Source organism: Phyllobates terribilis, unplaced genomic scaffold (genome assembly GCF_046119375.1).
Source record: "Phyllobates terribilis strain yellow unplaced genomic scaffold, ASM4611937v1 Scaffold_51__1_contigs__length_9155689, whole genome shotgun sequence".
Classification (NCBI taxonomy): Eukaryota; Metazoa; Chordata; class Amphibia; order Anura; family Dendrobatidae; genus Phyllobates; species Phyllobates terribilis.
Window position 1 is genome coordinate 5,842,628 of NW_027362811.1, and position 116,123 is coordinate 5,958,750.

General features: G+C 47.2%; 3 protein-coding genes across 3 annotated transcripts; all 3 read right to left on the bottom strand.

Moving 5' to 3' along the window:
* Window positions 1-25,193: 25,193 nt before the first annotated feature.
* Window positions 25,194-55,665, bottom strand: LOC141191700 (uncharacterized). The gene is made up of 7 exons (XM_073661641.1): window positions 55,607-55,665; window positions 34,953-35,102; window positions 34,647-34,826; window positions 34,440-34,563; window positions 34,263-34,360; window positions 33,974-34,064; window positions 25,194-31,543 (listed from the first exon to the last, which is right to left on the bottom strand). The coding sequence occupies exons 2-7, from the start codon at window positions 35,028-35,030 to the stop codon at window positions 29,448-29,450; spliced, it is 2,667 nt and encodes an 888-aa protein (XP_073517742.1). The 5' UTR covers window positions 35,031-35,102; window positions 55,607-55,665; the 3' UTR covers window positions 25,194-29,447.
* Window positions 55,666-67,598: 11,933 nt separating this feature from the next.
* On the bottom strand, window positions 67,599-70,687 carry LOC141191706 (uncharacterized). The gene has a single exon (XM_073661648.1). The coding sequence runs from the start codon at window positions 70,537-70,539 to the stop codon at window positions 69,520-69,522; it is 1,020 nt and encodes a 339-aa protein (XP_073517749.1). The 5' UTR covers window positions 70,540-70,687; the 3' UTR covers window positions 67,599-69,519.
* Window positions 70,688-91,019: 20,332 nt separating this feature from the next.
* Window positions 91,020-103,634, bottom strand: LOC141191718 (gastrula zinc finger protein XlCGF66.1-like). The gene is made up of 7 exons (XM_073661655.1): window positions 103,510-103,634; window positions 92,438-92,574; window positions 92,129-92,308; window positions 91,922-92,045; window positions 91,741-91,838; window positions 91,455-91,545; window positions 91,020-91,027 (listed from the first exon to the last, which is right to left on the bottom strand). Exons 2-7 carry the CDS (start codon window positions 92,513-92,515, stop codon window positions 91,020-91,022), a joined length of 579 nt encoding a protein of 192 aa, XP_073517756.1. The 5' UTR covers window positions 92,516-92,574; window positions 103,510-103,634.
* Between the last annotated feature and the right edge of the window lie 12,489 nt (window positions 103,635-116,123).

The following is a 116,123-nucleotide window of genomic DNA, read 5'->3' on the forward strand; positions in this document are numbered from 1 at the left end:
AAAGATGTCCGAGTGCATGCAGAGAAGCTAATTAACCAAATCTGCTAATCTGGTTGATTAAACTTCACTCAGAGACTGAACCATGCAAATGGCATACTTTATTACGTAGACATGGGGTTAAATAGCATTCTCCTTCTAGGTGAGATTAGTAAAATTTATTGCTCTTTTCTGATAACTCGGCATGCTGTAATTTGTTCATCTATGTATCTCTTGCACTCAGTAATGCCTTAGGTATTCCGATGGGAGGGGTGAGTTCGTCTCTCAGCGCCATCTTTGCCAACTCGACATGAATCTCTCTGTTATCAGCCGTGCACATGCATACGTCATTCGCAGGAAATAATTTAGTTATTTGTGTCTACAAATTAGAACAGAAGCTGTTAGTTATATATTCATTAACTATTAACAATTCCATGTGAAGATACGCATTTGCATACATACATACACATAGATTATTCCATCATCTCTATATTGATTCACACTGATTAGGTAATCTATTAAAAGAAACGAATTGATTTTCTATAATATATATATTTTACCTTGACACCAGGAGAATTGGAGCGGGCCGTAGGAGGGCAACAACCCAGCAGCAGGACCGCTACCTCCGCCTTTGTGCAAGGAGGAACAGGAGGAGCACTGCCAGAGCCCTGCAAAATTACCTCCAGCATGCCACAAATGTGCATGTGTCTGCACAAACGGTTAGAAACCGACTCAATGAGGGTGGTATGAGGGCCCGATGTCCACAGATGGGAGTTGTGCTCACAGCCCAACACCACGCAGGACGCTTGGCATTTGCCACAGAACAACAGGATTGGCAAAGTCGCCACTGGCGCCCTGTGCTTTTCACAGATGAAAGCAGGTTCACACTGAGCTCATGTGACAGACGTGACAGAGTCTGGAGACGCAGTGGAGAGCGATCTGCTGGCTGCACCATCCTTCAGCATGACCGGTTTGGCAGTGGGTCAGTAATGGTGTGGGGTGGCATTTCTTTGGAGGGCCGCACAGCCCTCCATGTGCTCGCCAGAGGTAGCCTGACTGCCATTAGATACCGAGATGAGATCCTCAGACCCCTTGTGAGACCATATGCTGGTGCGGTTGGCCCTGGGTTCCTCCTAATGCAGGACAATGCCAGACCTCATGCAGCTGGAGTGTGTCAGCAGTTCCTGCAAGATGAAGGCATTGAAGCTATGGACTGGTCCGCCCGTTCCCCTGACCTGAATCCCATTGAGCACATCTGGGACATCATGTCTCGCTCCATCCACCAATGTCACGTTGCACCACAAACTGTCCAGGAGTTGACGAATGCTTTACTCCAGGTCTGGGAGGATGTCGCACATGAGACCATCCACAACCTCATCAGGAGCATGCCCAGGCGTAGTAGGGAGGTCATACAGGCACGTGGAGGCCACACACAATACTGAGCCTCATTTTGACTTGTTTTAAGGACATTACATCAAAGTTGGATCATCCTGTTGTGTGGTTTTCCACTTTAATTTTAGGGGTGACACCAAATCCAGGCCTCCATTGGTTAATAAATGTGATTTCCATTGATGATTTTTTTGTGATTTTGTTGTCGGTGTTAGAACTCTCCTGTTAGTTTTTTTTTTTTGTTTGCTGGTCACATGACCATTTTTGCCTATTTAATCCGGCTCCGCCCTCCTGGCCTTGCTGGGCTTCATTGTATTTACTACTCTTGAGCTAGCTTGGTGCTCTGTTACCGTTCTCTGTTAGTTTTGCTAGGTCTTCTGACCTCTATGCTTTTTGTTGTGTGTTTGTCTTTGACTGCTACTATTTCTGCTAGGAGGTGTCCAACTTATCCCAGTCCCTAGTTCTTGTAGGGATCCCTCCCTCACATCTATAGGTCTTCGTACAGACTAGCCGAGGACTTTAGCTGGTCTGATCGCAGGATCAGGTTCCCCGTTACATCGAAGGGATCTAGTTTAGTTATATTGTAGGGACAGATCTCCTGTCTTTCCTTACTCCCTGTAGCAGATCATAACAGTCGGCACATTCAACTTTGTACAGAACAAAGTTTTCAATGAGAATATTTCATTCATTCAGATCTAGGATGTGTTATTTCAGTGTTCCCTTTGTTTTTCTGAGCAGTGTGTGTGTATATATCTATATACCGTGAAAGAAATAAGTATTTGATCCCTTGCTGTTTTTGTAAGTTTGCCCACTGACAAAGACATGAACAGTCTATAATTTTAAGGGTAGATTAATTTTAACATTGAGAGAGAGAATATCCCCCAAAAAATCAAGAAAATCACAGTGCCCCTGACTAAGCATCAACAAAACGGCGTTGGGGTGGTGTGTGACGGGGCCGGGGTATCTTCTGAATAAGTTTTCTATTTTGATCCCTCTGGCTGTAGCCATTATGGGAAGGTGTCACAGCTTAATTGAGTATTATATTTTTATATATGAAATGAATATTTGTTATCAATTTAACACATGTATATTTAAATAAATTATTTCCAAATCAGACAATGTGATTTTCAGGATTTGTTTTCTCATTTTGTCTCTCATAGTCGAGGTCGACCTATGATGTCAATTACAGGTCTCTCCCTGTAAAGGGGAGAACTTGCACAATTGATGGCTGACAATACTTTCTTTCCCCACTGTATACATATAATATATATATATATATACATATATTATCCCACATGAATATTGCTCCACTCATGTAATTCCTCACGTATGTGTGTATATGTGTGTGTATATATATGTATATATATATATATATATATATATATATATATATAATGTGTGCATATAAGACCGTGTGCTTTGCTGGAGGGGGAAGGACTTTTCTCTGAACAGAAGCTCAGTCTGGGCAAATCAGAAGCAGATTTACAATAGTTGTGTAAAGGTGGTGTATACAACTCGTAACACCATTTCCCTTCTGTCCTATCAGCAGAGGTCACCAGGGTTCATCATAGCTCTTAGTCAGTGATGGGGATGAACTTTAGTCAGTAATGGGGGAAAATAGGGGAATGCAATAGACTGGTGATATCAGTCCCCCACATCGGGGGCTGGAGATGCCCCTCTTGGACTGGATGTAAAATCACAAGACACATGTGACGTCTCTCTCTTACTCCATGGACACAATGACGACCATATCTGATCCTCTGTGACCCCTTGCTTACTAGGCCCTGCTTACCCAGTGCTCCTGCATTAACCCCCTCTATTTATATATATATACAGTACAAACCAAAAGTTTGGACACACCTCATTTAAAGATTTTTCTGTATTTTCATGACTATGAAAATTGTACATTCACACTGAAGGCATCAAAACTATGAATTAACACGTGGAATTATATACTTAACAAAAAAGAGTGAAAGAACTGAAAATATGTCTTATATTCTAGGTTCTTCAAAGTAGCCACCTTTTGCTTTGATGACTGCTTTGCACACTCTTGACATTCTCTTGATGAGCTTAAAGAGGTAGTCACCAGAAATGGTTTTCCAACAATCTTGAAGGCGTTCCCAGAGATGCTTAGCACTTGTTGGCCCTTTTGCCTTTACTCTGCGGTCCAGCTCACCCCAAACCATTTCGATTGTGTTCAGGTCTGGTGACTGTGGAGGCCAGGTCATCTGGCGTAGCAGACCCACTTCCTAATAATGGGAACATTTTTTCATGAGGCCCTCTACGTCTCTTCCAAGAGGCATTGGAGTTCCTCCAAATTTTTGGCACTTCACTGTATAGGCAAACAGTATGGGAGACCCTCTTTTTTGTAATGGGAATTTGTCGTTACTGTGGCCCTCCTCTACGTGTCTTTAAATTGTTAGTGGGGTTTTTCCTAAATTTTGTCAGCCGCTGGACTCGCTGCATACCCTATAACTGTATAGCAGACCCTCTCCTTTCTAATGGGAACATGTCGTACTCGTTACTGTGGCCCTGCTCTATGTGTCTTTAAATTGTTATTTGGGTTTTTCCTAAATTTTGTCAGCCGTTGGACTCACTGCATACCCTATAACTGTATAGCAGACCCTCTCCTTTCTAATGGGAACATGTCGTACTCGTTACTGTGGCCCTGCTCTATGTTGTTAAATTGTTAGTGGGGTTTTTCCCAAATTTTGGCAGCCCTTTCAGTCACAGCATGAGTATTACCACTATAGGAGACCCACTCCTTTATAATGAGAACATTTTTTTTACTGAGACCCTCCTCTGTGTCTCTTCAAAGGGGTATTGGGTTTTGTCCAAATTTTTGGCAGCCCTTGCAGTCACTGCATACGCAATAACAATATAGGAGACTCACTCTTTAGTAATGGGAACAACAAAGCATAGCCGGCTGATGGCTCTCTAACAATAGCAAGGGCCGACTGCTGGCCTTTTAAGAACAGTAAGGGCCTCCTGATGGCCCTATAAAAATAGGCTTTGTGACTTTCAAAGTCCCCCCTTCATAAATGAAACAGGATGTGTCTGATGATATGTCACACACCACATTGCCAGATAAGGTTGTAAAATGTTAAAATGACATTTCCCAGTGAATGCATTTGTCTTAAAAAATAACGTAAAAAAAAAAACCAAAACAGTAGGATCTTTCTTTAGTATAAAAAACAGAGTCGCCAATGTAACCTCAATGTAATCACATTGTTCAGCTCCTGCACCTCTTCTTCCATCTCTGAAATGACCACATCAGTCACAAGCTGAAAGCACTGCAGCACTGCCTTGGCCAAGCGGCAACAGGCTGTGCTGAAGATAACATGCTTAATGCTTAGGTGACAAACCGCCCAGCGCTGTAGAGTTGTTGAAAGCTGTATCACAGCAGCCTGATCTGTGCCTCTCACTGCTGAACATACAGCCAGGCATGGTGGTGTGTGACAATGGGCGGAACCTGGTGACGGAGAAATGACAGCCGGAGTAGATACGGTTTCCCACTATGCCAGTCCTTTCACCCGAGCTAAAGAATATGGCTGTGGGGAAATACAACTCCCACTGCGAAGCTGTTTCAGATTTAAAAACATTGGGCCCACCAGAGGATTTGATTCTGAGGGCTCACCTTTCTCCCCCGTTCAAGAGCCCCATAGCAGCTGCAAAGTTAGCGCTATCATGAACTCTCCTTATGTAGAAGCCAGGGGACACCAGAGGATTCTCCCTGCCGAGAAGTAGTCCTGGCTAAGAAAAGTGTGTGGGAAGGTTCCCAGACACTCTATGGCTGCTTTTTTACTGAGGTGGAAACCCATGCAAACACAGGGAAAACATACAAAATCCTTGCAGATGTTGTCCTTGATGGAATTTGAACCCAGGATCCCAGCGCGGCAACGCTTCAGTGTTAACCACTGATCCAATGTGCTGCCATTCACCCTCTGATATCTAACAGGCTGGAGAAACTTGCACCTACTGCTACTCTATCTTCAGCTCCTTTGTGAGAAACTAATGTATTTGGGCAGCCACTCAGTCTACCAAATAAAATTCCTGAGAAGGAAATTGGGGATGGCTTGGCTACTGGTACTGGTGACAGTGCTAATGTCAGGGTAAGAAAGAATATTTATTTTTCCACTTTTATACTTTTATACGCTTTGCTTATGTACTAACCACCATTTTGTGTCTTATAACAATAAGCTTTCCTTGCTACGTGTTACTTAGATCGAAACTTATGCTAAGATGGTGCCAGTATCAGCCAAGCACCTGTTTCAGAGAAATGAAACCGAAACATCAACTGATTGTTGTCTGCCCAGAGACTGAGTTAAGGAGACGTGGACCAATCAGGACTGGCTGGATACTAGACATTTATGGCTTACCCCGCCCCGAACAATCAATTTATGGCTTACCCCGCCCCGAACACTCCCTTTCCCCTCCCCATTACGTAGTGTATTTAAGTTTGTGCATGCGGAAATAAAGACAGAACATTGCTGAGATCGTGGCTTGCCAGTAGCCTTCTGAGCATGCTCTGAGTTTGAACCAGCTTGTTGTCTGACTCATTCTTTGAATGGTTGACCCATGCTCATAGCCTTAATTTGGAGTGACTGGAGGACGAGTGGAATGTCGCTACGACCCCGACACTAATACCATGGTGTCATATCATAGTTTACTGGAAATATTCCAGGCTAGTAGGAGGCAAGCAGATTCTCACAGAAAAGTACCAGCAGTAATGTTCAGGGACCTGCGCTTGTAGGAGGCGGAAACAATACCGGAAGAAATAGTGGCGGCTGGGGACTGAGTATGGACACCCGGCCGCCGCCATGAGGTTGTGGACATCTTACACCTCCACAAGCTTAAAAGGCCATATTTCAAGTGCAAGTAGCTGCCCAGAAATCTGGCAGTTTAGTTTTGCGGCCTGTGGGTGGGTGGCTGGCAGCATACTTGCGCTTGCATTCCAAGTAACAGAAAACTAAGCAGATGGTGGTCTCTATCATCATCATGGCCTCACCTCGGCACTATGAACTCTCCTAAAGGAGAAGCCAGGGCCCACCGGAGGAGTCTCCGGTTCTCTTGTGGGCCCGTCCAACCCTGCTGGGAAGCAGCCCTGGCTAAGAAAAGTGCGTGGGAAGGTTCCCGGACACTCTATGGCTACATTTTTAATGTGGACTGGCTACATTCACCTGTCCACGTGTTTGTGGTTAGGCGGTCCTTCCCAGTAAGTGCACTGGGGAGGGCACGGGTAATGTTGTGGGACCCGTGCTTGTGGAAGGCGGAGAAGATACCCGGAGAAATAGTGGTGGCTGGGGACCAAGTATGGACACCCAGATGCCGCCGGCATGAGGTTGTGAAAAGCTTCTGTCTCCACTAGTCTAAAAGGCCACATTTCAATTGAAAGCAGCTTTAGTGGACTTCCTGGGAGAAATGACAGCTGAAGTAGATATGGTTTACCAAGTCCTTTCACCAAGCTAAAGAATATGGCTGTGGTGAAATACTACTCTCAGCATAAAAAGCAGTGGACTGGCTCCATACTGTCCCTGGCCACATTCACTTGACGACGTGTTTCTGGTTAGGCGGTCCCTCCCAGTAAGTTCACTGGGGAGGGCACGGGTAATGTTGTAGGACCCGTGCTTCTGGAAGGTGGAGACGACACAGGGACAAATAGTGGCAGCTGGGGACCGTGTATGAATACCCGGTCGCCGCCACCATAAGATTGTGGACAGCTTCTGCCTCCACGAGTCTAAAAGGCCACATTTCAAGTGCACGCAGCACGCATGGGGTAGGGACAACTGAACGCTGCACTGGGACAAGGACGTGGCTGGTGATTGTTGAAAGTCTGCAGCGACAGGTGCGTGGCGGGAGGCATCTTCTCATGCGCCAAGGATCACTTATGATGGACACACTTTTAGGCAGTGACCTGGGAGTCAGAGCTGCTTCCAGAGGTCTTCCCCATGCTGTTCCCATGTCTTTTCAGCACTGTATGCATGTGTCTGATGATTTGTCACACACCACATGGCCAGATAAGGTTGTAAAATTTTAAAATGACATTTCCCGGTGAATGCATTTGTCTTGGTTGAAAGCAATGCAAAAGTGCAAAAACACATCAAAAACGCTACGTGTGAACGGAGCCCAAGGTGTGGAGGAGTCTTTTTGATTTTGGTTATTTATTTTGCCTTATATACAAGTCATTACCCTGGAAAGGATGTTCCCTAACATGTTGCCCAGGAAAATCCATTTTGGTTTCGTTTTTGTATGTTTTATTGTGAGTCCGTAAAAGTGGTGTAATACTCTGACAATGTTGCTGACAGCAGTGCCCTGGGGGTCAGAAATGCTTCCAGGGGTCTTCCCCATGCTGTTCTCATGTCATTTGAGCACTTTTCCCATTGATTTGGGTAATTTTTAGGCCCTCTGCAGACCGCCGGGGGGAGCCGCCTGAAAAATGCTTTAGTTTCCCGTAAACTTACATTGGGCTCGTTACTCGGACTGAGGACCCGATTATTCCAATGTGCTCGACCCGAGCATCGAGCACCCGAGCATTTTAGTGCTCACCTATCACTAGTGATGATCACTACTAAATAATCCAGAGACACATGCATTTCCCGTCTTGTCTCTATGTGTCTCCTAGTTGGGTTTTGGATGGTTTTTTATACTCATTCCTATTTTTAAATTACCTATTGTATATTTGTTTTTCACTTTTTGTATTTTTTATATTTGCACTTTTTGTCTATGTGCCACTGTATAATTGTGTTTGCGTTTTCTTCTGGCAGCGATGTCGGTTCATACTTTGATAATATGAACTAATTATGTCATCGGTCTGCAATTTCTGAGAGTATTCAGGATGCGCCGACACACCGTCACGAAATCCATGCTGATTATGGTCTGTGGACACGTGTGATTAAATCAGCACACCGGTCTGTAATTATCAATGGAATTTAAGATGCACTGACACACTGTTCCAGAAGCTGTGACAAAGGACGACAGATCATTCGAAACGCGTAGCACTGTCCACCTACCCCCCCACCCTTTCCTCATGGATGTCATTTTTAACATGGACTAATTAAACGCATGTTTTTACTTGGAGCTGGATTACACGATTTCTTTGGCCATTCCTCATGTTTTGCTCAGAACGTTTTCCCGTTCTCCATTCATGATCCACACAGCTGATCGGCTTTACTTTTTTCTTAATTGTACATGTACGTCAGCACTACGTAATGACTTAATATTTGTACGGCCACACGCGCACTTTTCTGGTGTATTTTGTACATTAAAGGTTGTATTTATATTTATGGAGGCTTCTTGTGTTCTCCTTATTGGAATGTCAAGATATTGGCTAATAATGGTAAAGGTATCATTTGTGTTCATTTCTGGCTCCTCTTATAACAGTGAATGATATCACCCGACGCTGGCACAGCTGTCAGGATACGTATACAAGGGAGCGTGCCAAAAATGGGTCTGCGGCGTCCAGAAAGCATCCCTATATTTATATGGACTAGCTCAATGTCCTGGCCCCCATTATAGACCTATGTCCATATGTTATGGCTTGTTTAATCATTGTTAATGATTAGAAACATATTAAGTTATCTAATTTTACCCAACATCACATCCTTTTTTGTCACTTGCAGAACTGAATCCAACTTACAGGACAGGGAGATGGCCTTGGAGTCAGATGACGCCGTGTTGGATCCAGTGGCCGATTCTGCCGAGGTGCAGGACCAGCAGCAGGGCAGTCATCGGATTCCGCAGCAACATCTGCATCAGCACCATCAACAGCACCAGCTCAAGCCTCGGAGGAAGTGGAAGGACGCCGGAGCAGCAGCCCAACCCCTCGACTTGACAACTCCCCTGTTGCTGCTCCCATCCCACGAAGAATTAGATGTAGGAGGGAGCTCCCCATTATCACCACTAGGCACGAGGTAGATAGTGGGGTATTAGATTATCTTGTCCGCACGGCGAATGATGATGGGGAGGAGGCGTTTACGTGGAGCCTAGGCATGGTATCTGAGTGATATCGACACGTCTGTGCAGCTGCCTGCCAGGAATTCCTTCCATATTATTTTGGATGCTTGCATGTGACCTAATAATCTTCATGAGGTGTTTGACTGTCTGCACTCGGCAGATGAGGACTATGTGGGTTCATCACAAAACCCATCATGCCTCAGCTCCCTACTTCCCAACCAACATCCCCTGTGGATCGACAACCACCCATTCAGTCAGAGCACATGAGTGGGCAAAGGAAAGAGGAGTGGGCTGGTCCAGGAGCTCCAATGGCTGGATCCTTTGTTAGTGATAGGCCACTACAATGGTCCAGGCATGGGCCTACTGGAGGAGAATATTATTATGCTCATGAAGGGCAATACCATCACCCCCAAGAGCCACACACACAGATGTGCTTTCCCTTCAGGGTCATATAGCCCTCAATTCATGGCCCAAATGATTTCCACAGCACCAGCATCTTTGTCTGGAAACGTTTCTGCCTCCCAACAGAAGGCCTTCACCTCCCAACCTATAATTTGTAATGTTAGGATTACGATGTTAAAATTCTGAATGTTTCATTTCTTTATGCCAGATTGTTTGGATTCTAAAAATAAAAAAGGTGTACATATGACAAAATATGTATGTACTTATTTGTATATATATATTTTATTAAAATTTTTGTTAACAAAAAAGCCATGTTTTTCATTTTTAGAAAATAAAAAATACATGTTGCTAGTAAAGGGAGCAAAAAAACACATATGTTGGATGTTTGACACATTATTGCACAAGGAAAGTAAAAAACAAAAAAACATAAACACATTATTAATTCAAGGAACAATAACGGGGGGATTCTGCCATGGCGTCTCATCCTATGGAGTTAAGAAACAGGAGGCAAAAAGATCCTGAACCTTAATGACAGAAGACTGTCGTCATGTAGTCGGCACAAATGGATAAAGGAAGGGATTGGGCACATCCTGGACATCTTCAGGACCTGGACCATAACGACACTCATGCCTGCAGGTAAAGTTGTGCAACAGCACACATGCCTTGATCCCGCCATTCACATTCTGTTCGCTAAGTTAGAGGACAGACTGGAGCACGCGCCATTCAGCGCACAGGATGACAGAAGCACACTCAACCATTCTGCGAGCACGAGACAGCAAATAATTGAAAAATTACCTCTGGTGATTGAGGCCTCGATGTGGGAACGACTGCATCACATCTCTTGTTAATTGGAAAGCCTCATCAGCAATGAAGACATATGGTGCTGCTTCAGACCTTGAACCAGGAAGAACACATGGAGGTGGGAGAGCAAGGTCATTATTTAGAAGGCATAGACCCATTACCGATGTTTTAAAGATGCGGGAATCACCTGTACTCCCATAGGCCCCAATATCTACAATTCTAAACATGTAATTACTGTCAACTACCGCCAATAGTACAACAGAAAAATACTGCTTAGAATTGAAATATTGGAACTGCTTATAATTGAGAGTTGGACGGCTTCTTGACCCTGATGTGTTTCCTATCCAAGGCCCGAGGTAGTTTGGAAATTGAGTTTTCAGCAAAAAGCCTCGTGATATCCGCTCCCAGGCAAGTTGTGCCGGCTCCGGCACCACCACAGAATGGAGTCTGTCCCATATCTGGGCACATATGTTCCAGACAATTCCTGAAATTGTTGACTTGCCCAGGAGGAATTCCAAATGAAGGGCCACAAATGATACACCAGTAGATAGAAACCTATTGGATAAATGTAACAATGCATAATGAGATGGTGGAGGAGGATATTTTAACTAATGCTTAACCCCTTAAGCCCCGCGGGTGGTTTGCACGTTAATGACCGGGCCAATTTTTACAATTCTGACCACTGTCACTTTATGAGGTAATTACTCTGGAACGCTTCAACGGATCCCCCTGATTCTGAGATTGTTTTTTCGTGACATATTGTACTTCATGATTGTGGAAAAATTTCTTCGATATCACTTGTGTTTATTTGTGAAAAAAACGGAAATTTGGCGAAAATTTTGAAAATTTTGCAATTTTCAAAATTTGAATTTTTAAGCCCTGAAATCAGAGCGATATGTCACACAAAAGAGTTAATAAATAACATTTCCCACATGTCTACTTTACATCAGCACAATTTTGGAACCAAAATTTTTTTTTGTTAGGGAGCTATAAGGGTTAAAAGTTGACCAGCGATTTCTCATTTTTCCAACAAAATTTACAAAAACATTTTTTTAGGGACCACATCACATTTGAAGTCACTTTGAGAGGTCTTTATGACAGAAAATACCCAAAAGTGACACCATTCTAAAAACTGCACCCCTCAAGGTGCTCAAAACCACATTCAAGAACTTTATTAACCCTTCAGGTGCTTCACAGGAATTTTTTGAATGTGGAAGAAAAAAATGAACATTTAACTTTTTTCACAAAAATGTTACTTTAGACCCAATTTTTTTTATTTTCACAGGGGTAACAAGAAAAAATGGACCCCAAAATTTGTTGTGCAATTTCCCCTGGGCACGCAGATACCCAATATTTGGGGAAAAAACACTGTTTGGGCGCACGGCAGGGCTCGGAAGGGAAGGAGCGCCATTTGACTTTTTGATTGTAAAATTTGCTTGAATAATTAGCGGACGCCATGTTGTGTTTGGAGAGCCCATGTGTGCCCAAACTTTGGAGCTCCCCCACAAGTGACCCCATTTTGGAAACTAGACCCCCCAAGGCACCTTTCTAGATGCATAGTGAGCACTTGGAACCCCCAGGTGCTTCACAAATTGATTCGTAACAATGAAAAAGTGAAAAAAAAAAACACTTTTTCATTTTTATGAATCAATTTGTGAAGCACCTGAGGGTTCCAAGTGCTCACAATGCATCTAGATAGGTGCCTTGGGGGGTCTAGTTTCCAAAATGGGGTCACTTGTGGGGGAGCTCCAATGTTTGGGCACACAGCGGCTCTCCAAACGCAACATGGTGTCGCTAACAATTTGAGCCGATTTTCCGTTAAATTTGTTAGAGGACACCATGTTGCATTTAGAGAGTCCCTGTGTGCCCAAACATCGGAGCTCCCCCACAAGTGACCCCATTTTGGAAACTAGACCCCCCAAGGCACCTATCTAGATGCATAGTGAGCACTTGGAACCCCCAGGTGCTTCACAAATTGATTTGTAACCATGAAAAAGTGAAAAAAAAAACACTTTTTCATTTTTATGAATCAATTTGTGAAGCACCTGAGGGTTCCAAGTGCTCACTATGCATCTAGATAGGTGCCTTGGGTGGTCTAGTTTCCAAAATGGGGTCACTTGTGGGGGAGCTCCAATATTTGGGCACACAGCGGCTCTCTAAATGCAACATGGTGTCCGCTAACAAATTTAACGCAAAATTGGCTCAAATTGTTAGCGACACCATGTTGCGTTTGGAGAGCCGCTGTGTGCCCAAACATTGGAGCTCCCCCACAAGTGACCCCATTTTGGAAACTAGACCCCCCAAGGCACCTATCTAGATGCATAGTGAGCACTTGGAACCCCCAGGTGCTTCACAAATTGATTCGTAACAATGAAAAAGTGAAAAAAAAAACACTTTTTCATTTTTAAATCAATTTGTGAAGCACCTGAGGGTTCCAAGTGCTCACAATGCATCTAGATAGGTGCCTTGGGGGGTCTAGTTTCCAAAATGGGGTCACTTGTGGGGGAGCTCCAATGTTTGGGCACACAGCGGCTCTCCAAACGCAACATGGTGTCGCTAACAATTTGAGCCAATTTTGCGTTAAATTTGTTAGCGGACACCATGTTGCATTTAGAGAGCCGCTGTGTGCCCAAATATTGGAGCTCCCCCACAAGTGACCCCATTTTGGAAACTAGACCACCCAAGGCACCTATCTAGATGCATAGTGAGCACTTGGAACCCTCAGGTGCTTCACAAATTGATTCATAAAAATGAAAAAGTGTTTTTTTTTTTCACTTTTTCATTGTTACGAATCAATTTGTGAAGCACCTGAGGGTTCCAAGTGCTCACTATGCATCTAGATAGGTGCCTTGGGGGGTCTAGTTTCCAAAATGGGGTCACTTGTGGGGGAGCTCCAATGTTTGGGCACACAGCGGCTCTCCAAACGCAACATGGTGTCGCTAACAATTTGAGCCGATTTTCCGTTAAATTTGTTAGAGGACACCATGTTGCATTTAGAGAGTCCCTGTGTGCCCAAACATCGGAGCTCCCCCACAAGTGACCCCATTTTGGAAACTAGACCCCCCAAGGCACCTATCTAGATGCATAGTGAGCACTTGGAACCCCCAGGTGCTTCACAAATTGATTCGTAACAATGAAAAAGTGAAAAAAAAAACACTTTTTCATTTTTATAAATCAATTTGTGAAGCACCTGAGGGTTCCAAGTGCTCACAATGCACCTAGATAGGTGCCTTGGGGGGTCTAGTTTCCAAAATGGGGTCACTTGTGGGGGAGCTCCAATGTTTGGGCACACAGCGGCTCTCCAAACGCAACATGGTGTCGCTAACAATTTGAGCCAATTTTGCGTTAAATTTGTTAGCGGACACCATGTTGCATTTAGAGAGCTGCTGTGTGCCCAAATATTGGAGCTCCCCCACAAGTGACCCCATTTTGGAAACTAGACCACCCAAGGCACCTATCTAGATGCATAGTGAGCACTTGGAACCCTCAGGTGCTTCACAAATTGATTCATAAAAATGAAAAAGTGTTTTTTTTTTCACTTTTTCATTGTTACGAATCAATTTGTGAAGCACCTGGGGGTTCCAAGTGCTCACTATGCATCTAGATAGGTGCCTTGGGGGGTCTAGTTTCCAAAATGGGGTCACTTGTGGGGGAGCTCCAATGTTTGGGCACACAGGGACTCTCTAAATGCAACATGGTGTCCTCTAACAAATTTAACGGAAAATCGGCTCAAATTGTTAGCGACACCATGTTGCGTTTGGAGAGCCGCTGTGTGCCCAAACATTGGAGCTCCCCCACAAGTGACCCCATTTTGGAAACTAGACCCCCCAAGGCACCTATCTAGATGCATTGTGAGCACTTGGAACCCTCAGGTGCTTCACAAATTGATTTATAACAATGAAAAAGTGTTTTTTTTTTCACTTTTTCATTGTTACGAATCAATTTGTGAAGCACCTGGGGGTTCCAAGTGCTCACTATGCATCTAGATAGGTGCCTTGGGGGGTCTAGTTTCCAAAATGGGGTCACTTGTGGGGGAGCTCCAATGTTTGGGCACACAGCGGCTCTCCAAACGCAACATGGTGTCGCTAACAATTTGAGCCAATTTTGCGTTAAATTTGTTAGCGGACACCATGTTGCATTTAGAGAGCCGCTGTGTGCCCAAATATTGGAGCTCCCCCACAAGTGACCCCATTTTGGAAACTAGACCCCCCAGGGAACTTATATAGATGTGTGGTGAGCCCATTGAACCCCCAGGTGCCTCTCAGAAAATCATAATGTTGACTTGTGAAAATAAAAAAAAAACATTTTTTCCACAAAAATGCAAAAAAAAATATTTTCACAAGGGTACTAGGAGAAATTGCACCCCATACGTTGTTGTGCAATTTCTCCTGAGTACTCATATACCCCATGTGTTGGAAAAAAACTACTGTTTGGGCGCATGTAAGGGCTCGGAAGGGAAGGAGTGACGCTTTTGAACGCAGACTTTGATGGAATGGTCTGCAGGCGTCATGTCATGTTCTCAGAGCCCTTGATGTGCCTAAACAGTGAAATGCCTAACAAGTGCCCCCTTTTTGGTAGTGTTAGTTGATTTTTGAATTTTGTAATGTAGTGTTATACATCAGTTGTGTAGGACAATCTGACGAACACTACACAACTGATGTATGATAACCTGACGAACACTACGTCAGCTGTGCAGTGTTCGTCAGGTTGTTATACTTCAGAAGTTAATTCAATAGTCCATCGAAGTATGGTACCTTTTGAAGCAGTCTTTCATACACAGGCCAGGTTTGTCAGGGCAGGTGTCACATTGATAAATGGTGTCCTTGCGTATTCCACTTTTATAACACACTCGGCACCTCTTTTGTGACTTTCCTTTTTTTCCGCTGTGAGGGATCTGCCCTGGGAAATGCTGGCCTGGTACAATTCTTGGTCCTTCAATTCCAGAAGTACTGGGGCCCTCTCTGTCACCGCTGCCAAATATCAGGGCCTTGATAACTGTTTCCTGAAACTGAAGGTACGACGCAGAAGTCTGGCCTGCACATTGTGACAGAAGGAAAGCATTGTGCATTGCCATCTGTACAATGTGCACGGCCAGCTTCTTGTACCACACTCTGGACTTTCTCAAAGCACTGTATGACTGGAGGACTTGATCAGAGAGATCAACTCCCCCCATGTACTTGTTGTACCCCACTACACAGTCTGGTTTGACGACCTGTGTAGTGGAACCTCGTACAGTGCTGAGTGTGCTGCCATCACCATGTATGGTGGTCAAGAAAAGGACATCCCTTTTGTCCTTGTACTTGACCATCAACAGGTGGTCGCTACATTGGGCTCTGCTCTCACCCCTCTTGAGCAGCTGCCCAATTAGCGTCTTTGGGAGGCCTTTCTGAATTTTGCGGACAGTACCGCAGGCTGCGGTACGTCGCGCAGAGAGGGACTGGAAGAGCGGGATACTTGTATAAAAGTTATCCACGTAGAGGTGATAACCTTTATCAAGCAGTGGGTGCACCAAGTCCCACACAATTTTCCCACTCACTCCCAGAACAGGGGGGCATTCAGGGGGTTCAATCCGGGAGTCCTTCCCTTCATAAACTCTAAACTTGTGAGTGTATCCTGAGGTACTCTCACAAAGTTTATACAGCTTGATCCCGTACCTTGCCCTCTTACTGGGCAGGTACTGCCGGAATCCAAGCCGCCCCTTAAAAGAAATTAAGGACTCATCCACACAAATGTCCCTTTGGGGCACGTACACTTCACCAAACTTGTTGTTGAAGTGTTCGATGACCGGCCGAACTTTGAAAAGACGATCAAAGTTCGGGTCATCGCGTGCAGGACACCTTGCATTATCTTGGTAATGCAAGAACTTGTAGATGGCCTGAAAACGTGTCCGGGGCATGACCATTCGGAACACTGGAGTGTTATACAAAACGTCAACACTCCAGTATTGCCGAAGCTCGGGCTTCTTCAAGATCCCCATAAGAAGGACCAGGCCCCAAAACTTCATCATTTCTACTGCGTCTACAGGAGACCAGTTAGAAAATGATGAAGAGGGGTTTTGTTCTAAAAATTGATGAGCATATAAATTAGTTTGGCCCACCATGAGGTTTATAAAATCCTCAGAGAAAAAACTTTGAAAAAGTCTATTTCTGTGAGGCCGGTGGTGTCAAACTTGATTCCTGATTCCGCTACGAAATCAGGAATCAGCGGCTCATAATTTTCGGGGGGCGAAGTCCATATAGGCTCAGTAGTGGGGGGCGCTGGAACATCTCTCCTGCGACGACGGCGGGGCGGGCCAGCAGAACCTGAGGAAGAGGAGGAAGAAGAGAAGGAGGAAGACGACGAGGAGTCGGAAAAACAAAGAAATGTGGGATCCTCACCCTCACTGTCAGTGTCGGAGGCAAGAATAGCGTATGCCTCCTCCGCTGAATAATGAGTTTGGGATGAGCTGGACATTGTTTGTTATGTATGTGCTGCGTGTGTGTCAATTCTTTGAGAGTGTGTGTGTGTCAGTACTTTATTTAGAGTGTGTGGAAAAAGGAAATACTGTATGTGGTGCAAACAGCGAGCACGAGTGTGGATTGGTGAACTATGCCACCGATCAATACTCGGCGGCTGCTGGATGTGCGCACAAATGTGTGGGGAGTGGGAAGAGGGGAATTGGGTTGGATGAGGGGAGATCAGATTACTTACCAAAGTCCTCTCTGTTCTTTCAGGACCGGGAGCCCGGCGCTGGTGACCAGGAGCCCGGCGCTGGTGACAGGGAGCCCGGAGCAGGAGACCGGGAGCCCGGAGCAGGAGACCGGGAGCCCGGAGCAGGAGACCGGCGCTGGTGACCGGGAGCCCGGAGCAGGAGACCGGGAGCCCGGAGCAGGAGACCGGGGGCCCGGAGCAGGAGACCGGGAGCCCGGAGCAGGAGACCGGGAGCCCGGAGCAGGAGACCGGCGCTGGTGACCGGGAGCCCGGAGCAGGAGACTGGGAGCCCGGAGCAGGAGACCGGGGGCCCGGAGCAGGAGACCGGGAGCCCGGAGCAGGAGACCGGGAGCCCGGAGCAGGAGACCGGGAGCCCGGAGCAGGAGACCGGCGCTGGTGACCGGGAGCCCGGAGCAGGAGACCGGGGGCCCGGAGCAGGAGACCGGGGGCCCGGAGCAGGAGACCGGGGGCCCGGAGCAGGAGACCAGCGCTGGTGACCGGGAGCCCGGAGCAGGAGACCGGGGGCCCGGAGCAGGAGACCGGGAGCCCGGAGCAGGAGACCGGCGCTGGTGACCGGGAGCCCGGAGCAGGAGACCGGGGGCCCGGAGCAGGAGACCGGGAGCCCGGAGCAGGAGACCGGGGGCCCGGAGCAGGAGACCGGGGTCCCGGAGCAGGAGACCGGGAGCCCGGAGCAGGAAGACGGGAGCCCGGAGCAGGAAGACGGGAGCCCGGAGCAGGAAGACGGGAGCTCGGAGCAGGAGACCAGGAGCACGGAGCAGGAGACTGGTACTGGAGCTGGAGATCAGAAGCAAAAGAATTAACAGGGACACTGGGGTGAGGCGGATTGGGATGGGAAGGGGGGTAAAAAGACAGGGGAGTGGGAAGAGGGGTAAAAAGACAGGAGAGTGGGAAGAGGGGGATTGGGGTGGATGAGGGGAGATCAGAGATGGACTTACCAAAGGGTCAGCAGGACTGGAACAGAAGACCCAGAGCAGGAGCCCGGGAGCCCGGAGCAGGAGACCAGGAACCCGGAGCAGGAGACCAGGAGCCCGGTGCAGGAGACCAGGAGCCCGGTGCAGGAGACCAGGAGCCCGGTGCAGGAGACCGGTACTGGAGCTGGAGATCATAAGCAAAAGAAATAACAGGGACACTGGGGTGGGAAGGGGGGTTAAAAGACAGGGGAGTGGGAAGAGGAGTAAAAAGACAGGGGAGTGGGAAAAGGGGGAAGAGGGGGATTGGGGTGGATGAGGGGAGATCAGAGATGGACTTACCAAAGGGTCAGCAGGACTGGAACAGAAGACCCAGAGCAGGAGACCAGGAACCTGGAGCAGGAGACCAGGAACCCGGAGCAGGAGCCCGGAGCAGGAGACCAGGAGCCCGGAGCAGGAGACCAGGAGCCCGGTGCAGGAGACCAGGAGCCCGGTGCAGGAGACCAGGGGCCCGGTGCAGGAGACCAGGAGCCCGGTGCAGGAGACCAGGAGCCCGGTGCAGGAGACCAGGAGCCCGGTGCAGGAGACCGGTACTGGAGCTGGAGAACAGAAGCAAAAGAATTAACAGGGACACTGGGGTGGGAAGAGGGGTAAAAAGACAGGGGAGTGGGAAGAGGGGGAAGAGGGGGATTGGGGTGGATGAGGGGAGATCAGAGATGGACTTACCAAAGGGTCAGCAGGACTGGAACAGAAGACCCAGAGCAGGAGACCAGGAACCCGGAGCAGGAGACCAGGAGCCCGGAGCAGGAGACCAGGAGCCCAGAGCAGGAGACCAGGAGCCCGGAGCAGGAGACCAGGAGCCCGGAGCAGGAGACCAGGAGCCCGGTGCAGGAGACCAGGAGCCCGGAGCAGGAGACCAGGAGCCCGGTGCAGGAGACCAGGAGCCCGGTGCAGGAGACCAGGAGCCCGGTGCAGGAGACCAGGAGCCCGGAGCAGGAGACCAGGAGCCCGGTGCAGGAGACCAGGAGCCCGGTGCAGGAGACCAGGAGCCCGGTGCAGGAGACCAGGAGCCTGGCGCTGGTGACCAGGAGCCTGGCGCTGGTGACCAGGAGCCCGGCGCTGGTGACCGGGAGTGGAGCTGGAGACTCGGACCAGAGCTGGAGACCGCTGCAGGACGCAGAAAAAAAAGGTAAGGGGGGGTAAAAAGAGGGGGGAGGGGGGATTGGGGTGGATGAGGGGAGAACAGACTTACCAAAGTCTTCTCTGCAGGATCAGCAGCAGGCTCTGGAGCAGGAACCACAGCAGGTCAGGAGCAGAAGATCCAGGAGCTGGAGCAGAAGATCCAGGACGCTGGAACAGAAGATCCAGGAGCAGCGGCAGCAGCAGCGACTGGAACAGTGAGAATATTCTGTGGCACTACAAGGCCCAGCACAGACACATCAGATGTGATCGCTCTGTAGAAATCCTCACCAAATGTGAGGGTCTGCAGGGCGGTCACAGGGTGATGATGGGGTGGTGACAGGTGGAGGTAATCTGATTGGAGCAATCATTGATGACATCGATCGCTCCAATCAGAGTACCTGAATACAGGTGACCAGGCGGTCACAGGGAGGTGTCACCCCTCTGTGACCCCCTGTGGTGCATGTTGTGCCCCAGCCATCTGATTGGTGACACTGATTGCACCAATCAGACATGGCTGGAGCAGAGCACGCACCACAGGGGGTCACAGAGGGGTGACACCTCCCTGTGACCGCCTGGTCACCTGTATTCAGGTACTCTGATTGGAGCGATCGATGTCATCATTGATCGCTCCAATCACAGCAGTCTGGGGGCTTGAGTCACATTACAGGGGGTCATGGGGCGGTGACAGGCAGGTCACAAGCCGGTCACCGCCCCATGACCGCCCTGTCACCGCGCGGTCGCGCTACAATTGGTGCGATCGATGTGATCGGCGATCGCACCGATCATAGCAGTCCGGGGCCAGGGCTGGGGTGTCCTAGCAACAGTCTAGGATCGGTGCTCATAGGAGCACCGATCCTAGGCTGCAGATCACTGTTTCCGGCAATCACATTGCCGGAAACAGTGAGAAATGCTGTGATTGGCTGTTCAGATTTGAACAGCCAATCACAGCGATCGCTGGTGCGGGGGGGCGGCGACAGCCCCCGGGATGATGACGCCATCTACCAGGAGGTAGGATGGCACCGTAACTTTAATGCTGTCACCGCGACTTAAGTCGCGGTGCCGCATTAAAGATATGACGTACTAATACGGGTCTGGCTCTTAAGTCCCAGGGCACAGACGCGTATTAGTACGTCAGATGTTATTAAGGGGTTAAAATATATCCAGAATTAATAAATAGATTAAAAAAAAACTCTTATTAATACTATATTAGACATTCTTAAACATTGACCATAGTAAGGCAAACATTATATTTTTACAAAATAACACAAGCATACAATTAAGCTATAGTCGCTACACTTGGTAACACACACACAGACTTTTCCATCCACTATTGAAAAGCAAGGCCACATAGTGTCATGGGTGTATCAGATGTGACAGACAGTCGTCCTGCAGGTGGTTGCAGGAGATCCCTTCGTTTAGCATTACAGACACCTTCTTAGCTGTTTCACTCTAGGACCCAGCGGCTACCTCCTTCCTTCTCATTGACAATCTGGTCTGGGTGTTTAAATAGTTTCACTTTCAGCAGGAAGTTGCCTGTGATATTCACATGACTCCCTGTGAATGCTTGGAGCTCTCAGACTGCTATCGTGTTCTGTGGTGCTAGGAGGACACTTGGAGTTATCTCTCTGAAGTTGACTAACGCTAAGCTACTTTCCCCCGTGTTTGTCTACCTTGTTGTCTTTAGTCTCTAGTGGGGATTGACTAGTGCTCACCTCCCCCCTTCCCTATACAGGGTCAAGAGCTAGGGAAATACAGGGTTTAGGTTCGCGTGCGGCAATTGGTGAAGAAGGAGGTCTCCACTCCCCCTTTCCCTAGTGTCAGGGCTCCCTTTCCCAATCCCTTCATGTTACACTACACTGTGTGCAGAATTATTAGGCAAATGTGTATTTTGATCACATGATACTTTTTATACATGTTGTCCTACTCCAAGCTGCATAGGCTTGAGAGCCAACTACCAATTAAGTAAATCTGGTGATGTGCATCTCTGTAATGAGGAGGGGTGTTGTTGACTAATGACATCAACACCCTATATAAGGTGTGCTTAACCTGTGGTCCATCATAAAATGTGAGATCTACAGGGAGGGAAAACAGTACACCTCTCGGAACAGTGTCTGGGAGGCTGTGGTGGCTGCTGCACGCAATGTTGATCGAAAACAGATCAAGCAACTGGCAGAATCTATGGATGGAGGCTGCTGAGTGTCATCATAAAGAAAGGTGGCTATATTCATCACTAATTTTTTTGGTTTTTGTTTTTGCATGTCAGAAATGTTTATTTCTAAATTTTGTGCACTGATATTGGTTTACCTGGTGAAAATAAACAAGTGAGATGGGATTATATTTGGTTTTTATTAAGTTGCCTAATAATTCTGCACAGTAATAGTTACCTGCACAAACAGATATCCTCCTAAGATAGCCAAATCTAAAAAAAAAAACACTCCAACTTCCAAAAATATTAAGCTCAGATATTTATAAGTCTTTTGGGTTGATTGAGAACATAGTTGTTGATCAATAATAAAAATAATCCTCTAAAATACAACTTGCCTAATAATTCTGCACACAGTGTAGTCTTTCCCACACCTTGGTTGACACATAGATATTCAGACCTGTAATAATGTTAATTAATAGTGAAACCAACAGACAAATTCGTTTTTAAACCTTAAAAAATTGGCAGTGAACATGTAATAGGCCTGGAGATCAAATTCTTATTTTAAAAAAATTACAGCAAAAATACCTTAGTGTCATAAGAATAAATACTTCACCGCATGGAGGTATTCTGGTATGATATTCCTGACCTCAACACCTCCAAAAGATGGTCGAATGTAGATACGCTCACTGGTACAGGAGGAGCGAGGACCCTGCCCGCGAGGGCTCACAGTCTACAAGGGATGGGTGAGGATACAGTAGGTGAGGGTAGAGGAGGTCATGCAGTAACGTGGTGGAGCGGTGGTTACTGCAGGTTGTAGGCTTGTCGGAAGAGGTAGGTCTTCAGGTTTCTTTTGAAGGCTTCCATGGTAGGCGAGAGTCTGATGTGTTGGGGTAGTGAGTTCCAGAGTAGGGGGGATGCACGGGAGAAATCTTGCATGCGATTGTGGGAAGAGGAGATAAGAGAGGAGTAGAGAAGGAGATCTTATGAGGATCGGAGGTTGCGTGCAGGTAAGTACCGGGAGACTAGGTCACAGATATATGGAGGAGACAGGTTGTGGATGGCTTTGTATGTCATGGTTAGGGTTTTGAACTGAAGTCTCTGGGCAATGGGGAGCCAGTGAAGGTATTGACAGAGGGGAGAGGCCGGGGAATAGCGGGGGGATGTTGTTGCCAAAAAATACTTCAAAACCAGGCTACAGCGGTATTATGGGGGAATTTCCCAACATGATATATGTGCTCACAGTGTGGGACATGGAAACGAGGCTTTTTATAGGGTTCTACACAAGGATTTCTTAGGCATCTTAGCGAAAATACATGATGAAAATTACAAGGCAGACGGATGCCATTCGCATCACATACGCTCATATGTGAAAAAGACGGCACAATCACACTACACTCTCAGAGCAACTGAAAGAAAAATAGTGTGACGCTCATCCGACTCTCCTGCATTAAAATAAGATGCGAGTGTGACTGCGGCCTAAGAAGGGTTATGATAGGAATCGTTGGAGTCAGAGTCCTGGAAAGTATTGTCAGAGGAATCAAATTCAGAGGAGCTGGAACATGGGATTTGGAGGCAGATTTGTGGTATGAATGGGGTATTAATATTGATTTGTTGGTGTGTACTGTTCCACTCCATCTACCCCATTCATACACCTGGTTAAGTGTATAGTCATTATTATCACGTTGGAATTTATTTTTCTTCATAGACATAATGCTGTCTTCCAATTTGGTGATCGTTTGTTGCGTTTTACTTATAAATGCTCCATGTTCTGTGTTAGATTTATATGGCTCCAATGTTAGTTTAATATCATTCATTTATGATTGAACAGCAATTCATTTTTGCTCCTCAATCTTAACAATAAGACACATGAGATTTAGAGAACATGTAGTAAGTAAATGGTTCCATTGCTCCACAAATTGCTGAGAATAAATGGTTGTCGGAAGTTTTTTGATCCGTAGTCCTCTAGGGACCATATCTTTATCAATATACTTCCGTAATGTTGTTTTGTCCCACCATGTTTTCATTTCATAACTCATGATTTTTTTAAGTTTCTTTAAGTTGTCAAACATGGAATTAGGAGTCTGATCCGATTGTCTGCCATTATCGGCCATAACCGCCACACCATCCGCCCTTATGAACTATGGCCTACACCATGGCTGTCTCCTCTCTAGTTTTCCCTATGACCTAAATAATCCTCCTATACTATAAGGCCCCAACACTGTCCGCCTTAATGAGCTATACCCACCACATTGTCTGCCATTATCAGCTATAACCGCTACACCATCCGCCCTTATCAACCATGGCCTATATCATGGCTGTCTCCTCTCTAGTTTTCCCTAACACTCTCTATATCTCCACACTGCCCCCCACCATGCTAACCTCTCTCCATATTGTGCCATTTTCACACTGCCCTCTCTCAATATCCATTCTGTGTCTCTTTTCACACTATGCCCTCATACTGCTCTCTCCAAACTGTATCCCACAGCGCAGGTATAATGTCCCCCACAGCTCCCAGTATAATGTCACCCACAGCTCCCAGTATAATGTCCCCCACAGCTCCCAGTATAATGTCCCCCACAGCTCCCAGTATAATGTCCCCCACAGTCCCTGATATAAAATGATGTCCTCTACAGCCAGCCATCCTTTATCATAGAGGAAAATGAAATCATTGGGTTTGAAACATAGAGCAACAGGTCATCTGAATATAGAGCTAGTTTATAGTGATGTGAGCCTATAGTAACTCCACTAATATCTGGATTTGTATGTAATGCTACCACTAAATGTTCCAATGCACTGTGTCGAATGCTTTTATGGCGTCAACAGAAACATGGCACATTGGGATCCCCTGGCTTTTTGCATGGGAAATTAACAATGTTTTATTTGTATTATCATGAGCTTCTCTAGCCTTAACGAAGCCAACCTGATCGTTGCTAACAATTGAGGGTAGATAGTGGGAGAGCCGTGTTGCAATTATTTTAGAGTATTTTTATGAGTACATTAATTAATGATATTGGATAAATATTAGGGCAGGTATTTGGTTCTCTTCCAGGTTTTGATAGAACCGTTATATCAGCCTCAAGTGATTGGGGGGCAAAGGGGTCTTCTGAGATATTATTGAACACTTTTGCTAAAAATGGTAATAACAGAGGTGCAGACATCTTATAATAAAATCTATTATTGAATCTATCTGGCCCAGGGCTCTTCCCAGTAGGGAATGATTTAATGGCCTCTCATATCTGTTGCTCAATGAAAGCTTTGTCTAGTACCTCCAGCTCGGGGGTCTGTAAGGAAAGTAGGGCAGTGTCCAGAATATATTTGTCAACTTTTGTTTCAAGACTATTAGGCGACACGTCGTGGTATTGTGCATAAATATTATATAGCGAGCTATAACAGCAATGAAATGCTTCCTCTATGTCAGTGGGGTTATGAATTTATAGCCGGGTGCCCCTTTTATTCTGGATACGTATATCCTTTGCATGTGTGGATGTAACCTCCTTGTCAATGAGCGGCCACATTTACCTGTGAATTCATACGAGTATCTTCACATGCAATCTTGGTATTTTATACACGTTTCATCTATTAATGACCTTCGCTCCTTTCTTTTTACAATCAGAACGTTTTTATTGAACAAAACAAAGAATTACCAACATTTTGTTTTTCTTATAGAAACATTGTGAGAAAAGCAATAAAAAGAAAGAAAAACCAGTAACAATACGACAACCGGTTTACAATGATACAAATCCCAATATCGCTCTATAGTACAAGGTTTTGGAATAGTAATTTTACATTTGTACATAAATGTCTGAAATATTCCTGACTGATTATTTTTTTCCCTATTGGGACAACAAAAGAAAAAGAATATATCTAAGAAGGGACAATTATATGGACTGAGACAATTATTATTCGCTGACACCTTGGGTATAAGGATATAAATTCCTGGTTTACTGTAAGGAAATGGACAAACGGTCCAGTATAGTATTTCTGAGGTTTTCTGAAGCCATACCGGGGGTAATTAACCATTGTTCCCATATGTGTATGGATTTCTTGACAGCGTTTCTTCATATATAAGCTTCCTTTCCAAGCATAGTGTCATTTATCCTGGATTTTAGTTCTGTTATCGTTGGGGGAGAATTGTCTATCCAATGTAGTGCCAACAACTATCTGGCTTGGAATAATATTCTGGAGCTAGCTATTGCCATATGGGAGTCTGGTCTACGTCCTCTCCCAGGAGTCTCAGGATACAGATTTTAGGTTGCAACTGAAGTTGTATCCCAAATACAGATAGTACAAGAGCGATCACCACATTACAGTAGTCGCCAATATTCCCACATCATATGTATCAGGTGGGCGTCATTTTGACCACATCTAGGGCATGTGTCATCAATCTGTATTAAAATTTTAAATAAAATACTTGGGGATCTATATACCCTATGAATGAGAAGAATTTGGGACAATCTTTGTGACTCTGACAATGAAAGATTCGGTGTCAAATCCAAGTTTCCTCAGATAAAGGACCCACATCCTCCCCCCATTTTGTCTTAATTATCAAAGAATATTTACCCAAATGTAGGGCAAGTAACTGCCTATAAATAGGGGATAGTAGACATTTTGTATCCACCGCTGTAGCAATGGTATCTATCGGGTGATGTCGATCAATCAGTATGGCGTTTATTCTAGTTGTGTGTTATATGCATGACGTATTTGCAGATACTGATAAAGCACCCTATGTGAAAGGCTAAAATCTGCCTTTATTTGTTCAAAGCTCTTGAATAATCCATTCCTTAAGAGTTGTGATACCAAACATATACCCCTATCCACCCACTCACTAACATTATTTAGTTTCTGTAGCTCTGATAAGTTATAGTTGTGCCATAATGGAGTATAGTTTGTGTACTTTTCAATCCCCAGAAAATTTTTACCCCTATCCCACACCTTATATATTAACTTTAGTTTAAGACATTTTAGGTCATTTTCTCCAGGAGGCCCCATATCTAGTACTGAGAATGGAAGCTTCCGCTTGGTTCCTCCCATAAGTAGGTGCCCTGAAATTCCACAATATTTGCGAGTAACCCATCCATGAAACTATCTTAGCTGCTTTCTAGCGTTAAGCAGGTCTGCGTATGTCTGGAGGGAAGCAGATCAGTTATGTTGTTTGTCAAGGAGATCAATCCGCTCAAGCAAAAGGGGGACTTTAGCTGCTTTCTCTTTTAAGCCTGGATCCATGTTTTATTAGTATCCCTCTGAGGATGCATTTGAGAGCTTCCCATTGAAATGGTAAGGCAGTTTCATCATGCTCATATTTGTGAAGGAGTCTATAGTCTCAAGAAGGTCTGAGACACAGAGTGAGTCTTTCAGCAGATTATCATTAAGTTCCCACAGTTGAAGCCTTGGTGGAGTCAGGTATAGTCAGATAACAATATACAGGAGCATGATCTGACCATATAGCAGTCCCTATCAGAGATGTAGGTTGCCATGTAAGCAAGTGATGGCAATTTAATGAAAAGTCTCTACGGCTATGGATATTGAGTATAGGAGAATAATACGTATAATCCTTTACATCTGGATGTAGTATCCTGCATACATCGACCAGTTGGTCACAAGTAGGGAGATATAAGTTTGCCAAAGTCAAAATGTTGGAATAGATGGAGATCTTAAACACATACACGCTCTCAGTGTCAGACAGTGTTTCTACCATAGTATGCGGCAGTGATCTGTGTCGGCCTATACTCCGCACCTTAGACTTCAAAACAGCATTTGTACTGTGAAGCCAAGATGAATAATATCTGTTAGTAATCTGAGGTACAGTATATGATCGCCTCTAAAGTGGGACTCCTGAAGAAGGAGAAAATGAACGTGTTGTTTATTCATATGATAAAACACTTGAGCTCCTTTCTCTCGAACATTAAGTCCTCTGACATTCAATGAAGGAGTTTTGAGTTGTGTCATATTATATGAAAAAAAGGAGGAGGGGAGAAAAGAAAGATTAAGAGCAAAGAGGAGGTATAGATGGTAGATAGTAATGTCTACCTCTCAGTGGCCAAGAGGTATAGATTATGAATATATCAAACACCAGGAAATTACGAAACAAACAGATCCCAATGCAAGTCCCTAACTGGGGGTTGTCTTTACAGGCGTAAGTCAAACCTTTAGTCCTAGGGTTCCTATTAGGGGGAACCATAGAATATATAGGGAGCAAAGTAATACGGCCTGATATTACAGTAATATAATGTGAACTCAAATTAAATGCCGTTCTAAGATATGAACTGAGACATTCTGTATAGTGGAAGAGTGGCACCTAAAACTCTATTTAGATATATCTTATTATATTCTGAAAGAAATAAGTACGCATCTGCAAACTGTCTCTCTCATCAGGGAAAAGAAGATTTATTTCAGGAGCTCATATGATTGTCAGGTTCCTTTCCCATCTGGGTGCATCACCATCAAATTCCTGATCCATTGAAACCCTTCTGTGAGGTGCTGAAACTCTGTGGCAATGGTGGAGAAGGTGGCCAGTCAGATATATGAATTCTGGGAATGTCCAGGACATCACAGAATGGTCTCATGTCGCTTTGATCTTTCAAAGTATACAATGTTCCATTTTTTTCAGACTTGCAGTTGGAAAGGGTACCACAGGAGTACATCAGACCATTTTCCTAGAGAGTATCAAGTAGTGGTTTCAATGCCCTTCTTTGAGCAAGTTGCCATTCAGGCTAGATCTGGGAGCAATTGTATGCGTTTTCCATTGAAATCACCAGGACCCATCTCCCTGCTTTCCTCACAACGGCCTCTTTTACACTGAAAATAATGTATGTGACCAATAATGTCCCTTGGACGCTCAGGATCTGGGCCATGATTGCCTAATGTGCGGTGCGCCCTGTCGATCTCCAGCTCCTTATCAATAGGGTCACCAAGGATATAATTGAACAGTGTCCACAGTGTTGGCATAATCGCTTGTGCATTGATGATTTCAGGATATTATTGTGATTTTCTTGGTCATCAATGATATTAAAGAGACTGTTTATTTGCTGGCTGTGAAGATCCAGTGTTTGTTTCTGAGCATTTTGATGGTCACAACTTGTACGACATCATCCTCTTATCTCTGTACCTTGTCAGTAAGCTGTGATAGGCTAGAAGTGAGGGGACGTATGTCAGTTTTGTACGTGGTCTTCAGCCTTTGTATATATTGCTCTATCTCTTGTTTAGTAGGGATAGACACAATATGAAATACAAATCAATTATGGCTTTCCCCATATTAAAATCCCTGTGGCTGGGGGAGTATATTTCACTGTGCAGCAAGCACTGCTCAGTATGTGGGCTTTGGTGAGAATACAGGGAGATTTGTGGAGATGTTTTCTTGTGAGGCCTACATTAAGAGAAAAGTTGATGCAGGACTTACAGGCTTGAGCTGTCTGGCATCATGAAGGTTAATTCTGATTATTTTTCCAAGCTGAGATGAGGCAGTAATGGCTCCGGAGCAGGATGATAAGACTTTCGATAAGAAACACTGCATACCAGACATGCTGACGGAGGTGGAGGACCTCAGATTAACCTCCGATCTCGTTTTTCTTTCCCATATCAGACGTCATGTTTAAGGCCGAAAATTGCTTATAATTCCCCCAGGAACACGGTCTGAAGAGAGTGCTCTCATTGCTATGTCCAGGCCATGTCTTTCCTGTTGATTTTCAATATGTCCGAAGGCGGCGTTGATTGGGAGCAGGATTGTGTGATGTAATAACCTTATGTGAGCCCCAGAAACGCGAGTTGTGACACCAATGGAACGGCGCCACAACGGGAGGTGCGTATGAGTGTTTTTATTTTAACAAGGCCAAACATGAGGAATGAGAAGGCGTTGTACCAATAGAAGTGGAAAACCCCTTTAAGAAGATACAATTTTTGGTTAGAATTGAAATAGACTTCTCCCCTGCGTGACTTCTCTGAAGTTTATTAAGAGTTGATTTCTGTGTAAAACATTTCCCACATTAAGAACATGAAAATGGCTTCTCGTCTGTGTGAGTACTTTGGTGACTAAGAAGTGAGGATTTCTTCACAAAACATTTTCCACATTCTGAACAGGAAAAAGGCTTCTCCCCTGTGTGGGTTCTCTGGTGTATAACAACATCTGATTTCTGATTAAAACATTTTCCACATTCTGAACAGGAAAAAGGCTTCTCCCCTGTGTGAGTTCTCTGGTGCTTAACCAGATTTGATTTCTGGTTAAAACATTTTCCACATTCTAAACAGGAAAAAGGCTTCTCCCCTGTGTGCGTTCTCTGGTGGCTATCAAGAATTGCTTTACGGTTAAAACATTTTCCACATTCTGAACAGGAAAAAGGTTTCTCCCCTGTGTGAGTTCTCTGGTGCTTAACCAAACCTGATTTCTGGTTAAAACATTTTCCACATTCTAAACAGGAAAATGGCTTCTCCCCTGTGTGCATTCTCTGGTGGCTATCAAGAATTGTTTTACGGTTAAAACATTTCCCACATTCTGAACAGGAAAAAGGCTTCTCCCCTGTGTGGGTTCTCTGGTGTATAACAACATCTGATTTCTGATTAAAACATTTTCCACATTCTGAACAGGAAAAAGGCTTCTCCCCTGTGTGAGTTCTCTGGTGCTTAACCAGATTTGATTTCTGGTTAAAACATTTTCCACATTCTAAACAGGAAAAAGGCTTCTCCCCTGTGTGCGTTCTCTGGTGGCTATCAAGAATTGCTTTACGGTTAAAACATTTTCCACATTCTGAACAGGAAAAAGGTTTCTCCCCTGTGTGAGTTCTCTGGTGCTTAACCAAACCTGATTTCTGGTTAAAACATTTTCCACATTCTAAACAGGAAAATGGCTTCTCCCCTGTGTGCATTCTCTGGTGGCTATCAAGAATTGCTTTACGGTTAAAACATTTCCCACATTCTGAACAGGAAAAAGGCTTCTCCCCTGTGTGAGTTCTTTGGTGATAGACCAAATCTAATTTCTGGTTAAAACATTTCCCACATTCTGAACAGGAAAAAGGCTTCTCCCCTGTGTGAGTTCTCTGGTGATTGACCAAATTTGATTTCTGGTTAAAACATTTCTCACATTCAAAACAGGAAAAAGGCTTCTCCCCTGTGTGGGTTCTCTGGTGGCTATCAAGAATTGCTTTACGGTTAAAACATTTCCCACATTCTGAACAGGAAAAAGGCTTTTCCCCTGTGTGAGTTCTCTGGTGCTTAAGCAAATCTGAGTTCTGGTTAAAACATTTCCCACATTCTGAACAGGAAAAAGGCCTCTCCCCTGTGTGAGTTCTCTGGTGATAGACCAAATCTAATTTCTGGTTAAAACATTTCCCACATTCTGAACAGGAAAAAGGCTTCTTCCCTGTGTGAGTTCTCTGGTGATTGACCAAATTTGATTTCTGGTTAAAACATTTCTCACATTCAAAACAGGAAAAAGGCTTCTCCCCTGTGTGAGTTCTCTGATGTCTGATAAAACTTGATTTCAATGTAAAACATTTTCCACATTCTGAACAAGAAAATGGCTTCTCTCCTGTGTGGGTTATCCGGTGGTTATCAAGATGCGCTTTCTGGTTAAAACATTTCCCACATTCTGAGCATGAAAAAGGCTTCTCCCCTGTGTGAGTTCTCTGATGTCTGATAAACCTTGATTTCTCTATAAAACATTTTCCACATTCTGAACAAGAAAATGGCTTCTTCTTTGTGTGACTTCTCTGGTGATTAACAAGATTTGATTTCTGATTAAAACATTTCCCACACTTGAAACAAAAAAATCTTTTCTCCGCTGTGTGAATGTTTTGATGCTTAAGAAAACTATTTCCACATTCTGAACGTGAAAATGGCTTCTTTTCATTAGGAGTAGTTTGTTTTTTAATGCTTATTTTGTGACTTTGATTTTCCTTAGTAGTCGGTAATGAATCAGAAGACAGGACCTGTTTCAAAGGATCAGGTGAAAGATCTTTCCTGTGAAGGGATGATGGTAGATCTGGAGTAATTGCATTCACTTCAATTGTATCCTCTGGGATCTCAAGATCATCTGATTTAAAAATTGAAGATGTCAGCTGTCCGTCTGATCTCCTGGTACAGTCATCTGCCAAAAATAAAACCAATTATTATTTTTGAATAAAATATCCTTGAATTATATATTTTTTAACATTTCTACTTAAACTGTAAAATAGCAACTCATGTAAAAAAAATATTGAATTATTCACCAAGACAATGACAGTTCACAGTGTAATAGAAAACCTCATAGGATGAACCAGTGGAGCGTGGTGTTCAACTATTTGTTCATTCAGTCTCTCAAATATGGAATAAAAAGCCAAACAATGTTATGTAGGCAAAAATAACACCAATAAAAACTTCTACTCATCTCACAAAAAACAAGTCCCCACTCAGGTCCATCATCTGTCAGTGGAAAAACAGAGATTTTCACATTATTAGTGGCTCAAAGGCTCTTGAAAAGCAACATGGCTTCCATAAACCAATCCAGCAATATCTGCTCTCCCACAGTCAGATCTCCCCCTCTCTTCTGAGCCTTGCAGTGCGCCCAAACCACATTTATCATCCATGTATTTGGCATTACTACAGTGAGAAGAACCCACTTAATTTACAGTGTGTGTCTCCTGGAGCACAATCTGGGCGCTATGTGTTGGGCAATAAAATGGCCTATTTGTACTGTGTGCTAATTTTCGGAAAGTGACTGTGGAGTCAAAGTAGTGACAACTTCTAAAGATTAATTCATTGAGGGTCATAATTTTCAAAATGGAGTCAATATATGAGAATTTCTACTGCTCTGATTTTCTGACATTTTGTATGGTGTGGTGTGTCCCATATCCCCTGGGATCTGCTCCGGCGACGTCTGCTTCTGTCACCAGGTGCTGTCCTATTTATTCTGCAGGCGGCGCTGGTGATTGAGAAGACGACGGGACCAAAAGTTCTGGGCGGCACAGGCTCTGTCCAGGCACTTAGATTAGTTTGCATGGAACCAGTAGTACCATCCAGTCTGGCGGTATGGGTGTGTGTGCTGTCCAGCTGAAGTAACCTGCTCCCTACTTCTGGCAATTGGAAAGCACCGCACCCTACTAAAGCTGGAAGCATATTGCCGGAAGCTGCCAGATCCAGCCTTGTTCTCCTCTGGTTCAGTCCTCTGTGATCAGCTCCCGGCTTGTGTATTTGTTTCCTGTTGTGACCCCGGCCCGTTTACTGACTATTTTTGCGTAGTCTGATTTTGTACTTTCTCTTCCCTCCTGGTTCTGGCTACCTGACTATTCTTCTTCCCATCTCACTCCACAGAACAGCAAGTAACACTATGGCCCAAGCCTAGGGGTCTCTGTGTAAGTCCAGATCCATAAGGAAGGATTAAAGGGTAATGGGCAAAACTGTGACTACAGATAATAACACCGATTGAAACGATCAAGCTGAACAGTCTTCTTCAGTAAAAAAAAACTTCAGTCTACAACTGTAACTACTAGGTAGTTAAAGACTCACATAGGTGAGGCAGGCCGATCCGACCCCAAATAAACTATCATACAGAATGAACATGTAAAAAAAATATAACAATAAAAATATGTGTTACATCCCCAACACAAATGTATGTATGAAGGGAGAAATCCAACACTAAACCGGAGTTGCACTCATTTATGGTGGACCATTGGAGGTATGATGAGTCCTGACCAGAAGAGTAGAGAAAGTATTAGTGCCCCCATTTCAGGAGAGATTGTGCAGGAATCTGAATTCCTTAGGATCAAAAAAATAATGGAATTCATGACGTGGAGTGAATCCATGAAACCAGGGCTCGAGCCATGCCACCACATCTCCTGGAGGCGTGAATAGATGTATATTACAGCCATCAGCCACGCACAGCTTAGAGAGATATCATGGCACAGGTGTAATGTTTTTTGCAATCCTGCTTGAAGTTAGTCAGTTTTAAAAGAAATTAAAAAGTCAGGATAAAGGGAAACTCTGTGGTTATTGTACAGAAATTCACACTTGGCCCTCACTGCACATTTAATATTGTTGATCATAAAAGTGTAGTTTGGCCAGAAAGACTGGACCTGGTCTTGTAGGGACCATATGAGCACATTCAGCGACACAGAAGGGAGAGAAGGTAGATTCATCCAATAAGATATCAGGGTCCTAGGAAGCCAATAGCATCATTAACCTCCGCTTTCTGTTAAAGGCCCATCAGAATGTTTTTCTTCAAGTGATTTTATAAGTTTTCAGCACATTCTACGTACGCTGTCATTTGGCTTTGTAGTTTACAGATCTGGGCAGGTAAGGGTCAGCGTCTACTAATCCCAGGGGGGTAGGTGGATCCTCCAGGTTGTAAGTTTTACAGAAAAGGGGTTTTCAATGCCCAAATTCATTTGAACAGTTTTGGGTGGAGAAGAATTTTGTGATCTAGAGGCAAAATGGTGATCACACGATTGTGATACGGCCGGACTACACCACCGATAAAGCAGCCACAGCCGGTGACTGAGAAGAATCTGTGACTTCTCTGCATTTAGTGGTCACTACTCACCTGGGTGGTCATATGTAGGAATCTCCTCTTTACACCGCTCATCACCCCTCACATATGTCTCTGTAGTATTAATATGGGTCAGATCTTCACCCTGAAACAAATATTGTAAAAGTCACAGACAGATGGAGAAGTCCCATCTATGATCAGCTCTAATCCTGCCATCTCCACCGTTCTCATTACACAAGTATAAAACATATAATACTGGTGGATAAAACAAGACTGAGCACAAGACCTTCACAGCCGTCTACACATCATAGGGGAGATCTCATGACACCTTCTCTCCATCTACCTGATGATCCTGAGGAACATTGGGATCTTCTTGTTTACAGTCCTGTGGAAGAAGAGGACGGGGACATCTCTCTGGTGATGTCCTCTTACTGGATAGATCTGGAGGAAACACATACAGGGTCTGAATTCATTCTTTACATACAGATAATTATAGGCCGGGTGTATTTAGTCCTATTACCTGGTGATGTGAGGTGCTGGGGAACCTCAAACATGATGCCCTTGTACAGATCTTTGTGTCCTTCTAAATACTCCCACTCCTCCATGGAGAAATAGACAGCGACATCCTGACACCTTATAGGAACCTGACACATACAATGATACCGTCATCCCCTCGATCCCTCCATAGCGTTACTGTATAATGTCCCAGCATTCCCAGCAGTGTCACCTCTCCAGTCAGCAGCTCAATCATCTTGTAGGCGAGTTCTAGGATCTTCTGGTCATTGATGTCTTCATGTATCAGGGGGTGAGGTGGAGGCCCCGTGATTGGGTTCAGGGGTCTTCCCCATCCCTCAGACACAGGGTCCTGACAGCGCTCACTAGAGGTCTTCTTCACTACTGTGTAATCCTGGTTATGGAGAGACACATTAATAAATCTCACTACAGACATTTCCAGAGTCCTCACCTCTCCAGTTCTGTCCATCTGTTATTCCCATAGATAATGATGTAATATGACGTCATCAGAATCTCTCACCTCTCCAGTAAGCCGGAAGAGGATCTCTAGGGTGAGGTGTAATATCCTCTCCACCATCTTGTCTCTGTCCATGTCCATCTTTTATGGATCAATAAGGAAAATTCTCTTATATAGAAGATCTTCACTGAGAGGATCTGATATTGTAGGGATCTGAATGAGAAGATGATGAGCAGATGTAGCATCATAAAAATCCTGTCTAATAATACAATTACTGGAGATAATAAGGGGAAACATATGAGGAGATTTATTATTTTACAGTGTTTAGTTTTCCTCTTTCTTCCTCGGAGTCGGCAGCGGAATACGTTTCTCATAGACTCATCTTCCATGACGCTAATTCTCGTCTCCTTTACCAACACTGGAATCGGCATTAGCAATACTGCAGGAGATATTCATTACACGTGACATGAGAAATAACTACCGCATTATCCGGAGTATAAGAAGACTGGGTGTATAAGGCGACCCCCAACTTTTCCAGTTAAAATATAGAGTTTGGGATATACTCGTTGTATAAGACTACCCCTCTTCCAACGCACATGCAATAAAAATTTAAAAAAAAATCAGATTTGATTTCAGTATGGTAATTTTAAAGTGATGAACCTTACCGGTGATTGGCTGGTTGTTGTATACAAAGCCTGCTTGGATTGGTCAGCTCTTCCTGCGAGCCCAGCTCTCCCAGTCTCCAAGACTATCAGAGCGGTAGCACATCCCTCTGGCCCGCCCTTGTATCCTATTACCGGTACCTCCTTCTCTGCCTCTCTGATCTCGCTCCTGAGGACTGCAGTGACGAGGTGAGGGGGCGCCTCACCGGGAAAGAGTAAGTGAAGCAAGCTGCAGGCGTCCGGGACGCCCGGGGTATGGAAAAAAGAGAAAGAGCGGTGCTGTGCCCAGAAAAACACGCCTCTTTCACAAGTCTGGCCCGCCCTTGTATTACCTCCTTTTCCGCCTCTCAGGAGGCAGAGAAGGAGGTACCTGTAATAGGATACAAGGGCAGGCCAGAGGGATGTGCTACTGCTCTGATAGTCTTGAAGACAGGGAAGGCTTATAAATTACCATAAATACCATATTTTTCGGACTATAAGACGCACCAGACCATAAGACGCACCTAGGTTTTAGAGTAGGAAAATAGAAAAAAAAATTTAAGCAAAAAATGTGTTCACGATGCACTTTTAAGGGGGAGGGGGTCTTCTGATGACACTGGTATAGGGGTAATGTCCCCCAATTCTGACAATATCCCCCATCCTGGTATATATGCCCCCCCCTTCCTTTTATACGTGGCCCCCATCCCCATCCTGGTATGCCTGGCATCCCTCCATCCTGGTATGCATGGCACCCCTCATCCCTATCCTGGTATGCATGGCACCCTTCATCCCTGTCCTGGTATGCATGGCACCCCTCATCCCTATACTGGTATGCATGGAACCCCTCCATCCTGGTATGCATGGCACCCCTCATCCCTATCCTGGTATGCATGGCACCCCTAATCCCTATCCTGGTATGAATGGCACAGCAATCCCCATCCTGGTATGCATGGCACCCCTCATCCCTGTCCTGGTATGCATGGCACCCCTCATCCCTGTCCTGGTATGCATGGCACCTCTCATCCCTGTCCTGGTATGCATGGCACACCTCATCCCTATCCTGGTATGCATGGCACCCCTCATCCTTATCCTGGTATGTATGGCCCCTCATCCTTATCCTGGTATGTATGGCACCCTCATCTTTTTCCTGTTATGTATGCCCCCCTCAGCCTTATCCTGGTATGTATGGCCCCCTCACCTTTATCCTGTTATGTACGCCCCCTCATCCTTATTTTGGTATGCATGGTCCCCCTAATCCCCATCATGCTTCACATAAAAAAATAAACACTCCTACTCACCTTTCTTCTGTCCTCCAGCGCTGCGTCCTATCTGCCCGCACTCATCTCGCCATGTGAGCCGCGCATGGCGTCACTACCATGCAAGGCTCACAAGGGGAGATCAGCTGCCGGAAGTCACTGCTCCTCACGCTGGGACTTCATGCTCCTTAATAGCTGGCACACAGCGTAGCAGCAGTGCGGCTCCTGCTGCCGGGCGATCGCGTGTGCCCGCTATTAAAGGGCATGAATATTCACCCCTCCCCACGCCCATGGAGAGAGGTTGAATATTTATGCCCTTAAACAGCGGGCACAGGTGATTCCGGCAGCAGCAGGAGCCGCGCTGCGGCTACACTGTGTGCCGCTATTAAGAAGCATGTATATTCAGTGCTCCTCATACCCCATGGGGGGGGTTTGGTCGACTATATAAAGTATTTGGGGGCCTCCCGACAGATGATGTCAGGGCAGAGAAGGATCTCTCATCCTGAAATTCAGAGGCTAATCCGTTTGTTCTTCCTGTAGATAATCGTCCGCTAGAGGAGTCTGGAGGCGACTCTCTCATACAGACCACAGGAAAGCTGGAATATTTGTGTGTATAGGGAGATGGAAGAGATAGCAGTCTGCCAAATGACTGTTCAGCCAACACTTATCTCATGTGTATCGAGCCGTTCGGATTACACTGACAGGCAAGGATAATACACCGCACTACAGCAGTACAGTGCATCACCTGAGCAATCAGAGGATTGTATGTTGTATGATCGTGACGTGCCCCCTGGGGCCGTGGGGTACACGGTAGCCGGGCCGGTTCTGTATTGGGGTAGTCACGGTGGCAGTGACCCAGTCCGTGGCCCAGGGCGGTCAAATAAAGAACAGTGAAAGTCAATTTGGGGAAATAAAGATTTGGGGATAATGTTCGTGACGCCACCCGTGGTATGTGGCTATATGGGGCCCTCGCTGTGGTGCAGATCCACTGGGGCTGTTGGTGACGCAGCAGAGATGGTTCGGCTCTCCACGGGTAGAGCTATGCCCCAGGGCAGTATATAGGACTTGATGAGGTAGATGTTGTCAGCAGGGACAGTGTAGTGCAGGGCAGGTGACGCAGCAATTAAGTCAAGGACACAGCAGGGTGCAGTCTTCAGGTTTTACTCACAGTTGTTAAGTTCTCCAGGTTACAGTTACCGGTTTGTAACCACCCACATCGTCCTGTGTCCTCCTGGGAAGTGATCCAGCCAACTCTCAGATATCTTAGGAGCACTTGAACGGGACCCTTTTCGGTGTACCTCTCCAGGCCGTCTCACTGCGCTGGCTCTCGCCCTCCTGCCCTGCGCCTCAGACACAGTGTCCCGAGCCAGTGGCCGTGGGCCTCGTCAGGCGACGTCTGGACTGTCCCCTTATCCTATATGGCCACCTTTTCAGCGATTATGTGTGGACTGTGGCTACGGCACCTAAGGATACCGCAACCTCCGGTTTGCTAGCTGAGCTTTAAAGTACTCCACTAGTCTGGGGCCAGTCCCCTCCTGCGGCCTTGATCCCTCGATGGTCAGCGTGAATTCGGGCGCACGGATGGCTTCCCGCACTCGCCGTGCCCCTAGGATCCCTTCTATTTCTGGAGTCTTTCCCACTGCTCCGGTCTTCTCCCCTCACTCTCCTACTGCTGGGCCCCTCTGACTGGGCCACACTCCTCACTATCCACTGAACTCCTGCTCCAAGCACTGGAGCCAGGAAAATGGACCCTTCTAGATGTTTCTACCCTTGCTTTTATACTCTTCCTGTCTGTGCTCCCCTGAACTGTTTCCTCCACCCAGCTCCTCCACTTAGTTCCACCCTCCTGAAAGGGACCAGGCCTGTGCTCTCTCTTAGGAGCAATCTTGCCCTTCCCTTATGAAGTGGTGTAGTGTTGGATGTGAGTGTGTGGGTCCCGGGTAGTGCTCCCTCCTTACCTGAGAGTGGGGTACCACACCTCTGGCTGAGATGCAGTACTTCTGTGGCAACTGGACCCGCAGGGGCGCCACAATCGCACTAATGAGAGCTGTCTAAAAAAATATTTAACATGAAAAAAAATCACAGTTTTAGCAACAAGAAATATCTGTCACTACAGGGAAACCAGACTCACTGCACAATGTTAGTTAAGTCACGTCCATAACAACTTTCTTATACTCTGTTATCCTATACACATTCTATACACAGTGACGTAGATAGAAATCACAGTGACGTAGCAATAGCTGAAATTGAGCCCCCCGAAGGGGAAAAAAAATATATATATATATATATATATATATATATATATATATATATATATATATATATATACAGTACAGACCAAAAGTTTGGACACACCTTCTCATTTAAGGATTTTTCTGTATTTTCATGACTATGAAAATTGTACATTCACACTGAAGGCATCAAAACTATGAATTAACACATGTGGAATTATATACTTTCCTTCACTGTTTATATATATATATATATATATATATATATATATATATACATATATATATATATATATATTTACTATATAATCGGCTGGCTTATCCCGTCTGTCTGTTGGTCCAGGAAATCCCGCGTTGCTGATTGGTCCGGCCGCGGCCGGTCGGGGTACTTCTTCTGCGAGCAGCCGGGAGATGACCGGCTAGCACCGGTCATCTCCCGGCTGCGTCGCCGCTGATCTCCCGAAGGTGGCCTGCGTGTTTCAAATGGCTGTATGTTTTGGGTCATTGTCTTGCTGGAAGACCCAACCACGATCCATTTTTAATGTCCTGGCGGAGGGAAGGAGGTTGTCACTCAGGATTTTACGGTACATTGCTCCATCCATTCTTCCATTGATGCGGTGAAGTAGTCCTGTGTCCTTAGCAGAGAAACATTCCAAAAACATAATGTTTCCACTTCCATGCTTGACAGTGGAGACGGTGTTCTTTGAGCCATTGGCAGCATTTCTCTTCCTCCAAACACGGCGAGTTGAGTTAATGCCAAAGAGCTCAATTTTTGTCTCATCTGACCACAGCACCTTCTCCCAATAACTCACAGAATCATCCAGGTGTTCATTGGCAAACTTCAGACGGGCCTGCACATGTGCCTTATTGAGCCCGGGGACTTTGCGGGCACTGCAGGATTTTAAACCTTTAAGGCGCAATGTGTTACCAATGGTTTTCTTGGTGACTGTGGTTTGAGATCATTAACAAGTTCCTCCGTGTAGTTTTAGGCTGATCTCTCACCTTCCTCATGATCAAGGATAACCCACAAGGTGAGATTTTAAATGGTGCCCCAGATTGATGTCAATTGACAGTCATTTTGTATTTCTTCCATTTTCTTACTATTGCACCAACAGTTGTCTCCTTTTCACCCAGCATCTTGCTTATGGTTTTGTAGCCCATTTCAGCTTTGTGCAGGTCTATGATCTTGTCCCTGAAATCCTTAGAAAGCTCTTTGGTCTTGCCCATGTTGTAGAGGTTAGAGTTTGACTGATTAATTGAGTCTGTGGAAAGGAGTCTTTTATACAGGTGACTATGTAAGACAGCCAGTGTCGGACTGGGGTGTCCGGGGCCCACAGGGGGAATTGATCCTCGGGGCCCACTCTACAGCTATATGCAAATACCTGTTAGCCGTTATCCCTGTTATAGAGGACTGTAAACAGCAGGCGGCTCCTGTATCTACTGTGCACCACTATAACTAGGATGTACAATTAAGGTAGTTTGTATTAAAGGGGTTGTTTGGTGAAAAGAAGATATTACCGATCCATGGGCTCCAAAGGATAAGTGATAACTTATTGATCGTTTGGGTCCGAACATTGGAAAACGCACCTATCGGAAGAATGGGGAACTTTTATCCCTGTCAGGACACTTATCCCCATTTTAAAATACAGCAGCAGGTGGGACGTCTGACTGCAGCCTCATTCATTCTCTTTGGGGCTTACAGAAAAAGACAAGAACAGCAAGTGAGGGAAAGAATGGATCAGTGGACAAGTCGCACATGAGCTCCAGTCTAAGGGGAATAAAAACTCCACATTCTACCAATTGGTGCAGGTCCCAGTATTCAGACCCCAACTAATCAATATTTTATCACTTATCCTGTAGAGAGGTGATTACTTGCTTTCCCCGGAGAACCCCTGTAAGTGCATCTTGTTCCAAATATTTAATCACTAATGGAAATAAATAATCTTCTAACTAATATCAGAAAGAACAATTGACTGCCATACCCAACAAAACCCACTATACCAACAGCAATAGTACCACATACAAGGGAGAAATACTGCCACACCATGACCAGACCACATATTACCACCACCATAGAGACCGAATAATACTACAGACAAGGGAGAAATACAGTGACACCCGTGACCAGACCACATATTACCACCACATAGTGACCGAATAATACTACATACAAGGGAGAAATACAGTGACACCCGTGACCAGACCACATATTACCACCACATAGTGACTGAATAATACCACATACAAGGGAGAAATACCACCACACCATGACCAGACCAGATATTAACAGCATATAGCATCCAAGTAATTCCCCATCATTGCTCTCCCCCCACCTCCTCCATCATTGCTCACTCCCATCTCCATCATTGCTCTCCCCCCACCTCCTTCATCATTGCTCTCTCCCACCTTCTCCATCATTTTCATATTGCCATCATCATTGCCATATATCCCCCCACCTCCTCGATCATTGCCACCCCCCCCCCACATCCTCCATCATTGCCATATCTTCCCCACCTCCTCCATCATCATTGCCATGTCATATCTCGTACAGTTATTACCAGTTTCACGCTAGCCCAATTATTATTATTCGCTGCCACCACCGACCAAATTTAAAATATAATACAGGCCTGGTCGGACGCCTGCATTCTGGTAGTGTATGGCTTCGAGAAAGGGAATGATTACAGAGCAAAAGAAACAGGACTATTAAATTTTATATTTAATCCAAAAGGGAGGCAGTGTTTAGGAAAAATGTACAAAGATTTTACACAAGGGGACAATACAATACATATGCAGTTACACAAAATAATAAGGATTAAAGAAGAAACTTACTATACGATCGCAGAGACAATTCAATATAGCTGGAGGGGAGAAACTCCAATTGAGTCTCCAGAGACCACACACGTTATTGCTGCAGTCCATTTTTCTCCCTGGAGGGGCTCACAGCTCCGGGAAAATAAGTATATTGTTCCTTGGCTTACCCTGTCACTAAAAGTATGGGCCCCATTATCATAGGACGTATGTAACTTTAGTTATTCCATCTTTTATTTTGGCTCCGAAAATCCTGCAGTTTGCAGCTGGGGAATTGTCTTAGTTAACGAGCTGCGTCCTCCTCAGCTAGATGTAAATTGTCGGAGGTCTGTGTCAGAGGAAAACACACTCGCATGCTAATTGGGGTTGTAGCACCTTTCTTTGTGCCAGCATCTGTCCAAGCCACTTCTGCTGTGGTGATAATTTGCATACAGACAGATAGTAGATCAGCTCTTCTCTCCTGACAAATAGTATAGGGGAGGGGGAGAAGAAGAGGGCTGGAGCCGGATTCTTCTTCGTAAAAAAGAAAGACGGTTCACTACGCCCCTGTATCGATTATAGAGGACTCAACCAGATTACTATCAAAAACAAATACCCCCTGCTGCTCATCTCTGAGCTGTTCGACCGCCTTAAAGGCGCGAAGATCTTCTCCAAGCTCAATCTTCGTGGGGCGTATAACTTGGTCCGGATCTGCCAAGGAGACGAGTGGAAGACGGCATTCAATACCCGGGACGGCCACTATGAATACCGTGTGATGCCCTTCGGTCTCTGTTATGCACCAGCCGTCTTCCAAGAATTTGTTAACGACATCTTCCGTGACCTCTTATATTCTTGCGTGGTGGTGTACCTGGACGACATCTTGGTCTTCTCTCCGGATCTTCCCACACACCGGAGGGACGTTCGTCAGGTCCTGCTTAGGCTCAGGCAGAATCACCTATAAGCAAAATTTGAGAAATGCCTCTTCGAGCAGACCTCTCTTCCGTTCCTGGGCTATATTATCTCTAAGACTGGTCTACGGATGGACCCCAAGAAGGTTTCTGCCGTCTTAAAGTGGCCCCGTCTGGAGGGGTTGAAGGCGATTCAGCGATTCCTGGGCTTCGCCAGCTATTACCGTCTCTTCATCCCACATTTCTCTTCCCGGACTGCTCCCATCTCTGCGCTCACCCGAAAGAGAGCAAATCCTAAGGAATGGCCGTCCGAAGCGGAGGAGGCCTTCCTCTCCTTAAAACAAGCCTTCTCTTCTGCCCCAGTGCTGCACCGTCCGGATAGCAACAAACAGTTCATTCTGGAGGTTGATGCTTCCTCTTCCGGAGGCGGAGCGGTGCTCACCCAGAAATCACCATCCGGGAGAATGGTAACCTGTGGCTTCTTCTCCAAGCTCTTCTCCTCGTCCGAGCGCAACTACTCCATAGGAGACCGAGAACTGCTGGCCATCAAATTGGCGCTGGAGGAGTGGCGTTACCTGCTTGAAGGGGCTCTGCACCCGGTGGTCATCTATACTGACTACAAAAATAGGGCATATCTACAGAATGCCCAAAGACTCAATCCGCATCAGGCCCGGTGGTCTTTGTTCTTCGCCCGCTTCAACTTTACCCTACATTACCGCCCAGCGGACAAGAACGTTAAAGCCGACGCCTTGTCCCGATCCTTCCTGTCTTCCGATCAAGAGGAGCCTATGCATATCATCGATCCTTCCAAAGTGATGAATGTGGCCCCCTTGGACCTGTCTCGTCTCCCACCCGGTAAGACGTTTGTAGCGGTTTCGGATCATAAGAAGGTTCTTCATTGGGGTCATTCATCTAAACTAGCCGGCCATGCTGGCCAGAAAAAGACTTTCCTGCTCATTACCCGGCATTACTGGTGGCCTACCCTGCGCAAGGATGTGGTAGACTTCGTCACGGCTTGTTCGTCCTGTGCCCGCAACAAGGTTCCCAGACATCTTCCAGCCGGCCGCCTCCTGCCTCTTCCCGTACCTGCTGCCCCATGGCAACACATTGCTATGGACTTTATTACTGATCTCCCTGTTTCTGCCGGTTGTACGGTCATTTGGGTGGTCACTGACCGCTTTTCTAAAATGGCCCACTTCATCCCTCTGCCTGGTCTCCCGTCTGCATTTGTGCTGGCTAAGGATTTCATCCATCACATCTTTCGTCTCCACGGCCTACCCTTCCACATTGTGTCTGATCGCGGGATCCAGTTCACTTCGCGTTTCTGGAGAGCTACGTGTAAACTGCTGGATGTCACCCTGGATTTCTCCTCTGCTTACCATCCGCAGTCCAATGGCCAAGTGGAAAGTATCAAACAGATCCTTACCAGCTTCCTCCGGCACTTCGTCAACGCTCACCATATCAATTGGGTGGAGCTCCTACTAAGGGCTGAGTTCTCCTATAACAACCATGAGAGTGAATCTTCTTCTAAGTCCCCGTTCTTTGTGGTCTACGGTCAACATCCCCGGATTCCGTTTCCCGTCTCTGCTTCAGTGGACAATCCTGCCGCGGAGTCTCTGGTCAGCGAATTTTCCACCATTTGGGAAGACACTAGGTCCGCACTTCTTCAATCCTCCGAGCGGATGAAGAAACATGCTGATAAGAGACGTCTGGATCCACCTCAGTTTCATCCGGGGGACAAGGTTTGGCTCTCCTCCAAACATGTTCACCTCAAAATACCCTCCTATAAGTTAGGTCCACGGTTCATCGGTCCATTCAAAGTCCTCAAGCAAATCAACCCAGTAGCCTACAAGTTAAAACTCCCGGCCACCTTACGGATTCCCAACTCCTTCCACGTATCTCTCCTCAAACCAGTTGTGCTTAATTCTTTTTCCGACAATCCAGGTACCTCCCCAGCTTCGGTCTCTGCTGAGGACGTCTATGAGGTAGAGAACATTCTGGCCACCAAGAGGGTAAGAGGAAAAACCTTTTTTTTCTGGTGGATTGGAAGGGGTTTGGCCCAGAAGAGAGAACTTGGGAACACAGGGAGAACATCCATGCCCCACTTCTTCTTAAAAAAATTCTTTCTGGCCTAAAAAAGAGGGGGCGTAAGGGGGGGGGTACTGTATTATCGGCATCTCTGCCCCCTGACAGGCAGAGACACCGTCCCTCTTACCGCTGCGCTCCCGGCTCGGTGTCTTCCGGCTCTCCTGCTGCTGCTGTCGGCGCACGCAGCTTCCCGGACACTGTGCTTAGGGCGCGCGCACCCTCCCTCTTAAAGGGGCCGCGCACGCTGTCCTAAGGAGTCCCCGGCCAGTGGCCGGAGGACCTCTCATATAAAAGGCACCTCCTCCAAAATGGAGGTGTCCGTGCAATGTTGTAGCTTTGTGTCCTAAACTCTGCTTCAGCCCTCAGGTCCCGCTGCTAGTCCAGTCCGCCAGCTTGTCTACAAGTCCAGTCCGCCAGCTTGACTACCAGTCCAGTCTGCCAGCCTGACAACCAGTCCTGTCCGCCAGCCTGACTACCAGTCTCCGCCTGCCAGCCTGACTACCAGTCTCCGCCTGCCAGCCTGACTACCAGTCTCCGCCTGCCAGCCTGACTACCAGTCTCCGCCTGCCAAGTGTACTCTCCAGCCCGACGGTCTGCCTACGATCCAAACCCGCCGGTCTGTCTATGGGCCTGGCTTGCCTGCCTACCCGGAGAATGTACCAGTTACCTGCCGTGCCTATCTGTCTGCCTACCTGGAGGCGCCTACCAGTCACCTGCCGTGCCTATCAGTCTGTCTACCTGGAGGCTCCTGTCAGTTACCTGCCTTGCCTACCCGGAGGCTCCTGCCAGTTACCCGTGGGAGTCACCTGCTCTCATTCAAGGACAGGCCCAGAGTAGCACCTGGTCCCTCTGCTCGGTCCTTCCCTGGTTCACGGAGTCGATTGAGCCGCCATGCGACCTTGGTCAGTCCAAGTTGATACCTAGTTACGCCCCTCTGGTCCCTCATTGCAACGCAGCACAGAGGTTCCACCACCTGGATCCGTAACAGCATAGCTACCACAGCATCTTGCAGAGGCATGCTATTTCATCCGGTTTGCGTTTAGTTGGACCATCATTTATTTTTCAACAGGACAATGACCCCGAACACACCTCCAGGCTGTGTAAGGGCTATTTGACCAAGAGGGAGAGTGATGGGGTGCTACGCCAGATGACCTGGCCTCCACAGTCACCAGACCTGAACCCAATCGAGATGGTTTGGGGTGAGCTGGACCGCAGTGAAGGCAAAAGGGCCAACAAATGCTAAGCATCTCTGGGAACTCCTTCAAGATTGTTAGAAGACCATTTCCGGTGACTACCTCTTGAAGCTCATCAAGAGAATGGCAAGAGTGTGCAAAGCAGTCATCAAAGCAAAAGGTGGCTACTTTGAAGAACCTAGAATATAAGACATATTTTCAGTTGTTTCACACTTTTTTGTTAAGTATATAATTCCACATGTGTTAATTCATAGTTTTGATGCCTTCAGTGTGAATGTACAATTTTCATAGTCATGAAAATACAGAAAAACTTTTAAATGAGGTGTGTCCAAACTTTTGGTCTGTACTGTATATTTATTATATACCGTATTTTTCGGACTATAAGACGCACTCACGCTCGGATGCTCACGCTCACGCTCTGATGCTCACGCTCGCGCTCGGACGCTCCCGCTCGGACGCTCACACACTCGCGCTCGGACGCTCACGCTCTGACGCTCACGCTCGGACGTTCACGCTCGGATGCTCACGCTCTGACGCTCACGCTCTGACGCTCACGCTCTGACGCTCGGAAGCTCACGCTCGGACGTTCACGCTCGGACACTCACGCTCACGCTCGGACGCTCACACACTCGCGCTCGGACGCTCACGCTCTGACGCTCACACGTTCACGCTCGGACGCTCACGCTCTGACGCTCACGCTCTGACGTTCACGCTCGGATGCTCACGCTCTGACGCTCACGCTCGGACGTTCACGCTCGGACGCTCATGCTCACGCTCTGACGCTCACGCTCGGACGCTCACGCTCTGATGCTCACGCTCGGACGCTCCCGCTCGGACGCTCACGCTTGGACGCTCACACTCTGACGCTCATGCTCAGGCTCTGACGCTCACACACTCGAGCTCGGACGCTCACGCTCTGACGTTCACGCTCGGATGCTCACACTCTGACGCTCACGCTTGGACGCTCACGCTCGGACGCTCACACTCGGACGCTCACACGTTCACGCTCTGACGCTCACGCTCTGACGCTTACGCTCGGACGCTCACGCTCTGACGCTCACGCTCGGACGTTCACGCTCGGATGCTCACGCTCTGACGCTCACGCTCTGACGCTCACGCTCTGACGCTCGGAAGCTCACGCTCGGACGTTCACGCTCGGACACTCACGCTCACGCTCGGACGCTCACACACTCGCGCTCGGACGCTCACGCTCTGACGCTCACACGTTCACGCTCGGACGCTCACGCTCTGACGCTCACGCTCTGACGTTCACGCTCGGATGCTCACGCTCTGACGCTCACGCTCGGACGTTCACGCTCGGACGCTCATGCTCACGCTCTGACGCTCACGCTCGGACGCTCACGCTCTGATGCTCACGCTCGGACGCTCCCGCTCGGACGCTCACGCTTGGACGCTCACACTCTGACGCTCATGCTCAGGCTCTGACGCTCACACACTCGAGCTCGGACGCTCACGCTCTGACGTTCACGCTCGGATGCTCACACTCTGACGCTCACGCTTGGACGCTCACGCTCGGACGCTCACACGTTCACGCTCTGACGCTCACGCTCTGACGCTTACGCTCGGACGTTCACGCTCGGACGCTCACGCTCTGACGCTCACCCTCGGACGCTCACCCTCGGATGCTCACCCTCGGACGCTCACCCTAACACGCTCACGCTCACACGCTCCTATGCTCACCCTCACACGCTCCCACGCTCACCCTCACACGCTCCCACGCTCACCCTCATACTCTCACCCTCACACGCTCAAAAGCTCCCATGCTCACCCGTTCACCCTGTGCTAGCCGGTCATCTCCCGGCTGCTCGCAGCAGAAGTTCCCCGACCAACGGCCTCGCTCCCCGGTCCTCCAAAATTCATAAGGGGCCCCGGGGGATACATTGGGGGGTTAATTTAAAGTAGTGCACAACCCATTTAAACACTGCTTCGCTGATTAGTCGCGCCCGGTCCGCCGCATACATATTCTAGAATACCCGATGCGTTAGAATCGGGCCACCATCTAGTCATCAATAAACACTAGTGACCCAGTGCCACAGGCAAGCCATCACACTGCCTCCGCCGTGTTTTACAGATGATGTGGTATGCTTTGGATCATGAGCTGTACCACGCCTTCGCCATACTTTTCTCTTTCCATCATTCTGGTAGAGGTTGATCTTGGTTTCATCTGTCCAAAGAATGTTCTTCCAGAACTGTGCTGGCTTTTTTAGATGTTTTTTAGCAAAGTCCAGTCTAGCCTTTTTATTATTGATGCTTATGAGTGGTTTGCACTGTGCAGTGAACCCTCTGTATTTACTTTCATGCAGTCTTCTCTTTATGGTAGATTTGGATATTGATACGCCTACCTCCTGGAGAGTGTTGTTCACTTGGTTGGCTGTTGTGAAGGGGTTTCTCTTCACCATGGAGATTATTCTGCGATCATCCACCACTGTTGTCTTCCGTGGGCGCCCAGGTCTTTTTGCATTGATGAGTTCACCAGTGCTTTCTTTCTTTCTCAGGATGTACCATACTGTAGATTTTGCCACTCCTAATATTGTAGCAATTTCTCGGATGGTTTTTTTCTGTTTTTGCAGCTTAAGGATGGCTTGTTTCACCTGCATGGAGAGCTCCTTTGACCGCATGTTTACTTCACAACAAAACCTTCCAAATGCAAGCACCACACCTCAAATCAACTCCAGGCCTTTTATCTGCTTAATTGAGAATGACATAACGAAGGGATAGCCCACACCTGTCCATGAAATAGCCTTGGAGTCAATTGTCCAATTACTTTTGGTCCCTTTAAAAACAGGATGTTAAGGAGCTGAAACTCCTAAACCCTTCATCCAATTTTAATGTGGATACCCTCAAATGAAAGCTGAAAGTCTGAACTTCAACTGCATCTGAATTGTTTTGTTGAAAATTCATTGTGGTAATGTCTAGAACCAAAATTAGAAAAATGTTGTCTCTGTCCAAATATATATGGACCTAACTGTACATTAGCTAGCAGGCACAACAATTTATGAATGCTTCTTCTGCATTATGCAGAGTCAAGAACTTTTCGGTTACATGTAGCAGTACATAACTTTTGTTACAAGCTAAAACAGTCCAGCAAACTACTATGGAAAGGCCCATCATCCCCTGTGGGGACCATATGGGTCAAGATGTGTCTCTACAGCTATTCAGAGCTACTCTCAGCTCCCAGTTGATGTGTGAGGACCTCACTGACTGAGGTGCATCGGTACGACTCCTCACTAGTGCTCTCAAAGTCCATTAGATGAGGGCCACACACTCCTTGCTGTGGCACTGCATCTTCACTTCTTCATAGGAGAACGTGTGTCCCCATTAGGCGACACTGTAGCTTTCTCTCTAGTATAGACAATTGTTTTCTTAAATCCTGTTTGTCTAAGATAAGGAATCCTTCCTTAAAGGGGTTGTCCACAACTTTTACATTGATGCCCTATAAAAAGGATAGGGCATCAATGTATGATCGGTTGGGGTCCTGCAAGCGGCACCTCCACCGATCAGCTGTTATCGGTGCCAGCAGCGGTGGTCGCCGGCTGGAATTCCTTACCTGCGGTACTTGGCCGTCAAGTTGTAGTGGCCGCCGCGGTGTACTACACATCCGCCTCCAATTCAATTGAATGGGAAGCGGGTGTCTAATACCCCGCGGAGGCCACTACAGATGGACGTCCAAGCACGGCAGAACGTATTATGACTCCTAATGACTCCCTCCTGGCACACTACACTATATCAATTCAAGTCTGCAACCATATATACCAAAGGTCTGTATTTCTGACTTACTTATCCCTATCTCACTCATCACTAGGAAATTGTTCTCCTATGCGCCCATGTAGCTCAGTATGAGGGCTCCCACACACCCACACTGTATGATGGCCCCCACAGCCCTTCACTTAATATGATGCCCCCACAATTCCTGACATTTAAAAAAAAAAACACAAACTACTCAACCAACTGTAGTAGGGAGCTTATAGTACTGAGGCTCCGTACTGCAGGTGTGATGTAGTGACGCCATTGTGCCTGCAGTGCATGGAGTCTCAGACTCACAGTCGAAGGCTGAATGGTGGATCGGGGAGCTTTCGACTCCCTGATTCACTATTCTATTCAATGCCATCGCCATCAATTCAAGGGCACCATAGCAGTCACGTGGGTTGCCACTATGGATGATTCGCCCCTGCCTATCCAACTATTGAGAGGTAAATATCTCATTGGTCCTGGGTTCATTAGAATCTGCCCCAAGAATGGGGCTAAGTGAGTATTTATTCATTAGCCGTGGGGTAGTCGGTAGGGAGGATGGTACCATATTGTGTGTGGGCAGTGGCCAATACTGTGGGAAACCCCCCCTAAAATAAAATCTTAAATCTTTATTAAATATATGCATTAAAAACTGGACTGACAATATATTATATAACTAGCAAAATTACAAGCTGAATGGTTTGTTGTGGATGTATATAAAGAGATGTAAACAATGATGCTGCTGAATAACTGATAGTCACTACCTTACCTTATCCCGCACCTAAACAAAGCGGATACTGCCTAGCCACGGAGGTTTACATCCTAAGGAACGACAATGGCGCCCCCGCTCCGCGGTGAGTGTCTCTCACAAGCCCTTGTTTGCTCTTATATATAGAAATATATATAAAAAAATACACTGATACATTAAATAGGAACAGATATGTATCAAGGTATAAAGGAAAGGGTATGGTACTCATATATGTATATACACACAGACACACACATACAGTAGGGAAAATATGTATTTGATACACTGCCGATTTTGAAAATTTTCCCACCTACAAAGAATGGTGAGGTCTGTAATTTTTATTGCATGTTCACTTCAACTGTGAGAGGCAGTATCTGGAAAAAAATCCAGACAATCACATTGTATGATTTGTACATAATTAATTTGCATTTTATTGCATGAAATAAGTATTTGATACAATAGAAAAACAGAACTTAATATTTGGTACAGAAAACTTTGTTTGCAATTACAGAGGTCAGACGTTTCCTGTAGTTCTTGACCAGGTTTGCACACACTGCAGCAGGGATTTTGGCCCCCTCCTCCATACAGATATTCTCCAGATCTTTCAGGTTTCGGGGCTGTCGCTGGGTAACATTGAGTTTCAGCTTCCTCCAAAGATTTTCTATTGGGTTCAGGTCCGGAGACTGTCTAGGTCACTCCAGGACCTTGAAATGCTTCTTACGGAGCCAGTCCTTAGTTACCCTGGCTGTGTGTTTAGGGTCATTGTCATGCTGGAAGACCCAACCATGACCAATCTTCAATATTCTTACTGAGGAAGCTCAAGACTGGGTTAATGACGGCAGTTACTTTATAGGAACCAATAAAACTAGGTCCCAGCTTCCAGGAAGAGACTTTCAACTTAATATTCCTGGTAGACAACCACACAAAGTCATTCACATTCAGGTTCGGACCTGGCAAGCGTTTTCTGTCAGCCATGAGTTTATACCGGTCTCCCATGATCTTTAAACTACTCAGCACCCCCCTGCCACACAAAGGAGAGCGACAAAGCAAAACGTTCCTCCTCAGGAACTCCCGAAGCTCCTCCCCCACTAAAGGTGCCAAACTGTGGATGGTAACCGTATGCACCATAGAACAGTGACCTGCCAGTGGATACTTGAAGATGATTATTAATTGCAAATTCTGCCAGCGGTAAGTAGGATGCCCAATCCTCCTGATTTTTGGAGACGAAACACCTGAGGTAGGTCTCCAAACTCTGATTGACGCGCTTGGTCTTAGGGTGGAAGGCAGAGGAAAAAAAGAGCTGCACCCCAAGTTGAGAACAGAATGCTTTCCAGAATTTGGAAACTGGGTCCCCCGATCTCATACCACATCGGAGGGAACCCAGTGAAGCTTCACAATCTCATTTATAAACACCCGACCAAGTGTCTTAGCATTTGGAAGTGCAGGTAATGCGACGAAGTGAACCATTTTACTAGACCTATTTACAACCACCAAGACCACTGTTTTACCTGCAGAAACCGGGAGGTCAGTAATAAAATCCATGGACAAGTGTGCCCATGGCCTACTAGGGATAGGTAGTGGAAGAAGTGTACCAGATTGCAAAACAAGAGGAGGGGGATATACATACCACAATTTTTCGGAAACCAATAGCTACAAATTCCCTTCTTCGGTGGGAGAACACCATCCTCCCCCCCTCTGACGAAGGGAATACCAAAATGCCAATACATCAGGCTGAGAAGGAATTGTTCGACTCATGGTGAATTTATACAGCAGGCTAAGGAAATGAGAGAGAGGTTTAAACGAAGGGGATACCCTGATTGGGTTTTGAGAAGGGCGTACCAGTTTGCTTTAAAACAAAATAGAGAAAATCTGCTCTCTCCAAGAACAAAAGACAATAATGAAAAAGGAAAAGAACTTATTAGGTTGATTGCGACATACGATAATGGTGCCCAACAAGCAAGGGTCATTATAGAAAAATATTGGGGAATTCTAGCCATGGACGAGGATTTGAAAAAAGTTGTTGGTACAAAACCACAAATCACGTTTCATAGAAACAAAACGATTGGAGACAGGGTTGTCAAAAGTCATTTTGTGCAATCTAAAAAGGACAAGTCTTGGTTATCAGGGAGACCGAATGGCTGCTACAAATGAAGCGGATGTGTGGCCTGTCCGAATGTTAAGACCACAAAAACCTTTATGAGTAACGTTACAGGACTGTCCTTTGATATTAGAAGTTTTATTAATTGCAGAACAAAATTTGTGATATATAAAGCAACATGTGTTTGCAAAAAGGAGTAAATAGGGAACACCATACGAGAAATGAGAAGAAGAATAGGAGAGCATCTAAGTGATATTGCAAACAATAATGACACGCCCATTGCTAAACATGTAAATTTAGTGCACGGGGGGTGATCCGAAAGTAATATCATTGACGGGAATTGGTTGCATGAAAATGAATAGTGGAAGGGGGGGGCATGGACAGAATCCTACAGCAAAAAGAAGCAAGATGGATTTTCCGGTTGAACACCATGACCCCTAAGTGGCTCAATGAGCAACTTGGCTATAGTTGTTTTATCTGAAAGGAGTATCTCCTGATCCCCACCTTACAAAATCCTCCCCCTCCCTTCCCCGTTTGATCATGCTTACGTGGTGCGTCCCATTACATGAGCCTGTCAAAATCAGATTTTTGAGCCTTTAAAATCTTGAGTGCCTTCAAAAGAAGGTGATCTTTATATCCTTAAGGATTATATACCCTTAGGAAGAAGGGAAATTTATGGATAGATATATAATATAGGACATTGTGGGCATCAGGTTGCTTAAAGAGTGCCTTCAGAATGAAATATGTATATTTAAATTATGTCCGCCTGATGAAGTTTGTATTTAAAGCTGCCAGCCTACCCCAAGTAGGAAGGAGCATCATGTGCGATTTGGATTGATGGTCACTATGGCAGTGGTAATCATTCAGAAATAATACGGTATATATGGGGACATGTGACCATATGTGGTCGGCCGTGTGACTGAGGCGTTTTGGGTGCCACGTGACCGGAAGCGTTGTGGAGTCCACAGCCACATGTTGTAATGGCGGGCCGGAGGGGTGAGAAGTACGGAAGGCCCGAGTCGCCAGTCATACGGGTGAGAACAACACGGTACACTCAGAGACGTGGGCTGCCACCACACTACAGCAGGATAGCCAAGAAAGAGTGAAATCAGCACGCTAGGCCTACAAACTCCCCCTGACCAGCGGGATTTCCCAGTTGCTCTCAGACTGACCAGGCCTCCATTGTTAACCTGTATTCCGGACGGGTCCCTTAATACCACCAACAGTAAAGACCCTGAATTGCATGACAGTCTCCGTGTGGTTACTGCTGCTCCTGCGCACCATCACCACCAACATCCCCATTTACTGCCCTGAGGCTATACTCTTCCCGTGGGGAGTTATACTACGCTCAACTGCACCCACAACACCAGCCTCAGCGGTCTGCCCTGCAGTGGCGGTTCACTCTGACCGCAATTCACGGGTGGCGTAGTCGGACATTCGGTATATAGACTGGCCATTTGGTTTGACCGCCCTGGGCACGGAACGGGTCGCCGCCACGGAGACTACAACGTCAGTAGCACTCTGCACGACTGTAATGAACACTCACTATTGTGAGCCTCATTGAATTTTTTTGTTTTACTCACTTTGACACTTTATTGGCACAGAGTCACCTTCTCTCTTTGCATTATTTGTGCCTTCCCCAAAATGCTAAACATACTCCCCAGATGAATTCTCCGTAAGGAGAAAGAAACGCGTCGGGAGGGTTTTTGTGGAATATGTTAGAAGGTACACTTGGGTACTGCCCGTGTCGGGGCGGGAGCTAAACCCAGGGTCATGACAGGGTAGCATCAGAAATTCCCGGATGGTGCCTAGATGCAAAATGGGTGAGAACCACACATTTTCTTTCTATATTGCACAATAGCACTTTAGATTATGATTAATGTTATTTAACAGTCAGGACTGGATATATTCATCCGGAGACCGTATCCTGTAAATATCTGTAATGAGTCTTTTTGTGTCCTTAGGTTAATAGGGGTTATGTTGATTCAGTAATGGATATATAGGATATAAAGTTTTATAAGTATAAGTGGAGGTTATGTTATAAGAGAATCCTCTCTGCTGTGAGTTGTCCTTTTGTTTAGGAATTGAAGGACAGGTCCTAATAAAATGTCCCTTTTTCCCAGAAAAAAATACGGCTTTTTTCTTGCGAATCTCCGGGAAAATGTATGATGTAAAGGCACCCCCTAACTGCATGGGTTCTGCTACCTCCCCCAGTACTGGTTCACCTCCAGACCGCTCCCCCGGCAGAGGTCTGTCACATCTGACACACCCGTGACACCATTCCAGCCTTGTGCAGGTTTACAATTTTGTCCCTGGTGTCCTTACACAGCTCTTTGGACTTGCCCATGGTGGAGAGGTTAGAATGTGATTGATTGAGTGTGTGGACAGGTGTCTTTTATACATCTAACAAGGTGCAATTAATACAGGTAATGAGTGCAGAGTAGGAGGCTTCATAAAGAAAGACTAACAGGACTGTGAGAGCCAGAATTCTCACGGGTTGGTCAGTGATCAAATACTTATTTCATTCAATAAAATGTCACTTAATTGACGCTGAGAAGGCGTCTGACCCAGTCAATTGGTCGTTCGTCTTCTCGCTGTTAAATAGGTTTGGGTTTGGGGGTCCTATTATTCACTCCATTAGAGCCCTTTATTCAAGACCCTCGGTGAAGGCGTCTGTTAATGGCACCATGTCTGATGAACAGCCTGTTTGTTAGGCAATCCCTGCATGTGTCACAGCAGCCCAACCGCCATGACACATGCAGCCGCGGCGGCACCAACATAGATGCCGAGCACCAGAGCGCGCTCACCGAAGGGTTAACAATCCACGCGCCCTCATCACTAATGAGAACAAGACGTCTCCTCCCTTCCTGTCTCCATAGTTGGGTCGTATGTATCTATTACAGGAAACAGAACAGAAACCTTATGATTCTTATAAAGGGGCAACACAAGACCCCCAGAGAGCCTCCGTGCTGAAGGGGTTAATGCCCCCTGCGCCCAGTAATGGGGTCTCCACATACCTCCACCTGCAGAGCCGCCACCACATATATGGCTGTTGTGTGCGCACAGGAGCTGTGATGAGGTCACAGGAGGGGAGGAGTCAGGGGTCACATGATCAGGGGCCTCAGTGGATGCAGGACTCTGCTGTGCTGGTTGTCATGGTGCTGGATGAGCTGAAGTTTATGTGTGGGGTCAGGAGGGGTTTACAGTGTGGATGTAGCAGAGCCGCGTGTGTACGAGGCGTACGGAGCAGAGCCGCGCGTGTACGGAGCGGAGCCGCGTGTGTACGAGGTGTTCGGAGCGGAGCCACTTGTGTATGAGGTGTACGGAGCGAAGCCGCGCGTGTACGAGGTGTACGGAGCAGAGCCGCGTGTGTACGAGGTGTACGGAGCGGAGCCACGCGTGTACGAGGTGTACGGAGCGGAGCCGCGCGTGTACGAGGTGTACGGAGCGGAGCCGCGCGTGTACGAGGTGTACGGAGCGGAGCCGCGCGTGTACAAGGTGTACGGAGCAGAGCCGCGCGTGTACGAGGCTTACGGAACGGAGCCGCGCGTGTACGAGGCGTACGGAGCGGAGCCGCGCGTGTACGAGGCGTACGGAGCGGAGCCGCGCGTGTACGAGGCGTACGGAGCGGAGCCGCGCGTGTACGAGGTGTACGGAGCGGAGCCGCGCGTGTACGAGGTGTACGGAGCGGAGCCGTGTGTACGAAGTGTACGGAGCGGAGCCGTGCGTGTACGAGGTGTACAGAGCGGAGTTGTGTGTTTACGAGGCGTACGGAGCGGAGCCGCGCGTGTACGAGGTGTACGGAGCAGAGCCGCGCGTGTACGAGGTGTACGGAGCAGAGCCGTGTGTACGAAGTGTACGGAGCGGAGCCGTGCGTGTACGAGGTGTACAGAGCGGAGTTGTGTGTTTACGAGGTGTGCGGAGCGGAGCCGTGCGTGTACGAGGTGTACGGAGCGGAGCCGTGTGTTCGAGGTGTACGGAGCGGAGCTGTGCGTGTACGAGGTGTATAGAGCGGAGTTGTGTGTTTACGAGGTGTACGGAGCGGAGCCGCGCGTGTACGAGGTGTACGGAGCGGAGCCGCGCGTGTACGAGGTGTACGGAGCAGAGCCGTGTGTACGAAGTGTACGGAGCGGAGCCGTGCGTGTACGAGGTGTACAGAGCGGAGTTGTGTGTTTACGAGGTGTGCGGAGCGGAGCCGTGCGTGTACGAGGTGTGCGGAGCGGAGCCGTGCGTGTACGAGGTGTACGGAGCGGAGCCGTGTGTACGAGGTGTACGGAGCGGAGCTGTGCGTGTACGAGGTGTATAGAGCGGAGTTGTGTGTTTACGAGGTGTACGGAGCAGAGCCGTGCGTGTACGAGGTGTACGGAGCGGAGCCGTGTGTACGAGGTGGCCATGGAGTGGAGTAAACGAATACAGTATAAAAGACCACATAACATGTTCCAGTAAAGCTGTAGTGTATAGCCTCAAATGTCCATGCAACAAGTTATACACAGGACAAACTATTCGCCAGATGAGCACGAGGATAGGCGAACATTTAAGGAATATTAAGAATAAATTTGATGGCCATCCGCTATATTGAAAAATATGGAGACTCCACCGAGAATATCCAAGTTATGGGTATTCAAGTGGTACAGAAATACTGGCGAAAGGGCGACTTCATTAAACAGATGTCCAGAGTAGAAAGCCACTTGATATTTACACTGGACAATGAGACCAAAGGGCCTCAATAGTGAAATCAAACTATTTGCCTGCAACTAAATCTAACAAGGAAAGGGGATTATCATGCGACTGATTGATACATAACATTTGTATCCAACTTACCAGCACGGATATAAAAAGTCCACAAACCCTGAAGGCCCATCCCTGACGAAGGAAACCACTAGATTTACGAAACGAGTAGAAACTGGTCCTCTGTGGCCTCCGTATGGATCCTAACCACGTGTCCACGTGTCTCGCAGGTTCTGAAGCGTCGAGCGCGCCAACCTCCAGAGGCGACCCTCCCACTTAGTCACCGGCCGGGATTAAGTGTATCCAGTGTGCCGCCCACCGTGCCTACTCCTAACCTCTGAAGAGATCCATCGCCCTCCACCTATCAGCGGTATAATAAAGGTCCTACCATCAAACTGTCCACCAATGCTGGCATCTACGGGACACAAGCACCCAGCTGCGCTGCCATCGCAGAACTCCTGGTCTTCACATACTTCCTCTTCTAGATGGTTCAACCACATTGGCAAGCCTTTTACTAGCTATCACATACAGTACAGACCAAAAGTTTGGACACACCTTCTCATTTAAAGATTTTTCTGTATTTTCATGACTATGAAAATTGTACATTCACACTGAAGGCATCAAAACTATGAATTAACACATGTGGAATTATATACTTAACAAAAAAGTGTGAAACAGCTGAAAATATGTCATATTCTAGGTTCTTCAAAGTAGCCACCTTCGGCTTTGATGACTGCTTTGCACACTCTTGGCATTCTCTTGATGAGCTTCAAGAGGTAGTCACCGGAATGATCTTCCAACAATCTTGAAGGAGTTCCCAGAGATGCTTAGCACTTGTTGGCCCTTTTGCCTTCACTCTGCGGTCCAGCTCACCCCAAACCATCTCGATTGGGTTCAGGTCTGGTGACTGTGGAGGCCCAGTCAACAACACCCATACTAATTCTCTACCTCATCTCTAATCTATCTTCTTTGGATTCCCCCACCGGAGCCTCCTGCCTACTTATACATTGTTGCAGACAAAGCCTCGCAGAAGTGAACAAGAAGCACCTACATGATCTCTTTATTTAACGGATTTTAATTCTCTACCTTCGTTTAAATAAACCATATATTTTTAATATCCACTTGGCATCTTAGTCCATTTTCTATTTTATCTTACTCCTGTACTCACTCGATCCAGCGCAGAGATATATATCTTCTACTTATAATTAATTACCCTTCCCAGCTTGTGGGAACATATTCCGCAGCACTTTACAATTTTAGGGCTAAGGGTATTATTCGGCCATCCACCTCCATCTACCTCTCCAGTCACAGTGGGGGGGGGGTTGTTAAAAAATATATATATATGAAGAGTTATGTCCGTACTTGGATTTTAGAGAGATTAATAAAATCACGGTTCACAATACCTGTCCTTTAACCTGAGATGTTTAAACAATTATCTGGAGATAAATGATTTTCCAAACTTGACTTGAAAGGGGCATATAACCTTATACACGTACGTCAGGGTGATGAAGGGAAGACAGCGTTCAATTCGCCTGAGGGTCATTTTGAAATTTTGATGATGCCATTTGGGTTAACCAATGCTCCAGCAGTCTTTAAAAAAATTTCATAAATTACATTTTTCAATCTGCTTTTTTTAGTAGAGGTAGACGCCTCTGCTTTTGGGATGAGAGCTGTTCTTTCATAGAAAAAAAAGTGGGTATCTACATCCTTGATGTAGAGTCTTTGAGGAATGGAGACATTGGTTGGAGGGGGCAAGATATAAGGTCCTTACCGATCATAAGAACCTGTTGTATATTGATGCTACTAAGTGCTTAAACACCAGATAGGCTTGGTGGACCCTGTATTTTTTGCCAGTTTGGTTTTGTCGCCGACGGAAGGGTTACCTATGAACAAACTTTAGGTATCGCTCTCTTTATGCGTACATTTTATTAATAAAGTACATGATTCCGTTTTAGCTGGACATGCGGGTTCGTTTGCCATTCGGAGATCTCCATCTAGGTCCTTTTGTTGGCAGAATGCTCTTAAGGATATTAAAGAGTATGTCTGTAAGGGCTCATACTCACTTGGGATAAAAATGGACGGGAGCAATCCGATAAAAAAATCGGATAGCACTCGTACCAATGTTAATCTATGAGGTACATCTCATATGCAATTTTTTTCTCAGCTAAAATAGGACTGAGAAAAAAAAACGGCAGCATGCTGCGATTTGCTGCGTATATCAGAAGAGACTCGCCAATGCAAGTCAATGGGTCCTAGAAAAAAAACGGACGGCATACCGACCATGCGAGTGCCATCCGATTTTCACGCACCCTTCTCTTTAAAAAAGCCGTTAATTCATCCGCCCCGTACAGTTGCAATACATCGATACCCGACAATTTAGAATAGAAAGAATACAACAACACACATAGAATAGATACACACATGGTCAAAATTGTTGGTACCCCTCGTTTAATGAAAGAAAAAACCACAATAGTCACAGAAATAACTTGAATCTGACAAAAGTAATAATAAATTAAAAATCTATGAAAATGAATAAATGAAAGTCAGACATTGCTTTTCTGCTTCAACAGAATTAAAAAAAAATAAACTCATGAAATCGGCCCGGACAGAAATGATGGTTCTCTTCTTAACTTAATATTGTGTTGAACCTTTTGAGGCAATCACTGCAATCAAACGATTGCTGTAACTGTCAATGAGACTTCTGCGCCTCTCGACAGTTATTTTGGCCCACTCCTCATGAGCAAACTGCTCCAGTTGTCTCATGTTTGAAGGTTGCCTTTTCCAGATGGCATGTTTCAGCTCTTTCCAAAGATGCTCAATAGGATTTAGGTCAGGGCTCATAGAAGCCACTTCAGAATAGTCCAATGTTTTCCTCTTAGCCATTCTTGGGTGTTTTTAGCTGTGTGTTTTGGGTCATTATCCTGTTGCAAGACCCATGACCTACGACTGAGACCAAGCTTTCTGACACTGGGCAGCACATTTCTCTCTAGAATCCCTTGATAGTCTTGAGATTTCATTGTACCCTGCACAGATTCAAGACACCCTGTGCCTGATGCAGCAAAGCAGCCCCAGAACATAACAGAGTCTCCTCCATGTTTCACAGTAGGGACAGTGTTTTTTTCTTGATATGCTTAATTTTTCCGTCTGTGAACATAGAGCTGATGTGCCTTGCCAAAATCTTCCATTTTTGACTCATCTGTTCATAGGACTTTCTCCCAGAAGCTTTATGGCTTGTCAACATGTAGTTTGGCAGATTCCAGTCTGGCTTTTTTTATGATTTTTTTTCAACAATGGTGTTCTCCTTGGTCGTCTCCCATGAAGTCCACTTTGAATCAAACAACGATGGATGGTTCGATCTGACATTGATGTTCCTTGAGCTTGAAGCTCACCTTTAATTTCTTTAAAAGTTTTCCTGGGCTCTTTTGTTACCATTTGTATTATCCGTCTCTTTGATTTGTCATCAATTTTCCTCCTGCGGCCACGTCCAGGGAGGTTGGCTACTGTCCCATGGATCTTAAATTTCTGAATAATATGTGCAACTGTAGTCACAGGAACATCAAACAGCTTGGAGATGGTCTTATAACCTTTACCTTTAACATGCTTGTCTATAATTTTCTTTCTTATCTCCTGAGACAACTCTTTCCTTTGCTTCCTCTGGCCCATGTTGAGTGTGGTACACACCATGTCACCAAACAGCACAGTGAGTATCTGTAGCCCTATATACAGGCCCACTGACTGATTACAAGATTGTAGACACCTGTAATGCTAATTAGTGGACACAACGTGATTTAACATGTCCCTTTTGTCACATTATTTTCAGGGGCACCATCATTTCTGTCCAGGCCGATTTCATGAGTTTATTTTTCTTTTAAATTCTGTGGAAGCTGAAAAGCAATGTCTGATTTTCATTTGTTAATTTTCATAGATTTTTAATTTATTATTACTTTTGTCAGATTCAAGTTATTTCTGTGACCATTGTGGGTTTTTCTTTCATTAAACGAGGGGTACCAACAATTTTGACCACGTGTGTAGATAGAAAAATGTCAGTCACATACATAAGTAGTACAGTGACCCTGCTGGTTACTGTACTTGTCATTTGTTAAAATAATTTATAAAAAAAAAAATTGGCGTGGGGTTCCCCGTAATTTTATACTTTAGCAGAAGTTAAGCAGACAGCTGGGGCAGATGTTTGAAGCTTGGGAAGGGTGTAATATCCACGGAGCTTCCCAGGCTACTAATATCAGCCCCCAGCTGAATACTTTGCCTTTACTGGCTATTAAAATGGGGGACCCCTATTTTAACAGCTAGCAAAGACTATGCAGACAGCTGGGGACTGATATTAATACCCTAGGAAGGGGCCATGAATATTGGCCCCCTCCGAGCCTAGAAACAGGAGCCCTCAGCTGCCCCAGAAATGGCACATCCATAGAATGCGCCAAATCTGGCACTTAGCCTCGATCTACCCACTGCTCTTTAGCGGTGACAGTGGGGTTATACGGTTGGGGTTGATGTCAGCTAATGATGCCACCTGGCATAAAGCCCAGGTTAGTAATGGAGAGGCGTCTATAAGACACCCCCATTACTAACCCCACAGTGATAATGATATGTGAAAAAAAGACAACCACACCATGAAGAAAATAATTTATTTGAAATAAAGACAGACTCCTTTAATAATCTAAATTAAACTCTACTTACCATCACGCCCATTCCACCTGAAGCCAATGTCAGACTCTGTCACATGTGCTCAGTGTGAACCAGCTTTCATCTGTGAAGAGCGCAGGGCACCAGTGGCGACTTTGTCAATCCTGGTGTTCTGTGGCAAATGCCAAGTGTCCTGCACGGTGTTGGGCTGTGAGCACAACCCCCATCTGTGGACGTCGGGCCCTCATATCACCCTCATGGAGTGAGTCGCTTTCTAACCGTTTGTGCAGACACATGCACAATTGTGGCCTGCTGGAGGTCACTTGGCAGGGCTCTGGCAGTGCTCCTCCTGTTCCTCCTTGCACAAAGGCGGAGGTAGCGGTCCTGCTGCTGGGTTGTTGCCCTCCTACGGCCCCCTCCACGTCTCCTGGTGTACTGGCCTGTCTCTTGGTAGAGCGTCAAGCCTCTGGACACTACGCTGACAAGACATAGCAAACCTTCTTGCCACAGCTCGCATTGATGTGCCATCCTGGATGAGCTGCACTGCCTGAGCAACTTCTGTGGGTTGTAGAGTCCGTCTCATGCTACCATGAGTGTGAAAGCACAACCAACATTCAAAAGTGCCTAAAACATCAGCCAGAAAGCATTGGTACTGAGATGTGGTCTGTGGTCCCCACCTGCAGAACCACTCCTTTATTGAGGGTGTCTTGATGATTGCCAATAATTTCCATCTATTGTCTATTCCATTTGCACAACAGCATGTGAAATTGATTGTCAATCAGTGTTGCTTCCTAAGTGGACAGTGTGATTTCACAGAAGTTTGATTTACTTGGAGTTATATTCTGCTGTTTCAGTGTTCCCTTTATTTTTTGAGCAGTGTGTATATATACAGTACAGACCAAAAGTTTGGACACACCTCATTTAACGATTTTTCTGTATTTTCATGACTATGAAAATTGTACATTCACACTGAAGGCATCAAAACTATGAATTAACACATGTGGAATTATATACTTAACAAAAATGTGTGAAACAACTGAAAATATGTCTTATATTCTAGGTTCTTCAAAGTAGCCACCTTTTGCTTTGATGACTGGTTTGCACACTCTTGGCATTCTCTTGATGAGATGAGATTTTTTGTTGTTCTCATTCATATTATATATATTCATATATACACACACACACATTATATATATATATATATACACACATATATACACACATTATATATATATATATATATATATATTCTCTCCACTCATGGTTATTGGTTGGGTGAAGCCATTTGTTGTCAAACTACTGTGTTTTCTCTTTTTAAATCATAATGACAACCAAAAACATCCGAATGACCCTGATCAAAGGTTCACATGCCCCAGTTCTTAACACTGTGTATTGCCCCCTATAACATCAATGACAACTTGAAGTCATTTGCGTGAGATAGATATATAAAAATATCTATCTAGATATATCGAGAAAATCGCATAGCAATTGCATGACAAGAATACGGAACATTTTATTTCTAACATATGGGTATAAGCCCTAAATGCAAAGTCTTTGCCAGGGCAAAAAGCCTTTCTTCAAACTCAGCGGGTTATCTCTTTCGTAACGATGTTGTTGCAGCCCTTGACCCACTTATCCATAGACTTTGCCACAGATTTCCTTAACTCTGGTGGTAACACTGTCGTGGTGGTGGACCGTTTTAGCAAAATGGTTCTTTTGGTGCCACTTCAAAAGTTGCCAACTGCTAGCAGCTTAGCAAATTTGTTCATTTCTCATATCGTTAAAGTTCATTGTGTTCCCAAAAACATAATTTCTGGTTGAGGGGGTTCAATTTCTGGCTAGTTTGTGGTATAGATTTTGCTCCAGATTGGGTATCAAGCTGTCTTTTCTCACAGGTTATCATCCTGAGACTGATAGTCAAACTGAAAGGATGAAACAGGAAATAGAGCAGTATTATGGATTGTCTCCTCTAAACAGAAAGACTGGGTGGAGTTTCCGTGCCTTATCAAGTTTCCTTTAAATAACCGATCCTCTAAGGCTACCGGGACCTTGCCTTTTTTTTTTTTTATTAACTGTGGTAGTTTTCATCCAGTGTTTGGGAATTTTTCAGGATGATAGTCTTACATGCCAGAGGAGGAGATTTTGCCCCCAATTAATTAAGGTCTGGTGGGAGGTCAAAAGGGATCTTTTGGTATTTAGTGACCGGGAAAAAAGAGGTGCTAACCGCAGCTGTAGGAAGGCTCCTATCTTTAAGGTGGGGAATTTTATGTGGTTGTCCTCAAAAAATCTGCACTTAAAAGGTCTACAAAGTTTGCACCTAAATATGAAGGTCCTAATAAAATTATTATTTTAAATCATGGGACAGTTAACTTGCAACTTCCTATTGCCTGGAAAATCAATAATTCTTTCCATTCTTCTCTTTTAAAAAAAATTTGAGGGGACACCTGGTCCATAGTTAAGGTGGATTTGAAAGGGTATCAGGAGTCTGGGGTAGAGGGAGTTCTTGGTTCCAGGTGGGTCAGGCGCCGTCTCCAATATCTCGTTAAGTTTAAACATTATTGTCCTTAAGATAACTCCAAAGTTAATTTGGCGGATATTCATGCGATCAAATAGACAGATTATTGGGTGGGGCTGGGGAAAACAGCGGTCATGGTACACATTGCTACCAATAACAAAGTTAGAGGGAGGTGAAAGGTCTTTAAAAGTAATTACAGGGAATTAGGAGAGAAGCTGAAGTACTGGACCTCCAAGGTGGTGCTTTCAGAAATACTGCCGATTCCACTAGCATCACTAGAAAGTCAGCAGGAGCTTAAGGAGATAAATATGTTTCAGGAAGAAAGGGTCTGGGTTCATGGAGAACTGGGCCGACTTCTCTGTCAGCTACAGGCTCTACAATAGGGACAGGCTGCACCTCAATGGGGAGGGTGCAGCTTTGATGAGGGAGTGAGGGAAAAAAATGGTCAGATGGAGGGAGGCGCTTTTAAACTAGGATTTTGGGGGAGAGAGGGTAGTTTTGCAAATAAGGGGAGAGAGTACACACAGTGAGACAGTAAAGGTCAATGAGGATTTAAGGGGGCTGGGACATTCAACAAAAGTAAGGCGGCGAGTAAGAGTAATAAATGTTCTAATAGTATTAAATGTCTGCTGGCAAATTCAAGAAGTCTTGCATACAAAATGAATGAATTAGAGACTCGTATGTCAGCCACAGATTACAATGTGGTGGGCATTACGGAAACCTGGCTGGATGAAAGCCATGACTGGGTGAAACTATAGAGGGTTACACTACATTCAGAAAGGATAGGAAAGAAAAAAAAAGGTAGAGGGTGTGTATTTTCGTTAAATCCAACTTAAGACTTGTGATCAATGACGACATTGGGAGAAGCTTCGACAATGTAGAGTTAGTATGGGTAACTGTACATGGAAATGGTAATAATGGAAAGCTGCTAATTGGAGTTTGCTACAAGCCTCCTAATATAGTTGAACAGGTAGAGGATGAAATGCTGAAAGTGTTGGTTCCCTTAAAATTGTTCCAAAAAATGAAGTAATTGAACATAATTTCACACAAAACCACCAAAAATGGGCAAGACAAAGTTGTTGGCACCTTGATAAAGTTGTGGGTAAACAACATTGTTTCAAGCATGTGAAGCTTGTTCAAACTTAATTGTGGCAAGTAACAGGTGTGGGCAATATGAAAATCACACCTGAAACCAGATAAAAAGGGAGAAGTTGATTCAATCTTTGCATTGTGTGCATGTGTGTGCCACACTAAGCATGAAGAACAGAAAGAGGTGAAGAGAACAGTCTGAGGACTTGAGAGCCAAAATTGTTGAAAAATATCAACAATTTCAAGGTTGCAAGTCCATCTCCAGATGTCTGGTGCGCAACCTAATCAATAAATTTGCAACCCATGGCACTGTAGCTAATCTCCCTGGATGTGGACGACAGACAAAAATTGATGAAAGGTTGCACCGCAGGATAGTCCATGTAACGACACAGATTTCCTTCTTAATTATGCCAAACATACTTTCTGATGGCCAAGAGCAATATACCTTTATTTTTATGTTGACTCTTTTAACCTGTGTTCTTCTTTGGTTGCTCAACACAGACTATTGTTCGTATAAATCTGAATGCTGATCACTTGAGGAGATATTGGTAATTGACGAATGGCTGTTATCTACATCTTATATCCTCTCTTACAATGTATCATCTGCCATACAGGGACTCTGAACAATGAATGTTTCCTAAGATACAGGTGCATCTAACTAAATTAGAATATAATATAATATAATATATGAGTTTCACTTTTTGTATTGAAGAACTAAAATAAATTAACTTTTTGCTGATATTCTAATTTAGTGAGATGCACCTGTATGTTAAATACCATTGTAGGGTGTTTGCCAGCCAACATTGGGGGGGGATGAGCTGTGGATATTCGAGCATTGTAAATTAATATCATGATCCCTAACCCTTCACTTGTGAATGATGGCTTGAAAGGACAAATTTGAACTATAAAAAGGGGGCCTCTGCATCTGTTCAAAGAGACACTACAGAATGAGAGTCTAAGGGACCACAGCCCTGGCTGGAAAGATACAGAACTGCTCCACTGACCATTGCTGAACTCTCAGAGATTATGTGAAGAAGCCTGGTTGGGATAATCAGGTCCCCAGAACACATATCTCACGGCTCTAATCCGGGCAGGCCAGTGGAAGGGTGAGACTATGTAATTTTACACCATCTCATGTATTTGCTGGGACTGTTCTATATGTTATTAATTGCTGGTGGTTCAATAAATGATTGCCACACTGTATACCTTCACCCTGTGTTGTCTGACTAGTGTTCTGCCCATGGAAAACCTTGTGTCTTCACAGTCCAGATGTCTGATAAGCAGTCCCAGTCAAGTTCCAAAGAAATTCAAGTGGTTTTGCATGCTCAGGGTGCATCAATGTCAGCGTGAACTATCCGTCAACATTTGAAATCCTGTGGCGGGAGACCCAGGAAGATCCCACTGCTGACACAGAGGCATAAAAAAGCTGGACTGCAGTTCCCCAAAATGTACATGAGTAAGCCAAAATACTTCTGGGGAAGCATCTTTTGGACAGATGAGACCAACATGATGGGCTTTACCAAAATTCTCTATTCTGTTTACCTTAAACAGAATGAAGCCTACAAAGAAAAGAACACAGAACCCACAGTGAAATATGACGAACGTTCAAAGATGGTTTGGGGTTGTGTTGTTGCCTCTGCCACTGTGTGCCTTGACTGTGTGCAAGGCATCATGAAATCTGAAGATTACCAAAGGATTTTGGGTCACAATGTAGTGCCTATTGTCAGAAAGCTGGGTTTGCATCCTAGATCATAAGTCTTCCAGCATGGCAATGGACCTCAAACATACTTCAAGAAGCACCAATAAGTGGATGGAAACAAAGTGCTGGAGAGTTCTGAATTGGCCAGCAATGAGTATGGATCTAAATCCCATTGAACACCTGTGGAGAGATCTTAAAATTGCTGTTGGGAGAAAAATATTACAATTTGAAGTCCTCAGTGGTTGATACCATCTTTTCAGTTAGCCATCAAAAGGTAATAAATTGCAAGCTTTTGGGACTACTCACGTCTCTTCATCAGGCACAGTATAACACAATCTGAAGAGTCACATATTTATACACAACAGGGCACAAGAATAATGCAATAGGTAAGACAAGTGATGTGAAGCAGAACTATCAGTATTGGAGAGAGAGAAGCAGTTGTGGCCGTAAATATTGAAACAGTTCAAATATAAGGAGTGTGAAAGTTTTATTGTCCTGTGATTGAGGTCTGGTCAATGATTGTGATGCTCCCAAACGGTCTGAGGAACACAATGCTTAGTGGATGTAGGAAGACACAAATCCATGCGATACAGCTGAGTGCTGCTGAGTGTGCCAACGATTGTCATAAGCTTGGACTCCCAAATTTATTTTGTCTCTCTGAGATTTGAAATTACGTTTTAATACAAGTAATTTCATGTCCATGATGCTGTGATCAGGGATACAAAAATGTTTGCAGCAGGTATATGTATTTTTTCTATTACTGTGTGGCGATTAAAATTCACCCTTCTAAGTTTTTTGCCCTGTCTCCCCTACATACAGACCCCCAGTTGAACATTTGGTACATATAATTAAGTACACTACATTAGATGTAATGCAGCTGAATGTATATGGGATCTTGTGGTCCTGATGTGAGTTGGGAATCTTTATCTTGTTCGTGGTCATTATAAATGGACAGGTTTTACATTTTTCTGGCTGCAGGGAAAGGTTCCTGTAGCTGTTGGAGAGGACAGGGAGCTTCTGACAAGGATGCTTCGTAGATTTGGAGCTGCGTAAATCACCGAAGTTGGGGATCTGGAAATATAGATTGTAATTTGGCATCTTTTTGTAATAATGGTTGTAATTTCGGTGCAGCTTCCCTTAGCACCTCCAGATTTGGATTGTAGGTGACTACGAGAGGCACCCAGTTGCTTTCTTGTTTAGTTTTCAAATGTAGGAGAGGATTCCTTGATATTCTGGTGGCTCTTGCAATCTGGTTTTCAATTGTTGTTGGATGGTAGCCCTGGTTCAAAAAGGTTTTTCTGAGGCCACCAACGTGTTGTCTCTGTCCATAGGGTTGGAACATATCCGATTGTATATGATGGCTTGGCTGTAGACAATAGAGATTATGTGTTGTGGATGGAAACTGACCCATTTAAGGGATGTTGGACAGTGAGTTGGCTTCTGGCACAGGAATGGCTATATTTCATTGTTCTGTAATTTAATGATGGTGTCCAAAAAAACTAATTTTAGTACAGAAGTACTTGAGTGTTAAGTTTATGGTGGGATGAAATTGATTAAAGTGCTCATGGAACGTCTTTAGCTGTTGCTCAGACTTCGTCCAGATGATTAAAATATTGTCAATGAGGACAAGAAGTCACTTTCAATCTTGGCCATGAAAATTTGCAAACTGTGAAGCCATATCCTGTAGATATATGTGGTTATCAAATTCAAAGTAATTGTGGGTCAGGATGATTTTTTTAAGTTTTACCACAAAGGTGAAACTATCCTCCCGGTCTGTTTGCTCCCCCCCCCCCAGCACCTTTTCCTTCTATCACGCTTAGGTTTGTGGGAGGTTATACTTGTTCTTTTTGGTTCTCCTTAGCTTGCCTTCATTGCCCTATACGAATGTATTTTAGTTTCTCCCCAAGGGTTTTGTATCTTACTTCACACTTTCCTTTCCCCTAGTTGACAGTGTGTTGCGGCCTCCCCTAAGGTTCCTCAGGAGGTACGAGAAACTCCTCAATGGTCTATTACGGATTTAGATCCGAGTTGGTGCTTTAAGTTGTGCAGCTAGTCTGTACAGAGACTAGTTGGGTATACTTTGCGGCATTTTCCCCTGTGTGGTCTCTCCAGCTGCTATCAAGATGCGCTTTCTGATTAAAACATTTCCTACATTCTGAAAATGAAAAAGGCTTCTCCCCTGTGTGGGTTCTCTGATGCCTAACAACATCTGATTCATGGTTAAAACATTTCCCACATTCTGAACATGAAAAAAGCTTCTACCCTGTGTGAGCTCTCTGATGTTTGATAAGATTTGATTTCTTTGCAAAACATTTCCCACATTCTGAACATGGAAAAGGCTTCTCCCCTGTGTGAGTTATCAGATGTTTGATAAGATTTGATTTCTCTGCAAAATATTTCCCGCATTCTGAACATGAAAATGGCTTCTCACCTGTGTGAGTTCTCTCATGTGCGATAAGATTTGATTTCTTTGCAAAACATTTCCCACATTTTGAACAGGAAAAAGGCTTCTCCCCTGTGTGAGTTCTCTGATGTGTATGAAGATGTGATTTCTGTATAAAAGATTTCCCACATTTTGAACATGAAAAAGGCTTCTCCCCTGTGTGTATTTTCTGATGCTTAACAAAGCTTGATTTCTGGTTAAAACATTTTCCGCATTCTGAACATGAAAAAGGCGTTTCCCCTATGTGAGTTATCTGATGCCTGATGACATTTGCTTTCTTTGTAAACCATTTCCCACATTCTGAACATGAAAATGGCTTCTCCCCTGTGTGAGTTTTCTGATGTTTCATAAGATTTGATTTCTTTCCAAAACATTTCCCACATTCTGAACATGAAAATGGCTTCTCCCCTGTGTGAATTCTCTGATGACTAAGAAGAGATACATTCTTCACAAAACATTTCCCACATTCTGAACATGAAAAAGGCTTCTTCCCTGTGTGAGTTCTTTGATGTTTGGTAAGACTTGATTTCTTTGCGAAACATTTTCCACATTGTGAACATGAAAATGGCATCTCCCCTGTATAAGTTCTCTGGTGACTAACAAAATCAGATTTCTGGTTAAAACATCTATCACACTTGGAGCAGGAAATTTGATTCTCTGCTGTGTACATTTTTTGATGTTTAAGAAAAGACTTTTTGAGGGAAAGACTATTTCTATATTCTGAAGGGGAAAATGGCTTCTTTGCTTTAGGAGCAGTTTTTTTTTTAATGCTTATTTTGTGACTTAGATTTCCCTTAGTAGTCGGTAATGAATCAGAAGACAGGAAGTGTTTCATAGGATCAGATGACAGATCTTTGCTGTGAAGGGATGATGGTATATCTGGAGTAATGGCATTCACTTCAATTGTATCCTGTGGGATCTCAAGATCATTGGATTTAAAAATTGAAGATGTCAGCTGTCCCTCTGATCTCCTGGTGCAGTTATCTGCTAAGAATAAAAACAATTATTTTTTTTGAGTAAAATATCCTTGAATTTTATATTTTTGAACATTTTTAATTAAACTGTCAGTAGAAATGGCAAGTTATGTAAAAACACTGAATTATTCACCAAGACAATGACAGTTCACAGTCTAATAGAAAACCTCATAGGATGAACCAGTGGAGCGTGGTGTTCAACTATTTGTTCATTCTGCCTCCCAAATATGGAATAAGAAGCCACCAAACAATGTTATGTAGATGAAAATAATACCAATAAAAACTTCTACTCATCCGGCAAATAACAAGTCCCCACTCAGGTCCATTATCTGTCAGTGGGAAAACAAAAGTTTCCACATTATTAAGGTCTCAAAAGGCTCTTGAAAAGCAACATGGCCTCCATATACTAATCCAGCAACATCCGCTCTCCCAAAGTCAGATCTCCCCTTGCTTCTGAGCCTTGCAGTGCGCCCAAACCACATTTATCATCCATGTATTTGGCATTACTATAGTTAGAAGAAACCACTGAATTTACAGTTTGGGTCTCCTGGAGCACAATCTGGACACTATGTGTTGGGCAATAAAATAATATATTTGCAATTTTCACTGTCCAATATCTAATGTGATAATTTCCAGGAAGTGTCTGTGGAGTCAAAGTAGTCACTACTTCTATAGACTAATTCACTGAGGGTTATAACTTCCAAAATGCAGTCACTTTCTGGGGATTTCTATTGCTCTGGTTTTCTGCCATTTTGTCATGTTAGGGCTTCTGCAAATGGTGGGCCCCATCTCCTGTGTAATCTGCTCCTGCGACATCTGCTCCTGTCACCATACGTGGCTGTGATGAAAGCCGGCCGGTGGGTGCAGCTCTCTGGCGCCCCCTTACCTCTCAGGTCAGTCAAGGTACTGCACCTAGAGAAAGTAGTGCCAGGAAGCTGCAACCAGCGCAGGGAACACGGTAGTGTGTTATCCCTTCAACGTCACTAAACCGTAACGTCACTACACAGCACAACTCGCTAGCGCCCTCTTAGCCTCAGGTCAGTCAAGGAACTGCACCTAGGATAAGCGGTTGCCAGGGAGACTGTCCTGTAACCTACTGGGTATCGGGGCCCTCTGTAGTGAGGGCGGTATATATATCTTCCTTGGCCGCGCCAGGAATATATATATCTGAACCTCCGACCGTCACTACCAGCCTTCCCCAATCCCCAGTTGGTATGCTGCCACCAGTCCCTATTTTAGATATACGCCCAGTCCGTGAATGGGCCTATATCGGGTCAGGAACCAACCCTGGGTAGCGTTTTTGGCTTGAGCCGAGCTCACACGGACGTGCGTTCGTTATGCAGAATAAAAGGCAGGCCCACAATTACTTGAGGTAATTGATTATAATAATACACTAGATACACGATATACAACTAAATATACACAGGTATAAGGTCAGGCTAAACTATACAACAATGGAATACAACACACAGAATCACCACAGCATATCAGTTACCGGTTTCTTGATTTTCTTGTGACGCAGGGAGAGGATTCTGCGGTCGCAGGCACGGTTCTTTGTTACAGGCTGAGGCCTACCACCGCATGGTCAAACTGCTCCTCCCCTTGGTGGCCTCAGCTGGTGCTCAGATGTTCAGCACACCACTCTTGGGTCAAAAACTGACTTGTCTCTTGTCTGTCCTGCTATCTTACCTGCCCCGTCCCGCCCACTGCTGGTGAGGTCAGCTGGCTCAGTCTCCACCCTCAGGTCTAACTTCGATCAGAAGCCCAAATTCTATGGAACCCAATAACTTCTTCTGGGATGGTCTCATGATACCCCCAGGGGTTCCCATGGATTCGGGCCGCCGTAACCGACCTTTTGATATCAATTATGATACCATACGGTCCTCAGGAATGGCTCCGCGCTATATCTTGGCTTCCAGAGCACGTACAAACGTCTACCGCGGAGGCTTGTGTGCGCAATGGCTCCGGGACGCCGTGATATTTTTTTATTGGCCCATCCCACGCAACATGCGTGTACTATTCATGTTTCTATATCTTATGCCTCCATGCTTGTGACAGACAAAGAAACTAGTCCTATGGGACAAATGGTCAGGTACAGATAGACGAAGCACCCCCCCCTGCTGGCTGTGTTTCCTCTCGAAGTCTTTGAAGCTCCTAGCATTCAAGTGTTAAGTAGGCTTCTTATCTTACAGGAGCCTGGATGGGGGGAAACTATCTAGTTGACGTTTTAACAGAAGGTCCCAAGGGTGGGGGCTGCTGAAGTGTGGCCATCCCTGGATATGATTTATCATTACCAAGATGGCGGCTACAGGTTCATCACACCTCCCCCTATACGAGGGCGCGAGGGGGTAGCACATTCCTGTGTTCCCCCGTGCGTCCTTCTGCACCCTCCCCTTGCCGGGATAACCCGTCAGCGTTACCGTGGTCACGGCCTCTTCTGTGGCGAATGGAGAAGTGGTACTGCTGGACAGCGAGGCTCCAGCGTAGCAACCTGCCATTCGACCCAGAGACCGTGTGTAACCAGCTGAGGGGGTTGTGGTCCGTCTCCACGGTGAAATGGCTCCCGTACAAGTAGGGCTGCAGACGCTGCAGGGCCCATACAATTGCCAGGCATTCTTTTTCCACCGTGGAGTAAGCCACCTCCCGGGGCAGTAGCTTCCTGCTCAGGTACAAGACAGGATGTTCCTGGCCTGTCGTGTTGACCTGACTTAGCACAGCACCGAGGCCAAAGTCACTGGCGTCGGTCTGTACCACAAACGGCCGGTCGAAGTCGGCAGCTTGCAGTACAGGGGAGCTACTTAGGGCGGCCTTGAGTGCCCCGAAAGCTGTCTCGCAGGCGACTGTCCAGTCGACTGCGACGGGCAGCTTCTTCTTGGTGAGGTCCGTCAGGGGCTTGGCCAGGGTGCTATAGTGTGGGACGAACCTCCTATAGTACCCGGCGGTCCCCAAGAAGGACATCACCTGCTTTTTGGTCCTAGGAGTGGGCCAGGATGCGATGGCATCCACTTTCCCCGGTTCTGGCTTCAGAACCCCCCCGCCTACCCGGTGACCCAGGTAGAGGACCTCACTCATGCCCAGCTGGCACTTTTCCGGCTTGATGGTCAAGCCTGCCCGGTGGATCCGACCGAGCACCTGCCGCAGGTGCTCTAGGTGATCCTCCCAAGTGGGACTGAAGACTGCAATATCGTCCAAGTACGCAGCCGCGTACCCTTCAAGTCCCTCAAGCAGCGTATTGACCATCCGCTGAAAAGTGGCAGGGGCATTCTTCATGCCGAATGGCATCACTGTGGACTCGTACAGTCCAAAAGGGGTGATAAAGGCAGAGCGTTCCCTTGCCGCGGGGGTCAGAGGAATCTGCCAGTACCCCCGGCTCAGATCCATGATGGTCAGGTACTTAGCCCCGGCCATCCGATCGAGCAGGTCATCGATGCGTGGTATGGGGAACGCATCGGTGACCGTTACAGCGTTGAGCCCCCGGTAGTCCACGCAGAACCGTGTAGTTCGGTCCTTCTTTGGTACGAGGACTACAGGCGAGGCCCACGCGCTGCTGGATGCCTGGATCACCCCCAGCTTCAGCATCTCGTCTATCTCTTGGCGCATGTTTCCCTGCACCTCGAAAGAGACCCGATATGCTGAACGCCGGATCGGCGGGTGATCGCCAGTGTCCACGTCGTGGACAGCCATCTCAGTCCTTCCGGGCAGGCTGCTGAACAGCCCCCGGAAGGGGTGCAGGGTGGTCCCCAGCTGGGACCGTTGGTCCTCCGTGAGCTGGTGGCCAACCCCCACATCCTCGATGGACCCACCCGCCTTGGCTTGGGTGAGCAGATCCAGGAGGGTTTCTACCTCTCCTTCCTCGGGAAGGTTGCACACTGGGTGGGCAGTCGCTTCCCGCTCATGATGAGCCTTCATCATGTTCACGTGGAAGGCCTTCCTCCTTCCACGGGCGTGATCCAGGGTGACCAGATAGGTGACGGCATTGAGTTTCTGGTGCACGAAGTAGGGACCTTCCCAGGCTGCCTGAAGCTTGTTCTGTGGTACGGGGACCAGTACCCACACCTTTTGACCCACCTGGTAGGTCCTCTCACAAGCATTCTGGTCGTACCACCGCTTCTGGTCGGCCTGGGCCTGGGCCATATTGTCCTGCACCAGCTTTGCCAAGGCCATCATCCTGTCCCGGTGGCGCACGACATACTCGATGACCGACACCTCGGGGGTGGCCAAATCCCCTTCCCATGCTTCCTTCACCAGAGCCAGGGGGCCCCGTACCCGTCGCCCGTACAGGAGCTCAAAGGGGGAGAACCCCGTTGAGGCCTGCGGAACCTCCCGGTAAGCAAATAGGAGGTGTGGGAGGTAACGCTCCCAGTCTCTCCCGTGGGAGTCGACCAACATCTTAAGCATCTGCTTTAAGGTGCCATTGAACCGCTCACACAGGCCATTAGTCTGTGGGTGATACGGGCTGGCCACCAGATGTTGCACCTGCATTTGCTTACAGAGGGACTCCATCAGCCGCGACATGAACTGGGTCCCTCGGTCGGTGAGCATTTCTTGGGGGAAACCCACTCTGGAGAAGATCTCCAGTAAGGCGGTAGCCACCTTGTCGGCCCGAATGGACGACAAAGCTACCGCTTCCGGGTACCGGGTGGCATAGTCCACTACCGTGAGTATGAAGCATTTCCCGGAGTGGCTGGGAGTGGACAGAGGTCCAATAAGATCCACAGCAACCCTCGAGAAAGGCTCTTCGATGATTGGCAGAGTTACCAGTGGGGCTTTGGGGCGCGGCCCCGCCTTCCCCACCCTCTGACAGGTGTCACACGAACGGCAGTAGGCACCCACCGCGGCTCCCATCCCAGGCCAGTAGAAATGCTGAGCTATCCTGGCCTTGGTTTTAGCGATCCCTAGGTGTCCGGCCATCGGAATCTCGTGTGCGATCCGCAACAATTCCGCCCTGAACGGATAGGGTACCACTAACTGTCGGTCCCTGGGCCACGCCTCCGGTGAACCCTGCTGGACCGTTACCCGGTACAGCCGTCCCTGGTCCCAGACCACCCGCTCGCAGTCTGACTCCATGGGAGGCTGTGCCGCCTGTTCCTTGAGAGCTTTCAGGCTGTCGTCTGCTTCCAACGCAGCCTGAAATTCCTGACTTGATGTGGCCAGAATCGACGAAACTGCCACATCCTCTGTCAGCCCCTCCGGGCATGTCACCTGGCCGCTGTCTGACCCGGCAGACACTTGGTCAGAAGTGGGGAAGCCGTCGGACCTCTGCAAGGCTCCTTGGGCTCCGGCGCTCCCACTCCTGGTGACAGCGGCTATGACCGCTGTGACCGTGGGTAGTGCCTGCTTCCCCTCTGTTTCTGACCAAGCCGCCCGATCAGGCAGGCTTCCTAGGCCTTTGGACATCTCGGATGTGGGGAACTCCTGCCCTGGGGTCTTACCTGGCGGCTCCTCTCTTGGGACACCCCCACCTCCCATGGCCTGTTCCTCCCCCTGCAGTGGGCCTATACTCAGCAGCCTGGATACCCCTGGGAGCCCTACACTGCCGGTAGCTGCCCCCCTCTCCATCCCTGAGCTTCCCTCTACAGAATCCTGCCCGCCCCCTCCCTCACCGGAGGACAAGAGGTCACGGCACGCCGGCTGAGCACCTCTGCGGGCATCCCCACACTCCCCACCTGCTTTCACTAACCCTGTTTGTGTTGTGTCTGTGCAGGTGTTACCCTCAGGTTTCACTCCCTCCTCCTCAGCAGGACACACACTACATACAACATGGTTGGCATTAGCAGCAGACAAATCAATACACTCTTGGGGGGCCGAACTTGGGGGTTCAGAGGGTACATACTGCGATACTAGACGCCCCAAGTCGGTCCCTAATAAAACATTTGCGGGAATATTTGGCGTTACTCCCACCTCCCGCATCCCCCTTCCGGCACCCCAGTCCAAATACACCATGGCAACGGGAAGTGCCGGCTCCACGCCTCCAACCCCGGAGACGGAAAGAGTCTTTCCTGGTACCAAGTCCTGGGGGGACACCACCTCAGGCCGTACCAGTGTTCGTTCAGCGCCCGTGTCCCGCAGTCCCATGACCGCAGAACGGCCTATGGTGACGGGTTGGATGTTGTCCAGGGACCTACCACCACCCCCTCCCACACACAAAACATTGGGCGCTCTCTGGGACTGGGATGGGGTCTTTTGGCGCTGGGGACACTCAGCCCTAAAGTGTCCTGGTTTGTTGCATAGATGACAACGTCTTACGTCTGGTCCTTGCCTGGAGAGGGCAACAGGGGGATACACCCCTTGTGTTCTAGGGGCCGGGGAAACAGGGGCATGACTGGGCTTACCCCCTCTCCAGGTGCTGCTGGCAGACTTCTTCAGCTCAGGCGCCCTGTTATTGGCATACTCGTCTGCCAGGGCGGCTGTAGCAGAAGCCCCTGTTGGTTTTCGGTCACGGAGGAACTGTCGGAGGTCCTCTGGGCAGTTCCACAAGAACTGCTCCGTGACGAACAGTTCCTGGACCTCCTGGCGGGTAGTAAGCGCTAGACCCGAGGTCCAGTGCTCTGCGGCTCTCAACAGCGCCCGCATATGATCGGTCCAGGTGTCCTTGGGGCCACGCAGCAGGCTCCGGAACTTCTGGCGGTACGACTCGGGAGTGAGGTTGTACTGCCGGATCAGGGCCCGCTTGATGCAGTCGTAGTTCTGTACCTCCCCGGCAGGTAAGTCCCCCAAGGCATCCAGGGACTTACCCCTCAAACGGGGGGTCAGGTATCTGGCCCACTGATCCCGGGCCAGATGGTGCTGAAGACAGGTCCGTTCAAATGCCACCAGAAAGGAGTCCAGGTCCCCATCCTTCTCCAGTAGAGGGAAGTCCTCAGCTCGGACTTTGGACGACTTGGTCTCCTGATGGGTTGGTTGCTCTAGCGGAAGCCCCCGCTGGGCCAGGTCCAGTTGGTGCTGGCGCTCCGCAGCTCGCTCTGCACGCTCCGCAGCCTCCCGGCGCTCTGCAGCTTCACGCTCCGCAGCCTCCCGGCGCTCCGCAGCTTCGCGCTCCTCCTCCGCTGCCTTCTCTGATGCTGCCAGGAGGGTTTTGTAGACGGCATCGCCATGAGACTGGAGACTTGCCATAGCCGCTTGTAAAAGGGCTTGTGATCTGGACAGGCTGGGCTGGGTAGGTGGTGGGCAGCCCACTGCGGGACCGTATACTGGGGACTGGCTCCCTGAGGTGCCCGGGCTGGACTCCTCCTCGCCATGAGTAACAATGTCCTCCCCTCCTGCCACACGGACCGTAGCATTAGCCTCCTGCAGGGTCTTGCTCCTGGTGCCGTCTGCCATCTTGGTAACCGACACCGCTGCAACCCTGAGTTTGCACACACCTTGTTATACTTTTAGCCTGACCGTCTAACGTTGGGCTGACCTTAAGACTCCAGCAGTGGAAGTTACCACTGGCAGTCTTTAGTGCCTGGGAGTAGGGGTCCCACAACACTATTATTCTGCAATCCCACCGCTCTGCCACCAATGTGATGAAAGCCGGCCGGTGGGTGCAGCTCTCTGGCGCCCCCTTACCTCTCAGGTCAGTCAAGGTACTGCACCTAGAGAAAGTAGTGCCAGGAAGCTGCAACCAGCGCAGGGAACACGGTAGAGTGTTCCCCTTCAACGTCACTAAACCGTAACGTCACTACACAGCACAACTCGCTAGCGCCCTCTTAGCCTCAGGTCAGTCAAGGAACTGCACCTAGGATAAGCGGTCGCCAGAGAGACTGTCCTGTAACCTACTGGGTATCGGGGCCCTCTGTAGTGAGGGTGGTATATATATCTTCCTTGGCCGCGCCAGGAATATATATATCTGAACCTCCGACCGTCACTACCAGCCTTCCCCAATCCCCAGTTGGTATGCTGCCACCAGTCCCTATTTTAGATATACGCCCAGTCCGTGAATGGGCCTATATCGGGTCAGGAACCAACCCTGGGTAGCGTTTTTGGCTTGAGCCGAGCTCACACGGACGTGCGTTCGTTATGCAGAATAAAAGGCAGGCCCACAATTACTTGAGGTAATTGATTATAATAATACACTAGATACACGATATACAACTAAATATACACAGGTATAAGGTCAGGCTAAACTATACAACAATGGAATACAACACACAGAATCACCACAGCATATCAGTTACCGGTTTCTTGATTTTCTTGTGACGCAGGGAGAGGATTCTGCGGTCGCAGGCACGGTTCTTTGTTACAGGCTGAGGCCTACCACCGCATGGTCAAACTGCTCCTCCCCTTGGTGGCCTCAGCTGGTGCTCAGATGTTCAGCACACCACTCTTGGGTCAAAAACTGACTTGTCTCTTGTCTGTCCTGCTATCTTACCTGCCCCGTCCCGCCCACTGCTGGTGAGGTCAGCTGGCTCAGTCTCCACCCTCAGGTCTAACTTCGATCAGAAGCCCAAATTCTATGGAACCCAATAACTTCTTCTGGGATGGTCTCATGATACCCCCAGGGGTTCCCATGGATTCGGGCCGCCGTAACCGACCTTTTGATATCAATTATGATACCATACGGTCCTCAGGAATGGCTCCGCGCTATATCTTGGCTTCCAGAGCACGTACAAACGTCTACCGCGGAGGCTTGTGTGCGCAATGGCTCCGGGACGCCGTGATATTTTTTTATTGGCCCATCCCACGCAACATGCGTGTACTATTCATGTTTCTATATCTTATGCCTCCATGCTTGTGACAGACAAAGAAACTAGTCCTATGGGACAAATGGTCAGGTACAGATAGACGAAGCACCCCCCCCTGCTGGCTGTGTTTCCTCTCGAAGTCTTTGAAGCTCCTAGCATTCAAGTGTTAAGTAGGCTTCTTATCTTACAGGAGCCTGGATGGGGGGAAACTATCTAGTTGACGTTTTAACAGAAGGTCCCAAGGGTGGGGGCTGCTGAAGTGTGGCCATCCCTGGATATGATTTATCATTACCAAGATGGCGGCTACAGGTTCATCACAGTGGCCTCATTCATTCTGCAGAGAATCTAACTTTGTGATATATGTAATCAAACGCCCATGTGGTCTACAATACATATGGAAAACTATTCAACCCATTAGGGACTGCATTGCCAGCCACAAATCCACTATCCGTTGTTGCAAACCCTGGTGTGGTAAAGCGATTTGCTCGGCTCTCACAGAGGCAGAAACACTTATTGGGTTAACTTACAGCTGGTTTATTAATTAATGGCATAAACCATGGCAGGGTTCCGCAAAATAAACACGGCCTCTCCGGGATAACGGGAAACAAAAAGATAAAGTATAGTACAGTTCATAGGTGAGCGGGGTTTCGCCCGCTCCAGGTAACACAAAGTTTCACCACAAAGTCCTTCTGTGGAGCTCTCTGGCTTCCACACACACGGTCTGGAGACTTCCTTCACCAGACAGAAAAAAAAAACAGTGGCTGAGCATTTCACTTCTGCAGCCACACCCTTCAGGTGGAGATATGGCGAGTAGGCGTCCCGCACATCTCAAACCTACTCACAAAGGTGGTGTCACCTGCCTGTGACTCAAGCTCCGGGGGGCAGGTCCAAGCACACACACTTCCGGTCTGCCGGTAATCGGGGAAACATACATAAACCCTCCAGCCGCAACTAGAGACAGATGCACGAGACGTAGGCGCGGGAGCGCCTGTTCACAGCTCCATTAAAGGTAGCCACCCAGCACACGTTGTGCAGACAGACAAGCCACCTGGCATGATCATATAACATGCTTCTATACTGATCTGTTACTTAATAAGCTTTACTACTTATCTATATTGCTCATATGTCTCTGTCCTATACCTAACATGCCTTTATACTCAACTATTTGGGGACCTATATTCCTTATGTCTCTGCCCTGATACCTAACTTTTTAACCATCTAAGCTCTGTCATTCTACTCCTTGGCCCCGGCTCCTTTGCTCCTCCACTTAATCATTAATCGTTTTGCTTCCATTAACCTATCTTTTTACCAATGATTTACTATGAAGCCAGAGTATCAGCAATACTTACCTGCAGGACCGATGTCCTATAAGCCGCTGAAGATTGTGTGACAGTTACAAGTACATTCAGGACGAGCATATGAAAGGCTTAGGTATATAATTTTTGTGTATATAAATATGTATATACAGGTGCATCTCACAAAATTAGAATATCATCAAAAAGTTAATTTATTTCAGTTTTCAATACAAAAAGTGAAACTCCTATATTATATAGAGTCATTACACACAGAGGGATCTATTATATAGAGTCATTACACACAGAGGGATCTATTATATAGAGTCATTACACACAGAGCGATCTATTATATAGAGTCATTACACACAGAGGGATCTATTATATAGAGTCATTACACACAGAGGGATCTATTATATAGTCATTACACACAGAGGGATCTATTATATAGAGTCATTACACACAGAGGGATCTATTATATAGAGTCATTACACACAGAGGGATCCATTATATAGAGTCATTACACACAGAGGGATCTATTATATAGAGTCATTACACACAGAGGGATCTATTATATAGAGTCATTACACACAGAGGGATCTATTATATAGAGTCTGTAGTGCCGGCGTCCCTGCCCTCTGCTAGGCAGGGACGCTGCTCCTCTCACCGCTCTGCTCCGTGCCCGGCTTCCTTCCCCCGCTCTGCTGTCAGCGCGCGCTCCGTCCCGGCGTCCTCCTCCTGCTCTGCTCTCAGCGCGCGCTCCTTCCCGGCCCCTGTGCTTAGGGCGCGCGCGCGCGCGCTCCCCTCCTCTTAAAGGGGCCGCGCGCGCCGCCCTAAAGAGTCCCCGGCCAATGGCCGGAGGACTTCATCATATATAAGGCACCTCCTCCAAGATGGAGGTGCCCGAGCAATGTTGTTTGCACCTGTGTCTCACCTGTGCTTCAGCCCTCAGGTCCCGTTGCCAGTTACCTGCCAGTTTCCTGCTAGTTACCTGCCAGTACCTGCCAGTTACCTGCCTGATTCCTGCCTGAATACTTGTTACCTGTCTGCCAGTCTGAGGTCCGACGGTCTGCCTTACTTCTCCTGTCAGTCTGTCTAAGGACCAGCCTGCCCGCTCACCTGGGAGCGCATGTCAGCTACCTGCCTGCTTGCCTGAGGTCCGACGGTCTGCCTTACTACTCCGGTCAGTCTGTCTATGGACCAGCTTGCCCGCTCACCTGGGAGCGCTTCTCCGTTATCTGCCTGCTTGCCAGCCCGGAGGCTCCGTTGTCACGTGCTGTGACCACCAGCTATCTCAGAGACTCTTGCCCGCTCACCTGGGAGCGCATCTCCGTTACCTGCCTGCTTGCCAGCCCGGAGGTCCCGTTGTCACGTGCGGTGACCATCAGCTATTCCAGAGACTCTTGCCCGCTCACCTGGGAGCGCATCTCCGTTACCTGCCTGCTTGCCAGCCCGGAGGTCCCGTTGTCACGTGCGGTGACCATCAGCTATTCCAGAGACTCTCGCTTGCTCACCTGGGAGCACACATCTACCACCTGCCTGCTAGCCTACCCGGAGGCTCTGCCATCACAGGTCGTACCTACCCCTTACCCAGAGACTGCCCTGATCACTTGCCGTAACTCCCTGTCCGTTCACCCAGAGACTGCCACCCGCTCCCTTACAAGGGCCGCCCCCTTGTATAGTAGCTCAGAGGTTCCGCCTCCCGGACCCGTTACAGTTTGCTCGGGCCATGGAACCCGGTGGCACCCAAGCTCCCTCGCTCTCGGACCTCGCTCTTGAACTGTCCCGTCAGAGGTCCCAACAGGAGGCCATCCTGGGTCACCTGCGGAATGTTAATACTCGCCTGAACACTCTGTCTGATCCACCAACAACCTCCGCTAGTGCCATATCTTGCAATCCGGCGGCTCCGCTGCTCACTAATACTATGGTATCCTACCCCGGACCCCGGCTTTCTGCACCTCCTCGCTTCGGAGGCGACCCCGTCCAGGCTCGGGGCTTCTTGAATCAGTGCACCCTGCATTTTGAACTTTTGTCCTACCAGTTTAACTCCGACCGGGCCAAAATTGCCTTCATCATGTCCCATCTCACCGGGGAGGCCCTGGCCTGGCTGAATCCTCTATGGGAGAGAGGAGACCCCCTGGTGTCCAACTTGCCTGCTTTTCTCACGGCTTTCCGGAAAGTCTTCGACGAACCCGGACGGAAGACCTCATCTGCATCATCGTTGCTACGCCTCCGTCAGGGGAGTCTCACCGTGGGCCAATATGCCATACGGTTCCGTACCCTTGCCTCGGAGCTGGCCTGGGATAACGACGCTCTGGTTTCCGTCTTCTGGGAGGGTCTGTCCGGCCGTATTAAAGATGAACTTGCCGGTCGGGACATTCCTACCACTCTCGATGACTTAATAACTCTTGCCACCCGAATTGACCTACGGTTTCAGGAGCGTGCCAAAGAGGTCACCCGTGAGAGAAGGATTCCACGTTTAGCTCCTACTTTCCAGAAACCCGTCATTCCCTCCATCTCTCCCCAGGTACACTCTCCTGAGCCTATGCAGGTCGACCAGACCAAGATGGTCAAAACCCGTCAGGACTCACGCCGTGCCGAGGGGAGCTGCTTCTACTGTGGCAGTAAGGAGCACCGGATCCGTGCCTGCCCGGAGAGGTCGGGAAACGCCTGTGTCTAGGTTCGCTCAGAGAGGTCCACCTAGACAAGAATAAATCCTCTCCATCCCTGCTGTTGTCAGTTTCGATCATCTACGGGGAGAACCGTTATTTCGAACTAGCCCAACTTGACTCTGGAGCAGCCGGGAACCTTATTTCACAGTCCCTGGTTGAGAAATACCGCATCCCCACCAAACCTCTGGCTGTACCCTTGTCTGTCGCTGCCGTGGATGGGGGCCTCTTACCTCGCCCCATTCAACTCATCACCGAATCCATTACCCTGCAGGTGGGAATGCTGCATTCTGAAAGTATCTCCTTTCATGTTCTGCCTGGACTCTCTCACGCCCTCTTGCTAGGTCTGCCCTGGCTCCAGAGACATGCACCCGTGCTAGACTGGCAAACCGGAGAGGTCCTTCGCTGGGGACAAGACTGTCATAAGACCTGCCTGGTTCCCGTCCATCCCGTTCGTCCCTCTCCTACCCCAGCTAATCTACCTGGACTTCCGATTCCTTATTGGTCTTATGCAGATGTCTTTAATAAAAAGGAGGCAGAGACATTACCACCACATAGACCATACGACTGTCCCATCGATCTGCTACCCGGTACTACTCCTCCCCGTGGGCGTATCTATCCTTTATCCGCTGCTGAGACCCGGTCAATGTCCGAATATATTGAGGAGAATCTGGCCAGAGGATTCATCCGGAAATCTACCTCCCCGGCGGGAGCAGGCTTCTTTTTCGTCAAAAAGAAGGACGGCTCTCTCCGTCCCTGTATAGACTATAGAGGCCTAAACCTGATCACGGTGAAGAATAAGTACCCCCTTCCGCTCATTCCAGAATTATTTGATCGTCTGAGGGGGGCTAGGATCTTCACCAAACTGGACCTTCGTGGGGCGTACAACCTGGTTCGTATTCGTCAGGGGGATGAATGGAAGACGGCATTCAACACCCGGGACGGCCACTATGAATACCTGGTAATGCCCTTTGGTCTCTGTAACGCTCCTGCCGTCTTTCAAGAGTTGGTCAATGACATCTTCCGGGACCTTCTCTACTCCTGCGTAGTGGTGTACCTGGACGACATCTTGGTCTTCTCTCCGGATCTCCAGACTCACCGGAGGGACGTTCGTCAGGTCCTGCTCAGGCTAAGGCAGAACCATCTCTACGCTAAATTTGAGAAGTGCCTCTTTGAGCAGACCTCGCTTCCGTTTCTGGGCTACATTATCTCTCAGACCGGCCTTCAAATGGATCCTGAGAAACTGTCTGCCATCGAGAAATGGCCCCGACCGGAGGGGTTGAAGGCCATTCAGCGTTTCCTGGGCTTCGCCAACTACTACCGCCTCTTCATACCACACTTCTCTTCCCGGACGGCCCCAATTTCTGCGCTCACCCGTAAAGGTACTAATCCCAAAGAGTGGCCACCCGAAGCAGAGGAGGCCTTTCTTTCCCTTAAACAGGCCTTCTCTTCCGCCCCGGTGCTGCATCGCCCAGATGGCAACAAGCAGTTCTTCCTGGAAGTTGACGCCTCCTCCTCTGGAGCCGGAGCGGTACTTACTCAAAAATCATCTTCCGGGAGGATGGTAACTTGTGGCTTCTTCTCTAAACTCTTCTCCTCCTCTGAGCGCAACTATTCCATAGGGGACCGAGAGTTATTGGCCATCAAACTGGCATTGGAGGAGTGGCGTTACCTGCTCGAGGGGGCTCTTCACCCGGTAATAATTTACACTGACCACAAGAACTTGGCTTACCTCCAGCATGCCCAGAGACTTAACCCGCGCCAAGCCCGGTGGTCCTTGTTTTTTGCTCGTTTTGATTTTGTCCTTCATTTTCGCCCGGCTGACAAAAACGTCAAGGCGGATGCCTTGTCTCGATCCTTTCTGGTGTCTGATCTCGAGGAGGATCCGAAACATATCATCGATCCCGCCAGAGTAATGCAGGTGGCTCCCGTGAGTCTAAATCGTCTTCCTCCTGGTAAGACGTTCGTACCAGTACCTGATCGGGAGAAGATTCTACACTGGGGTCATTCGTCTAAATTAGCTGGCCACGCCGGTCAGAAAAAGACCCTCCAGCTTATTACCCGGCACTACTGGTGGCCTAACCTGCACAAGGATGTAATAGACTTTGTTTCTGCCTGTGTGTCCTGCGCCCGCAACAAAGTTCCGAGACACCTGCCGGCCGGCCGCCTCCTACCTCTGCCAGTACCTGCTGCCCCCTGGCAGCATATAGCGATGGACTTCATTACTGATCTGCCTGTCTCTGCCGGTTGTACGGTCATTTGGGTGGTCGCTGACCGCTTCTCCAAGATGGCTCACTTCATTCCACTGCCAGGTCTTCCGTCTGCACCCGAGCTGGCTAAAGACTTTATCCGCCACCTCTTCCGTCTTCATGGCCTGCCCCGTCACATCGTGTCGGATCGTGGGGTACAGTTCACTTCCCGTTTCTGGAGAGCCACTTGTAAATTGCTGGACGTCACCCTGGACTTCTCCTCCGCTTACCACCCACAGTCTAATGGTCAAGTGGAGCGGATCAATCAGAACCTGACCAGTTACCTTCGGCACTTCGTTAATGCCCACCATTCTGACTGGGTGGATCTCCTGCCATGGGCCGAATTCTCGTACAACAATCACGAGAGCGAGTCTTCCTCCAAATCCCCGTTTTTTGTAGTCTACGGTCAGCATCCTCGGATCCCGTTTCCCGTCTCCACCTCGGCGGACAATCCGGCTGCGGAATCTCTTGTTAACAAATTTTCCTCCATATGGGAGAGTACCCGGTCCGCACTTCTTCTGTCATCCGAGCGTATGAAAAGACACGCTGACAAAAAACGTCTGGACCCTCCTCAATTCCGCCCTGGGGATAAAGTCTGGCTCTCGTCCAAATATGTCCGGCTCAAGATCCCTTCCTATAAGTTAGGGCCTCGGTTCATCGGCCCACTGGAGGTCATCAGTCAGATCAACCCGGTGGCCTATAAATTGAAACTCCCGGCCAACTTACGGATCCCTAACTCCTTCCATGTGTCTCTCCTCAAACCTGTGGTACTTAACTCTTTTTCCAAGTCTACAGGTACGCCTCCTGCTCCGGTTTCTGCTGTGGACGAGTTTGAGGTAGAGAACATTCTTGCCACCAAAAGGGTAAGAGGAAAGACCTTTTTCCTGGTAGATTGGAAGGGGTTTGGTCCTGAGGAGAGAACGTGGGAGCCCCGGGAGAACATCCATGCCCCTCTCATCCTAGCTAAATTTCTGTCTGGCCTAAAAAAGGGGGGGCCTAAAGGGGGGGGTACTGTAGTGCCGGCGTCCCTGCCCTCTGCTAGGCAGGGACGCTGCTCCTCTCACCGCTCTGCTCCGTGCCCGGCTTCCTTCCCCCGCTCTGCTGTCAGCGCGCGCTCCGTCCCGGCGTCCTCCTCCTGCTCTGCTCTCAGCGCGCGCTCCTTCCCGGCCCCTGTGCTTAGGGCGCGCGCGCGCGCGCTCCCCTCCTCTTAAAGGGGCCGCGCGCGCCGCCCTAAAGAGTCCCCGGCCAATGGCCGGAGGACTTCATCATATATAAGGCACCTCCTCCAAGATGGAGGTGCCCGAGCAATGTTGTTTGCACCTGTGTCTCACCTGTGCTTCAGCCCTCAGGTCCCGTTGCCAGTTACCTGCCAGTTTCCTGCTAGTTACCTGCCAGTACCTGCCAGTTACCTGCCTGATTCCTGCCTGAATACTTGTTACCTGTCTGCCAGTCTGAGGTCCGACGGTCTGCCTTACTTCTCCTGTCAGTCTGTCTAAGGACCAGCCTGCCCGCTCACCTGGGAGCGCATGTCAGCTACCTGCCTGCTTGCCTGAGGTCCGACGGTCTGCCTTACTACTCCGGTCAGTCTGTCTATGGACCAGCTTGCCCGCTCACCTGGGAGCGCTTCTCCGTTATCTGCCTGCTTGCCAGCCCGGAGGCTCCGTTGTCACGTGCTGTGACCACCAGCTATCTCAGAGACTCTTGCCCGCTCACCTGGGAGCGCATCTCCGTTACCTGCCTGCTTGCCAGCCCGGAGGTCCCGTTGTCACGTGCGGTGACCATCAGCTATTCCAGAGACTCTTGCCCGCTCACCTGGGAGCGCATCTCCGTTACCTGCCTGCTTGCCAGCCCGGAGGTCCCGTTGTCACGTGCGGTGACCATCAGCTATTCCAGAGACTCTCGCTTGCTCACCTGGGAGCACACATCTACCACCTGCCTGCTAGCCTACCCGGAGGCTCTGCCATCACAGGTCGTACCTACCCCTTACCCAGAGACTGCCCTGATCACTTGCCGTAACTCCCTGTCCGTTCACCCAGAGACTGCCACCCGCTCCCTTACAAGGGCCGCCCCCTTGTATAGTAGCTCAGAGGTTCCGCCTCCCGGACCCGTTACAGAGTCATTACATGCAGAGGGATCTATTATATAGAGTCATTACACACAGAGGGATCCATTATATAGAGTCATTACACACAGAGGGATCTATTATATAGAGTCATTACACACAGAGGGATCTATTATATAGAGTCATTACACACAGAGGGATCTATTATATAGAGTCATTACACACAGAGGGATCTATTATATAGAGTCATTACACACAGAGGGATCCATTATATAGAGTCATTACACACAGAGTGATCTATTATATAGAGTCATTACACACAGAGTGATCTATTATATAGAGTCATTACACACAGAGTGATCTATTATATAGAGTCATTACACACAGAGGGATCTATTATATAGAGTCATTACATGCAGAGGGATCTATTATATAGAGTCATTACACACAGAGGGATCTATTATATAGTCATTACACACAGAGGGATCTATTATATAGAGTGATTACACACAGAGGGATCCATTATATAGAGTCATTACACACAGAGTGATCTATTTCAAGTGTTTATTTCTGTTAATGTTGATGATTATGGCTTACAGCCAATGAAAACACAAAAGTCATTATCTCAGTAAATTAGAATACTTTATAACAACAGCTTGAAAAATGTTTTTAAAATCTGAAATGTCCTACTGAAATGCATGTTCAGTAAATGCACTCAATACTTGGTCGGGGCTCCTTTTGCATCAATTACTGCATCAATGCGGCAATGTGGCATGGAGGCGATCAGCTTGTGGCACTGCTGAGGGGTTATGGAAGCCCAGGTGGCTTTGATAGCAGCCTTCAGCTCGTCTGCATTGTTGGGTCTGGGGTCTCTCATCTTCCTCTTGATAATACCCCATAGATTCTCTATAATAGATTCTCTATGGGGTTAAGGTCAGGCGAGTTTGTTGCCAATCAAGCTCAGTGATCCTGTTGTGTGTAAACCAGGTATTGGTACTTTTGGCAGTGTGGACAGGGGCCAAGTCCTGCTGGAGAATGACATTTCCATCTCCATAAAGCTTGTCGGCAGAGGGAAGCATGAAGTGCTGTAAAATGTCCTGGTAGACGGCTGCGCTGACTTTGGTCTTGATAAAACACAGTGGACCTACACCAGCAGATGACATGGCTCCCCAAACCATCACTGATTGTGGAGACTTCACACTAGACCTCCAGCAGCTTGGATTGTGGCCTCTCCACTCTTCCTCCAGACTCTGGGACCTTGTGGAGTGTGTCAGTGACTGCCTTCTGGACATCTGTCAACTCAGCAGTCTTCCCAATAATTGTGGAGCCTACTGAAACAGACTAAGGGACCTTTTTAAATGATTAAGAAGCCTTTGCAGTTGTTTTTTGTTAATTATGCTAATTTACTGAGATAATGACTTTTGTGTTTTCCTTGGCTGTAAGCCATAATCATCAACATTAACAGAAATAAACACGTGAAATAGATCACTCTGTCTGTAATGACTCTATATAATATAGGAGTTTCACTTTTTGTATTAAAGAACTAAAATAAATTAACTTTTCGAAGATATTCTAATTTTGTGAGATGCACCTTTAGTCTTGACATTTATGAATGGTTTCTATTTTTCAAAGCAACATTATGAATAAGACTCTGGCAGGATCAAAACGTTAAAAATTATTTCTGTTACATATCCCTTCACCTTTTTATGTCTGAATTACTCTACGTGAAAAAAACTGTTTGCATGCCAAAAGGAGTGTGCAGTGAATCACTACCTACAGTTATTCTTTCTGCAGGCGGTGCTGGCGATGGAGGAAACGTCGGAACCAGAAGTTCTGGGAGGCGCAGGTTCTGCCCATCCAGTCTGGCAGTGTGGGTGGGTGTTGTCCAGTTGGAGTAATCTGATCCCTGCCTCAGTCAACTGGAAAGCATCTCACCCTATGTGACCATACAGCTTACAATCTTAATCAGCCAGACGATTAGATTTGTTAAGCCAAGAGAAATACACTATTATCTTTGTGTTGACTTGTGAATGTATGTGTATTTCTGTGAGTGGTCAAGAAGGACATACGATTATTTGTATAAAACTGAATATTGACTTCTCTTCCTTTGGAAACAATGATGTCTGTTAATATGCTAATGACATACTGTACTAAAAGCCAGGTAGATGTTTATTTACAATACCCCCCTATGATACCAGCTATGTAAATTGATTAGCTCAAACAATGAGACCTGAGTGAGACCTGCACCTTTACTTCTGACTGATGACCTTATGACCTTACACAGATGTAAATATAAACAGGGATGTCTTTAGTGCGGCAAGCTAGATCAAGGAGAATCAGAAATACTTTACAAGGAGAATGAGAGACATCCTTCAGGACAGAAAATGGATAGCATGGCTGCTCCATCAAAAGAGACACACATTTGGATTCTACATGATTCCGGCCTAAGGGTATTAGGCCCTAATTGGAAAGATACAGATCTGCTCCATTGACCATCTGAGAGACATGGATACATTTGGGGAGACCAGGTTGGGATGATCAAGTTGCCTGGCCCCATGGATATGTTGTTTGGGGTTTCCAGGTGGGACACTCCGGTCGCCTGGAACCCATGGAGACATTTGGAGAAGCCATTATTTCTATATGTCCATAAACAAGGGCACATCTAATGTTAGACATTTCAGCATTAATATAACCTCAAAATCTATATCAGTCAATCCACTGCAAGAAGTAATTAAATCAGAATATTTTGGGCCCCAGCTACTGTAGTCAAAACTGTGAGTATAGTCAATAACACATCTACTGAAATGATCAAACTCAACAGTCTTCATCAGAGAAAAATGAGTAACTAATGGTGACACCTCCCTGGTATAACGGAGTATGGGGCTCGGTGGCTCTTGGCAATCAAAACTATTGTAAGGGCCAATATTTTGTCAGATGAGTTTCCAGAAGAAATATAAGACATTGAAAGAAAACTTTTTATAATAATGTAGAGCTAGGGTGTCAGACCAATCCCACCACAATCAAACTATCATACAGAATGTGCAAAAAAAAAAAATTTTTTCTCTGTTACATCCCCAACAACAACATATGTATGAGGGAGAGCTCCAACACTAAACCGGAGTTGCACTCATTTATGGCGGACCATTGGAGGTATGATGAGTCCTGACCAGAAGAGTAGAGAAAGTATTAGTGCCCCCATTTCAGGAGAGATTGTACAGTAATCTGAATTCCTTAGGATCAAAAAAATAATGGAATTCATGACGTGGAGTGAATCCATGAAACCAGGGCTGGAGCCATGCCACCACATCTCCTGCAGGCGTGAATAGATGTATATTACAGCCATCAGCCACGCACAGCTTAGAGACATATCATGGCACAGGTGTAATGTTATTTATGTAGTTTATCAAGATCCTGTTTGAAGATAGTTTGAAAAGTTGAGATAAAGGGAAACTCCGTTGTACAGAAATTAAGTCTTGGCCCTCACTGCACATTTAATGTTGCTGATCGTAAAAGTCGTCAGCACATTCAACGTACGCTGCCTTTTGGTTTTGTAGTTTACAGACATGGGCAGGTGAGAATTAGTATCTTCTACTACCAGAAGTATCTTCTACTACCAGAGGGTAAGTGGATCCTCCAGGTTGTAAGTTCTATAGAAAAGGGCTTTCACAATTTCACAAAATTATCTGTACATTTTTGGGTGGAGGAGAATGTTATGCTCCAGCAGCAAAATGGTGATCACACGATTGTGATACGGCCGGACTACACCACCGATAAAGCAGCCACAGCCGGTGACTGAGAAGAATCTGTGACTTCTCTGCATTAAGTGGTCACTACTCACCTGGGTAGTCATATGTAGGAATCTCCTCCTTACACCGCTCATCACCCCTCACATATGTCTCTGTAATATTAATATGGGTCAGATCTTCACCCTGAAACAAATATATAAGTCACAGACAGATGGAGAAGTCACATGTATGATCAGCTCTAATCCTGCCATCTCCACCGTTCTCATTACACAAGTATAAAACATATAATACTGGGGGACAAAACACGACTGAGCACAAGACCTTCACAGCCGTCTACACATCATAGGGGAGATCTCATGACACCTTCTCTCCATCTACCTGATGATCCTGAGGAACATTGGGATCTTCTTGCTTACAGTCCTGTGGAAGAAGAGGACGGGGACATCTCTCTGGTGTTGTCCTCTTACTGGATGGATCTGGAGGAAACACATACAGGGACTGAATTCATTCCTTTCATACAGATAATTATAGGCCATGTGTATTTAGTCCGGTCTATGACCTGGTGATGTGAGGGGCTGGGGAACCTCCATCATGACGTCCTTGTACAGATCTTTGTGACCTTCTAAATACTCCCACTCCTCCATGGAGAAATAGACAGCGACATCCTGACACCTTATAGGAACCTGACACATACAATGATACAGTCATCCCCCCGATCCCTCCATAGTGTTACTGTATAATGTCCCAGCATTCCCAGCAGTGTCACCTCTCCAGTCAGCAGCTCAATCATCTTGTAGGTGAGTTCTAGGATCTTCTGGTCATTGATGTCCTCATGTATCAGGAAGTGAGACTGAGGTCCTGTGATTGGGCTCAGGGGTCTTCCCCATCCCTCAGACACAGGGTCCTGACAGCGCTCACTAGAGGTCTTCTTCACTACTGTGTAATCCTGGTTATGGAGAGACACATTAATAAATCTCACTACAGACATTTCCAGAGTCCTCACCTCTCCAGTTCTGTCCATCTGTTATTCCCATAGATAAGAATGATGTAATGTGACGTCATCAGAATCTCTCACCTCTCCAGTAACCTGGAAGAGGATCTCTAGGGTGAGGTGTAATATCCTCTCCGCCATCTTGTCTCTGTCCATGTCCATCCTGGATGGTTCAATCACATATAGAGGATCTTCAGTAGAGTATCCAATACTGTAAAGACCTGAATGAGAAGATGATGAGCCGATGTAATATCATAAAAATCCAGTGTAATAAGGGAAACATATGAGATTTATTATTTTACGGTATCTAGTTTTCTTCTTTACATCTAGTAATAAAACCAATATATTTTAGGCCACAGACAACAAGCAGTTTCTTCCTCGGAGTCTGCAGCTGAATACGTTTCTCATAGACTCATCGTCCATAACGCTAATTCTCATCTCATTTACTGCCACTGGAATCGGCATTAGCAATACTGCAGGAGATATTGCCACGCACAGTGTAGGAAAGACAAAGTGCAACACAAAGAGATCAGGGGAAGGGAGCCCAGACACTAAGGACAGAGAGGATGGAGACCTCCTAGGCTGATCTGATCTCACCCTGTCCTTCCCTACCATCCCTATATTGGTTGCTCACCAATCGCCGAACAGGAACCTAAAACACTGTCTCTCTCTAGAGCTAGGGTCTGGCTAGGAAACGAAAAAGGGATGAGCGCTAGTCGCTCCCCATTAACACCAAAGACAGCAAGGGGAGACAGACACGGGGGAAGTAGCTTAGCTTGAGTCGACTTAAGAGAGATTGCACACATGTCCTCTTCCCACCAGAGAGGAAGTAAGAACTGCACTTGCTCCAAGCCTTCACAAAAGGTCATGTGAATATCACCGGCACCTCCCTACTGCAAAGTGAAAGTATTTATACACCCAGGCCAGGGTGTTAACTAGCAACAGGAAGGTAGCCGCTGGGTCTTAGAGTCAAAAAGATATAAGAAGGTGCCTGTAATGCCAAACAAAGATCTCCGGCAACCAACTGCAGGGCGGCTGTCTGTCACATCTGACACACCCGTGAAAGATATTCATTACACGTTACATGAGAACTAACTACCAGGGCTGTGGAGTTGGAAAGCCAAACCTCCAACTCCTCAATTTCCATGATACCAACTCCACGACTCTCTCATACACGGCTCATGTTTAAGTGATAACTACTGTAGCACAGATTCCTCTCAGCTAGAAGTCTAAACTCTTAGATCAGGAATAGGACAGACATTTATAGGACATTTCATAACTTTCCCAAATTCTTATGAAAAAATATTCCCTACAAACTGCATTGAACTACTATACTCAATTTATTATTTATTTTAGGAGTTGGAGTCGGTCCATGTTATACTGATTCCGACTCCACCAAAATGGACACGGACTCCCGACTCCACAGCCCTACTAACTACTTCATTATGAGGAAGACATCTTCATCTTCTACTACGGGTTTAGAAACCTATTTGGCCACAGTCAGTCACTGACTACATCACCACTGGCCGTCTATATGAATGTTTCCCGTCTTCCCCAGACAGTAATCTTCTATCACGTTAGATCTCATGTCTGATTCACACACAGAAGTTTGAGGCATTTAGAAATGCTTTTTTGTTCCACAAACACTGGGGATAGAAATTATTTGATACCAAAGTCTCCATGTACAGTGTTTTATGGGGCTTATTTCTGGTGTTAGGCTTTCCTATATTACAAGAAAAATACCAGGAAAAAGCAATGTTTCAAAAGAAAATTGGTGCCAACAATTCTTGTAAAAAGAAAAAAACATGCAAAAAGCAGAAGACACATTTTATTATTTCAAGTATAAAGGCTCCTGCACCACCTCGTTGATACTTGAACAGATCCACCTGTTATCATGAACATATACCAAAATTCAAGGGTACGTGGTGTTCTGCTCAAAATGCAAAAAGTAATAATCCAGCAAAAAAGAAAATGAAGGCGGCACTCATCAATGTCGTAAAAAAACATCATGTCCCTTATTTCATTTCTAGTTTAAAAGTGGCAAGCATGGAGAGCGGGGAGGAAAAAGACGGACAACAGCCGTTTCGCGTTTGTAACAGCGCTTCTGCGGGTCCAGGTAATAAGGTGACGTAAAGACACAGGTGTAAACACATAAAACTATTTGTCCCCTTTTTATTAGGATTAGAGAGTGCCTTCATTCTATAGAGACAAAAAAAGATCACAGAGGTTTATCAAACATGTAACTGACTGTCATGGTGCCGACTCAAAAGTCTTGAAATTTGCCGGGTTAGAAATAGTTAAATCCCCTGATAGAGGGGGGGGGGAATCACAAAAAAATACTTCTGCAAAGAGAAGCTTAGTCGATTCTGTGATCCAACGCTAATGGCCCTTTAGGATTAAACAATTGATCCTATTTTTCTTTGTTTTTATAACATTTTATATTTGTTTTTTTAACATGTTGCAGCCTGCAGTAACTCTCGCTCCACTATACCGCTGCACGACCAGCTCTACCCCCGCATACTGTATCCTCACCCATCCCCTGTAGACTGTGAGCCCTCGCGGGCAGGGTCCTCGCTCCTCCTGTACCACTCGCCGACTTGTATTGTTCAAAATTTATTGTAATTGTTTGTGCTATGTACTGTACAGACCAAAAGTTTGGACACACCTTCTCATTTAAAGATTTTTCTATATTTTCATGACTATGAAAATTGTACATTCACACTGAAGGCATCAAAACTATGAATTAACACATGTGGAATTATATACTTAACAAAAAAGTGTGAAACAACTGAAAATATGTCTTATATTCTAGGTTCTTCATAGTAGCCACCTTTTGCTTTGATGACTGCTTTGCACACTCTTGGCATTCTCTTGATGAGCTTCAAGAGGTAGTCACCGGAAATGGTTTTCACTTCACAGGTGTGCCCTGTCAGGTTTAATAAGTGGGATTTCTTGCCTTATGAATGGGGTTGAGACCAGCAGTTGTGTTGTGCAGAAGTCTGGTGAATACACAGCTGCTAGTCCTACTGAATAGACTGTTAGAATTTGTATTATGGCAAGAAAAAAGCAGCTAAGTAAAGAAAAACGAGTGGCCATCATTACTTCAAGAAATGAAGGTCAGTCAGTCCGAAAAATTAGGCAAACTTTGAAAGTGTCCCCAAGTGCAGTTGCAAAAACCATCAAGCGCTACAAAGAAACTGGCTCACATGAGGACCACCCCAGGAAAGGAAGACCAAGAGTCACCTCTGCTCCTGAGGATAAGTTTATCCGAGTCACCAGCCTCAGAAATCGCAGGTTAACAGCAGCTCAGATTAGAGACCAGGTCAATGCCACACAGAGTTCTAGCAGCAGACACATCTCTACAAAAACTGTTAAGATGAGACTTTGTGCAGCAGGCCTTCATGGTAAAATAGCGGCTAGGAAACCACTGCAAAGGATAGGCAACAAGCAGAAGAGACATGCTTGGGCTAAATAACACAAGGAATAGACATTAGACCAGTGGAAATCTGTGCTTTGGTCTGATGAGTTCAAATTTGAGATCTTTGGTTCCAACCACCATGTCTTTGTGCGACGCAGAAAAGGTGAACGGATGGACTCTACATGCCTGGTTCCCACCGTGAAGCATGGAGGAGGAGGTGTGATGGTGTGAGGGTGCTTTGCTGGTGACACTGTTGGGGATTTATTCAAAATTGAAGGCATACTGAGCCAGCATGGCTACCACAGCATCTTGCAGCGGCATGCTATTCCATCCGGTTTGCGTTTAGTTGGACCATCATTTATTTTTTAACAGGACAATGACCCCAAACACACCTCCAGGCTGTGTAAGGGCTATTTGACCAAGAAGGAGAGTGATGGGGTGCTACGCCAGATGACCTGGCCTCCACAGTCACCAGACCTGAACCCAATCGAGATGGTTTGGGGTGAGCTGGACCGCAGAGTGAAGGCAAAAGGGCCAACAAGTGCTAAGCATCGCTGGGAACTCCTTCAAGATTGTTGGAAGACCATTTCCGGTGACTACCTCTTGTAGCTCATCAAGAGAATGCCTAGAATGTGCAAGGCTGTCATCAAAGCAAAAGGTGGCTACTTTGAAGAACCTAGAATATAAGACATATTTTCAGTTGTTTCACACTTTTTTGTTAAGTATATAATTCCACATGTGTTAATTCATAGTTTTGATGCCTTCAGTGTGAATGTACAATTTTCATAGTCATGAAAATACAGAAAAATCTTTAAATGAGAAGGTGTGTCTGTACTGTATATCCCCTTCAAATGGATTGAATGGCGCTATAATAATAAATAATAATAACAATGTTGTTGACGTATTATGTGTTTACACCTGTTTAAAAGGAAGTGTCTCTACGTCACCTGATTACCAGGACCCGCAGAAGCGCTGCTACAAGCGCGAAACGGCGGTTGTCCGTCTATTTCCTCCCCGCTCTCCATGCTTGCCACTTTTAAACTAGAAATGAAATAAAGGACATGACGTTTCTTCGAGACTGGTAAATGCCGTCTTAATTTTTCTTTTTTGCTGGATTATTACTTTTTATTATTAACAAGTTAAACAGTTGATTTAAAAAAAATTAACTCTTTTAGGCACCATAACAGATGTACACCGCAGGGGTGAACAGGTGCAGCCGCAACAAAAACCCTGACAGCTGAACCACTTGCTGCTGTCCAAAGCAAACATGGCATCTAAGAAGGTTTGACTCAACGGACCTCCTCCCCCAAGTACTCGATAGTATGGGACTGCCTAGATACTACGGTACTTAAATGCCTAATAATGGTGCCTGGCAGTGAAGTATCTAGAGTCTGATGGGCCCCATCATTCAGAATATATATATATATATATATATATATATATATATATATATATATATTGTAAAGCGGCGGTGTTCACACCGTGCAGTAACTGAGGCAGTGACCCAAGCAAGTCCAACATAAACAGCTTTTATTTCAGCAACTCACGGGTTAACAGAAAGTCCTCCGGTTCGCAGCCGGGTTAACAGAAAGTCCATACACAATGGTTGCCGTGGGCAAAGGCTGTGCCGGCCGCTCAGAGCCTGACAGGTGCAGAGGGTTCCCAGGCATGGGTTCAGCCACCCTCAATCCTGCTGAGGTTTCCTGCTGTGCTCCTAGCAGGTTCCAACATAGAACAACAATAATCCTTAGAGCATGGGTTTTAAAGGATCTGTGGCAAGAGCCACTGGAAAACCCGGGTTGGACGGAGGAGGCCGCCCCACTGCCTCCTGTGACCTCCTCCCAGAAATGAAGGCCCTGTCAGGTTTTTACTAATCTGCCTTAGCCAGATAGCCTGACTAGGTCAATGCTCACCTTCATTCCTGCATTGTAGCCACAGGTGTGTCTGTGACTGCAATGCACTCCAATGGTTTTAATAGGTCTCTGTACACATTCTGGGGGAGATATACCGTCCCTCGTACACGAGCCGGGTCACTGCCTCACAATATATATTGTATAAGGATAGGTAAGAAACAATAAGTATATGTAAAAAAAAAACGAAAATAACAAAAAAGAAGATAAGTATAGGTAGGGAAGGATAAGTATTGATAAAAAAGCATAACTATAGATAAATATAGGTAAGAAACAATAAGTATATTTAAAAAAAAAAAAAAGTATAGGTAAAAAAAGATAAGAATACATAATAAAGGCTAAATATATTTCAATTCAATAAAAATAAGAAAAAAGGGTAAGTGTAATTAAGGATAAGTATAGCTAGGTTAGGATAACTGTAGGTACGAGAGGATAAGTATGGGAAAAAAGAAGAAATATAGGTAAGTACACTGCTCAAAAAAATAAAGTGAACACTTAAACAACAGAATATAACTCCAAGTAAATCAAACTTCTGTGAAATCAAACTGTTCACTTAGGAAGCAACACTGATTGACAATCAATTTCACATGCTGTTGTACAAATGAAATAGACAATAGATGGAAATTATTGGCAATTATCAAGTCGCCCTCAATAAAGGAGTGGTTGTGCAGGTGGGGACCACAGACCACATCTCAGTACCAATGCTTTCTGGCTGATGTTTGGGTCACTTTTGAATGTTGGTTGTGCTTTCACACTCGTGATAGCATGAGACGGACTCTACAACCCACAGAAGTTGCTCAGGTAATGCAACTCATCCAGGATGGCACATCAATGGGAGCTGTGGCAAGAAGGTTTGCTGTGTCTGTCAGCGTAGTGTCCAGAGGCTGGAGGCGCTACCAGAAGACAGGCCAGTACACCAGGAGACGTGGAGAGGGCCGTAGGAGGGCAACAACCCAGCAGCAGGACTGCCTCCAGCAGGCCACAAATGTGCATGTGTCTGCACAAACGGTTAGAAACCGAATCCATGAGGGTGGTATGAGGGCCCGACGTCCACAGATGGGGGGTTGTGATCACAGCCCAACACCGTGCAGGACACTTAGCATTTGCCACAGAACACCAGGATTGGCAAAGTCGCCATTGGCGCCCTGGGCTCTTCACAAATGAAAGCAGGTTCACACTGAGCACATGTGACAGACGTGACAGAGTCTGGAGACGCCGTGGAGAGCGATCTGCTGCTTGCAACATCCTTCAGCATGACCGGTTTGGCAGTGGGTCTGTAATGGTGTGGGGTGGCATTTCTTTGGAGGGCCGCACAGCCCTCCACGTGCTCGCCAGAGGTAGCCTGACTGCCATTAGGTACCGAGATGAGATCCTCAGACCCCTTGTGAGACCATATGCTGGAGCGGTTGGCCCTGGGTTTCTCCTAATGCAGGACAATGCCAGACCTCATGTGGCTGGAGTGTGTCAGCAGTTCCTGCAAGATGAAGGCATTGAAGCTATGGACTGGCCGCCCGTTCCCCAGACCTGAATCCGATTGAGCACATCTGGGACATCATGTCTCGCTCCATCCACCAACATCACGTTGCACCACAGACTGTCCAGGAGTTGGCGGATGCTTTAGTCCAGGTCTGGGAGGAGATCCCACAGGAGACCATCCGCAACCTCATCAGGAGCATGCCCAGGCATTGTAGGGAGGTAATACAGGCACATGGAGGCCACACACAATACTGAGCCTCATTGTGACTTGTTTTAAGGACATTACATCAAAGTTGGATCAGCCTGTAGTGCGTTTTTCCACTTTAATTTTGGGGGTGACTCCAAATCCAGGCCTCCATTGGTTAATAAATTTGATTTCCATTGATGATTTTTGTGTGATTTTGTTGTCAACTTTGTACAGAACAAAGTATTCAATGAGAATATTTCATTCATTCAGATCTAGGATGTGTTATTTCAGGGTTCCCTTTATTTTTTTGAGTAGTGTGTATATATTATGTTCGATCTAAATATCTTGATTATTGTATCAAAAAATGATTAAATGTCTGATGTTCACATTATACTACAATAAATTTTTCACTTAAATATAAACAATATATGTGGGAGTCGGCGTAAGGGAAATTGAGGAGTCGGAGTCGCAGGTTTGGCTTACCGACTCCACAGCCCTGACTACAACCCCCCAACCGACAGTCTCCTCCCCCGTTCCTGTAGAATGTAAGCCCGCAGGGGCAGGGTCCTCCTCCCCCTGTACCCGTCTATCATTGTTAGTTTACTGTAAGCGATATCTGTATTTGGTATGTAACCCCTTCTTATGTACAGCACCATGGAATCAATGGCGCTATATAAATAATAATAATACAAATGGGGGCACATAGGCGACATTACTAATATACTAATATATGGGAGCACATAGGCGACATTACTAATTTATGGGGGCACATAGGCGACATTACTAATATATGGGGGCACACAGGGGGCATTACTGATATATGGGGGCACATAGGCGACATTACTAATATATGGGGGCACACAGGGGACATTACTGATATACTGGGGCACACAGGGGGCATTACTAATATATGGGAGCACATAGGCGACATTACTAATATATGGGGGCACATAGGCGACATTACTAATACATGGGGGCACACGGGGGCATTACTAATACATGGGGGCACAGAGGGGGCATTACTGATATATGGGGGCACACAGGGGGCATTACTGATACATGGGGCACACAGGGGATATTACTTATACATGGGGCACACAGGGGGCATTACTGATACATGGGGGCACACAGGGGGCATTACTAATACATGGGGGCACATAGGCGACATTACTAATACATGGGGGCACACGGGGCATTACTAATACATGGGGCACACAGGGGGCATTACTGATATATGGGGGCATTACTAATACATGGGGGCACACAGGGGACATTACTGATATATGGGGGTACACAGGGGGCATTACTAATACATGGGGGCATTACTAATACATGGGGGCACATAGGCGACATTACTAATACATGGGGGCACATAGGCGACATTACTAATACATGGGGGCACACGGGGCATTACTAATACATGGGGCACACAGGGGACATTACTGATATATGGGGGCACACAGGGGACATTACTGATATATGGGGGCACACAGGGGGCATTACTGATATATGGGGGCACACAGGGTACATTACTGATATATGGGGGCACACAGGGGGCATTACTGATATATGGGGGCACACAGGGTACATTACTGATATATGGGGGCACACAGGGGACATTACTGATATATGGGGGCACACAGGGAACATTACTGATATATTGGGGCACACAGGGGGCATTACTGATATATGGGGGCACACAGGGGGCATTACTGATATATGGGGGCACACAGGGGGCATTACTGATATATGGGGGCACACAGGGGGCATTACTGATATATGGGGGCACACGGGACATTACTGATATATGGGGGCATACAGGGAACATTACTGATATATGGGGGCACACAGGGGGCATTACTGATATATGGGGGCACACAGGGGATATTACTGATATATGGGGCACACAGGGGACATTACTTATATATGGGGGCACACAGGGGACATTACTGATATATGGGGGCACACAGGGGACATTACTGATATATGGGGGCACACAGGGGACATTACTGATATATGGGGCACACAGGGGACATTACTAATATATGGGGGCACACAGGGGATATTACTGATATATGGGGGCACACAGGGGACATTACTGATATATGGGGGCACACAGGGGACATTACTGATATATGGGGGCACACGGGATATTACTGATATATGGGGGTACACAGGGGACATTACTGATATATGGGGCACACAGGGGACATTACTGATATATGGGGGCACACAGGGGACATTACTGATATATGGGGCACACAGGGGATATTACTGATATATGGGGCACACAGGGGACATTACTGATATATGGGGGCACACAGGGGATATTACTGATATATGGGGGTACACAGGGGACATTACTGATATATGGGGCACACAGGGGACATTACTGATATATGGGGCACACAGGGGATATTACTGATATATGGGGGTACACAGGGGACATTACTGATATATGGGGGCACACAGGGGATATTACTGATATATGGGGGTACACAGGGGATATTACTGATATATGGGGGTACACAGGGGATATTACTGATATATGGGGGTACACAGGGGACATTACTGATATATGGGGCACACAGGGGACATTACTGATATATGGGGGCACACAGGGGATATTACTGACATATGGGGGCACACAGGGGATATTACTGATATATGGGGGTACACAGGGGATATTACTGATATATGGGGGTACACAGGGGACATTACTGATATATGGGGCACACAGGGGACATTACTGATATATGGGGGCACACAGGGGACATTACTGATATATGGGGGCACACAGGGGATATTACTGATATATGGGGGCACACAGGGGACATTACTGATATATGGGGGCACACAGGGGACATTACTGATATATGGGGGCACACGGGATATTACTGATATATGGGGGTACACAGGGGACATTACTGATATATGGGGGCACACAGGGGACATTACTGATATATGGGGGCACACAGGGGACATTACTGATATATGGGGGCACACAGGGGACATTACTGATATATGGGGCACACAGGGGATATTACTGATATATGGGGCACACAGGGGACATTACTGATATATGGGGGCACACAGGGGATATTACTGATATATGGGGGTACACAGGGGACATTACTGATATATGGGGCACACAGGGGACATTACTGATATATGGGGGCACACAGGGGATATTACTGATATATGGGGGTACACAGGGGATATTACTGATATATGGGGGTACACAGGGGACATTACTGATATATGGGGCACACAGGGGACATTACTGATATATGGGGGCACACAGGGGATATTACTGATATATGGGGGTACACAGGGGATATTACTGATATATGGGGGTACACAGGGGATATTACTGATATATGGGGGTACACAGGGGACATTACTGATATATGGGGGTACACAGGGGACATTACTGATATATGGGGCACACAGGGGACATTACTGATATATGGGGGCACACAGGGGATATTACTGATATATGGGGGCACACAGGGGATATTACTGATATATGGGGGCACACAGGGGATATTACTGATATATGGGGGCACACAGGGGATATTACTGATATATGGGGCACACAGGGGACATTACTGATATATGGGGGTACACAGGGGATATTACTGATATATGGGGGTACACAGGGGATATTACTGATATATGGGGCACACAGGGGACATTACTGATATATGGGGGTACACAGGGGATATTACTGATATATGGGGGTACACAGGGGATATTACTGATATATGGGGGTACACAGGGGATATTACTGATATATGGGGCACACAGGGGACATTACTGATATATGGGGGCACACAGGGGATATTACTGATATATGGGGGCACACAGGGGGCAGTAATACTATTTCGGGCACATAGGAGGAGTTCTGAGGGGAATATTATCTTGTGGGGTCACAGGGGAGAAGGGAGAGTTATTACAGCGGCCGGTACAGAGGGGAGGCCATTACTGTCTGGAGGAGAAAAGGAAACCGCAATCACTGCAGAGACACAAATAGGAATCGCAGGTGTGAATAAGGACTATAGTGAGTGTGATAATTGTGTACAGCGCTGCAGAGTATGGCGGCGATATAGAAGGAAGAAATAATCCGCATAGAGAATAACGCGGAGTCTGCACAGAGCCGCACCTGCAGAGCCGCACACCGGAACAGGAGGAGCCACGTGGGGAAAGGCAGCGTGAAGTATGGAAGCTGCTGATTGGATGACGTCACCAAAAAGGGCGGGGCCTCTTCCAGTCCAGTGCGGTAGAAGCTGAATCCTAGGACCTCTGTTGACGTCACACCCATGTGACCATGCGGAGAGATGATGTCACTGGAAGGGGCGGCGCCTTCACACACCGCTGAGCCGATGGCAGGAAGCAGCGCTCAGTGCTGCTGTGCTGAGGTGTCTACATCGGAGCTGTTCTGTGCTCCTCATTGTCTCCTGCGCTGTACACAGTCCCGCACTGCCACCACTAGATGGCGCTGCTCCCGGCTCCTCATTGTCTCCTGCGCTGTACACAGTCCCGCACTGCCACCACTAGATGGCGCTGCTCCCGGCTCCTCATTGTCTCCTGCGCTGTACACAGTTCCGCACTGCCACCACTAGATGGCGCTGCTCCCGGCTCCTCATTGTCTCCTGCGCTGTACACAGTTCCGCACTGCCACCACTAGATGGCGCTGCTCCCGGCTCCTCATTGTCTCCTGCGCTGTACACAGTCCCGCACTGCCACCTCTAGATGGCGCTGCTCCCGGCTCCTCATTGTCTCCTGCGCTGTACACAGTCCCGCACTGCCACCACTAGATGGCGCTGCTCCCGGCTCCTCATTGTCTCCTGCGCTGTACACAGTCCCGCACTGCCACCACTAGATGGCGCTGCTCCCGGCTCCTCATTGTCTCCTGCGCTGTACACAGTTCCGCACTGCCACCACTAGATGGCGCTGCTCCCGGCTCCTCATTATCTCCTGCGCTGTACACAGTTCCGCACTGCCACCACTAGATGGCGCTGCTCCCGGCTCCTCATTGTCTCCTGCGCTGTACACAGTCCCGCACTGCCACCACTAGATGGCGCTGCTCCCGGCTCCTCATTGTCTCCTGCGCTGTACACAGTCCCGCACTGCCACCACTAGATGGCGCTGCTCCCGGCTCCTCATTGTCTCCTGCGCTGTACACAGTTCCGCACTGCCACCACTAGATGGCGCTGCTCCCGGCTCCTCATTGTCTCCTGCGCTGTACACAGTTCCGCACTGCCACCACTAGATGGCGCTGCTCCCGGCTCCTCATTGTCTCCTGCGCTGTACACAGTCCCGCACTGCCACCTCTAGATGGCGCTGCTCCCGGCTCCTCATTGTCTCCTGCGCTGTACACAGTCCCGCACTGCCACCACTAGATGGCGCTGCTCCCGGCTCCTCATTGTCTCCTGCGCTGTACACAGTCCCGCACTGCCACCACTAGATGGCGCTGCTCCCGGCTCCTCATTGTCTCCTGCGCTGTACACAGTTCCGCACTGCCACCACTAGATGGCGCTGCTCCCGGCTCCTCATTGTCTCCTGCGATGTACACAGTTCCGCACTGCCACCACTAGATGGCGCTGCTCCCGGCTCCTCATTGTCTCCTGCGCTGTACACAGTTCCGCACTGCCACCACTAGATGGCGCTGCTCCCGGCTCCTCATTGTCTCCTGTGCTGTACACAGTTCCGCACTGCCACCACTAGATGGCGCTGCTCCCGCCTCCTCATTGTCTCCTGCGCTGTACACAGTTCCGCACTGCCACCACTAGATGGCGCTGCTCCCGGCTCCTCATTGTCTCCTGCGCTGTACACAGTTCCGCACTGCCACCTCTAGATGGCGCTGCTCCCGGCTCCTCATTGTCTCCTGCGCTGTACACAGTTCCGCACTGCCACCACTAGATGGCGCTGCTCCCGGCTCCTCATTGTCTCCTGCGCTGTACACAGTCCCGCACTGCCACCACTAGATGGCGCTGCTCCCGGCTCCTCATTGTCTCCTGCGCTGTACACAGTCCCGCACTGCCACCACTAGATGGTGCTGCTCCCGGCTCCTCATTGTCTCCTGCGCTGTACACAGTTCCGCACTGCCACCACTAGATGGCGCTGCTCCCGGCTCCTCATTGTCTCCTGCGCTGTACACAGTCCCGCACTGCCACCACTAGATGGCGCTGCTCCCGGCTCCTCATTGTCTCCTGCGCTGTACACAGTTCCGCACTGCCACCACTAGATGGCGCTGCTCCCGGCTCCTCATTGTCTCCTGCGCTGTACACAGTCCCGCACTGCCATCACTGGATGGCGCTGCTCCCGGCTCCTCATTGTCTCCTGCGCTGTACACAGTCCCGCACTGCCATCACTAGATGGCGCTGCTCCCGGCTCCTCATTGTCTCCTGCGCTGTACACAGTTCCGCACTGCCACCTCTAGATGGCGCTGCTCCCGCCTCCTCATACACTCTGCTGTGTAGTCGCCTCTTCAGCTTTTTCTGGACAGTCTGAGGCGTTTCCTGCAGCCGCATCACAGGTCAGACAGGGTTTATTACACTGTTGGGCTGTGTGCCCACTATGCGTTTAAGCAGCGGCAATTCCGCTTAAGAAGCGCTTGGTAGAAGGTCTGCCATGTTCCCCAATGATAATCCCCATGTGCTGTGTACATGCTGCGGAAATTTCCGCTGCGGATTATCATTGTGGAAAATTCCACAGCATTACTAGTTATTTTGCGGAATTGCTGCGTTTTCGCTGCCATTGACTTGCATTGAATCGCATATTATCAGCATCACTGCATCTGTACATGCGGATATAGAGAGATTCAACGTGCGGATGGTACCCGGGTCTGGAGGACAGGAGACTCTCATCTGGACCCGGGTACTGTAGTACCTGTAAAAAAAAGAATAACATAAAAAATATACATTATACTCCCCACCTGATGGCCCGCGGTCTGCTCTCCGGTGCGTCCTGGCTCCCCGGTGGCTCGCGGTGGTGTAAAAGAACCTGCCATGACGTCATTCAGTCATGTGATGGGTCGCGTGACTGTCACATGACTAGATGACCTCCACGGAAGGTCCTTCCAGACCACTGCCGGAAGCCAAGGAGACCGCAGCACCGCTCACAGGAGACCGGGGGACGCCGGAAAAGTGAGCATAAGGGTTTTTTTTATTTTAATTCTTTTTTAACTACAGGTTCTATGGTCCCCAGAGAGTCTCCTCTTCTCCAGACCCGGGTACCATCTGCACATTGAATTGCATGATATCCGCATGCGTCCCAATGCAAGTCAATGGCTGTGAAAACGCTGCGATTCCGCAAAATAATTGGTAGTGCTGCGTTTTTTTTTCCGCAATGACAATCCGCAGTGGAAATTTCCGCAGCATGTGCACAGCACATGCGGATTGTCATTGGGGAACATAGCAGACCTTCTACCAAGCGTTTTTTAAAAGTTTTCGCAGTGGAAACACTTAAAAAACACATAGTGGGCACACAGCCTTATAGTTTATGGATTTGGTCAAAATTCCTTTTTTCCTGATTAATAAATCATATTATTATTGTGGCTTTTTGTAATATATAAAAGACTGGGGGGAGCTCCGGGGAGAGGCGTAAAAGAGCGCCCCCGACAGTCACCATAATGTACAGCACCGACATTGTGCAGAGTGGGCGGAGCTCTGGGGAGAGGCGTAAAAGAGCTCCCCCGACAGTCACCATAATGTACAGCACCGACATTGTGCCGAGTGGGCGGAGCTCCGGGGAGAGGCGTAAAAGAGCACCCGCGACAGTCACCATAATGTACAGCACGGACATTGTGCCGAGTGGGCGGAGCTCTGTGGAGAGCGTAAAAGAAGAGCGCCGCCGACAGTCATTATAATGTACAGCACCGAAATTGTGCAGAGTGGGCGGAGCTCCAAGAAAAGGCAAAAAAGAGCGCCCCCGACAGTCACCATAATTTACATCACCAACATTGTGCAGAGTGGGCGGAGCTCCAGGAAAAGGCGTAAAAGAAGAGCACCCCCGACAGTCACCATAATGTACAGCACCGACATTGTGCAGAGTGGAGGGAGCTCAGGGGAGAGGCGTAAAAGAGCACCCCCGACAGTCACTGTAATGTACAGCACCGACATTGTGCAGAGTGGACGGAGCTCCAGGGAGAGGCGTAAAAGAGCACCCCCGACAGTCACCATAATGTACATCACCAACATTGTGCAGAGTGGGCGGAGCTCCAGGAAAAGGCGTAAAAGAAGAGCGCCCCCGACAGTCACCATAATGTACAGCACCGACATTGTGCAGAGTGGGCAGACCTCCAGGAAAAGGCGTAAAAGAGCGCCCCCGACAGTCACCATAACGTACAGCATCAACATTGTGCAGAGTGGATGGAGCTCTGGGGAGAGGTGTAAAAGAAGAGCGCCCCCGACAGTCATCATAATGTACAGCACCGACATTGAGCAGAGTGGGCGGAGCTCCGGGGAGAGGCGTAGAAGAGCGCCCCCGACAGTCACCATAATGTACAGCATCAACATTGTGCAGAGTGGGCGGAGCTCCAGGGAGAGGCGTGAAAGAGCGACCTTGACAGTTACCATAATGTACAGCACAGACATTGTGCAGAGTGGGCGGAACCCTGGGGAGAGGCGTAAAAGAAGAGCGCCCCCGACAGTCACTGTAATGTACAGCACAGACATTGTGCAGAGTGGACGGAGCTCCAAGAAAGGGCGTAAAAGAGCACCCCCGACAGTCACCATAACGTACAGCACCGACATTGTGTAGAGTGGACGGAGCTCCAAGAAAGGGCGTAAAAGAGCACCCCCGACAGTCACCTAATGTACAGCACCGACATTGTGCAGAGTGGACTTAGCTCTGGGGAGAGGCGTAAAAGAAGAGCGCCCCCGACAGTCACCATAACGTACAGCGCTGACATTGTGCAGAGTGGACGGAGCTCTGGGAAGAGGCGTAAAAGAAGAGCGCCCCCAAACAGTCACCAAAATGTACAGCATTGACATTGTGCAGAGTGGGCTGAGCTCCGGAGAGAGGCGTAAAAGAGTGCCCCCGACTGTCACCATCATGTACAGCACAGACATTGTGCAGAGTGGGCAGAGCTCCGTTGAGAGGCGTAAAAGAGTGCCCCCAACAGTCACCATAACGTACAGTACTGACATTGTGCAGAGTGGACGGAGCTCTGGGGAGAGGCGTAAAAGAGCGCCCCCGACAGTCACCATAATGTACAGCACGGACATTGTGTAGAGTGGACGGAGCTCCGGGGAGAGGCGTAAAAGAGTGCCCCCGACAGTCACCATAATGTACAGCACAGACATTGTGTAGAGTGGACGGAGCTCCAGGAAAAGGTGTAAAAGAGCGCCCACGACAGTCATCATAATGTACAGCACGGACACTGTGCAGAGTGGACGGAGCTCTGGGGAGAGGCGTAAAAGAAGAGCGCCCCCGACATTCACCATGATGTACATCACCGACATTGTGCAGGGCGGACGGAGCTCCGGGGTGAGGCGCAAAAGAGCGCCCCCGACAGTCACCATAACGTACAGCACGGACATTGTGCAGAGTGGACGGAGCTCCGGGGAGAGGCGTAAAAGAGCGCCCCCGACAGTCACCATAACGTACAGCATGGACATTGTGCAGAGTGGACAGAGCTCCGGGGAAAAGCGTAAAAGAGCGCCCCCGACAGTCACCATAATGTACAGCACAGACATTGTGCAGAGTGGACGGAGCTCCGGGGAGAGGCGTAAAAGAGCGCCCCCGACAGTCACCTAATGTACAGCACCGACATTGTGCAGAGTGGACTTAGCTCTGGGGAGAGGCGTAAAAGAAGAGCGCCCCCGACAGTCACCATAATGTACAGCACAGACATTGTGCAGAGTGGAATGAGCTTCGGGGAGAGGCGTAAAAGAGCGCCCCCGACAGTCACCATAACGTACAGCACTGACAATGTGCAGAGTGGACGGAGCTCCGGGGAGAGGCATAAAAGAGCGCCCCCGACAGTCACCATAATGTACAGCACTGACAATGTGCAGAGTGGACGGAGCTCCGGGGAGAGGCGTAAAAGAGCACCCCCGACAGTCTCCATAATGTACAGCACCGACATTGTGCAGAGTGGACGGAGCTCTGGGGAGAGGCGTAAAAGAAGAGCGCCCCCGACAGTCACCATAACGTACAGCACCGACATTGTGCCGAGTGGACGGAGCTCTGGGGAGAGTCGTAAAATAGCGCCCCCGACAGTCACCATAATGTACATCGCCGACATGGTGCAGAGTGGACGGAGCTCCGGGAAGAGGCGTAAAAGAGCGCCCCCGACAGTCAACATAATGTACAGCACAGACATTGTGCAGAGTGGACGGAGCTCCGGGGAGAGGCGTAAAAGAGCGCCCCCGACAGTCACCTAATGTACAGCACCGACATTGTGCAGAGTGGACGGAGCTCCGGGGAGAGGCGTAAAAGAGTGCCCCCGACAGTCACCTAATGTACAGCACCAACATTGTGCAGAGTGGACTTAGCTCTGGGGAGAGGCGTAAAAGAAGAGCGCCCCCGACAGTCACCATAATGTACAGCACAGACATTGTGCAGAGTGGACTGAGCTCCGGGGAGAGGCGTAAAAGAGCGCCCCCGACAGTCACCATAACGTACAGCACTGACAATGTGCAGAGTGGACGGAGCTCCGGGGAGAGGCGTAAAAGAGCGCCCCCGACAGTCTCCATAATGTACAGCACCGACATTGTGCAGAGTGGACGGAGCTCTGGGAAGAGGCGTAAAAGAAGAGCGCCTCCGACATTCACCATAATGTACAGCACCGACATTGTGCAGAGTGGACGGAGCTCTGGGGAGAGGTGTAAAAGAAGAGCGCCCCCGACAGTCACCATAATGTACAGCACAGACATTGTGCAGAGTGGGCGGAGCTACGGGGAGAGGCGTAAAAGAGTGCCCCCGACAGTCACCATAACGTACAGCACCGACATTGTGCCGAGTGGACGGAGCTCCGGGGAGAGGCGTAAAAGAGCGCCCCCGACAGTCAACATAATGTACAGCACAGACATTGTGCAGAGTGGACGGAGCTCCGGGGAGAGGCGTAAAAGAGCGCCCCCGACAGTCACCATAACGTACAGCACAGACATTGTACAGAGTGGATAGAGCTCCGGGGAGAGGCGTAAAAGAGCGCCCCCGAAAGTCACCATAATGTACAGCACCGACATTGTACAGAGTGGACGGAGCTCCGGGGAGAGACGTAAAAGAAGAGCGCCCCTGACAGTCACCATAATGTACAGCACCGACATTGTGAAGAGTGGACGGAGCTCCGGGGAAAGGCGTAAAAGAGCACCCCCGACAGTCATTATAATGTACAGCACCGACATTGTCCAGAGTGGACAGAGCTCCGGGGAGAGGCGTAAAAGAGCGCCCCCGACAGTCACCATAACGTACAGCACGGACATTGTGCAGAGTGGACGGAGCTCTGGGGAGAGGTGTACTACATGAGGATATCCCCAGCATATGTTCCAGGGATCATGGAGACCATTAGCTAAAACAGGGTAGAACAATGGTGGTAAGTACCAAGGGGGAATGTGTCTGATCAGATGAAATATCAAAAAGGTAAATATGTCACAAATGATCTATATGGCGGCAGACCATGTGACTGCTATGGATCCCGTGAGCTGGGGGGGCCCCATAGGAGTCACCCCCCCCTCCTGCACCCCCTGCTCCGCAGCTTGATTGCTGCTGCCCGCCGGCACTGTCTTCAGGCATGGCCGCGTGCAGTGCGCTGTGCGGCTGTGTCTTGTAGTAATGACGGTAGAGGCGACACTGCGCCTATAATTGTGCTTGTGTCGCCAGTGCCATCATTACTAGCAGACACAGCGCACTGTGCTGCGAATCATAGGGGTTTGATTCCTCGCATTCAGTCAGGGCTGGCACCGCCCGTTCATTTGAGTTCTCAGTGCTCCCAATTTGTGCTGACGTGAGTATGGGGCGCTTGCGCAGTATGTCATGTCATGTCAGCGCAAATTTGTGCACTGAGAAATGCGTTGGCTGTGCCAGCCCTGACTGAATGCGAGGAATCACACCCCTATGACTAAACGAGCAGGTACAGTTATATGAAAAAGTTTGGGCACCCCTATTAATCTTAAGCTTAATGTTTTATAAAAATTGGTGTTTTTGCAACAGCTATTTCAGTTTGATATATGTAATAACTGTTGGACACAGTAATGTTTCTGCCTTGAAATGAGGTTTATTGTACTAACAGAAAATGTGCAATCTGCATTCAAACAAAATTTGACAGTTGCATAAGTATGGGCACCTCACCAGAAAAGTGACATTAATATTTAGTAGATCCTCCTTTTGCCTCTAGTCGCTTCCTGTAGCTTTTAATGATTTCCTGGATCCTGGATGAAGGTATTTTTGACCATTCCTCTTTACAAAACAATTCCAGTTCAGTTAAGTTTGATGGTCGCCGAGCATGGACAGCCTTCTTTAAATGATCCCACAGATGTTCAATGATATTCAGGTCTGGGGACTGGGATGGCCATTCCAGACATTGTAATTGTTCCTCTGCATGAATGCCTGAGTAGATTTGGAGCGGTGTTTTGGATCATTGTCTTGCTGAAAGATCCATCCCCTGCGTAACTTCAACTTTGTCACTGATTCTTGAACATTATTGTCAAGAATCTGCTGATACTGAGTGGAATCCATGCGTCCCTCAACTTTAACAAGATTCCCAGTGCCGGCATTGGCCACACAGCCCCAAAGCATGATGGAACCTCCACCAAATTTTACTGTGGGTAGCAAGTGTGTTTCTTGGAATGCTGTGTTTTTTTGCCGCCATGCATAACGTCTTTTTGTATGACCAAACAACTCAATCTTGGTTTCATCAGTCCACAGGACCTTCTTCCAAAAAGAAATTGGCTTCTCCAAATGTGCTTTTGCATACCTCAGCCGACTCTGTTTGTGGCGTGCTTGCAGAAATGGCTTCTTTCGCATCACTCTCCCATTCAGCTTCTCCTTGTGCAAAGTGCGTTGTATAATTGACCGATGCACAGTGACACCATCTGCAGCAAGTTGATGCTGCAGCTCTCTGGAAGTGGTATGAGGATTGTCCTTGACTGATCTCACCATTCTTCTTCTCTGCCTTTCTGATGTTTTTCTTGGCCTGCCACTTCTGGCCTTAACAAGAACTGTCCCTGTGTTCTTCCATTTCCTTACTATGTTCCTCACAGTGGAAACTGACAGGTTAAATCTCTGAGACAGCTTTTTGTATCCTTCCCCTGAACAACTATGTTGAATAATCTTTGTTTTCAGATCATTTGACAGTTGTTTTGAGGAGCCCATGATGCCACTCTTCAGAGGAGATTCAAACAGGAGAACAACTTGCAAGTGGCCACTTTAAGTAGCTTTTCTCATGATTGCATACACCTGGCTATGAAGTTCAAACTCAATGAGGTTACAAAAAAAAGGGCTTTAGTAAGTCAGTAAAAAGTAGGTAGGAGTATTTAAAACAAGAAAATGATAAGGGTGCCCATACTTACGCACCTGTCAAATTTTGTTTGAATGCAGATTGCACCTTTTCTGTTAGTACAATAAACCTCATTTCAAGGCAGAAACATTACTGTGTCCAACAGTTATTACATATATCAAACTGAAATAGCTGTTGCAAAAACACCAATTTTTTATAAAACATTAAGCTTAAGATTAATTGGGGTGCCCAAACTTTTTCATATAACTGTATGATACAAGTGTATAAAGTTCTTTATACTAATGATATTAGCACTGATTTTAATGAAAAAAAGTGTTAGTGATGCACATTGCATCACTAACAACGCAATGGGGGCAGTTTACATAGTACACAGGACATGACAGGTTCCCTTTAAAGGGGATATGCAGAACTTTATGAAAAACAAAAAATGTGCCTAAGCATTAACAGGCAGGTAATTGCTACTTACCTGCCTGTTGTGCCCGGCAACATTTTTCCCATCACAGAGCAATCACAGACCGCTCCTATCGAGGATTCAGCTGCCTCTGCTGACGTCATGTCGACAGAACGGAGGCTTCTTTTCTGCTCTGTTGACAGTGCGGGACTACCGACAGATTGACAACTGGATTGCCACTACCTAACCCATGGAGCCGGAGGTCAATCAGAATGACTTTGAAAGCCATACTCCGCCACGTCAGCAGAGACATCGGAATCCCTGGCAGCATCGGTCTGTGACCGCTCTGTGGCGGGGAAGATTGGCGGCGTGCACAACAGGCTTGTAAGAAGCAACAACCTGCCTGTTAATACTTAGGCACATTTTTTTGGGCAATTTAGTTCCGGATATATCCCCCAGAAGACTGGCATACAAAATTCTGTTCTTTATGAATTGGGGCTGTAATCTTGTTTAATTGTGTGCCAAGAAATAGTTCCCTGCCGCAACTCCATTCTAGCTGTCTCACTACAGAGATGATGTGATCTGAGTTGCTGCACTGAGGTTCATGATTTCTGGACACACTGTACTGTCTATAAGGATGTTCTCTGTACAGCAACTCCATTCTAACTGTCTCACTACAGAGATGATGCAATCAGAGTTGCTGCACTGAGGTTCATGATTTCTGTGCACACTGTACTGTCTATAAGGATGTTCTCTGTACAGCAACTCCATTCTAACTGTCTCACTACAGAGATGAAGCGATCGGAGTTGCTGCAATGAGGTTCATGATTTTTGTGCACACCATACTGTCTATAAGGATTTTCTCTGTACAGCAACTCCATTCTAGCTGTCTCACTACAGAGATGATGCGATTGGAGTTGCTGCACTGAGGTTCATGATTTCTGTACACACCATACTGGGTATAAGGATGTTCTCTGTACAGCAACTCCATTGTAGTTGTCTCACTACAGAGATAAACAGATCAGAGTTGCTGCACTGAGGCTCATCATCTCTGTGCACACCATACTATCTATTCTACTGGTTACTCTAAGGCTTCCATGCACATAAGGCTAAAGTCTGCAGGTTCAGCCACAGTCTGATGTATATTGGGGCCTCTTGACTTTCGTTCGATAGTTTGTGAGGAAAGGGAAGGATCCAGCGTGATGGAATTCCAATGGTTGATCCTCTTGTTCTCTCTAAAGATAAGCTGCCGTTAGAGGAGCCAGACATCTGCTAATAGAGAGCACAAGAACGTTTGGTGAACTGCTCCTGTGTATGTGATAGTAAGGAGAGATAGCTGTCAGCTAAATGGCTGTAGGACTGACAGCTATCCAATATGTCTGAGGGCCTTAATGAGACTCTGTCAGCACAGAATGACTGTCCAAACAAAGCACACACAATTGCTCAATGCACCCTTGGTGCTGCCAAACATTTAAGTGCATCTTCCCACATGCTTTGTTTCCATCTATTTCCGCCCTTCTCTGGTTCTATAAATCCACATCTGTCAATCAAAATAGAGGGAGGGCAGAGATAGAGAAAAAAAACAATTAGATGGGAAGGAGCACTTAAATATTTGGCCACGAGTCACTTTAAAGCGATTTTTCAGTGAAAACAAGTTATCATTTAACTATGGGATAGGTGATAATTTGCTGATCAGTGAGTGTGAGACCACTGGGACCAGCTCTGATTGGCAAAACAGGGACTTTCTATCCCCGTTACAAAATGGAGCGGCTGGTTGGATGCCCAACCATTACTCCGTTCATTCTCAATGGGGCTGCTGGAAAAAGCAGAGTGCTTGGCCGCCCCATAAGGCAAGAACAGAGCTCAGACGAAGCATATGCACTGCTGCTCAATTCTAAAAGTGCCCTATTGTACCCCAAGTGCTTGTGGGCAGGGACGGTACATCTCGCTGACGGCATACTGGGTTAACATGGTGGAAGCCGGGACCCAGTCGCACCTTGGGACGGAACACATCCTCCCAACGCCGAAGATTGTGGGCCCTAGGTCAACCAGGGTTGCCCCCACAGTCTAAAGCTCCTGCACCTCCTCCTCTTCAGCCACCATCTTTGAAAAGACCTCATCAGTCACAAGCTGGAAGCACTGCAGAACTGCCTTAGCCAAGCGGCAACAGGCTGTGCTGAAGCTAATATGCTTAGGTGACAAACCGCACAATGCTGAAGAGTTGTGGGCAGCTCTGAAAGAGCAGGCAGATCTTTGGCTCACACCGCTGAACCTACAGCCAGGCATGGCCATGTGTGACAATGGCCGGAACCTGGTGGCGGCTCTGAGGTGAGGCGAGCTCACACAGGTATCATGCCTGTCCCATGTGCTTAACCTCGTGGTTCAGCGGTTTCTCAAAACATACTTGGAGCTTCCGGATCTGCTTGTTAAAGTACGCCTCCTGTGCGTCCATTTTAGAAAGTCACCTACAGCTTCCGCCGCCCTTGCCGTGCTTCAGCAGCATTTGCAGTTTCCGGCTCACTGACTGGTATGTGATGTCCCCACGCGTTGGAACTCTACACTGCAAATGTTGGGAAGGATTTGTGAGCAGAAGAGGGCAGTTGTTGAGTACCAGCATCAACAAAGCCGTCGGTATTCAGTTCAGACTCCACACATAAGACCTCAGGAGTGGACATGGATGTCAGACATATGTACCATCCTCCAAACCTTTGAGGACTCCACCAAGATGGTGAGCGGCGATGACGCCATAATTAACGCCACCATCCCGCTTCTCTGTCTTCTGAAACGCTCTCTGCTCACAATTAAAGAGGATGCATTGCAGGCGGAGCACGATGAAATGGAGCAAGGAACCATATAGGGTGATTACACACAGGCCAGCCTCATCTCATCCCAATGTGGATTGAGTGACAATGAGGAAGAG

Excerpts from the sequence above, each read along its gene's own strand:
- LOC141191706 (XM_073661648.1), bottom strand. The coding sequence starts at position 70,539 with ATGAAACACTTCCTGTCTTCTGATTCATTACCGACTACTAAGGGAAAT.
- LOC141191700 (XM_073661641.1), bottom strand. The coding sequence starts at position 35,030 with ATGGACATGGACAGAGACAAGATGGTGGAGAGGATATTACACCTCACC. Across the intron at positions 34,361-34,439 it reads CCAGCACCTCACATCACCAG|ATCTATCCAGTAAGAGGACA; the intron begins GTAATAGGACTA and ends TGTTTCCTCCAG. Across the intron at positions 31,544-33,973 it reads TCCTACATATGACCACCCAG|ATGACTGTACCAGGAGATCA; the intron begins GTGAGTAGTGAC and ends TATTTTTGGCAG.
- LOC141191718 (XM_073661655.1), bottom strand. The coding sequence starts at position 92,515 with ATGGACATGGACAGAGACAAGATGGCGGAGAGGATATTACACCTCACC. Across the intron at positions 92,046-92,128 it reads TTGAGCTGCTGACTGGAGAG|GTTCCTATAAGGTGTCAGGA; the intron begins GTGACACTGCTG and ends TGTATGTGTCAG. Across the intron at positions 91,839-91,921 it reads CCAGCCCCTCACATCACCAG|ATCCATCCAGTAAGAGGACA; the intron begins GTCATAGACCGG and ends TGTTTCCTCCAG.